Source organism: Hippoglossus stenolepis, chromosome 16 (genome assembly GCF_022539355.2).
Source record: "Hippoglossus stenolepis isolate QCI-W04-F060 chromosome 16, HSTE1.2, whole genome shotgun sequence".
Lineage (NCBI taxonomy): Eukaryota > Metazoa > Chordata > Actinopteri > Pleuronectiformes > Pleuronectidae > Hippoglossus > Hippoglossus stenolepis.
Window position 1 is genome coordinate 9,050,013 of NC_061498.1, and position 142,182 is coordinate 9,192,194.

Sequence of the window (142,182 nt, forward strand, 5' to 3'; positions counted from 1 at the left end):
TTCCCCCCATCCATACCACTTCCTTCCATTATGATTTTGGTGATTCGTCCAGGAATGATTGGATAATCCTGTTTAAAAACAAACTGACAGGGGTGAAAACAAATCCCCCATGGCGGAGGTAATAATATGCTACGCTATCGGAAACCAATTCATAATTTCTATCAGTCTTCAAGTAAAATCTAAAGAATTGATGGTCCCAGCTTCTCAAACAGGTAGATTGCGTTTTTCCTCTATTTTACTTGATAGTAAACTAAGTTACGCTAAACTAAAGCTCTGTTTTATAGTGATTAATAATTAAAGCAATCAGAAGTTGACTGATAATCAATAATGCTAATGATGACCTCTGACATAGTTTTCTCCAAAAGAATAGACTTAGAATTAGTCTGTGGCACACAGGTTTATTTAACAATATGGTATATAAGTACGAAATGAGCCATTTGAACCAGTTTGTACAGTGATTTCATTCTTATTTTCTGCATATTTACAGTACTGTCTAGCTGCATGATTTACATTAGAGAACAGTTCATCAATTCAAGTTTAATGCAAGAGAGACCATGATGCACAAAACTCTCTCTGAATACAAATCAGCAGTCAAACAAATTAATTTCCCACCACAGGCAAAAGAGGTTCAGTACTTAATGAGAATTTCTTTATACTGAAGGAGAGACAAAGCAATTTTTTTTAAACATCTGCAAGACAAATACTGGGCCCGGGCCAGTAAACTGAACATTCTGGCACCTGTGAACATTACAAGCTTCAATGCAAGTTTTTCTTACACCTGCATGTTGTGTTTGGGTGTGTGCAATAGTTCCTAGATCTATACAAATACGTTAATCTCCCATAGACTCTGCAAACAGGAAAGAAATTAAGGCTTTCCCAAAGGCAGTCCTTTTGAAAAATGGCATATTAGAATAAATTAGCCAGGAACAAGAGAAACTGAGCAAGAGGTGAAACCTGGCAAAAAATTCCCCAGGCAAATAATTTTACAGTCTTCTCAACACAAATACGATATTAATTTGCAAAGGTACAAAATAAAAAAAGAATAATAAATTGAAATATTTTTTGTTTTGAGAAGTTTTGTTAAAAAAGTCAATACCAGAGCATAACAAATGAAAAACAAATTAAAACAACACAAAGACCAGGGCAAATTCTTGCATGGCTGGTCTGGAACCAAAAATATATTCTTTGTGTCTTTGTTGTCTTCTTTTCAACAGCAACTATTAAATCACTCTGTGTTGGAAGAAAAAGCAGTCCCTTGGTTTCAGGAAAGTTCACAGTCCGTAGGCCTCATATGACTCATTAGTTTGTTTTTCTTTTCGCTTTTTACATCAGCAAGTACAAAATTTTCTCAGCTGAAAACAGAACAAGGCCTTCTGTCATGAAATGCTACAATCCTTCAACAAATTTCTCCAACGTGTCTCCCGTCGTGTCACCCACCATACCCATGTCATTACTTAACCCCCCTCGATTTGGTGTGTTAAGCTGCGGCAGCATGGCACTCTGCTCCGGCGTTCCCATGTGTCCCTGGTCCATGGAGCCTGACATGGGGCCTCCGAGGCTGGGGTGAGGAGAGCTGGAGTGGAGGGCGCCGTGCTGGGGCGAAGGCTGCGGCTGTATTCGTGGGGAGGGACTGGAATGCGGGGGCTGCTGCGAAGGTGGACGGGGCGACTGCACGGGGGCTGGGGAGCGGACTTGGTTTCCTAATGAGTTTGCCATTGCCTGGCCAGGTAGATGAGCTCCTCCCTGGGCTTGGCCTTGGAGCATGTGTGATTGAGGACTCATCGAGTTGGCCTGCGCCGGAGAGCCCATCTGCTGCTTCAACATCTGCTGTTGAAGCATGCGCTGCTGGAGGAGATTCTGAGTCCCATCCATGCCCATGCCAGGTTGGCCCATTTGGGATGTGGGAGGGAGCTGGCCCATGGGGCCCCCACCTCCTTGCATAGCCATTTGCTGCTGCATACGAAGCTGGGAGTAGCTGGCTGGCCCTGGCTGCTGCTGAGGGAACTGACTATGGCTCTGAGGCATTCCTCCCTGCTGCTGCTGCTGCTGTGCCTGCTGCTGCGCCTGCTGCTGCTGCTGCATCTGCTGCATCCGGAGCAGCTGTTGTCTACGGTACAGCTGGGGATTGCCATTTTGAGCAGCATTCATCATCTGGCCTTGGGGGCCCATAGGTGCCATGCTCTGGGGCCCTACTTGCTGAGGAGGCTGCTGCTGGGGTGCCATACCTGGCCTCTGCACCTGGTTTGCCATGGCTGCCATGGCCTGCATTCCTGCCTGAGACCCCAGCATGGCCTGAGGGTTCTGCTGCATCTGCTGCTGTGGCTGGTTGGCCTGGTACTTCGCTGTCCTCTGTTTAATGAAGGCGGCCATGAGTTGGGGGTTAGACTTGAGGATGTTGAGAACCTGCTGTTGCTGCTGGGGGGAGCTGGGAGATTTGAGGGTTCGCAGCAAGTCCTGTAGGGCACTCGGAGCAATGTTTCCAGGCATCCCCCGGGGCATGTTTTGCTGCTGTGGTGTCATGCCTTGCTGTGAGGGCCCCTGGGGAGGCATGACCCCAGGCATCTGGAGACCCTGTTGCTGAGGCATTATGGGTCTCTGCATGAGCTGGCCCTGTTGGGGCATGGGAGTTCCCTGAGCCTGCTGAGGGGCCATGGGGCCTTGTTGAGGAGGGACCTGTGGCGGATGACCCTGGGGATTCTGCATGGGATTCTGCATTCCTGGACCCCACTGGCCCTGCTGCATAGCCTGCATCACCTGAGGGCCCCGTGGACCCTGCATCATCTGCATCTGGCCCTGCATCTGGCCCTGCATCGGCACCATCATTCGTGGGTGGTTCATGGGCATCCCATTCATGGCGTAATTCTGCTGCTGCTGCTGCTGCTGATGTTGCTTTGCCTTGGCTGCCATCTCGATCTGTTTGGCCACCTTCAGGGCTGCCAGCAGCGGTTGCTGCTGCTGCTGCTGCTGCTGCTGCTGCTGTGGTGGCGGAGGCTGAGGCTGCTGTTGGTGTGGCATGTTAGGCAGAGGTGACTGCTGCTGATGCAGAGGCGATGACTGAGGTCCTGGTTTGCCCTGTGGGACTGGTGTTGGGGGCTGGCTGATGCGGCCGTTGTTGGGAAATACTTGGGCAATATTGGCAGGGTTTGGTGGCTGATGCTGTTGGGGCTGGTTGGGCATGGGCTGAGGCGTCTGGGGCGTATTAGGCTGCTGAACAGAGTTTGGTGTGTCGGGGGCTGCTGAGGTAGGTGGAGATGGCAGGGGCATACCCCTTCCAGCCATGGTGGCCATTCTGCGGCGCATCATTTGAGCCTGATGGAGCCTATGCTGCAGCTGCTGCTGACGGAGTTTGTGCTTGATGTTGAGACAGAAGGGAACAGGACACTTGTTCTCCTGACAGTGCTTGGCGTGATAACAACATAAAGCAATGAGCTGCTTGCAGACAGGGCAGCCACCATTCGTCTTGCGCTTGCAGCCCTTGGTGTGTTGAACCACCCTCTTCATCTTCTGGCATGAAGGCAGAGAGCAGTTTGCATTGCGGCATTGACAGGCATGGACCAGGGACTGGATGCAGCGCTGGATGCTGAGACGCCGGCTCTCCTGCGGGCTCTTGGAGGCCTCTCCACCCTGACTGTTGCTGTCGTCGTCTAAACCCAAGCCCCACTTCACCATCTGGTGCTCATGGCCCTTAACGTTGTAGCAGTTAATGCATAGGTCGTAGTCCTGATGAGAAATAAGGAAGACAACATTAAGGTTAAGTTAAGATTTTAAATGAATTCAAAATTGATAGGTGTAGATTTTAAAACATTTTCCTACCTCGCAGACGGTGCAGTGCCAGCGAGTCTCCACATGGTGCTTGCATTCATTGCAAGTGTACACAAAGCGGTCCTGGCCCTGGTTATGCAGCTCCACCAACATGCACATTGTACTCCATTTGCATCTCCTCAGAGAACTGAACTCCCAGTGCTTGTCCCTGGCTAAAGTCAGAAAGGCATCACGGCCATCCATTAGGTCACAGGTCAACAGAGGGTCCGGGTCCATTATGGGCGGCAGGGTGTTAATGACTGGCCCAGCATGGAGGTGGATGACAAAAAATACCTGGTAGAAGAAAGGAGAGAAAACGAAAGCAGTGAGGACACACAAAGTATCATCAGTATCAGTCCGTCCTTCGTTCGTTGGAAATATCAAAAGTGTTAATAAAATCTGTTATAGCTGCTTGATTGGTTTCCTACCTCCTTGTGTTTCTCCATCGTGGCGTAGAGCTTCTGGGACAGGTCATTAGCTACATTCGGCATCCCAGGCTTCTTCTTATTGGCTCGGCTGACGCTGCTCTTGTTTTTGTTGGTTTTCTTGTTATTCTTCTTTTTGGCATTCTTGCTGTCAGTCGGGGTTCCCTTGAAAAAGATGGACAAGAACGTTCAAACACACAGACGTTGCACAACAGGCAAGATGAGGTTATGCCATTAAGTTGAGTGGTTATACAATGCCTGAGTGGCTACTGAAAGCTTTTATATAATATGAACTTGAGGATAATAAAATCGAGGGTGAGACAGACGGCCTAAGTGCCAGGCTGCTGATTTTGGCATAACAAGAGAATTCCTTTTTGTAAAACCCATTTCTAAACACTCAGAGACAACAATCCAACAAACTCACCTCGGGTACCTCACAGGAGGCCGTGTTCTCCTCCTTCTTCCTCTCCTCCTCCTCTTGCTCCAGCTCCTTGATGCTCTCCTCAAGAACATTAGGCCAGAAGTCACCCTCAAAATACGGCAACTCGTAGGCACTGGTCAGTCTGTCGTCTGTTGCCTGTTTGAAAATGTCCTGAACACAGACACACAAGACTCACAATCAGGTGACGTAGTAACAAGCTTCCCAATGAAGAAGAAAACCAAAAAAACTACACAAAAAATGAAACAAAATATAAATGTGGATATAACTATGAATATTAGCCCCAAATATTTATCTATCTATTCTCCAGAATGGTCAGAATAGTAGTTTTTTGGAACCAAAATTGTCACTGACTGATACTGAACACAAGGGGGAGCCCCTTTAATTCTGCACACTTAGAAATAACAGTGGTTCATGATAAATTCACATTTTTCTTGTCAGAAGGGAGACAAAGAGGAAATCTGAGTTTAAAACACAACAAAGAGTAAAAATCCCTGTCAATCTAATTTTTTCTTAGAACTTATTTAAAAAAAAAGAAGCTTCATATCTGTTCTCAAGTAAGATCATGTTAAATTTGACTGATTAGGAGCCTTGTCCAATATAATTACATGAATACACAGTGAACTAGAATAATAAAGTGAATACAAAGTTAACACCAGTAAATAGCATTGATCAGGATAACACCACATACTTCAATTTATGGGTTAGGGTTAGGGTGAAAAGATCACAAGAACCTACTTTACTGCAATATAACAACTTTATATTTTGAATAGTGTCTTGTACTCACTGCGCAGTAAGACCTAGCCGATGACATTTTAAAAGACTGACTATTCCTGCTATAGTAAAAAGGTGTTTTTTTGTTGTGAATTTTCTAACCTTGTAATCGTGTAGGATCCTCTCAGCGAACGCCTTGTCCAGCATCTTTCTGTACCACTCTTGAAGCCTCTTGGGTTTAGGGATCTTCTGGTCCAGAGGGTGACAGTGGAAAATGTAGTCATCTCCCTCGCTGGGTGGGCAGGCCCAGATGTGACCCATCACATACCTGACCGGGACATAGATTATCAGCACTTGCAGGAGTGATACATTATTGAATACATTTATAAGAAATGAAGAAAATACTGATGTTACTCTTCACCCACCCCAGTTTCTTCACATACTCCAGGTAGCCTATTAAGATCTCATGGTACACTGCAGTCCTTAGCAACCGTGGTTTGAAGAAGTGAATACTGTCAAGGTATGATATGTAAACCCGTCTGCAAGGCAAACAAGAAAAATTGGATTCACGATTAATGCACTCAAAAAACAAAGTTAACTTGGGAGAAATGCACATGACGGCATTATCTTTCGCTGTAGTTTTACCTGGTATTTGGAAAGGGGCACTCTGAGCCGTACTCCTGGACGTGCATGCCGAAGAAACAAACGTCCACGCCGTCTATTTCCTCAAATGCAAAAAGTGCTTTGGTTCTGTAAGGGAAGGTCTCCACCATCTCGCCTGAGTCTACAAACCTGTGGAAACAGAGAAGCAGAAGTTAAGTTACAGAGAGTTAGACTTTAACTTGCAACATTTGTAAAGGTTATATATACACAAGTTTTCAACCTTAACATAGCACCTTACAGGTATATTCTCGTTGAAGAAAAAGAGAAATGGCGTCCTGAGCAGGGAATTAAGTCACATCCCTTCTGTGTGTGTTGAAATGTGAGCTCTTCTGTCCAGTCCGAGCGCACGTTCATCTTCGTACAAGTGTGTGTGTGTGTGTGTGTGTGTATTTTACTGCATTTGATTCCCTCTCCATGAAACCATTGGCCTTCTGCACGTTAATAAAGCAAATGACTCAGGCTCCTTGGTTCGAACACTGCAAGGCTCGGCTATGCTAATGATGCTAGCCATGCTAACTGGCTGCTAGCCGCTGTGCATGCCCGCAGACAATGCTACGTTTTTAAAAATGTCCGTCAAAAGCATCTCACGAGGAGGCTCTGACAGGAGCACAATCCACAGCTTTTCGTTGTAAACTTTACATTTTCACTTTATTTATACAACCGATCGCTCTTTGAGGTCATTATTCACCATATTCATATTCCCCGTTTCAAATCTAGCTGGAGACCTGTGTTCCATGTCATCCCTTCTCTTAAACATTCATTTATTCCGAACCATCTTCATTGTGTACATATTCAATTAATGGCACATCACATACACAGTAAATAATGAGCACATTCTCCACAAAAGCATTTGAATAATCACAAACTTCTCTCCCGATTAGTTTTTTTCAGTGAAAAAAGATGTAGTGCGGTATGTGGTGGGAGATTCCAGTTATATGTGGGGAAAAGCAACATCAACATTTAAAGACAACACCAATCCAAAGAAACACACTTTATCAGCGGGTGTGAACCTTACCTAGACTTCATGCCAGGCTTAATCTCCACATTTTTGTCAGAGCTGGCCACCACTCGCACAAACACCTCCCCGGCCTCTGGGTGGTTCTGCCTTTTCAAGTACTTATTAACTCTGTCCTCAATGTAGGTTCCCAGCCTTGTGGACTGCAATCCTTTACCAACAAAAACAAAAAAGAAGAAGTTTAAATATCAAAACTTAGGTGATTAAAGAAAATTAAGTTTAATGTCAGAGTTGTTTCATTACGTGTAACTTACTTCTGGCTGCAAACTTGTTTTCCTTTCTTGTTTTATTGGACTTCTTTAGACAGTTGTCACAGATAAAACTAGTGGATGAAAGATGAAAATCGGGTTTAGTGTCACCCCACATTATCTCCAGAAAATAAAGATATATAGTAAGAAACATGGACTGTGTGTGCTCAAATGACTGAGCAGTTATTCAACAGCCATACAGAGACTCACCCTGATGGCCAAATGATTTCATGGTGCAGCACGCAGATCTGATGCATCTTTCGTCCACAGTCTTTACATTCAATGAACCTGCAGCGACAAACATTTGCTTTATCAGTGTGTTCTTTAAAAAAAAAGTGAAGAAGAAGCATCACTGCCATCAGATTAATAGACGAGGCCACACGGTACTCACGGCTCAGAGTCCAACATGTCGTTTTTCTTCTTTTCAAACTGATCTTTCAATATCTTGCTGCATGAAAGAGACATAAAGAGACAACTGAGTTCATGATGGCTCCTTAAAATGAAAGTCCAGAGAGAAAACAGACTGATCATCTCACACGATGATCACCATGAAGAGCTCGGCCACCCGGGCTTGGTAACTTACGTCTGTTGCTGTGCCGGGTCGTCTCCCAGAGTCACACTGTTGCCCTGGATCTCATTGAAGCACTTTTCACAGAAGTGATACCTGTCGGCAATAAGGCCATATTTGGGTGAACTGCAGCCAGCACACACAGTAGCAGCACAGGCAAACAGGTGTACAAGGTGGAAGGATGCAGAGTGAACGGAGCACATGGAAACAAACAAGGATGGAGCATGGGCAGCGGACAGACAGAGGGACACACTCTCACACTCACACACACACTCACACACACACACACACACACACTCACTCACTCACTCACTCACTCACTCACTCACAGGCAGAGGTATGTTAGTCGCAGTTTAAATGGTCGTGATCCAATCGCTCTCATTCAAACTGGAAGAGAATGTGGGGAAACATCCTAAAATGTGAAAGACGGTATATGAATGTCAACAACACACACATTGGACAAACTGTTTCACTGCATTCATGGGTAACATCAGCAACATTGGGGCTGTGACGATTCTCGAACCACTCGATTCGCGATACACAAAGATGGAACCGCGACGCGTCTCCCTGCCCAACGCCACACACTGCCACAGCAGCAGGTGCAGTCTAATGACACTCTTATCCAATCACAACCCCAGGACCACAACCCCGCAGAATCTGAACCAACACAGAAGTGACCAGTATCTTCAGATCAATGAGTGTGGAGGTCGGAGAGGATCGTCTCTTACAAAAGTGTGTTGTAAAGTCTGCGTCTATGAAGTCAGAGTCAGGGGGAAATCATCTGGTGGATTGTTTATTCCCTATGGAGTTTCCCCTGGACTGACGGACTTGACCATCGACGGTACAGTGAGTGCCCTGAACACATTGTATATAGGAACGCTGTAGTTACTGAAGCGACACGGACGCTTCTCTTTCTGTTTAATCCCCCGAGTTGTTTGTTTATGATGATCTACAGTAAAACGGATTATTTCTGTTGTATCTGTTTTTCGTTGTTTGAAGTGGATTCAACTGAACTGTGTTGGGCTTGTGGGGGAGACTGAAACAGACTTTGTATATATACGGATTGCACTCTGGACGTTAAGACTGTGTGAGATACGCACACACACCCTCTTTCCTATTCTTTGGTTATTTTTGTTTACGTAGTTTTATGTGAAGTCAAGTCCAAGTTTAGTGTTCTTGTCTTTACTGATCCAAATGCTGGTGTTTTTATAAAGTCCAGAAATCCCCCAGATATGGTCATGCCATGGGAGAAGAGGCTGGACACACAAATACAAATGAGTGAGTCCTTCCGGGAAAGGGACTTGATCCTTTTTATTGAAGAAAGTTATTTTTTAGCTCATATATTTTAGACTGTAAGATAAAGATTTGAGCAAATGATAAATCCTTGCTTAGAGCTTCTTAGACAATATGAGGAGCCAATTAAATTATCATTATCACTGATTTCTTTGTTGCTGCTGGTGAACCAAACCACATTTAGTAGCAAGTGTGTGTGATAATTTAACGTCGTTTCATTGGAATGATATTGAGGTGCAATGGCAGTTCCTAAACAGCAGGGGGAGCTTTGGTGCTGGTTGTATGAGGACGACACCAAACCCAATCATGCACATTCTGCTCAGCCACAACATACAACTCTCAGTGGCGTCTGTGACATCCCTGTAAAGGAATGATGCAGCTTTGGGAGAGGTGTATGTGAAGTCAGGTTTTATCTTGACACAACAGGACCCCCTCTCATGATAACCCCTAACCCACATTTGACCTATTTCTACCATTTAGCAGACTCAGCATGTACTTTTACCTGTTCTGGTAGCTGAAGTAGGTGCCATCCCTGGAGATGGTACACAACTGTTTGCCATAGCAACACAGCGTCTGGGGTGAGAACTCGTACTGTGGAGACACATTAGTGAAACGTGTTATTCTGATTTTAAGTGGCTTGGAGAAAAAAATAAAAACAGTTCTGTTCATTTTTTCCTGCATTTTTTGTGCTCAGTTCCCGTGTTGGCTCACCTTCCTGCCACAGCAGTAGCCCAGGCCCTGCATGACGGGGTCAATCTCGGCTTCAAACACTTCTGCCAGTTTAGTGCAGTACTTGTAAACACGGGATGTCTTACGGTTGTACAACCAGGCATTGTTGAACATGAGCCACACGTCGTCCACATACTGCCAAGGCTCCTGGTACTGACCGGTGTCCAGCTTACGCTTGATAGTGGATAAGTCGATGGGATTCTTCACAATGTCATAGTAGTCCTGTAGAGCACGAGGCAGGAATGAGCAAATTGTAATTATCAGTGTTTGCTGTCCTTGAAATACAGGTATGTGTGTATTTGATTACGGACACTCACAGGGATGCCCAGTAGCGTGGGGTCTACAGGTTGTCTGAAGGGCAGCGACTCTGGATCCTGCCTGTAGAGGGCCTCAAGTGTCGGCATTAGGGCTTGTCTCAGCTCCTCTGGCTTGAAAACTGGACAGACAATAATGTTTTTAAGAAACCAAACACAAACATAATTCTACTGTCTGCAAAAACAAGATTTTAATTTGCATTTAAGGATGCAAATGCAAGGCAACAAGCTCCATCACCATGTACTTACAGTCAATCCTCATTGGCACAGGTATTCAATTTTACTCCTTTTTTTAACTTGTAATTTAACGAATATGTATATAAATACAAGTTATTCACTTGATACAATGATCCATTTTTCTATCATTTAATGTATCGTCAATCCCTCAATATATACAGACGAGATCTGTGGCCTTACTTTTTTTGCGGTTCTGAGCGGTGGAGGCGGCTGACGTGCTGTTGGCCCCGCTTTCCTCCTCTTCTTTGGGTTCTGTCTTAATCACCGGCTTCTTCTCCTCAGTCTCCATTGGTTCCTGCTTTGGCTCTGCTGCCTCTGGCTCCTCCTTCTTCACCACTAGGGGTTTGGTTTCATCATCCGGCTACGTGAACACAGCCGTGGTTAAACAGCTATACGACAATGCCGCGCCATAAAACTTTGCAGGTATTTAATGTGTTTACTTTGTAGCACAACAATTGAGAAGTCACATGTGCTTTTTGGGAGATGATATGATGCAGAACTGGTTGTTTTATGGTGAAGAAAATTTGCCGGGGGTTCAAATAGCAAATGGTTTCTAGTCTCATCTACAGAAGACAAATGTTTGCTTCTTTCCATTTCTTGTATTAACAATCGCTTTCTTACCTAACAATTATTAGATAACCTTGTACAATCTTGTGCATACCTCCATTTTTATATTAGTCTGCTTCTTCCCAGAGGTGTTGTCATCTTCTTCATCTTTTACTTCAGGTTTGGCTTCGGTGCCGCTCATGTCAGACAGGCCCTTCTGCGAGCTCAGCTCAGCCACAGAACCTGGGGTGGCTACTCGGTTATCTATACTGGCTGCTGCCTGTAGAGGGAGAGGACATTCTGATCACAGCGCTGATCGTTTATATATAAGGTTCTATTGACTTTACTGAGGATCACTGAAGATCCATTAATAATGAATTGTCAGAGATCCTTTCTGAATGAGATACAGACACAGATGTCATGAAAAAGTTAATCCAACAGGAGGTGGCCAAGACATAAGTGAAACAAGAGATACAGAGCTTTACTGTTAAAACTATTATCTCACCGGTGTACTGGGGTGCTGTGCCTTCACTGAGGTGGGCTGCTGCATTTGGCTGGGGGCTTCAGGTTGGGGCTGCAGGGGCGTGAGCGGCTGGGATGGGTCAGGGGGTGTGCCCATAGCTGAGAGGGGACCAGGGATGCTGGGTATGTGGGTTGGGGTACGGGAGGGCCCACCCGTGGAGGCAGGGGTAGAGGGCTGGGATAGCACCTGGGACTGCGCAGGAGCATGGTGTTGGTGCAACTGCTGCTGCTGTTGCTGCTGCTGTTGCTGCTGCTGTTGAGGCTGCTGCTGCTGCTGAGGCTGCAGGCCAGCAGAAGGATTATGTGGAGGAGTTGCACCCCTGGTGGGCTGGGCTGCAGGGCCACAGGGCAGCTGCGGGCCAAGGGAGCCCAGTGCATTCAGAGGGAGGTTCGAGTTCTGAGGCTTCTGGAACAAAGAGGGACGCACAGTTAGCACTACAGAACGTACCATTCATACAGCAGCCCACATGCTGAAACTAGTAAGAATATGTTCAGCAGTGCAAAGTCCACTAAACTCGCTAGGAACATACAAAATGTTTTTTCTCAGGACCACAAAGTTTCCTCACCTGAGTGACAGCAGCCTGTGTTATAGGCTGGCCCAAGCCTACATTCACATTCATTCCTCCACCTGCAGCTGCAGGAAACTGGCCCTGTGGCAGGAACTGGCTCTGGTTGGCTGGCTGGGCAACCATGTTATTCGCATGACCACCCATCATTCCTTGTGTCTGAGGCATCCTTGATGGGGACATGCCCATCTGGAAAACAGAGAAGAGTTTTAACAGAGGATCATGGCAACAGGAGGCATCTCGTATTCAATGCCTGCCAAGTAAAATAAACTAAATGAAGGGAATGCAGAATACATGCATGCTACCACCACAACAGTCTAGTATTTGCCTGTGGTTTCTACAAACAGGGGTACCTGGCAACAGATCTAAAAACCAGGGAGGAACATTAAATGGCTTTAAGCCAGGCCTTGGTCTCATTTAAGGTTTCCTGGGGCAGCCAGCAGGCTGGTTTGTAAACAGATCAGGACCTGTGTCACATTTGATAGATGCTTTTGTGTCAAATTGGTACAAACTGAGTAAGTAATAAATGATGAGGCATATGATAGCCCAAAGAAATGAAAAAATGAAGCAAAGAGCCAAAGAAGAAGAAAATGGAGTAAGGAACAAAACGACAGAGGAAAAGACAAACATGGTTCCAAGAAGAACAAGTTTAAGAAAGAAACCGGAGCGTTGAGCAGAGCTACACATTGACAGAGAGAAAAAAGAAATCGAACCGGGGGGACGGAGCTCATGTTCATCTGCTGTGGATGGTTCATGGGGGAGGGAGCACGTGCTCCCATGGGTGCCTGAGACATCTGCGCATTCTGCATTGCCATTGGGTTAAATTGATTGATTCCTGTGGGAACACACAGACACACACACACAATTATATACCTGTTAACTATTCCTAAGAGTTCTTGTAATTTAATAGTCCATGCCCTACTAGGCTGGCAGCGGAACTAAAGCAGCTTACTTAAATCAGAGTTCTAATAAATTGATTTGTTAACTGGTTTAACAATCAGGTGTGCTCACGAAACAGCATTTAAAAGTCAAACCATGAGTTTACTTAAAAATGGGGAATCTTAGCTGAAAAAGGACATATGAATGGTTTCTCACTGAAAACACTGGCGAGTGAGTGAGAGAGAGCACATACCTTGGGGCACCTGCATTCGATTCATTATCTGATTTGGCATGTTGGGCATAGGCACAGGTCCATCTGCAACAAGACAGGATAGTGCAATGCTCATTTAAAAGTTGCTCTTAGTAGTAGAAAATCCTTTGGAAAGCATCCTGTATAAAATATGATTAATTGTAACAACTGAGAACTTTCAAACTTTGTGAAAGAAGTTAAGCTACTGACTGGGAGGCCGGACAGCCTGTCCTGGTCCCATGGTGTTGGGCTGACCCATACCAGGCTGCGGAGGTCCACCTGTGCCCGACATGCTGGGCTGTTTCTGGAGCCGTGAGCGCCTCTTCTCCTCCAGTTCCTTCTGGATCTTGTAAATTTTTTCTGCCAGGAAGTGGTAATACTCGTCCTAATGAGAAACAGAAAGAAGCAAGATATTTAAAATAGAATGCATCTCTTAGTCTCTGCTTCGACAAAAAAAAAAGGCTTTACTCAAAATGTTGTGAAGTGTATATTTATATTAGTTACCCTGCTGTTAGCCGACTCATACATGTCACCCTCAACCTTGCGTGCATAAGCCACCAGGTTCTCCATCCGTCGGTCTTTCAGTGCTGCAGGGTCTGGGGTCGGGAATATGGCTTGTACTCTGAAGAAAGAGAGCAGACAAAACACATAACTCAACAACAACCTATAGCATCGAGTTCTACTCTATTTGCATGTGAGAGAACTTGAGTATTTATAATACACAGGCTTAACGGTTGAACTCACAGTTTGTGCACCAGGTGGGTGCGCAGGTCCTGAGTGACGTGTTCATGCCAGGCCTTCCTTATCCCCGAAGCAGAGAGAGGGGTGGCAGCGGGCAGGTTTCCCATGCCTCCTGCTACTGACCCATCTGGCATCAGCTGACTGCACGACAGAGAGAAACTATTACTGAAGAACAAAGTAAGCCTTAGGACTCATTATCCTGGCTAATTCCAAGTCTTTAAATTAAAATACAGCTACATTCTATAAGGTCATATCAATATTTACAAGATGATTGTACATCTATTAGGAAAGGCATTCAAGATAGAGGCTGCATGGGTCTAGCTTTGTGTTTGTATATAAGGATGAGACTGCTCACTTGTTGAGTGAAGAGGGCAGAGAGGAGTCGGAGTGCATGCCAGTCTGGTCTGAAGAGGGGACACCCATGCCTCCTGCCATCTGGTTCATCTGATTAGTGCCTGATAAACACACATCGTCAGTTACACGGGTTTACACGAAAATGGCTTAGCAACAGATTTGTTGCTACTTACACACAATCTCCTAAAAAAAAAAAAAAAATCCCATCTATCCCTTACCTAGTGTGTTCATATTTCGCAGCTGCTGGTGCTGGGAACCCTGCGGGTTTTGTTGAGATGGACCCTGTCCTGGGACCTGAGCAGGGGACTGGTTCCCATACGGCAGGCCCAGGGCAGCATAGGCCCTCTGCATGGAGCTGGGGTCGATGTGCGTGGCAGCACTGTTGATGGCTGTGGCGCTAGGCTGGCCAGGTCCAACTGTGCTGATGGCATTCTGCAGGCTAGCTCCAGGTGAATTTAGCATGGCTGGATAAGAGGACAAGATACATAAGGGGGCTTGGAAAATGAAATCAAACATTTAATGAATAGTCTATAATAGCAGAGGAGTAACTGCTGCTCCTGGTGTTACAATTTCTTAATATCAAAACATATGTAAATAATTAACCCCAAATATTTATCATTAGTAACTGGTCATCTAAAATAATTCTCTTTAAATAAGTTTTTAAATAGTTGTATAAGTAGCTACAATAATAAACATGACTTTATTAAGAAAAAATGTGTCTTCGAGAGCCACCATCTGAAAACCCTGCCGCTGCTCCCTGCTGTGTGCTGTGCACGCTGCCTCTGTGGGGGATTTAAACCCGTCACTGAGCCGTTTAACCAATCAGAGGGCAAGTAGTCCCTAGACCCTGCCCCCACTGATAGCAGAGCCAGAGAGCCCCTCCCCCTGGGTGTCACATTACAAGTCTGGCCTTTTTAGAGGAATCCTCTTGCTGTTCCAGCTCTCGCAGTCAGCGGGCCAGCACAGAGCAGGGCCGAGGAAACACAACCTGCAGGTGGCACCACTTCATACATACATACACATGCACTGACTGGAGGGCGAGCTGCTAAGTGACAGCTGCCTTGTGTACAGGTTTACAAGGTTTTAATGACTTTTAATTAACATGACAATGAAGATGTTTCAAACAGGATTTATAGATAATGGTTTTGTGTCGTCTTTAAAAGGTGACCCGTGTGCATTTTTACATGAATTTACAAATGAATAAGACAAGGGAAGGGAGGCTGCTGGAGTTACTCACGCTGCTGGTTCCTCTTGTCACTTGCGTTTTTCAAAGGAAGGCAGACCGGGCAGTCGTGCTTCGTACAGTTCTTCCAGTGGGAGATGATCTGTCTGGATGATGCACAGTGAGCCACTGGGGGAAAAATAACAGAGAAACAAGACGTTCAGGATGAGACTGTTAAAAAACAATAAAAACACCACATGACCATTAATACATCCCCAGTGAACACATATAAAAAGGATGTTGACTCAGAAGAGAAAGATTTGGGCAATAAAATGGTTGGATAGAGTGATCAATCTTTGTTAAAATAACGGCAATTACTGCCTCATGACTGAAATAATATAGATGTCTAGAAAATATTATATGAATCCTAATGCCCAAAGCAGCTTTTGATAAGTCACAGTGACAATGACGTTTGACTTCCTCTAATCACTTCACCCGTGAGCTCCTGAGACATCATGTTTACGAGAATGGGACAGACAGACAACACGAAAACACAACATACGAACGCGACTGTTGCTGGCATGAAGCGGAGGCATAAAGAGCCACAGCTGCTTGAGTACAATGTGCCAACAGCAATGTAAAAAAGTAATTAATCTACACTTTGTAAAACCATAAAGACGTCCGAGTGTTTACTTTTACGAGGAGGTGAAGTTGCAGTCTAGGTGACTTCAAACCTATCAACTCCTTTAACTGTGCTATGTAAAGCAATCGCCTCTTTGCCAAAGGCTCTGATTACAGTTACTCACAACCGGCATGGTGCAGTAATCTAATGAATAAAATTCTTAATGAAGGACAAAATATTTATGTGTGACAACACGGTCACACAGAAGCTCAGATGAGTGTCAATCAAGTTAGCACATTAGTAGACACATTTAACACCTTGTGGACACATATGCACACTGTAAAACTGGAGTAAGTCCACCCAGATATGTGGATCCCTGCTTGAGTTGACCCAGGACTCTCATTTTCACTCACCCTGGCAGGACTTGCCAGCCTGGCAGTGGGTCATGTGGTTGAGGACGTTCTTCATGGTGCGGCAGTGGGGCAAAGTGCAGGCCCTCACCTCCCCGTTAGCCTGCTCCCGCCGCTGGCACTTATGTGCGTGGAGCAGCAGGACCAGCTGCTGCTGAATGAGTTTGCGCTTCTCGGGGTCGGCCGTTGGGCCTGCTGACACTCCAGCCCCGGGGACCATGCCCACCGACGCTACCTGCTGCATCTGAGACTGGGACTGCAAAAGAATGCCAATACACATGTAGGTAAGGCACAGATCAGACTATCTTCATTGTAAACTTTTAGGTGCAGTGTAAAAACTAAAACTGAATAATACAAAGAACATGTTTGTTTGTTTTGAATTAAAAGAAGATGTGAAACCATCAAGAACTACCACAAATTGATGAACTTTTTTTTTAAATGAAGGGACTGACTACTCCTGCCTCAGATAAATCATTTCCTGTTCCTCAAACAGTTTTGCATAGCACTCAGATCTGTTTACTTTGTGCCTTGAAAGAATCTCAATCTGTCTTCAACCCTTTGTACAAGATCAGAGTGGACAGTCAACGAAAACAAATATGTCACCCTTAATGCAATATTCAGTTTTGGTTTTGGCTTTTCAAAGCAAGGAAGCAATGCATATAAATGGCTGCAAGAATATCTTAGACAAGCTGTGAGCTGTTAGTGTGTGCTCACTGTATAAGAGGTCAGGTTAAGAGTATATATATATATATACTCTGAATCACAGTACCAATGCAGTGGGGTTCTTGATTATAATCAAATTTAGCCAATTAATCTAAATATTGCTCTTATATATTTATCATTGCGCTGAACTGTTCTATTAATGCACAATTACTATAATAATAATAATTTCTTAATCTATATAGTACTTCTAAAAATGTATTTACAAAGTGCATAGCAAATAAAAACCTGAAAGTAAAAAAAGACATTAAAATGACACAAAAACAAATAAAATGATTTTTATGACTTTTACAGTCATAAAAGAATAAGAACATTAAATGATTTGACCCCATCAACACCACATGCTTCCACCACAGCTTTCAGTCACCAGTCTCATATCCATCTCTAACAGTTTTTTTTTTCCAAAACAGCTGTGTACACTGACAACACTCATGCTTTACACGCACCTTTCTTTCAAGAATAATGTACATTCACTGTATTTATACTTCTGAGCACATAGATATGCATATATAGATATGCTTTTTTTTTTTTTAAGATGCTTCATTACGTTTTAGCACCCAGAGTAAACTTACTGACATAATAATGACTGGAAGCCAAATTAAAATCTAAACTACAACTTTAAAATGTATTTAGCATACCTTATTTAAAACACGTAAAACCACATCAAAACAAACAAAGGGTCCTATATGGCAGCATGTCAATGTTTCTGTAAGACCTCTCTGGCGAAGCTAGTACACATACTTAAATGGCTGCAGACTGTGTCCTCATGTCTGCAGAGTACACCATGTGTGAAGCATAAACTAGCATATCCATTTAAAAAAAAAAAAAAAATTCTTGAAAAACAAAACATGCGCAAAAGGAATGCGTATTGTATCGCTGCAGTGTATTCACAGTACCAATGCCCTTGTGCACATTTCTGTTGAACATTTCATCTTGGCTTTACTGCCAGTTGCAACACGCTGATATTGTGGATACAGATTCACTTAGAGAATGTGTTTTACCCTGACTGACCTGAAGCAAAAAAGGACTGGGACAAACAGCCACTGTTTTAAGGATGTTTTAAGATGAGTGACACTCACCATGTTTGGCACACTCCCAGCTCCCTTCAGCTCAGCAGGGAATTGAGGCAGGTTGTTTGAAAGGGCCGTCTTGTTCTGGAGTTGTTGGGCGTTGACCCCCGTTGCCCCCATCTGCTGCACTCCAGCCTGACCATACTGCTGGCCAAATGGAGCACCCGACATCCCCATCTATAGTGAGCACACAGGACAGAGGGTGGTCAGAAGAATATCAGGCAGCCAAGTGTCACAACGGACAAATTATGTTGTTTACAGATGTGTCTGATGACAATGTTTATGCATGCGTCGGTGCGAGTGAGAGACAGAGACAGAAAGAGAGCGAGCAGAGTCAGGAGGGGCTGAGATAATCAATGAGCTGCAGATCTACTATGAAGAGAGATTTTACCTTTTTAAGAAAAGTATCAACCCTTATCTGATAGCGTAAGTGTAACAATAACTTTGATTCTATGTAAAACTGTAGCAGGTCAGAGGACGTCAGTTGAGTAGGTCTTTCGTATGTGGCCCAGGATGAATTTGCGTTTAGACTGCTAAAAGAATGTGGCCTGAACTTGGCGCTTGGCAAACACAAAGTGCAGTGTCCCTGGTTTGAGTCCAGCAAGGGGCCGTTGTTGCATCTCGATCCCCATGTTTCTCTCTCTTCAGTTCCTGACAGATCTCTACTGTCACGATTCAATACCACTCATGGTTTACTCCAACATCCCTTAAAACTGAACTAAAACAAACACACTGTGTGTGGAAGGGTGGAGTAGATGCAATTTCTTAATGAGGGCTCAGGTGCTATGTGTGTGTGGTTGGGGTGGGGTTGGAGAATGGAGAATGCATTTCCACAATTTCATATAATTTTGTACCGATATCATTACAGTATTTAACAAAATACAGCACAGGTTGTTGTTTTTCACAGTACACATTTGGCTGCTGATAAAATGTTTGTCTGTAGACAGCTCACTTTCCGAGTGGCCACAAACAAGTCGGTTCCTCTCTCACTTTCATTCCTCTTGCATAATTGTTTTGTCTGACATTTTCTGACTTCAGTCTTTTCGAGCTAATCATCTGTGACAGCTGTAATTCTTGGATGTTTGACAGATTTTCTCCCTGGTTTATTCCTGTAGTGAAGACATAAGTAGATGCAATGAACTTGTGTTCACTCACCACGAATTTATTTTCTTTATGGCAGCAGAACATGTTACACCACCCTTCTGAAACCCCTGCAGGTTAAACTGGACTAAGCAAACACTTTAAAGGCTGATCAAGTTTGGAAAAAGTCACTATAAATGGACTTGAAGACATTAAGGCTACAAACAACCTATAATGTAGCGACACGGTAGAACCGTTACATTGGAACACAGGAGGTGATAAAAATAAAAAAACGCGATAAAAAAGCTTTTTCCCGTTCATTCAGCTTAGCACACCACAGAATTCTTAGAATTGTAAGGATAACTCTAAAAAAAGTTGAAATTTGTTTTGTCTCCAAAATGAGATTATGCATATTCCCCTACTTTACTTTTAGATCCTCCAAAAATCAGTTATTCTCATGTCTCCACTGCCCTCAGCGTGCATCTGTCTACTGCCTTTCTCCACAGCGGCCGAAGCAGCAGCCTGCTTCGCTTCGCGGAGGTTCCTCACTGCCAGCAGTGCTCAGACAGAGAGAGCAAGCCCAACCCAGCGGAGAGAGAGAGAGAGCGAGAGCGAGAGCGAGAGCGAAACGGTAGGAGACGCACATAGAGAAAGACCAGCTTGCTCAACAGCTGAGCAGAGCACTGCGCTGTCTGCTGCCTGCCCCTCCCCCTCCGCTGCACAGAGACACACAGATGCTTGCCTGCAGCCTCACTCCCATTCACACAGCCTCATCCTACTCTCCCACTTGATGATCTGCACTTATTACAGAGGCGCGACACCAGGCTCGAGGACAGCGCTGGCTCACAGGAAGCCTTCAATGGATCCCCTCCTCTTACATGTCCTCTTTCCTCCTCTTCGGTTTGGACTCTCTATCGTGCCTCTCCCCCCCGCTCAAAAACAACACACCAACAGGCTCCGCTAAACATGATTTACAGCTCCATTATCAAAGGCCAGAGGCCCAGAGAGAGACGGCATACGCCAGAGAGGGTGAGAGAGAATGAAGCAAGAAGGGAAGAGTGAAAACAAGAAAATGAAGACTTGAATATGGAAAAGAAAACTATGAGTAAACGACAAGCATCTAATAAAAAAATCCCCCAAATATCATGGGTCTAGTTAATAATATCAAGATATCGCATATATCGCCTTTTAGCCTGAAAATAGAGGGATAGGATTTTTGGTCCATATCACCCAGCACAACACTTCAGTGATTCATCCCCCATGTGCTTTATCAAAAAAGAAAATAGGGTTCAGTTCAATTGATAATATGGTTAAGTAACAGATAATGGATAGGACCTCACATCGCTCTCCCACATTTTGACAATGCCTTTCTCAGATGGCAGGTAGCCAAGGTCAATATGAAGTATCTGTCACTTTATCATCAGCCACAGGTTAACATGTACATAGGACTCGTATCCAAGTTCAAATCTGACTCTCTCTCCCCCAACCTCCTCCTCTCAAACGCTGAACTGGCTTTTCATCGTCACGTGAGTGCAACTGTTGCACAACTCCATGAGATTTGAAATAATTCTCCTATACACACAATTCAATTACATTGTCCAACATACTGCAAGAAAAAAAATTGGTATTCAGGTGTGTGTATTTATGGGAAAGGTGGAGCTTGTTTCATGTGGTTTAACTTTGGTTTCCTGTCAAACCACAAAGACTCTCAGACACCGGCGGAAACATTTTCTCACTTTGAGCACTTCAAAGACTGTGGAAATTAAGATATTCACACTAAAATTGAACCAGCAGCACATCATAGAAGTCATTCTTCAATCACAAACAAAATCAACTGTGATAGCACCATGACACGGCTGCAGCTCGTGTTGCATCTAGATTGTCTGTATTGTTTGATTAGCGTGGTATAAGAATGCAGTTATAAACACATCAGCATTGATCTGCTATAAAACTCTCTGTTGGGCCAAGTTAGACCCACAGAGATTGATGCACTTGACTGAAGATTCAAGCCCCTCAAATGATTGTCTGCTTCCTCCAGCAGACCCAGGAAGACCAGTCGATCGATACACGGTGAGGAAGAGATAACTGTCGACGAGACAAGCGCCAACACCAGATGATGAAAATAATCATCATCAGGATAATTACAAATAAAAAAAACTATTTGCAATAACTCATATGGCAGTGATCATTTCCTAAAAAATTTACAATGGAGTTAGAGAAGTTGTTTTGCAAAACTCAACATATAGGCCATTATTTTGGTGTCAAAAGTAAAAAAAACAAGTTGAAAACAAGTTCTTCTACTTAACAAGTTTTGGCAGATAATGTAAGACTGTTAACAACATAAAGTGTATGGAAATTACTGTGGATAAAGTCATGAAAAAGTTGTTGCTGCTCTATTGATCAGGGTTTTTAATATCTTTTGTCAAGTCTACACATTACAAATGCAAGTGAATATTGGAACATGTTAACATTTGATATGTGTAACTGCCTGAAATGACTGATGTCGACTGATGTTCAGTAGTTCGAATTTGATGTGTTTAAAAATATGATCTTTCATGCGCTTTTTGTATTTTGCTGCGCAAGCAAGTTTTCACTTGTGGCACTTAGTAAGTTGAGAACCTCACCTTCATGTTTGCTGCTTGCTGAGCATTCAACACGTTGTGTGCACCCAACTGTGGCCCTCCTTGAGTGAGGGTCTCTGCCAGCACACTGCCTCCAACACCGGGTCCAGCACCCACTTGTGCCCCCTGCAGACCCTGGCCCTGGTACTGCATTCTCCCCCGGCCTGCTGGTCCCAGACCCCCGTTCATCACCTGTCCAGTCTGGCTCATGACCCCGTGACCCTGCCCACTGTTCAACATGGCCTGATTGAAGCCCATGGCTGTGGTTCCATTGCCTTGTCCAGCTGCAGCAACTCCTTTCTGGCCCTGGGGAGACTGGTGATTGGGGGAGCCCTGCCCCAGTGGACTTTTACCAAGTACAGCGCCAAGCTGACTTCCCACCATGCCTCCCTGTTGGGGGCTGGCTCCCAAGATAGAAGAACTTCCCGGTCGCAGGAGCTCAGACAGCTGCTTGTGTTTTGCGGCTGCATCTGGAACGATGGAGTTGAGACTAGGACCCCCTCCACCTGGGCCCCCGTTGGAGGACATCCCCATCCCCAAGTCTCCATTAGGAATGAGTTCGTCTGGAAGGTTGTTTTCCAGGTCAAACAGAGACACAAGATCTGAAAAAGGAGAGAAAGGGAAAGAAGAATTAGCCATGAACACTGACGCATATCCTTCAACCAGCAGCAACTAAAACTGAACTGCAAACCACCAGTATTAGAAAGATTGAAGAATATTCTAATCACGAAATTCTGTGGTTAGTCTTTCTTGCTCACACAACACAAACAAACCACACTTTACAGGAAAATGCACCATGGTCTCTTTGAAATTAAACAAAATGATAAGGGTGTGAAAGCATCCTAAATGTCCAAATGGATGTATTGTTTTCAAAGGTTCAGTGTTGTCATCTGTCGACCACAAAAATGAACAGATTTTCTGACCAGCTATCAATACCAATGTAAACCACGCCTAGTCAGCATTTAAATGTGATAAGTAAGCATACATTTGTATTCAACAATAAGGTTCATGCTAGATCCTGACTGACCGGGCATATAAATCGGACGATATTTACTCATTCAATGTCATTGAATCGCTGTGACAAGCGCTTCAGGAAAATCGCTATTCACAAACCGTCAAAACAAGCATGTAAACAGTCTGAGTGAGAGTAACGTCTGTTATTTCTGTGTCCCGTACATGTTGTTAAAAAAACTTCCCAACTCATATTGTAACGTATTCAGTGCAAGGCAGACGTTTCTATGGACAGGACTAACATTACATTGAAATAACCGATGTAAACGTGCTGACTGACTGTGTTTTGATCAATGGATCAATCTCTCCTGTCTGTCGTGCAGTTGTCAGATGTGACATTATTATAATGTTGGTTGATAACGGTGGTTAGTATAATCATGTTATTTGATATTGTTTGATATTGTTTCTTGCCCTCTCCCTGTTTTGTCAGGTTACAGAAGATCCAATAGCTGGTTTCTTTCTACTAATTTCACAAAGGTCCCCAGCGATTTGTTATCTTTAATGTGCATAAGCACAGATGGCAACAATGCATGTGGACAAAATTACAGTTCAGTGCCTGCTGTAACTCCAAAGCAGTGTGGACTACAAAAAAGTTCAGAGGAACAGCTTTTGCTCTGTAGCTTAGAGCACTCTTGTAGCTGTGCAAAGGAAAAGTAAACATGAAGACTCAACACACACAGAGCATTAATGAAGGTTACAGTCCAAATCACACGTCTGTGCCAAGGTCCTTCACGTGCAGGTGTGAATGTGCCTCAGTGTGTCAGCCAATGAAGATTTTACCAGCACCTCAGCCACACCCCCACACACGCCTAGCCCAGTGTTTAGGGCCAGTGGGGTTTTAAGTCTGGAAAAAAATACATTGTGTTCCTCAATGCAATAAGGTGGCAATTCATATTTTGAACATTACAGGCATTTAATGAAATGCCTGTTAGTGCCTAAAGTTAAAGTAACAAGTGTCAGGGTACAGCAACAGACATGGATGGTGCATAGTTGAGAGCAAGCACCTGTGCCTCATCTGAGGGCTATTCAGCAACAAGATCGAGAGCACACATATATGAAAGTAAGAGATTTTGAAGAAAGACTGTTCATATCTGATCTCAACAGCAACAAATAGACATCCCTCCGCCAGTGCTCAAGAACAAGCAATGCCAAGACTAGAGCCGTTTTCAGACATGACCTGCGGGTAAAATTCGGAGAATTGGCTACAGAGTTTAACCCAGAGTTTGCCTTTCATACATGTACAACACAGCCAGAGTCCTCTGCACAGACGCGTTCACAACAGCAACAAATACTCCGCAACATTCAGGCGAGAGGTGGAGCCGGGTGCAGCCAACAGAGGCAGGAAGTGACATATTAACTCTGCTGCATGGATCACGTGATTTTCTTGACAACAAACACATCAGTGTCGGCTCTTATCACCACAAACACTCTTGACATCTTTGTTGGTGTCTTCTATGTGTGTGTCACTGCTTTTTCACCGGGAGATATTTATTTTTGTCCGTTTTTTTCTTCTTCATTTTTGCAACTGTCGAGCATTAGAAGCGTCATCATGCCTGACTTAGCATTTTAGAATATGTATCCAAACAATTAACCAAACCCTTTGCATGTTCTACAAACACAATAATATCTAGAGTAATCAAGTGATTCCCATTAATCGTTTTATAGCTAGTTTCATGATTATCTGACAAATGTTTTACCATTGCTTAATTGTAGTACTCAGTGCAGCTCAATTTGCCTCTCTCACACCATGTCTCTCTCCCACACAAATACAATTACAACTGAGGCATCGGCCATAGTCAGACTCGCCATCAATGAAGTTTTTAGCATCCCCAGTAGGAGGGCAAAGCTCACTTCCACTGTAGTTGTGTACATTCCCACAACATGCATGCAGTACTCATCAGGCAGACCGACCTCAACATAACACCTGCGCTTTCTATGTACCACTTTGTTTGATTCCCATTTACAGAGCCAGGGCTGTGCACAAACACCAAGTCTTTATTTAGCAAACACACACAGAATAAACACCTAGCAGACAGTGAGGGGATTTTTAATGACACAAAGTGCACTGGATTAAAATCCCTTACTCCACCTTGAAAAGGGAAAGGATAGACTGGAGCCAAAAACCTAGCTGAAGGAGTCATTGCCTTCAGCGTGGTGAGTCTCGTCCAAAGACAGAGTATGATTTGACTTCACTCATTACACAACAAGGATATGATGAACATATCCATATGTCAAAAAGAAGCAGCCACCAACTAGATAATCCCAACACTTGAGTAACACTATTCTCACCTGAAGAGGACACTGCTGCTGCCGGTTGTAATTCGCCCAAAGCCCTTCAACAGGCATGTGAAAATGTTCAATTACACTCTCCAGTGTAGGAGATAATAACAGGCTATGTAGAGTCCCAGAGTCAGAGAGATGGGATAGAGATGAAAAGCATAAGATTTTGCCCCACTCTCTTTCAATAAAATGGGTCGCTAACCAACGATAGCAGTGTCAAAGGGGCATAAAGATCCAGACGTACAATTCTAAAGAACCAAACTAAAAATATGGATAAGGTAGTGAAGTGTGCTGCTTCTTGTGAGCAATTCAAGCACAAACACATTAAAAGGTATTCGTACCAAGAGACGACATGTGTGTCAAAGTCTTAAACCACAAAAAACGTGCGAGACAAAAAATCAGGGTGAGAAAACCAATATTTAGTGCATCTATGAAAGACTGAGAATGAAATGAACTTATGTTCGGTTGTCTGAGTATTAACTTCATGCATGGTGCCTGATTGTATAACTGAGGGAAGGCTACCTAATGTTTTGCCATTTGCAACAATTAAAAAAGCTAAATTAACGTTGAATGGATGACACAATTTGAATCATACCTTTTACGACATGTCTTTAGGCAAAACGACATGTATCCAAACTCGTTTTTAATGGGACATTTGTTAAAACAAAACAAAAATTCTGATTTGTATTTTGCATGCACTCGTCTGGAAGTATTGAATACTGACATTTCTTCACCATTTTGGTGCATTTGTTGGCGTTAGTGTGAGAAATCTTTGTGAGTAGAAGCCAGTGATTGCATTCATGTCTCAATACGGCCACGTTTGAATTATTCTTTGCCTTGGATACAATTTATGAGACGATTAAATTTCAAAAACTTCAACATGGCCTCATTGTTCAGCACTGTGTCCGAATGCAGCAAGCATACATTTTGTATTTAGATCTTTTTCATGAGATCAAAATATGTTAGAAGTGCACGTTAGAATTAGTAAAACGTCAAAGAATACCTGCAATTGATAAAATTATCAGAACTAACTTAAGAAAACCCAATTTTTGTTTTTACCACACATTTGATTTGCAGTACATTAGTTAAACCTTTACTATGGTGCTTTATAAGAAAAGTTATAACTACTTCAAGATGTGCTAAATTAGCAGCACACTGCACTCGTAAAGCTGGGGCAGCAGTCATTTGCTGCACCGTGTTTATGTAAACCACAGCCATTCATAGACAATGGCAAGAAAAGAAATTGGGCAAGGCTAGACAATCTTAAAAGCTGAGAAAGTTTTTTTTATTCAGTTTGCAGACAGATGTAAAATAATTAGCTCAGTGTCGTTCAAGAGGATATAAGCATGCTGCGGATGTGTTAGATATGAAGGGGTAAGGACAGAGGGAGGAATAGACGTACAGAAGGCCACCGGGCAGGGTTGGCTTGTTGGCATCCCGTGCCACCCACTCTTCTCAGCATCTCAATCAGTTCCACCTCAGCTGAGACAATAGCCAGCAGATCTAGCGCATCTTCTGCCAATGGTTTGCCATGCTGGTGAGAGGCATAACATTTTTAACGGTTGACCGTGTTTGAACATGTGCTGATGCTGATGTAGCTGAATAATGCTCACCCAGGGGTTGGCAATCATACACAGGCCAGACAGAGGACGAGGAACCCCCGCTAGGTAAGCAGTAGCATTAGAGAGCGGCTGCCCATTTCTCACCTCTTGCGCTGACACGCCACTCAGGCATACAAATGACAACAAGCCTGACACTTGCCTGTGGCCACAGGGGCAAACACAGACTGACACCAGACCAGAGGACCATAAAAAACGGAGACATATTAACATAAGCATCAAAGACTAGCTGCTAATCTGTGGCTGTAAGCGACAGCGACTGTGCACTGGATTGGATGTAGCAACGGGAGGTGTCTCTGCTATCTGTCCGACAACCAATAACTTTGTCAATAACAAACATGACTCAGTCAGCCAAACCCAGAAGGGAATATTGTTATAATACTACTTTGCAACACATCTGTGAAAGCCAATACTTGTCATATTGATTTCAATCCAAGTAGAAAATTAATTTTGAAGTTTTATCATCACTGAATCATTAAAGTTGAGATTTTAGATCGAATTTATTACAGTGAAATGTTTTGATTTGAAAACCATCTAAATGAGGTGATTCTTTCTCTTGACACAACTTTTGTTTTTCGAATAAATCTGTTCTTTTAGGATTCAGAATGTGAAATTCAGATTTAAAAATCAGGGGTACCCAGGATAAGTAACCACATTTGGATTAAGTGTCCTGTAGGAGTGTAGGGCAATAACTATGTCAACCATGAAAAAAACATATATTAAATTTGTTTTGAAAATGTAAGTTTTAAACACAGATTTCCAATTCAAAGAAACCAAGTGAATTTTTGGATGAAGAAAGATGCACAGTAGAAGAAAGAGCGGTGCTGCAAACCAAGAACAGTAGGGGTGTAACGGTACATTTATCCGAATTTAAAAATTTCGGTACGGGCCTTTTGGTTTGGTACTTGCAGCACCGAACTGAGTGCAACGAGTCAGCGTGCGGAACTTATTTGTGTGCATGTGGGTCTCAAATTCCGATGGACAACTTTAGCGAAGGACCGGATGTGCTGTAGGCTCGCAGTCATGGTAACCACAGACAAACAGGAGTTTAAAGACCATCCCTCATCACATAAGTCTGCTGTTTGGGAACATTTCAGTTTCGCAGTCAACTATAATGGTGATGGAAGAGGATCGTACAAAAGCCATGTGCCGACATTGCGCAACTGCAAAGTATGTAGCTGGTAGCATGTCGAACATGCCGACTCGTTTGAAACAACATCACCAGAGTGATGTCCCACTAACATTAATGGGATAAGGAAAAAACGTGTTCGGTGTAAACCCAGCTCCCCGCAGCATTTAAACTGCCGCTTGCAAACAATTCAGACTGTGTCAAAGCAATAACAAGCGTCATAGGTGTTTCTAATAGCAGCGGATATGGGTCCGTTCTCTGTTGTTAAGAACGCAGGGTTCAAACACATGCTGGAAGTCATCGAGCCACGTTACGAAGTTCCCTCTTGTCCGCATTTCAGCCAGCAAGTCACACCAGCCCTTTATAAACCTCTGTCGCTAGCGTGAGAGTGTTCTCCACAGTGGGAGATATTGTAGGTGCCAGCAGGGCATCAAACCCTTTCTGCAAACAACGTGGACAGGTTTATTAAAAAAAATAAGGAAAATACATATATTTAATAATAATCATAATTATACAATACCAAAATGGTCACAGTTAATTTTCTACATGTCGCACATTAATGGATATTTATTTTACCATTTAAAATTTGTTTATTTTGTTATTTTACTTTTGTAAAATTGACTTAGGTAAGAAAGACACAGCCATAGTCTGTTCAGTTAAACAGGGTTGAATAAAAATTAATTAAATCTGTTTAATGTTTTCTGTTCCTTGTTTTTACTGTACCGAAAACGTACCGAATCGTGACCTTTAAACCGAGGTACGTACGGAACTGGGATTTTTGTGTCCCGTTGCACCCCTACAGAACACACTCCAAATAAACTCAGAATTAGGGCTTTTTCCAACTCAAGAAAAAAACAGTGCTTATCCTCCCATCTGCACCCTGGCACTTAAAATCTTCTCAGTGTACTTAAGACCCTGAGCCGCATCCAGGACTTCAAAGAGAGCAGGAGACACTGGGAAATGTCATACTGAGTGTGTGTGTGTATGTGCGTGCGTGCGTGTACATTGAGATAGAAGGGGCTTGTGGCAGCAGTGGGGGAGGAGGAGGCCCAGTGTCGGGCTGCTTTATTGCCCAGTGAAAGGTCCTGTCAACCTCTGAAAGGATGCACTACCTTGGCTGAAGACCGAGTTCTGTCAAGACGTCTCGATAATGCCGCCATCCGCAGAAAACAAGTCAGACAAAACAAAGAAACTTCTCAGTTGTTTCCGGATAGCAGACACAGATGCTTTGAATCGCCACTTCATTTTGAATTAAGTATCTGTACCAGTCATTATGAACTGTCAGATGACAGTAATGAGGTGCCTGCAGTGGTGAAATCCAACATACAGCTTCACTGAAATGAGACGATGATAGCTTGGTGCTAATGAATGCACAATGAATATCAGCAAAGCTATGTATGTAAGTACATAGCAAGTATACAATATGCAAACTACGCACATGCATAACTAGAATGGACCCAAAACTGGATGGTTGAAAAGTTCCAAGAATTATTTCATTATTAGGAAGAGTGGAACAGGTTTCAATCAAATATACTCCTGCAGTACATCTAAAGGGAGTTCAATGAGAAGTGAGGTCTTAAGACGAGCTGAAATAAATAGTTACTAAATAATAGTGCCAGTTGACATAAAATTTAAAAAGAAAATCTATAAATCATGTTCCTACATTTTTTAAGCAAAAATGCTCACTTTGTCCGTTTCTCCAATGTCTCGTATTTCTTTAGATTTTCTGTTATGTCATTGTAAACTGTAAATTGTCTTTAGGTTTTGGACTGCTGGTAGCACAAAACAAAACCACTGAAAATTCTACCTGGGGCTTGGAAAACCTCTAATAGACATCCTTAATGGTTTCTTACATTTTACAGATGAAATTTTACACAAATAATATTCAGCTATCTAACTAAGAATGAAAATAATGGTTGGTGGCAGCTCTACTCTTAATTAGGGCCCGAGCATTGACGGTTTCCAAGTTGACATCTTTGTTGGCGTCGTCTACATGTATGGCCCGCCCCATCATTCGCTGTGAATTTTTGGCAAAAATTTCCTGCTTCATTCTCACATGGGCTCACTCTGACATTTTCTGGACATTTTACAAGGGGGGTGGTCGGAAAACCTACAGAAAATGTCCAGAGCATCTGAACCTGACATTTCAGTTCTCACATACTTCCTCTCTGAAAGATATCAGGAAATTGTCTGGACTTCAGTGCATGGCTGAAGAGCAATGACATGTAGCCACAGTGCCATGTTTATGTCAAGTTATTATAACTTACATGCAATTCACTTTTACCTCCAACCAGATGGGTGGCAATTCTAAATTCTTGGTGTCTGTCAAACTGGAGACATCTTTGAAAGCATAACATCGTTGTGCTCGACTTTAATCTAGTGATAAGTAATGTGAATGATATGTTGACTCGACTCTCGTTCAACAGAAAAAGACAAAACAGCTCCAAAATACTTCTGGTAAATTCATGTAACTAATAAGGGCTTATATTAGAGCCCCAGTCTTCCCCAAGTGCACCAGTTACATGCCCTGTCAAATTCCTCCTGGTCTGAAGATCTAAAAGACTCTATCCTGGGGAATAAATCAGCTATAAACTAGACTAGTGTCGCACATGCCTCCATCAAGCTCGAACATCCTACACACGATTGTCACGTGGTTACAGTAGAAATATAAAAGAGAAAAGTAGTCTCAAAACTTGAAGGATTTATTTGCCATTAAGCGTAGTGCTAAACAGCAGAGAATCAAATATGAGCAAAATGTGCAATTTTTGGGGATTAACCGTCAATGTTAAAGAAAATTTCGAAAGAAATCCTGCATCAGCCACTTGATATACAGCAAAATTTCACAGGTTCTTCCCAGGCCACAAAGCAGGACTGGTAGATATCAGTTTGCTTAAGTTTTTGCATAGTCCACGAGGGAAAACATGTCCTCCTTGGCGGACGTGATGAACCTCATCTCATCGAACAATCCCGCAAATGCCCACACTTCTGTGTCAACTACCAACCACATGCACGAATCAGCGCTTGAACAACACTGGGAAACTTGTGTCTGTGGAGCACGTACAAGTCTTACAGGTGCATTGATGGTGTGATGTGCCATCAACTTTTTATATTAAAGGTTCAGTGTGTAGAATTTAGTGGTGAAGTTGCATGCTGCAGCTGAATACCCCTTACCTCACCCTCCCCTCCCAAACATGGATGAGAACCTGTGGGAGCCTTCAGTTGTCATAAAAACTCAAAAGGTGCTTAGTTTGTCCAGTTTGGGCTACTGTAAAAAAAACATGGCGGCCTCCGTAGAGAGGACCCATTCACGATGTAAATATTAAGTATTTAAACATAAAAGGACTCATTCTTGGGTAAAGAAAACAACAATTTGTACAATTCAGATGAAACACGCTAGTGAAAACATTACTGGGATTATTTCATATTCAATTTCTGCCAATAGACCTTTAAATAATCACATTATTTGTTATCCATGTAATATGTACACTTGGAAAAAAGGTCATTTTCGTGTTTTACAGTCCAACTCATCCATAATGGAGCAAAGTTGCTCTGCAGGTTGGGCTGGTGAAGAGGAAGACCCTTGGGCTAGTTCCTACTCCTCAGCCTCATCAAGGCAGCAGCTTATCCCAGCTCTGCACCCATGATATGTACATTTACTAACCAATCATCGGCAGCAGAAAAGCTGGATGTTGGCACAAAACCAATCTTCAACGATAATTCCTCTCATACCTCAACACTGATCATTCAAGCGTTGAACGAAGGATGGTCTGAATCTAACCGGGTGGTGAGGAACATTATCATTCTATCAGACAACAGTGGTCCGTGTGTTTGTGCTGTCAAGTTTCTGCAGTGTCAGTGAGCAAGGCACTAAAACCCAAGCCAACTCCGGGGATGCAGAATGCAGCATTTCCCTATTGCAAACTACGAGTTTCTCTGAGGGATGTCACGATGCTCACTGAATACCAGCTTCGTAAATGTGCAGGTGTCTTGGCGAGAAAGAAAATGAACATAATACTGCCAAACTTTCTAATCACGTTTGAATTGTTTTAACTCTACTTTGAAACCCTGCAAAGACAGAAAAGTTGGGAGCGAACTCCCTGTTGAGCAACTGCAATCTGGACATGAGGAAGAGGCAGCAAAGTTTGCAGGATTTTAGTTGTTTTTTTTGTGCACTAGATGCAGTTGGTGGTATTTCTTTAGTCACGTGTGGAATTACTCAAACAATCTCACAGGAACTTTATGTACAGTTGCCCAGTGATATTTGCACAGCCCCCAGCGAAGTGGCTGATGAGCAGCTTTTCCTCAAGGTGGATGCGTGCGTCCCCTATCAAGGCAGCCAGAGGATTAAGAACATAGAACCATACGTTGAGCCGAGGATGTCAAACCCGTGTCCCGTCCTTACCTGGGCCGTCCGATCCCGAGAGAGGTGAGTTGAGCTTGGGTCGCTTTGCAGTGGGGGGTCCGACATCCAGCAGATTGTCAGCCATCCTCGTGTTATCGGAGGCGGATGATGATGCAGGGAAATAACAGTCCAACTTTGTGGCTCCTGGAAAACTGGGAACTTTTTCCCCCAACGTTGCTCGAAACAGAGCAATTTTACTGTTGTTCTTTTTTTTTTTCTTCTTTCTTTCCCTCTTTCTTGACTGACAAGACTGGAGAAACGCTGCCCGGAGAGAAGAGGCTTCAAAAGGAAGGCAACAGCGCCACGCTCCGCTGCCGAAGATCACCCCATGATAATCCAACACCCAACACCCACATAATTATCCTCAACAATCGCGTCCGAAAAATTATTTCGCTTCGAGGACAATAAATAAACGGCGATCATAAAATATCACACGGGGCGTAAGAAAATCCCTTCGCCCGCAGATCGCCGGTTTCGCGTCGGTGCGAAATCATCTTTTTCGCAGTCGAAGCGAGCGGCCATAAAATCGGACCCGGGCTTAAATAAAAAGAGCAAAATTCAAGAAATATTTTCTATGAGCCGGATTATTTTTCTCGTCGCTGTCTCCCGGTAAATACAGCGACTCGCGGCGGAGGGTACGGCGAGAAGCGGCGCTCTCTAAAAGGGAAATCAAATATACAGCGGGCTGTGGAGACGATAAAAAGCCGAGTAATCCTCACATGTTTGCGTCAAATCTCGTCGGCAGAACCAACACGTCGGTTCCCAGCGCGGAAAAAAGCCGTTTCGGGTCCGTCTGAGTGGCTCGGATCGGTTTTTAAAATTAATGCTCCCCCCGAAATCCCGATTCCGAGCCGCGTCAAGATGGCGGCTGTTGATTCCTCCGATACAAAAAAAAAAAGTTTTTTTCTTCCCAGCTAGACTGGGGGGGGAGGGAGGGCGCCGTCGTGTAATGACGTACCGACGTAAACCCGTGTGTCCCACCGTGCGTCACGTGCACGTACGTCAAGTGGCAAATAATAATAAAAAGAAATATAATAGATATATGACAAACAAAAAGTGTAAATAAATTCCCCGTATCACATTCTACTAATAAAAAAAAAACTAAATACAAAATATTCATTTGGATATTATATTGCAATAAGGCCAGCTAATGTAGAATATGTTGGTGAAAGAAGCATTTATTATCACTTTGACGTAGCAATACTGTTACAATGAAGTACTTGAATTTTATTTCTTAAATTTATTTATATTTTTACAAGAAAATACTGTATTTTAACCCCAGCATCTGACAGTTATAGTTTTTTTTTACCTTCAAAATATACAAACATCTGGTCAAATGTGATTCACAGGTATATCAGACTATTAGAGCAGTTGAATTGTCTCCACATTACTCAAAATATAGTTAGAATGATTCAGTAATAAAAATTTATCGAAATAATGATCTAAAAATATAATATGGAATAATATGAGATTCTGTGTGCATAAAAACTACTTTTCATACGTAGAGCAACTTTTTCCTCAATATGATCATACATTTAGAAATATTGTATATACAGGAGTTGAAAGAGAATATGTTAAGTAAAGGTTTTAAATTATCCTCCGAACCTGCACATTACAGCCCCCATCACATTTTATAATACATTTTATTTCAAACAGGTGACATTTAATGTAGCTGCTTATGGGTGGAGCTAATTTAGACTGTTTTACGTTATGTTGGGTAAATGATTCTTGTATAAATTTACACATTGTTATTTTAATCTGCAAAAATAACAGCATAAGCAAACGGAGTAAAATAGCATAAAATACATACAGTATACAAAAGGTAAAATCAAGTACAAGTACCTCGATGTTCTTTGAGAACAGGTTCAAGTTCAGCACTGGAAAACATAACTGAATGTAGTGTACAAGCTATAAATTCAACCAGACAACATTTCCCAGCAACTGACTTTATTCAATTTTAACCTTCACTTGCATAACTATTAGCGTGCTATATACAAAATAACATTTCCAGAGAAAGCAACGATTCATTAAAACTTGCCTGTGGGCTGCTGAGACGCTGCCTACCTGCAGACATCTTGCCTAATCTTCTTCATTTGGCCAGTTTGATTTAAAAAGGGAAATCTGTATTGAAGCCTTACTGTCCTAGCGTGTCATACTTTTGAAGATGACAAGGTTCACTAAAATTCCTGCTAAGATTGGAGCATCCCTTCCAAAACACACACAACCACAGTTTTACACACACTCGTACATTTTTACATACATGCAGGCTAACAGCATACACGAATATTATTCCAACATTGTTCAAATTACCCAGTTCTTGAGACTATTTAATACTCTAGTACATGCGCCGATATAAATAATAGAAAATGCTTAGATACTATACAATATAAAGGCATACTGTACATAAAAAATGAGTGCCTTGTGCAAATGTGTTTTAACACTGAATATATAAACGACCTTTCTTGAACGTGCACAACACAACCTGCAAATTAGGAAGGAGATGAGACGTAACATACAGAGAAAGTTCATGAGATGGTCATGACACTCTTTGGCATCAAAGTCCCCCTAGTGTCATTCTCCTGGTTCAGAATGTCACTTACATCTCAATAAGCTCGTTTTTGCAATGAATTAAGATAATAAGCGATCAAACATGTGAGTTGACATCATTGTCGCAAACAACACTAATCCAGAAAAACATTTTCACATTTTACAAAAACACATTATTCGAATACAGCAAACGATATTACCAAGAATAAAAGAAGAAATTTAGCTTATGCGTCTTACCTGACACTCAAGTATGATGACCTCTATTAAGAACTTACCCTTTATTAAACAAAAACAATTATTATTAGTGTCCCTTTATTGTAGTAAAACAAACAGATTTCGGGCCGGTTCAAGAGTTGTGTGCTCATAAGTGAAAAGAAGCTTATTTTCCCTCATATATCAATGATGTTTAGCTCTTATTATTGCATTTACGTCAACCACTAACCAACACCGGACAAAATAAAACAGTATAAAATGAAACACACAAAGAAATACAACAACTGCAAAAAGGCCAGCTAATGTAAAATATGTTTGGTACATTTACACTGAATTGTATATATGAAGAAAAGGCACAGCTCAAATTTTAAGCACAAAAGTAAACATTCCTGTATAACGTAAGCTTTTTAAGAAATGAAACCAATTCAGAGGTGATAGTTAAAAAAAGAAATGAGTTAAAAAGGCACAAGCTTCCCTAATTTCACACATCGACAACTAATCTAACTATTAGGGTATTAAATGTGAAAAGCGGCATGATGGAAGCGGACAATTTGTTCTATGTTGTTCTGCAGTATTAACCATATTTGCTTTATTATTTAAAAGTGATGATTATGAAAAAGTCATTAAAAAAAACGAGGTTGTTAATGTGCTGTTCAGGATATTCTAATTGTCAAAAATAAGTCACTGAAGTGGATTTCATGGTAGAAACTTTTTTGCCTCTGAGCACACAATCCTTTCTGCTAAAAAACAAATAGAGAGGAGAAGTAACAGCGAGAGATGTGTAGTTTAGTCCGTTTGATTTCCTTAATAATCTAACGCAACAACATGAATTCAGTTAAGTCAAAGAAAAAAAAGAGTAAAAACACCATAGGAAATACATTTGGTGCCTTTGCCTTTACAGTGCTATTACATTAAGTTTCATGCCATTGCGAGACTGAAGCGGCTAATGCACCCAGCTGACTGTGGCCGATACCACCTTTCAAATCATAGAAATTACAGAGAGAGAGAGAGAGAGGGTAGCTTCACAATAAGAGTTCAAGTTTTGTGTCACAACAAATACAACGGAACACATTTAGTTTTGATTTGCAACATTCCACTTTGATTATCCGCGTCTTAAAAGCGCTATCAGCTAACACGCAGTGTAAACCAAAGCAAACCTGGAGCAGGTGTCTTGAATCCATCCAAAGTCACAGCTGAGGGTCCATTAAATACTCATCACCACTACACAACACAACCTGGCTCCCCACCACAGCCTGGATCATGGGGGGGGGGGCACAAATACTGGTAGTAGTGAGTCTCATCTATGGTGCTGTTGTTGCAAGCATGCTGATCAAGAGGAGCTGAGACCTCTGAGGCAATACAAAGATCTTTACCTCAGCAAACACCTGCGTTCCTGAAGTGTTTGTCATCCAGCACCTCTCCTCATTAGACCCTGCATGATCCTGCTACACAAACACCCACTCACACACACTGTCGCCCGTATTGATTGGTCTCTGTTGTGCATCGCATGGTGAGTTTTCTGGCTTCCATGAAGGAACATGGAATCAGGTTCCGCTGCATTTTAGTGCAGATTTTACCAATACATCTCCTGGAGTGATGTTCACACTGTAGCATTTTCCATATGCAAGTCCAGCTTTCTGAGCTCTTTGTTGATAAAAGGCAAAATATCATAGCAAAAACACAGTTGACAAAGTAAAATCGTAACAAAAGCAGAGCATTTTTTTTTTCAGAAAAGTTTTCTAATTTACAGTTTTCCCTTTATGCTATTCTTCTCTTACTCAAAAAATGCTTAGTCTACACATTCTTCTATTCTAGAGGCACTTAAAAAGACATATGAAAGAAATAATCCAGATTAAAGGTGTAAAGATAATCAAGTAAGTTATTGGGAGACGATGGCAGATGTAGCAGGCAGGAGAAGATTCAGAGTCAGCCATCACATCCTCCCATTCTCTCTCCGTTCCTGCCCGACACTCTCTTTGTGGTCTACCCAGCACCCTCCAGTGATGACATCAGCCAATCAGATATTACACCAAAAGCAACCTGCCATCGGGCTGAACCAGAGAAGAAGCCTGTGGATGATTTAACAGTACCAAACATACAGCAGTTCTACAAATGCCAACTGGCAGGAACAAGAGCTTAAAGGGTAGATGATTTACTGTAGCAAATTCTTAAAGTCTGGTCAACTCTCCGGCCTTACGCTCATCCTCGTATTGGTGCTGCTTGACGTCTTTCAGGGACTTGGTTGAAGTTTGTGGTTTATTCTGCTGGACACAGGATGAGACGTTGAGCTGTGAGTTGTTTGCAGATGGAGGAGGAGGTCCATCTAGATTGGTAACGGGTATAGATGTCAGGCCACTGTGAGACAGAGATCTTCTGGCGTGAGAGATCTCAGTAGAGGGGCGTCGCTCGCGGCTGTCCGCCTCTTTTTCATGAATAAACCCTGTGGTAGTAGAGGAACCGCTGCTGCCACTGGGTACAATAGTGTTGGTACTGCATGCCGTTGTGGGGACCATGCTGGCAATTTCATCGGTGGGCGAGCGCCCGATGCTACCATCTACTTGTACCCGGATCTCTGGTGAAACTGAGAGTTGGTACTGGGGCACAGGGCCACTGTCACTGCTCTTAGGGTAAAGGAAGGTCTTCATCTGACCTTTGCCTTTGACATTTACTGTGCCTCGGTAATCAAACTCATAATCCATGCCACTGAGCACACAGTAGCTCTCCTCGCTGACCTGGACGCGACACTCCACACCTGTTGTATCCATGCGACTGGCGATGTTGACCGTGTCGCCCCAGATGTCGTAGAGAAGCTTAGTGGTGCCAATCACCCCCGCTGTTAGAGGGCCATGGTTGAATCCAATGCGGAGCTTGAAGCCAAATCCCAGCATGTTCTTGTTGAAGTCATCCACTACGTGCATCATTTCCAGGGCAAATTCAAAAAGAGCACGGAGGTGGGCGTGAGGATGCGGCGCATCTGCACACTGCTGCGCATTGAGACCGGCCGCTGCCATGTACGTAGCCCCGATGGTCTTGATCTTTTCGATGTTACTGAAGACAGGCTTCCGTAACAGCTCGTCAAAGTCACCGATTAGTTCGTTGAGGACACGGTAGCACTCCTTGCCTCCCTCGTAGCTTTCCTCATAAAACTCACTGAAGTTAACAATGCTGGCAAATATAACGCCCACATTGTCGTGGTTCTTTGAGTAGCTCTGGGTGACCTTTAGCTGCTCGGCCACATGGATGGGGATGATATTGCGAAGCAGCCAGTCGGCCTGGTCCCTCATGTTCTGGATCTTGATGCGGTGCTGATCAGCTTCCACGTTGCCATGGTAATGCAGCCTGTGACTGACCTCAAATTCACGGTTGAGGAACCAGACCAGGAGAAGAAGAAGAAAAAAGGCCACGCAGGCCTCAGGGCCCAGCAGGTCCTGTGGGTTGAGCTGTGGGTCAGGGTCTACTGGGCTGTCAGACATGACAGTTGAGCTGTTACTGTTGTTGTTCTGTCTATCAGACCTAGTGGAGAGAGCCAGACAGACATAATAAAGGGGGATAGAAATACAGGAATTATGGCTGAATCTAAACATTCACAAGATCAGAACATTTTAGCATAAGTTACCTGCACCTCACCAAAACCAATCAGGCAAGAATTTATCTCAAAAGTAAACTGGGAGAACCCCAGAGGCTTGGAGCTTGGGACACCAACCATAAACGGCAACATTCCTATTTTGGTTAAGGTCCTTCTTCTCTTTTCACATTTTACTATCTTTTGTTTATCTTTTTCTTATCTCTTTCAGTATTTTAATTAAAAGATTGATTGATATCAAAGACACAATGTATTTAATCAAAGCATAATGCAAAAATGGCCTTTGCTTTATTACAGTGAAAACAGTAATAATAATCGTGCTTACCAGTAAAACAGACTCTTGGCAACACTGGAAGAGATGAAGCACAAAAGACACTAATCAATGCAAGAAGTGCATCCAGACATCCCACACAATCTGGTGTATATTGTGCTCTTGGCTTTAGATTTCAATGAGGGAGCCAGTATCATCCCTTTGTCACAATTCTTCAACACATTATTTAATTATTATTCATAATTCTTTGGACAATAAATTGTGTTGTTAAATTTCATTCATGTCTTTACAATGAACAGGCATGTTGTACCTGCAGGGGGAGCTGAACAGCAAGACAAGCAGACCCAGTCCCACCAATGTAGCTAGAGTTGATCGCATCCAGTAGCTGAGCTGGCAGAAGTTACAGTACTGAACGATGGCTATGATGACAGAACAGCAGACGAACATGGTGAACTGGGGAAAGCAGAGAGCAATATTCATTAGTCAGAAAACCCCAGCAGAGTAAAGATGATCACATACTAGATTATACTGTATAACTAAAAGACATACATTGAATATAATATATATATATATATAATATGATAACTCAGTGATGGAAATTTTACTGGTAGCCCTGCAGGTAAGATGCTTTACTGGTCAGAAGCAGCCAAACAGAAATACCAGTAATTTACACCATTTCAGAACAGAAAAGACAGAGGCTCAACCTGGATGGAGTGATGCATGTCACAGGTGATGTGGGAGAAGACGGCCACAGCCGGCGCGGACACCAGGACAGCTCCTATAAAGTGACGAGCTATCCAGCCTGAGAACGCACTCATCAGCACCTGAGTGCAGTGCAGCGTACTGTCAAGGTAGAAAGCCATACTGGGGAGGAAAAACAGATAACTAAAGGTTATTGATGGATTAGAAATGTAAACAAAAAGTTTGTTTGATACCCGAGTGTCCTGGTTGACCCTAGGCTCACGCTACTTCGGAAAATAAGGTGATTCCTGGCGGGATTGTCTCTACAGCTTAGTTTGTACAAAGCTTCCAAGTATGTGACTCAAAGAAAGGGTCAGAACACTAGACTTATTAATCATAGAGATAAAAGTGGATCATGGCACCAAATCAGCAGAATACACTTTTTAGTTTTTAAATGTGTCCTGACCTTTTTGCTCCAGATGTAATCGTGATATTACTATTGCCAGCCTGAGGTTTCCCTTCTAAACAAATAAGTATCCGTGCCAACATTTTCCTCAACTGTTTCTCCCCACATCCATCTTTCTCATTTAGAGGTAAACACACGATCCGCCCCTCAACAATATGCAATGATCATCGCAAACATAAAAACAACTTCCCAATTTCTGATGATTTCAAGCAGGTAAAGATAATCCAGTTAGTTTGCCAACAGATAACAACTTTGAAGATCATCTATCCTGTGTTTCAGGGCTGAATCTGTTCTCATCTGGCAGAAGAAATACGCTTAAAACGTTGTTTCGTTTAAAATAAAATATCAAATAAAATTGAATCATATACTTATATATTATCATACATCATATATTTTGGATATCTGGCATTCCTCCATACAGTTCCTAAGCATTCATTCTTGTATATAAAGTCATAGACATGTTGGTATCAGGTGTGACACAGACTGCAGTTTGTTCAGTTTACTAAAAGTCAAATTGAGGTATGTTGTGAGTTTGCCTTTAAATTCAATAATTACTGCAAAACAAAATACTCAAAGCATAGAACTGGAAAAAGAAAGATTCGCTGTTACATGCAACAACATTTTATAATTCTTACGAGCTGGATCTGGCCCATGGGTCACTACTCTAACGCCTCTGTATTCAGTCTCACCGTATAGAAAACAGCAGAGCCAGAGTCTCCAGCAGGGTGGCAACAGCGGTCAGAGAGACTGCTGGCGTGGACAGACTCTGCTGGGTGACAAGCGTCCGGAGGAAACAAGCCAGCGAGAGAGCCAGAAACACTGAGCAGCACAGCAGCATGTCCAGGAAAGAACTGAATGTCGGGCTGGCAAAAGTCTGCACGGCTGCTTGAGTCTCGACCTGGGGGAGAGAGAGAGAGGGGGAGGGATAAAACAGAGAGGAAGATGGATATTGATGAACATACGTGTAAGTCGCAATTATGAATAGATAGAAAGTACTGAAGCTGCAAAAATGTGTTGCTGGAAAAAGTCTCTCAAACTTTGTATCAATTGAACTAAAGTAAAATCTATACCTACTCCTACATCAGTGACTGGGATAAGAGACTCAACGACGTAGCAACAGTTGCAGCCATGAGACTGATTAATGCACTTGACCAGCAGAGGGCATCACAACCTAACATTAAACTGGTATGAAAGTCCTGCAGTGATTTCTCTTTGCCGCAGTCTTGACCGGTCTGGTCATGATAAGGCAGTCCTTACAGCTTTCCCAGACAAGAGCCAGACACCCAGTAAAGCACAAACAGGCAGAAAGACAAACTCACACAAATACAAGCAGATAAGTTCACAGGTGGGATCGGAAGAGGACGTTGGTTTGAAAAATTAGAATTCCCTCATTATCCACTCACCACTATGCCGATGGAAGGGGTGGGTGAAGTGTTTGAGTCCACAAAACACTTCTGGAGTTTCAGGGGTAAACAGCGTTGCAGCCAAATCCAATACAATTAAGGTAACTGGTGAACAATCCTTCGAACTTGGTGTCATCCAAGTGTCCGTAAACCCCGGCATTCAAATTCAACTCTAACGATGTCAATTACAGATGTCAAGTTTTTAGCCTAAATGTCCGGTACCGCAACTAGCGATGCTACAGCGCTCCCTTGGGCGAGAGCTTATGTGCAATGTGAACGTGAACGTGGCTCCAAACGAGGACTGTAAAAGACATTTAGACTATAAACACATGGTGTGAATGACATCATTTCGAGTTGAATCTGAATGTTGGGGCTTATGGACACTTGGATGACACCACAGGAGCAGTATGGAGGCATTTTATGTATTTTTCTGTTGTTTTTATACATTTGAAGAATCGGTCACCAGTTACTTCAATTGTATTGGATTTGGCTGCAATGCTGTTTACCCCTGAAACTCCATAAGTGCTTTGTGGACTCAAACACTTCACCCACCCCTCCATCAGCGTAGTGACGAGTAGATAATGAGTGAATTATCATTTCGGTGAACTATCCCTTTAAGCTCACATTAGAGATAAAATAAACAGACAAAAGTATATATCCACACAGAAACATAGCTCACACATATAAACACACACACACACACACCTCCTCCTGGTAGCTCATCCGGTAAGCAGACTCCAGGCTCCTCTCCAGGAAGGTGAGGCTCAGCTTGTTTATCGGAGGTCTGTAGAAATAGTCCTTCATGAGGCTGTCACAGGAAATAAGGAAAGTCAATAGAAATGATGTAGAGTTAGTTAATCAAATCACATTAACCACTGAGATTAAATATTCTGAGTGATTTGGTTAACACATTTATTCTTATGTCACTCTCACCTGTCCTCTTTGATGACGTCCACAAAGTGGGCGTCGCTCCTCTCCCTGAAGTTCTTGGAGCGCAGAGGGATGAGGGCCGAGTGGTCCATGCCCATGGTCCCTCCACTCCACGTCTTCTTCTCCTTCTCCTGCAGCATCTCACACAGCGATGTTTGGCTGTTGTTCAGGGCCTCCAGTCGAGGGCTGAGGAGGCCGTTCAGAGCCTTGGGGTTGCGTCTTGCAGAGACCACCGGGGAACACTTCAGCTGTGAGGCTTCCTGAGGGGAAAAGAGGGGAGAGAGAAGTGATCAATTTGCAAAAACTAGATATGCCGCCCTGTGGTTGTGAGCCTCCGCCAACCAGTGTAGTTTCAGATGCATATGAGGTCCCCGTGACCTTTCACCTCTGAACTCTAATAAATTAATGTGACGAGTGACAACCGGTCAAATTTTGAAGAAATTCCCTACAGGCAGACTTGACATATGTTTTGTGAGGCCACTGTGACGTTGACCTTTGAACTTCAAGTAGTTCACACTCGAGTCCAACTGAATATTTGTACCACATTTGAAGAAATTCCCTCAAGGCGGAAAGATATCGTGTTATACAGAACAAACCAATTGAAATGCACGTATCTGTTAATATTTGAGGGAAAAGATGAAATATACTTCACCAGACAGATAGCAACAGACTCCTTTCAAACTAAAAAGAAAAATTACATTTTACATAGACAGCGTAAAGTCTCATCTGTTTGGTTCAGGTAACTACATCAGGCTAACCTTGCTACTGTTGGTCTTGTTGTCGTCATTGCAGCCATTGAGCACCGGCCCTTCCTCCAAATCCTGCTCCTCCGCTGGTATCGGGACCACAATGCAGGACAGACAGGGAGACTGGAGGGTGGGTGGGTGGGGAGGGGGGGCAGTATGGGAGGGAGACACAGCATATGGGAAGAAGAAGAATAAAGAGAATTAATAAACTGAGAGATACAGATCAAGGAGAGCGTACGAGCAGAGGAGAAACATGAAAAGATGCCAGTGATCAAGATCAAGAGTCTTAGGGGGGATGACAAGAGTAAGATAGAGAGTAAACAAGAGGTGTAGAGGTGGTCCACAAAGGCTCAAGGTCTCCATTTTCATCCCACTCGTCCTCTTCGAACAGAATGGAAAGTGTGTGTGTGTGTGACTGAAACGTGGAGCACAATATAATACGCAGAGATAGCACCCACCGTGTACCTATATGCTATATTTAACTTGCAAACACTCATTGCCACACCTGCCCTATAAATCCTTTCACACAGTCAAATGTCATCGAGATCTTTCTTTTGAAGATGTCTGAATGCGATCGTGCAGTGGGCGGCGTATATCTGCATTCGTGTAAGAGCCGGGGCATGAGATGAAAAGCTGGAGACGCAGAAGTCATCAGTCGTAGGCAGGAAGGCTTCCCAGTCTCTCTGCTTGAGTTGGCTCATTACCGTACCCAGGACCCCCACTGATCCTCCTGCCTCCCACCCTCTTCCTACTCCTTCTTAGACCAGCTACCAACCCCCCCCCCCCGTCCACCTGCCCTGGCGGAGACATGAAAAATCTTTGCAGGGATCAATGGGTGGGTGGGGGGGCACATGTATACAGAGAAACGAGGTTTAATTGGGGTGATTATAAGGTACAGAGGTTCATGGTTTTGAGGATAATTATAAGCGAATAATTTGTTGCACAGTTTTGAGTTTGTGACCTAGTGGTACAATTTAAAAGCCAATGTGGAAATTTCCCTTGAAGGCAGAGCTAAGGAGGATGTAATGGATGGACATGTTCTGAGCTGATGAGCACTCAGGGTCAGTTATGATGTAGACGGCCTGCAGAACAGCACTTTTCGCTGCCTAATTGATAAGATCTCTATTTTTATGCATGTAAAAGGTCTTCTCTCCCACAGAGAGCAGCGAGGTACAGTTAGAGACAAATAATGCAAATTGTGAACATTACAGCATGTAAAACTATTCCGGTAGATCCTCAGATTTACATTTCTAGAGCAATGCCCATTGGAATGGGCTGTTTCCTGGGCCTGTGGTGATGCTGGTCACAGCTTCTCTTTCTGAAACATAAAAGTGACCGCAGTAGTTGAGCTGCTGCAAGTAAAGACCTGCTGCAGAACCCCGAAGCCACTGCTGCAGCACAAAGAGCTGTTCATCCGTTCATTCAAAAATCAGCGAAGCTCAACTCAGTACGCAGAAGTACCGAACTGGAGAATCAGTTGGCATTGGCGTTGTCATTAACACACCGATGTTGTGATCAACAAAGTCACTTATGTTGATGAGTCCCTTATGTTAATTCAAACTTGATTCATATTGAACATATCACATTTCCGGATTGCACTAAATTCAACACTTCACTTGCTTGGGCCCTTTACAATACAAATGCCTAACGTGAAGGCGATAAGATGAACAGTTCCAGAGATATGAGATGATACAGACAACATTCAGTGGAATTAGTATTTACATAATCCTGTAAATGGGCACTTCACTAAGGATTCAATGAGGACTGAGGCACTACATAAATGACATATGTATGAGCGTGTACGAGTGCATGCATACAGGTGCACTGAAAATGAAGAGGCAAATCAACAAAGATAATTATGCATGGTTCCCAGGGTTAAATCATGCAAGTGTGTGGAATGGACATAAAAATTCAGATGCATGGTAATAACATGAATGACATATCATATCCTCGACATGACACAAAAAGAAGCTCAAAACAGGACATATTTCAGCTCCTGATACACCCACATACACAAAGTGCAAAATGATGAACATCAATAACGCTGCAGCAGAACATGCCGCCCAGTGTTCGTCCTTAGGAAATATAGATGTGCAATGAAAAATGATTCAAGAAATGTACTCCTCAACACACAAGGCTGATGTTTCAAATGATTTTCTCAGAGATGGCGTGCACTCACCTTGGCTCTGTCAGGGTCCACGGCGCAGGGCGAAGGGGCTCCATCAGGAGTGTGCACTCTGGGCATGGGACACCATGGATCTGCAATCTCCGGTCCAGCCAACCCCGACTGGGAGCAGTTACAGTGAGAGTTCGCCTCTATCTTCCTGGCAGAGACCAGATAGGTCTTCAGGCCTGGAGAGAGAGCCAGGGACAGATGGAGAGAGAGGGAAGGATGTCAGCGACAGATCAGCTCTTGGTTCTTGATTAGTTGGAACAGGTTGGAACAGGTTAGTCATCCCTGTGTGGATGAGGGTTTGATGGTTGTGGAGTTGTTTTAGGATTCAGCAGAGGCAGAGTACCCAGCAGGATGAAATCCCTCAGTGAATTATATAAGCAGGTACAGGCATAAAACCAGAATCAAGAGAGAAAGAGAGAAAAGCATTGAATATCAATTTCTCCCACTTGAAAAACCCAAGGTCATACACCACTCATCCTTGTTTCCATATACATATACAGCACATAAACATGATATGTGGTGCATTTGCTCTTATTTAAAAATCACGCACATGAGCCAGAGAAATATGGGGGAGGCTTAAAAAGAGGCGTCCACCAAGACATGAAAATAAACTTCTCTTTTGTTTGTACTTCTGCACCCTTCTCATCACAGCGACTATTTCTGAACTGAAGTACAACCCCCCCCCCCACACACACACACACCTTCTTCATGTATTAAGATGACTATTTCATGTGTCATACAGGTTGATGTGCAGCTTTGTGCTGGGTTCATGCAATCCAGTGACCATGAGACAGTTGCAGCTTCCAGACAAAACAAGCCAAGGCCAAATATTTGAACACCTGCTACCTCCCTCGTCTATCAACGTGTTATCATTCTGTTGCTTACAAGTGTGTGCGCATCCGTGTTTTTTGCAACAAAATAACGTTTTTGAATTTACCAATCCGTGGTGACTATTTTTAAATTGTCTGATGGCTTAACTGATCGTATTCTCCATGCCTCGCTGAGTGTGCATGACTGTGCATTTAATCTCTAAAAACACTGTAAGATTTCTTTTTACTCAACAGCCGAGAGGAGGACGAGGGCACAGGATGTTCCCACTGAGCAATTTTCTTCACGACTGCACACATGTGGCTTACTTCCTTCCAGACACAGAAAAGGAGAGATTGGCCGATAGAGAGAAGGCTGATACACCTCGAGTGTTCAACATCATAAAACCTGGCTAGTCGGCTCAGTTCAAAGCGTGGAAGTGAATCCCCACCTTTCCTCGTCTGCAGCGATGCACCGTGACAAGCCACAGCCGCAGGTATCTGTGTGTGTTTGTCAGTGGCACAGGTAAGCACCTGTGACTGTGTGCTTAGCCATATAATTCAACTGTCGGTGAAGCCACAGCCTCGGGCTCTGAGCATTGTCCGCCCTAAGTATTTCAGACAGGCCTGCCACTGCCTCCCCTCTGCTGAGCCACTCCTGGGGGTGCACTCTGCACACACACACACACACACACACACACACACACACACACACACACACACACACACACACACACACACACACACACACACACACACACACACACACACACACACACACACACACACACACACACACACACACACACACACACACACACACACGCTCTCTTTTGCAATCATACATTTTCACAAACAAATCTTATTGGACAAATACTGAGAAAATCCGCTGGAGAAGAAGATGAAAAGAAGTAAGATGGTAAGATGCATGCAAAGAGACAGATGTAAACACAGGGCTTGCAAAAAGAACAGTTGCGCCAACCACCCACGCACCCAGTTAAACACATCAACACACAGCAAGCGGTGGTGCAGCCTTAGCTGGATCGATAGCCAGGAGGACTATGGGAAACGACGGCGGTAAAACAAAGGAACAACAAACTAATTCCCTGCACCAGTGATGCAGAATGGCACAGCGGACGAGGCAGCAGGAGACTGCAGAGTAGCTCCTGACTGCCTTTAAGAAAAGGAATTTTGAGAGTGTGACTGAAACTGACTGTCAAAGATGGATCCAGAGAGACAAACATGCATGCACGCACGCACACACACACACACACAGCGTTGATGTGATTTCATTAGTGTGCTAATCAAATCCTTCCCTGCCTCCCACCATGACACACACCGATTTCTGCTCCTGCTCACGGCTGAACAAGGTTATTTTTTTCTCCCCCTTCCTGCTCTGTTTCTCTTCTCTTCCTCCATCTTTACCTTAAATTCTCTAATGTGAAATTGACAACCCCATGACACACAATGTTCTCGCAACTTGCAAAAGTGCCACAGGTAGAGATATATTTAAATAATGTAAGTCAAGCAGCAGAAAGCTGTCAAATGATGCCTCGTTTTCACCATGACTGTGGGTGGAGATTTGCATAGGTCTGTATTCTTATCCGTTTCACAAGCCCGACTGAGAACATTTGAGTCAGGGAAACATTCACGTCCATTTCAGAAAACTACCAAAGTGTTGTGAGTCACATTGTATTATTTATATATTTAAGACTCGAAAATGATAAATGCAAATCTGTGCTGAGTATTATTAAGACTGTAGAAGAGAGGGACCAGGCCAATGAACAGAAACCACTGGACCATTCAGCCTCTATTCCCCAACACTGTAACAGCTTATTAAAGATAATTAAGTGTTTCAAGCTAGATAATATGCGCAACAACAAATTACTAGAGAGAAAGGATGAAAGGTAGCGAGAGAGAGCGCAGTGTATTTGATAATGGATTAAAGAATAAAACACACATTTAAAAAACACAACTGTAACACACAATTAAAAACAAGATGACAGACATGAAAACAAACCTCGAGAAAAAGTGGGTCAAAACTCATAATTATAGCAAACAACAAACAAGCTGAGAGCGAGGGGAGGGGACGGGAGGCCGTGCCACTTCGGGGCCATGAAGTCGCAACTACACGACTCGGATGAATTGAATTTGAATTGATGAATATAAAAAGCGGAGTATCTTTATATACAAAAGTAGAACAAGAGGATTAGGTGAGATAGATTTTATTATATTCACTCTAACCATGTGCGTGCACCACACACGACCGGACAGCGTTTTCGAATCAAAACAATCTCTGTCCATATGAGAGTTTTAATCAGTTTTAATCCCCGCCCATATAAAAATTAATATCACATTGCCACTCACGCGCACCGGGCATGTGTGTGCCGGTATAAACAGGAAGTAAGCGTGTCCCGCTCAGGTCTCGCTGGACACAGGAATTGTCGCAGATTGCTAAAAAAATAGCTCATCTCATTGTAAAATGCAGAATTTACCTGCACAACAGCAGATAGCAAAGAAAAACAGGGTCAGTTAATTATCCATGTTGTGTTCTACACTGGTAGCCGAGGCTAACGGCGGGTGTTTTCTTCCGGAAGGGGGTCATGTGATAGGAGTAATGTCATGACCAAAAAGACCCATTACATAATCGTTTCCGTTTTTGTTTCTACCTGTCACACGCCAGAGTTTTCAAACTAAAATGGGGCCGGCAGCGTTTCCAAACTTCTCTGTTTTAGCGGCTCTAAAACTCCGGAGTGGTTTGGACGCCAGGCGAATCCGTAGCAGAGTTGATGCGTTTTCAAATGAAAGTGTAGTAGTATTGATGTAGCCTTAGACAACACATCCTGTTGTCGGACAGCTTGCTTTCGAGGAATCCCATCGCATGCCAGAGCCAGAGAGGAACAGGATAAGTCGACTGCACGGGGCCCTAAAAAGAGCACAGTGTGTCATCTGTGTGTGTTTTATGTGAGGGGGTTATATGGGTTCAAGTGTCTGCAGATGTTCGTGTGCCGGTTCCTGGACATTCTAGGGCAATCTCTCGTCTTTATGATCAAGCCTCGTGGCAGCTGAAATAGCAATGTTGTCGGCCGGTAAATTACAGCTCCGACAAACTGGCCTGGCCAGCAGCTGGCTCCACTGTCCACCTCAATAGGGCCCAACATCATCAGTATACAGCTGTGCTCCGAAGGCCTCACGGCGGGGAAAAAAGGTCAGGAAGCTTCGTGCTGTGTGTTCCAATTGATGTCTCTCGTTTCTTTCCAGCCGCGTGTGTTAGTGTGAGAGTGATTTCCTGTCTGTCTCTCCATCTGTCTGTCTGTGCACATCTGTTTGATGAGCTGTCATGCAGGTACAAGCGTGTGTTAGCCACCCTCCATCTCTGATGACCCTTGGGTTTTTGAAGAGCATCATTAGTGGCAGCATCTGGGTGTTATGGGACTTGAAGTGTCCTGTCCTATCAGCTGACAGGGAACAGTAGATAACCTTTCCCCATGAGAGCCCAGTCACATTATCTCCCTCTCCAAGCCACTTTGTTTAGGACAGAGGAGAATGACATGAGGAAAGCACTTTGCAAACAAATAGTAGCGTCACCTCCACTGCCTCCTCATAGCACGCCCGTACTCTTCTGTTATAATGGCCGTCCTTGAAACCGCTCTTTCTGCGACTCTATGAGAGGCTCAGCACAGAGGCCGGCAGTGCCAAACAAACACGCTCTGAAACAGGGGATGCAACTCACACGTCGTGACTGCATTGATCAAAAGTAATCTGCCCTGAGCAAAGAGAAGGACCCCAAGGGAATCACTAAATCGTTATTCAAAGAAAAAGATACATTGTGAAAAAAGGTACAGTAGTTAAGGCTTTGTAACATTGTGGATGTTTATCACAAAGCAACACCTTTCCTTTCAACTTCATTTACAACCCAAGTGGGACTGAGCAGCAAATTCGTCTGTACTATCTTTACAAGGACTCTCATTGGCATGATTCCTGCAGCAGCCCATAACCTTAAGCATCACAACTAAAGGCTGAGTAATGACACTACAATCATCGACAGCCCAGTGAAGGTGTGTGAGAAAGTGAGGAGCAGCCAAAATGTCGATAGGTCTAATAGTGTAAAATTCAAACTGGTCCTCACAAGGTAGAAATGAACTGCATGTAGTAAATAATCCGCGTTTATAGAGCGGTTTTCAGACATGACATCTTCTACGTGTATGGGTCTTCTATGTATGATATTTGGATTCTTTTTATTTTCTGTTTTGAAAATGAAATGTCATCAATCACTCACTCACTGTGAATTCGTCAGACAATATCCATCTGTATTCCTCACATTCTCCTGACATTCTCTGGAGTCTTTCCTTGTGGGGGCTGGCAGGAAATAATCCAAGGAACTGTCCACATCAACTGACTCAGACATTTGCGATCCTATGTACAGCCCCTCCGGATAATTTCAGGAGAATAACTGGAGAAGCCAGGATTCAAACCATCAACCTCCCAGTTAGCGGACAACCCGCTCTACCTCATGAGCCAGTACACAAACACATACAAACAAACACACAGACATCATGCACCTGGTCCACGCATAATGACAGGTTTGCCTTCCAGGGCCAAGTATCGGAGCAGGAGGGCAGTGGAGCAGGTGTTGCGGAGGAACTAGCACCGCTAGGCTGGGCAGCTCTCTCCGTGCCAGTTGGCACTCCTTCCACTGCACCCCCATCCCGGGATAAACTGTACATCCTGTCCCTGTCGTGGGGGAACCTTCAGTACGACAGGTTGTTTAGGAGGACTTTATCACTGCAGCACGGTTTGCAGAGGAGGGTAGGGAGAGATAAGAGGAAAAGATTGCAGATTTTTAGGAACATTAGAGTTGAGAAAAAAAAAATACTTTGAAAAGAAGTGAAAGCTTGAAGTGGTCTGTCTGTCTGTCAGTGCTGCTGGTGGTAGAATGAAAAATGTGTGTGTGCGCAGTCTGTGAGTGAACCCATTCAGTCACAGAACATGAAATACTTATTTCAGAAAGAATCACAGAGGGACTGTCATTTCTGACAGGAAGGGAGAAGCAGAGTGTGTGTGGGTGGGTGGGTGTGTGGGTGTGGGTGTGAGAAGAGGAGGGATGAGCTTTGACCTTCCTCTTCACAGATGAACACTTCTGCTGAGCCCAGGTTTGACAACATCTGAAGCATTACAGGGCATGTTAGAGGTCGAGCAGGATTATTCACCCGAGTCAATTTGTCAGAGGATGAAAGGTGGAGTAACAAACTTGTGTCCAATGTTTCAACATTAGTCCATCCATCCATTATCTATACCCCTTCTACTGGGGGTCATGGTGGGCTGGAGCTAATCCCAGTTGACAGTGGGCGAGAGGCGGGACAAAATACTCTAAATCACCTGTCCCCTTTGGGCAGAGAAAACCCTCACAGACATGTGTAGAACCTGCAAACTCCACACAAAAATAACCTTATTGCTCTACTAACCACTGCACCACCGTGCCGCCCCAGGGTGTTTTACACTGCATTATTTACGACATAAATAAATAAGCTCAATTAGCAAAATGATGTTTCTCCTATATATAGATTGTGTGTGCACGTGCACTGGGCTGGTATCCAACAACACACTTCATCAATGGCTTTATAAGAGGAGGCCTCTGATGGATTTATATACAGAGATTTGTCAACCTGATGATTAAATCACAGCTGGTAATTCTTGTTGAGCATTAATGTGATGAAGCACCCTATTTTTGTATTTCTTTAATTTTCACTGGGACAAAAAATACATTTCAGGGATGCAAGAACATTGTAATGCAACACAAAGATATGCTTGTTTCCAAAAGTCACTTTCATCTTGGCTTTTTTCTCGTAATTGCTACATCTATCTAATAATCCCTGAAATCTCTGTCTGTCTGTGGCTTGCATATTTGAAGAACTGTTAATCGATCGTCTTCACACTTGTCTAGTGTGAAGTTAAGGGTTGAAGAATGTGCAGTGTTGAATTTAGTTGTCAACAGCGCATTCACGACAACGGGGGTGTGTACCTCTTTATACACAGTCTATTGTGGGTTCACAACAATGGCAAGGACAACTGATTCTCCGGTTTGTGGTTCTGCAGACTGAGTCCCGCTTCACTGAACTGTGAATGAACAGTTTCAATGAGTCCAGCAGCTGGTCTATTCTTGCCCTGGCTCAATTCCTGCAGGTCACTTTTACAGTTTCAGGCACTATACTTGTTATTTTACAATTTAATTTATTTTTTCCTAAAACAAATGGGTTGAGAACCGCTGCAGAAGAACACGCCTCCCTGCACATTATGAATTGAAGGCGCAAACTTCTTGTTGAACCATATTATGCTGTTAAAATGGGTAAGACATTAAAACTAAGCTGCTTTATTTTGTGAGAAGTCCAGTATAAAGCTTTTTTAGGTGGCACTAAACACTTGCATTTAATAAACAGGGTATTATTACAGGCTGGATCCAGCTTAAGCCATACTCCGGTGAACCTGCGCAGCTTTCAGTTCCACTCAAACTTCTCAGAATCCCCAGATAGCCCACAGTGACCTCTTTGTACAAGTTACGTAAGCTCGGGTTCATAAAAAAGAAACGCACGCCACCTGGGGCTTTCTCAGGACATTAGTGCTCCAGGTTTGGGACAAAAACACGTCCCTGAAATGTGACTTACGTCAGAGTACTTCTCTGCCTTCAAACAAACACGCTGTCCCAGTTCAACAAGCCATACCGAGGTCTCGGGCTTCCTGTTGCAATCAACGAAATCTGTCGGTATCCTCCCCCCCCCTTTTTGTCTGTCCCTCACTGTTGTAAACAGGGGTGGCACGAAAACAAGCCATCCGTATTTGGCCAGTGGGTTTTCCTGGCTTCAAGCCGGCCCGACAACGCACAGCTCACTCAAAACGACAATAGAAACACTTGACATCCCTCCAAAGTCTTTAACTCTCGCCTGGCTGTTTCAGCCTCCCGCTCTCTGAGCTCGTTTTGTATTCCGCGCCTCCAATCCCTCCATCCTTGACAGTCGCAGGCTGCCACGGTCTGCTAACAGAACAATAGATACAGTTGACATCCCTCCAAAATCTTGAAAACCCCCTGTCATCCTTTGCTTAGTGGCCTCTATTCTCTCCCTTTTTTGACAATCTCGATGAAACTCACAGCCCCCCCCCCCCACAATTTCAAATCCAACTATCCTCCCTGTTCTTTCGTGTCCAAGCCGATCTCCGATTCGCCTCATCGTACATAGGCTTAAAGGGCTCTTTTCTGCGAAGTATTGCCCCTGCTGGCATCATCCCTAAAGCTCAGACTCAATGTCCATCTCATCATTTTATAAACCCTGCTCTTCTCCTCAGTCAAACCCGTCTTCCTCCACATACACTCCTCTGAATACTAATATCCCCACCACCTTTTCAACAGTGACATATTGCTCTTTAAGCCATTCAGCACATCTGTCGAGACGACAGCAATACACAAGTCTGTCAAACTCTTAAAAGCTTTATTACAAAAACAAGCAAAGACATTTGTCACTAGGATGTCTCATTTTACTGCTACTCATCTGTTTCAAAGGTTTTCCTGATGTAAATGACTATATACAACCTTTTTTCTTGACAGAAGTGGAATTATCCTCATTCCGTGTGTAAGAAATATTTAAGTAAAGAGTCAAGGTAAAGCTTGAAATTCTAAGGCAGAACCCACCAAACTTCAAGATGCCAACGTCTCCAAAATTAATAATCAACCGTTAGATTTTAATGAGCTTTATGCTAAACATACAACAAACACACATTTTGGTTCCCCTCACCAAGAAGGCTGTTTTCACCCCGGGGGCGTTTGTTTGTTTGTGAGCAAGATTACACAAAAACAACTCAATCGATTTCACTGAAACTTGGTGGAACAATGCGGTATGGGTCAGGGAAGAACCCATTCAAGTTTGATGCAGATTCAGGAAGAGGAAATATCCCTCTTCTCCATGATAACAAAAAATGTTTTTGGTAAAGCTTTTTACCTCTTTCGGCTTCATCTAACAAAACTACAAAATAACAATGCAAAGCAGCCAATAATGAATAAAAAAAATTACAAACATCTCCCTCCCTCCTTCGACTCCACCTCCCTCTCCTCTCGTCTTCTGCTCTAATACCCCAGACTTTGCTTACACAACATTTTGATTAATCGCATCTCGTGCTGGATCTTCTGCTGAGCACTGCCCAACTCCCCGAGGAGTCCTGATCTAAAAACAGGCCAATGATACAGCAGGGGCAAATGAGGCTGCTAACTACAAGCTCGGCTCCAGCCAGGGAATAAGCCTGAATCATATTCTGCCTGAGACAAAACGCTTTTTGTGCATTTTTGACCGGCACCCTGTTAGAAAAGTGGAAATGACGGATCAAGTAAAATCTCATGGTCAAGCACAGAAACAAGGGCCAGAAGACAATTTGAAAAAGCATTGCTGAAATGTTTGTCCACGAAAGTGTTGTTTATAAAACACAGCGGAGGAGGCAGCCCTCGGCCTCGACAGTTACAGAATGAGACAGCAGCGAGATGGAGGAGAGAAAAACACACAGGGAGGCAGAGAGAAGGCGAGAAACAGAGAGGGAAAGATTGAAAGTGATAAAAGGATGTGGAATGACCTCCGCTGGGAATATATCAGGTACTTAGCCAGCACACACACACACTGACACATACATGCAAGTCAGAAATAGCATTTAGGAGTGACAGCATTGGGGGACTCCTGGGGCTATAAAGCATAAGGATGGAGAAGCATGTGACAGGGGGACACAGGGGGGCTGTCACACTGAAGCCCAAAAAGGGATCAGAGCTTGACTATATATCTGAGACAGGAACCAGCTACAAGGCTAAAACCAGCATTTGAGCCGAATTTATTCTGCACATGAAGCAAAGGCCTGATTCTTTTATTCATTTATTCCTTCATTCCTCTGTGCTACAGACGGCCACAGTTGCCCAAAAACTATTAATAATACATTAGTGAGCCACACCAATGCACTCGGTGACACGCTCCCTCCTTACGATGAACGTTGGTACTGTGGCTCCTTTTGAGTCAGACACTGAAGACTCCCTGTCATGTATTCCGGTGTCCGACTACCACAGGGAATTAATAGTAAAACCATATATCTGTGTGCTCTCTTTAAAGATTTATGGTCTTCAGTCGTAACCTATGAGCGACAGTCAGGTGGAGCAATTGAGAAAGCATAGAAATTACAGTCTTTTTTATAGGATTTACAAACAATAAGAAAATTATTATCTTTCTGATTTATACATCCAGTCTTGGCAAAGGGTATGCACTCATACCGCCACCAATTTCACACACTCTTAAATAGTGGTCCCCCTAAACAGGATCCATTAATTATTCTCTTTCTCACAATGTTGAAAAACGCTCGCAAACATCTCGCAATGTTAAAGAAAGGGAAAAAATATTCCTGAATCCGCCCCCAGATCCCATCTCTGTCTCATACTACATTGTTGTAATCTGTTGACGTGGTTGTGTAATGATGCTAATCATTGAAGCATGGACAAACACAAACGTCCTTGGCAGAGAGAATTATCCATCATGCTTTAATGCCTCAGCCAACCAGTCAACTCACAGTTTACCTCAATCTCCGTCCAGACTCATAAAATAAAGCTTTGAAGGAATTTAATAAAAGATATTAAGTGTGTTGACTCATGGCCAAAGAAAATATTTTGTGAGGTCACAATCCTCGAGTTAAAATGAAGAAATTCCCTCAAGGCGTTCCTGAGACATCTTGGGATAGACGGCCAGACGAACCACTCAAAAGCATAATGGGAGCTGGGGAGGAGGCATAAAAAGTGGAGGTCAGCAGGGAGATGAAGAATTTTACTGAATATCGAACTGTATGAAAAGTCGAGCGACACAGGAAGCGTGTGAGAAGAGGATTTTGACATAGACGCTTCCTCTCCTCAGAGCGGAGCGAGTCAATACTGGCCGTTCATAGTGTGCATATAAAATGAATTCCACTACCTGCAGTGCTTATAATAGAATAACTCATGTTCATCTATTTATAACAGGCCCAAATATGCACAAAGGTTTTAATGGAGGAAAACCCACTTTTGGTTACATACACACACGGTTGACTCTTGCAGGCCGAGTGCGGTAAAAAGGCTTCGTGGTGGACTGCCCCCCCCCCAGTCATCTTCCCTCATTCATAATTCACACAGCCATTTATCACACACAAGCTCCTGCTGTGCACACTAACAAGCCGCTATACAGCGCACAAACAGGGACAGGGCGCGGCTGCAGGTGTGGGTGTTTATATTTAGTCCGCTTGAATGCAAAGTGCAGGAAGTGAGTGTGCGTCAGCGGGAGCGCGCGTGTGGGAGGCTGTACGGGGAGGGTTATTGTGAGTGTCCCCTTAAGAACGAGCTCAATCCGTCAATGTCGGTAAAGGCGAGCGCGTGGCTGCTAGGAGGGAGTGCAGGCATTTTTCCGTGGCCTTGATCACAAAGGAGAAAAGCTTAGGATGCATCAGTGACTTACGAAAGCCATTTATCAACCGAGCATCTGCACGGCGGCGAGGAGGAGCTCGCTTAGCCCCGTGCACGAGTCAAGAGATGTTAACGAAGCACCAAATGTACAGCGAGAGGGCAACAGCAGAGGGGAGACACACAGAGAGGTTTTCTTAAAAAGCATGAGTGCAATCTGTGTCCGTGTAAAGCCCCTTTTCCTCTGCTCAAAGAAACCCACCCACATCAGGCTTTTGTCCGCAATGGGATCGGATACAAGCTGCATTCAATTCAAAGTCAAATCTGCAGGCTCAGATCGGATCCATGTTTTTTAGATCTCGGGAACAACAAGTTGCAATACTGGCAAGACAGCAAGGTTTCCGCTGCGTTGGTTCGTCGAACATGACTCACCAGAGCGAAAAAAACAAAAAAGCCAAATTCCTCTACTGGCAATAGGAAAATCCTGCGTATACCTTCTAATATCAGTGCAAAAGAGGTGCAAGTTTCCTGTAGAGCTGTGCCAGTGAAAAATGACTGCACGTGTTCGGCTCATTCTTGCTTGGCTCACACAGAAATAGGCCTTCGCTTCGCTGGGCCTTCACTCCAACATGAAAGCCCGGGCTTCAGCTGGATAAAGTCAATTTGGCTCTTTTCTCTCAGTCAGAGCACCAGACTTTGTCAAAAACAAAACCAAAAAGAGCCTCCAGTTTAAAGCTGACCCTCGCCACTTTCATCAGGCTGGAAATTAGCCTTGGCGGGCCCAGAGTGGGGAGTGTGTGAGTGAGTGTGTGTGCTGCAAACAGATGGGAAACCTTTCCCAATGCGTTGTGCTGACGCTGATGTTATGACTGTGAGCCATGGCGGAGCCGCACAAAAAAAAACCTGAGCAAGATGAACCCTCAGAGGCAACTCTATCCATCTTTCTGGCTCACTCTGTATGAACCTGTTTATTTTCTCTCTTTGTAAGCTTTCTTCTCGCAGCATTTTCCTCTACTCTGCTGTTCGCTTTTCACAGCATTATTCTCCGTCTGCAGCAGGGGAAGTTATGTTGGCAGGAACAGATCCAAACAGATGATCTCAACACATTTACAGTTGAGAAAACTAAACTGACCCTAACCCTATCAAAGTTGATATGAGACCGGCTTGTTGAATGCAATCGAGGAGAGAGGCAGAAAGAAAATTTGTACATTTCTACTCTATCACTGACACTGTAAATGAAATGTTTGGTCCCCTGCGGTAAAGAGCCCGGTTCTACTGTGTTATCTTGTCTCCTCTATTCAGGATGCTGACAAGTATTGTGAATTCAAACATGAGAAAACACCCTCACTGATCATACACTGTCATTTTGAGATGAGAAAATAACAGGTTGTACTGTAGGTTAGAACTGTTACAATTTGTTTTTTTTAAGTGCTTATCTTCTTTTTATTGTTTGATGGATTAATCATTTAAGGCAAACTCATTAAAATCATACAAATCCATCCAAGTACCCTTGATGTACATGATAGTTGAGGATATAGATTGAAGAAAAGCTCTGAATCCAATTTAATCACATCATGTCAAACCAGGAAAAGCTCAACTGGAATTAATAATAATAATGGCTGCATTCTGCTTAGACGACCCTGTTCAAGGATTTTCCTATTGTGCAGATAGATAGAATAGAGCTAATAGATTAGTTAAGTCATAATCGCGATCCTAATTATTATTTACCCCCTGAAACCTCAAACTCTCTGCTGATAATACAGCAAGCGGCTGCTTTTATAACACTTCGACACAAAATGTTTGAAATGTTTAATTTCACTCAACTAAACTGGTCTGAAAATGTCAGGAATCATTTGCACTTTATAGAGCAATTTATTATATTTGGTTTTAAATCGGAGAAAGTCAAGAGGACGTTCACTAGAATATTAAACCTCATGACTACTGTATTATAATAGAATAATGACATCTGGGCTCAATGCAGTGATGTTGGTTTTGTGAAACTAAGTCTGGAAAAAGCATTAAAACCCCCAGAAACTGTGACCTCACATATACAAAGAGTGCACCGCATGGGTGCACCTGCCTTGAGCAGCAGGTCGTCGGTTCGACACCAGGCCGCCCGCGTCTTTTATTACGTCTCTCCCTCACTTCCCTTCACATCCTCCTTCCATCCAACTCATATTCATGACACCTGAACATTACTCTTTGTTGGAATTGGTGATTCATGTTTTTACCTTAAACTGGACTCAATTAAAAGTGGCAAGAGGCTGACTGAAGTGTACAGTGTGTTCCAGACAGCGCGTTGAATAGCGTGTTCTGTCCCATGTTCAACACGTCCTATGTTTGTCCGACAGGCTCAGCCGTGTCTGCTGCTTATGTGTGCCTCCTTGTCAGACAGACAGCGGGGGCACTGATATCAGGCTCTCTCATCCACCTCGCCCTGGGTCATCTCAGTCGGACTAGATAGAGGCACAACACTTCACCACTGAGCCAATAGGACAGCTGTCCCCTTTAGGAGGGTGGAGGGGTCTGCAGTGTCCCCTGACACTTGTCAGGATTAAGTGGAGCACAACAGTGTACATGGATATTCAGAGCAAAATCTCAGAGATTATCAGTTTGATATAAAGTACACCATGGAGATAAAATCACTTGCAGCTCTTGGGATAATATTCTTTCTGCCTTTCATCCAGAAACTCATTACACCCCCCCAGTATAAACCTTTCACTGCTTGCTGGGTTGAAGCAGCCACTAACACCGTTGCTACACAGTTCTCCTGAACAAGTGCAGGTAGCTCAGTCCTGCCGAGTATCAGTGTACACAGCAGCAGCCCAAATGACTGCAGCTATAAAATCCCCACATCGTACGGTGGACCTTTAATAACCTTGCCACATGGCCTGGTGTTTACAGAGCATGACAAGGGATGGTGAAGCTCTGCAGACTTGCTCGGTATCATGAGGCCAAAGATGGCAAATGGTGAGACTGTGTGGCTGCAGGCTGCGATGCCATGCTGTGCTGAACTATAATTCATAATACAGGCTGATACTGTACAATGCGATGTGATGTATTATGCCATTACTCTCTCTGCAGAGCTGTAATCTACCATGCAGAGCCAAGGAGCTCCAGGCTCCTGGTCACTGCGATACAATATAGTAGCTTAGAGTCACCGCCCCCCCCCGGCAGCCTGTGAGGAGCCCACTCCCAGACTTAAGCAGAAAGGGCCTCTAAAGAAAGTTGTATACCGTGTTATAGTAATCCTGGGTTCTATTTAGCACCATTTTTATTAACCCTCCCAAAATCGTCCACCACGTAGCCTTGCCACGTCTTCTTACCCCCGACACTCACAATAAGCCACTCCACTCAGAGCACTTCACCATCGACCCCTCCTGTCTTTCAGTAGTGTTGAATGGCGTGCGCGCATACTGATTTGGTCTCGAGGGTCTAGACGAAAATTATGCCAGGTATTTGACTGCTGGCAGGGTGAGAAGACAGCTGTCTATATATTAGTGTGAAAAAGCCAAACCGTTTAACTTTCTGTCAAGTGCAGCAGTGTGCAGAAAGAACGTGCACACACACACACACGCACACAGCATTTAGGTGTTAAATCCAGAGGCTTGTGTATGTACAGCTTCCTTTTCTTTGCTTGTGGTTCTCACTCAAGCTCGACACAGCAGCTCCAGTTACGTGGTAGTTTAATGTAGTGGTGTTTAAGCAACGCGGCTGTGGTTCCACTGTCCATTGGACCAAAAGTCTAAATGGTAGAAGTAGACCAGAGCTAAATGCACTTCATGAGCTTTCAGACATGCACTGAACTCCAGAGATCCTCGTGATATTCTCCGTAAGGGCTGTGAGAACTCAAACGTCTGAGCCTCCGGACTTTCTCCGGCCTTCCCCCTAGTAAAAGCAGAAAGTCCAGAGGAGCAGATGTGGGAACACAGCAGGAGATCCTGGAGCGTGTGGGTGTGTCTGTGATGTTTCAAACATGCAAAAGATGGGAAAATGATAAAAACAAAAACAAAACAAATATCTCAGGATGACGAAGCGGTGCCATACACATAGAAGACACAGACGAAGAGCTTTTGGTGATTGGAGCCGACGCTGGTGTCCATGTGCTGTAAACAAAAAACACATTATCTCCCCAGCAGAATTCATACGTTACTTGCTGCCTCCGTCTGCTGCGCCTCCCCTCACCTGAACACTACGCTGGTTTCTGAGTTGTTGTGAACGCGTCTGAGTGGAAGATCTGCTGCGTGGTTCATGTGTGAAAAGCAACCTTCGCAGAAAGTCCCGGGCCTAATTCTCCGGACATCCTCTGGAGGTCATGTCTGAAAACGGCTTTAGTGGCACTGTCCACTGGACCAAAAGTTTTAATGGTAGAATTAGACCAGAGCTAAACGCACGTCATGGACTGTCCTCCTCTAGTTCTCCCTCACCTGCATATCTCTACCCCTGCTTCTTTGAAGCATAACATCAAAACCAGCCGAATTTATCGTGGTCAAGGTCACAGGGAGCAGCCATTATAAGTAATTCTCCGCTGAGCCTCAGGCGACTACACTTTGCTGATTGAGGTGCAGCCCTGAGGAAAGGTATTCACAGTGCCACGGCAGGGCTGCGTGAAAGGGAAAATGTGTGTGTCTGTGTGCACATGTCAGTCACCCAAAAAGACAAATGGCTCTCCCAATAACCAATACCTTCTGCGGAGCATGAAGTAATAGAACCAGAGTGAAGGGACACAGACCGTTCATCACCGGGACTATTTGAAGCGAAGTTCTGCTCTGTGCTCAAATCAATCCTAATGTAGCTAATCAATTATTGTTCTGAAGGCTTAAAAGTGGACAAGGAATTGGGACAAATTATGGACCAGAATACAAATTATCTTCCATTTTGTAGCGAGCACACCCCGTGGCCTTGGCTGACTCACTTTGATATCAACATGACATGAAAATCTCTCTTGTTGCCTCATCATAAATAAACACAGCCGTGAAAGCCTCATTATCGGCAACCAATATCATTTGCCGAGATAAAAACGTCTGGCTGGCCAGCGGCTGATGTATTTTGGGGGTCAGGATAATACCGGGCCAGTGTGGGAAGATATGATGATGGAGAATTACCAACATTAATCACTTTAGCCAAGGAGATTATCCAGTCTTGCTTAATTAGAAATCTCCCACAGGGCAAAGAGAGGAGAGAGCAGGGCAGGAGGGGATACACAGAGCGGAGCTGCACAGCACAGCACAGCTCAGCAGTTAAGTTAGAAAAGGTCAGACTGAATCAGAGCACACGCCCTACAGCAAGGCAGCAGGAAACGGTCAACCCTGTACATGACGACTATTAGTAGACAAGGGCTGTACAGTTTTATACGATAGCCGTCGGATGCTCAAATCAGTGAGTTTTCTTTAGATCATCATTAACAGTGTTAACTTGGGTTACTTCTTTCATTTGTTATTCATTCAGATTTAGTTACACCACCAGCCTGGAAAATTCCCAACGAAGAAGATGAGGGTTGTTCCATACAAAACAGCAAAACTCAAAAGCAAGACGAGGCCCTGTGGTTGGAGAAGCAGTAACAGGGCGGCATCAGCACTAATTTAGAGTCGTGTTTCTTGCCACCTGGAAAACATGTGGTCAATATTCACTCCCTTTTAGCCGATGGAGGGGTGGGTGAAGTGTTTTGAGTCTACGAAACACTTTAGGAGTCTCAGGGGTAAACAACAGGAAAAAAACAACATTCCTCCATACTGCTTGTTTTTTTGCTGAGCAGGCAGTGGGTTTGCAGTGGTCAGCTGTGATCAGTCAGTAACAGAATCGTAGTGTTACAGGTTAACGCAACAACTGCTTATGACCTTAACATCTACATTTGTTCCCGTTTACATTAACACACAACCCTCAGTCAACATCAACCAACCAAACAGTTAATTTTGAAGCAATGGGGTCGAGAGGAACCGGCTCCGGCTCTCAGCAGTGATTCTGTCACCAGTCAAAAGATAATACGGGCCATACTGACACTCACCCCCGGAGGGTTCCACCTTCTGCAGGTGCCATCATTCTGTATTAAGCACAAAAGGGAGGACATGGACAGGTACTTTCCAGGGAAACTGGGCCAATTATAGCCTCCATTTCCAGTTTGGAAAAAGCACAACACACCGAACGTGTTGTCTTGGCCCCTTATAGAGACAAACACACATGCGAGAGTCTTGCAGGGTATGTGTACTGTTTTGGAAATATCCTCACACTACATCCTACCAGTAAGATGTGTTGTGGTTTACAATGAGGCTGTAACTAACCTCTTTTTTTTTCCAGTATTGATTTTTCTGCTGATTGTTTTCTATCATCTAATTATTTGATTCATCATTTAATTATGTGTGAAATGTGAGAAAATAGAGTTGAGAAGTCAATAAAGCTTGATTCGTCAAATAACACAAAATTAATCGTTCTATATCATTAAGACATAAAATGTTATTATTGGGCAAATTGTAACAGCATTTTCACTGGTGAGACCAATTATAAAAAATAAGTGTTCATTGATAGATTGAGAAACTGATTAAGGCTAATTAAAAGATAACATTTTCTTTAGGCTATTGTGCTAAAATCATTATTTTCTCTGTCCTTATATCGTAGTTAATAGTCCCATTGTTTTTTCAGTTTCCCGTCATTCTATAAAACAAAAAAAATCTAGTGGTTAGAAAATGATTGTGAGATTAAGAAGAGATCAGAGATTAGTCAGAGCCTCAAAGCTAACGCCACTGTTGGCAAAGTGTTTTTTCTCACTTAACCGCAAACACCGGCTACACTGACTGGAATGAAAACTGAGCTGCAACGTCTCCATTTGTTGCTCAAACCACAGACCAGCAGTGGTTGCACTCTGCTACAATGAGCCATGAATAGCTTAGATTAACAGTGAGATAGAAACCATAAACCGACATGCACCTACACGATGAGACAAAAACTTGAATCTGTAGCCTCAGTCTGGAAGTGTAAAAAAAAAAAAAAGAAGCAACCTCACAAGTCAAAAACTATTTGAGTGAAAACTTTAACATTATCCTAACTCAAAAGATAACATCCAAAAACACTCAGAAGACAGCTGCACAGCGATCTGCGTGTAGGTCAGAGCAATTTCACTCTGAGCAAAGCAACAGGGACACGACCCAGCCAGGATCCATGCCTGGCTGCAGTGCTACCCAAGTGATTTACACAGACTGAGCTAGACAGTGGAGGAAATTTTACAGCACTGGAGAACAACTCTCTCCTGACAGCCAGCTCTGTCACTGGCACAGCAAATCTACAGGGAGAGGATAAATCTCGGGAGGGGAACTGAATACATGATGGAGACAAGAAAGGAGATGAGAAGGAGGAGGGGTGATAACCCTGCGAGAAACGCATTTATCCTGACGATAAAAAAAAAAAAACTGGCACACGAGCAAGAGTGGTAGTCACTCATTAATCTAAGAGATGAGGGGAAACTGCAGGCCCATAAATCACTCCGGCTGGCTGGTAAACAAAAAGCACTTTTGCTGGATCTTGGCCCTCGACTGGTCACAGAACTGATTTCAAGGCGCAAATCATGGAAATCTGCGTGAAGTCTGAACATTTTTGATCATTCGTTAGCACTGGATACACTTCTTCATCTGCTAATTTGTGTAAATTACCAGTTCATGCCAACAAAAACCTAGAATGCAGTGTACAAAATCCGTCACACAGCCTCCAAGGAGACACGTTGAGCATCTACTGGAATCAAAATAAACCATCTGCTATTCATTAGTCAGACACTGTCACTTCGCAGCAGGTGTCAATAGATCAGCAAGCTTCAAATTAGGAAAAGAGACATTAAGCCAACATTTAGTAAAACCAAAGTGATTCGTATAAACACATCAAATAAAAGCTGCAGTCAAGCGGTTGAGAGGCGAGGAAAATAGAGGACAAGATAGAGAGGAGATAATAAAACTGCAGACATATCTCTATCGAGAGAAGGTGACACTTATATTAAGTTGTAAAGCAATCCCGGAAGTTCAAGGCAAGGTTATGAGAACAGGACACAGTGAGGACGTCTGGAAGGCAACGTAATTGAACAAGAGAACAAAGAGGGGGGCAGAGAGCGGGTGGGGGAGAGGATGAGAAAGAAGATGGCGTCTGTCTGGGGCACAGTCACATAATACCAACACCCAAGCCCATCTGTGCTCGGTGCAAAACATGACGCTACAACCCTGTGTCGTCCTTCACCGAGGCAAATAGTCTCCTGACACTTTTGGGGTCGACTGATGATATGATTGCATAAGCAGTCGATTCCTCTGGGGATGGCAGAGAAGCATTACAAGACATAAACTTGAGCACATAAAAATGCCATAAAGTTTGTGGGTTCATTGAGGCATAATTGCAGCGATAAGTCTCACTGTTGCAGCCAATTTGTGGCTACTGCTGCTGACCTTGGAGTTATATTATTCTTGTTAGGAACTAAGCCAAGAAAGTCTAGCCAGCACATAACATTGAGACATGAAAGAACACTGGAGAGATACAAATGTAAACACCTACCTTTGAGCTGGTCAGCCACCACACTCTGTCCTATCCTCTCGGTGACCTGTGCATCTTCATGCTGGAAGCGGTCATCCAGGAAGTTCGCAGTGGCCTGTGATAAGTGGACCTTCCCAGCCACTCCCAGCTGCTCCATTAGGTTGGCCAGGTTGACGTCATTTGACCAAACATCAAACTTGAAGCGCTTCATGCCCAGGATGCCGCACAGCACCGTGCCGGTGTGGACGCCCACCCTCATGTTCACCATCTCCCTCTTCTCCTGGCAAAACTGTTCAATAGCTTGGATCATGCCCAGGCCCATCTCCACACAGCAGTAGGCGTGGTCCGGTCTGGGCTCAGGACAACCGGCCACACAGTAGTAACAGTCTCCTAGTGTACTTATCTTTTCACAGCCAGTGAGCTCACACAGTCTATCAAAACGTCCAAACAAGTCGTTCAGAAGCCCCACGAGGGCATGAGCAGATTTGTTGGCAGACATTTTTGTGAAGCCCACAATGTCTGCAAACAGGATGCTGACAGGCTCCATCCGCTTCATGTTGAAGGGTCGGAAGATTATCTGGCCTCGAGGGATGGAGGTTTTCTTGCGTTTGTTGTTTTTGGGACTGGAGATGGCAGCTGCTGCACCACTGGTGGAGTATCTTTTGACTGAATGATCACCCATCTCTTCATCACCCTGCTTCATCAGTTCATCAGCCACAATTCTGGGCATGACAGAGTGGATCATTCGCTCCTTCAAGGCTTTCTCCACCTCCAGATCTTTACCATGCATTATAGCTTGTCCCACCTTTAGGAAGGTGCTGCGCGACCGCACCTCAGACATGATGAACAGGTGGATGCCGATGACGTGGGCGCAGAGGTGGAGCAGGGCTTTGGCTGGGCCTAGCCAACATAGCGTGTCCCAGTCTGATTGGGAGGCAATACTCCAGTTGGCCCCGGCCTGAGTCAGGTGCAGCCAGCCCAAACTCTCAAAAAACACTGAGTAGAATAAGCCGAGCAAGACAGAAGCATAGAGGCGAATGTGCAGAACACTGTACAGCAACAGAAGAACTTCGATACAGAGGGAGAAGGTGCCTACAGGAGATATACAGGGGGACCAGGTGCCGCCTCCTACAAGCTTGCCATGGGACAGGTTGTAGTTGGGCCCCATGCCACTGAACTCTTCCAAATCAAGTGTAGGTGTGGGAGTCTCTGGGTCCCTGAAGCCTGATGTCTGGATCTGGGGGGCCAGGGTGAGGATGACGGTGACAACGATGAGCAGCAGGGATGCTTGATTGTAGAAGCGCGAGTAGAGCTTAGTGAAAGTTAAGAGGAAGAGGAGGATACAGAAAAGGAGGAAGGAAGCAGTGGGGAGGAGAAAGACAGCCCTGTCACAGCGGGAAGGGTTGGCAGCAAAGTACAATCCCCAGAGGCAGCCAACAGCCATCAGGTAAAGGATCACGTAGCGGAAGCGCCGCTGGGTCTGAGGGAAACACCGTTCTCTGCAGGCCTCCTCCAGGATCGAGGAGTCAAACTTTGGGTCCCAGAAATGGCCTGCAGATCTCTCAAACAGCTGAGGCATCTTCTTGTGCGTGCGAAAGCTCCTGACTGTCGTCTTCCTGACTCCGGATTCCCCAGAGCTGCAGCTCGAGGAGATGCTGTACTTGCAGTGCTTGGATCCCCCGATGAAGCCTCCCCCAATTGAACCAAGCGGCCCGCCTCCGTGCTTGTGTCGGACACTGCTGCCAACCCTCACTGAGACGCCTCCATCTCCACTTGAGTCACAGCTCACTTCTGTGTTTTGAGGCAGCAGTTGTTGATGTTGGGGGGATGCCATGTTGCTTTTCAACCTATAGAAAAATCAAAAACTCTGCAGAAGGTGTTGCTCTTTCAAAGACAACATAGAATAGAAAAAAGTAAGGCAAAGTATGGGGCCCACAGTAAAGGGGCAATGACTGATACGTGTAAAAAGTGAAAAACTAGAGCACAGACAGAGGCCTTTTGAGAGAAAAATTCCACTCAGTTAGCAGTGAAGTGGCAACAGAAACTGCATCAGACCTTCCACACAGTTTGAGCAGTTCATTATTGCCTCTCTTGACGTCAGTCCCTGCATTCCACTACGTCCCCGTCTGTTTTGACGCACTTGAGTCTGCAAGGTTCACTCGCTGCCTGCTTTGTTCCAGTCCAGGTCCACTCATTGGAAAAGAATGTTTGTGAAAACTCAGGATTACAAAATACTGTGCGGTAAGAGAAGAGGAAAAGCCAATGTCTATTAAAGGGGTTCTTGAGAAGTGCGAGTTAAATAAACTGCGTCTTGTTTGCAGGACTCGAATAAAACTTCCAGACGTTCAAAACAAATCCTCTGCAGCGTTTTGTTTTCACGTCTCTGAAAACAGACGAGACTCCAATCTGCTGTTTGCTCGTAAAAAGTCAACTTTTCATGTTCAAGGCGCAGGTCAACTCCAGATAACGGGAACATGAGAGCATGTGTTCATACCCCACACTCCTTAACTGCGGGGCCTAATCACAACAGTTCCCGTGCACGCAGCCCCGTGCTTTCCTGGCTTTCCACTCCGGGGTCTCCACCGTCTCCCAACGCACATGGGGATCTCGTGGAGGAGGTCTGCAGGAGAGAAGTGCACGAGGCGCCGTGCGTAAAAACACACCAAACTGTTTGGGTTTGTTGAGCTTCCGTGTCAGCGGCGAAACGCGCTCCTCCGGGGGCTCACGCACCAAGCGGCTGCCTCGTCTCCGGGGTGCGTCGGTATTGCTTTGGGATCCACGCACGCACCAAACGCATCGTCACAGATATCCCGACCCCGCCGGTGACTCTGTATGTTCCGTGTCGACCGGACAGCAGAGGAGGGGGGGGTGTTGAACCCAGCCTGGAGCAGACAACTGTCGTCCAGTCCTTCCCCTTCCCTCTGGAGTAAAGTTTGCCCAGGGCAGCTCGGTCCACCTCTAAATGGCAGACGAAGGCTAATTGAATGGTCTCCACCTCCGCTGCACGCCCCCCCCACACCACAGTCCCACAGAGTGCTACCTTGATCCAGCCACTTTCATTGAATCACACAAGAGGGGGGGGGGGTCTTCATACCTCCAAATAAACTGCCCCTCTGATCCGAGACAAATATGATGGCTTATGGCTGCTGCATTGTCCAACCTGGGTTTTTTTTGTTCTCATTCCCTGCAACGTCCACGGTGACTTGGATTTTGTCTAAACACCGTAATGTGACTGTTCTCCGTGCGCAGCGGCAGCGGCAGCGTCGACACCGGCACGAAATGCTTTGCGCGCAGCTCTCCAGGCGCGGTGGGTAACACTGTTGCCGCAGCCGCCACCATCTTCTGTGCGCTGACAGGCGTCCAGCCTCGAGTAGCGTGTGTGTGTTTGAGTGTGTGTGTGTGTGTGTGTGTGAAGCACGACAGAATACTGTTAAAATGATTTCCGCTATTTTCTTTCAAAATAAAACCTTACACAGGCATACAATTTGCCTTGTGGCATACAAGTACCTTCCTGGAGCAATTTAACAACACATACATGATCTTAAATGTTGTCCCTCGGGTTTAAATTACATCAGAGTAGAAACCTTAAACAGGCCTATAATTTGCCAAAAAAACATACAAGTATAGGCCTTCACAATGTCTCCACGTGGTACCACTGATGAAAAATAAATAGAGAGATGATATTCCATACATGTATTGCTGGCCTATGTATCCTCCAACAGCTTTTCATAGAATAGGATTTATATTACTAACATGAGAAAGCTCCAGAAAATGGAGCCTCAACCATAAGCCAAACACTTTCTAAGCATAGTTTATTTTGAAAACACATTTCCGTGCTTCCGTTTTCGTGGTCACCGTTGACTTGACGCTGCTGTGAGTGTTTGGCAGGCGGAGAGAGGAGAAGCAGGGAGGACTGGGGAGGGGAGGAGGGGGGGTGAGCCGTGGAGGTACGTGCACACACTTGAGAGGAGACTCGAGGTAGCGAGCACGTATTTCTTGGAAGGGTGGGGACGTTTTTGAAGAAACCTCTTTGGAAATGCACTTTTTACATTTAGGATGAGGTTTGTTTTATCTCATAAGGATGTAAAAGATCTGCCCAGGGATGAGCAGGAGATAAATAAATAGTCCTCAACATTGCAAAGGCCTCAAAATTTCTCTAGATAATAGCAATAAATGTAATAGAAATGTAGGATACCGTTATAAAATTTAATTATTTGGTTAAATCAACCCATATGAGCTGCCTAAATGCATTCTATAGACACAATATTTCAACACCTCTAAGGTTGTGCAGTGATTTTTCAGAAATGGTATGTGCTGCATATTTGAATAAAGAACCTCCCGCTTTAATGCTTGACTGTCTTTATTCTCAGCCGCCTTAGAGGGAATATTAAACAGCCGCTCTCTGTAGTCAGCACTGTGGCTTCACAGTTTAACAGTACACCGAGAGGATCCCCTGTGCACCCCCTGCTGCAATAGACCTGCAAAAAGCATGTCCTTTATGAGAGGAGGGAAAATACTTTCTCCACTTTTAGATTGATATGTGATTTATGTGTTTAAAATGTGGAGTTTTGGGTACTGCCATTGTAACAGAAATTGATGGCATGGCGTATAAAACTATACGTTTCAAACAAGACTGACTCTGCAGGTATAGAAGTAGATATTGTATAATATATGTAAATATTCGATGTGCTTATCATGTTATTATCTGTGTATTTGTTGATGCAAACATGTGTCTGATTTGTGTGTGTCCAAGATCTCAGAGAAATGTTTTCTTGCAAAGGTCCTGCAGCTCCTGAGATTGATGTAGGAAGGAGGCTGCTGTTCCCAGAGGTGGTGCGAACAACCCTCCAACCAATCATTGTGTTGTGGTCCACCATCGAAGACCATAAAATAATAATGGTCGAGCTCACAGTGCCATTGAGGGAGGTTTGCGAAGAAGCCCATTTGAGAAAGGCCACAAAGCATATCCCATTCTCTGGTTGAGGAGTCCTGGGCCATGCGAGGTATGGTTGAGCGTTGTTCCCTGTTGAGACCTGCTGCTGAGGTTTCCCAGCAAAATCGACATAATAATGATAATAATAATAATACATTGTATGTGTATAGCGCTTTTAAAAGGTACTCAAAGGCACTTAACATGGTAAAAACAGGGACAGTAAAAACACTAACAACAAGGTAACATTATTGCAGTTAAAAGACAGTTGCTTTACATTAAAAACAATTAGATTACGTAAATAAATCACAGATTAAAAGCAGATTTAAAAGGTGAGTTTTGAGTCAAATTTTGAAGGAGGTGAGTGATGGAGAATGGTCAGCGATTTGGCCGACACTGCAGGCCCACCAAGCGGACAAGGATTTTGCATTCAGTTATCCCATTCCACAATCTTATCTTATCTTATCTTATCGTATCTTATCTTATCTTATCTTATCTTATCTTATCTTATCGAACATACATACCCACACACACCCCTCTCATCACGACAAACTGTTGGTGCAATGCAGCTAAAGAAAAAAAAAAACTTCCCTCTTTCCTTTCCAACCCAAAGGTGAGAGATCGGATCATTAGTGAGAGAGACGTTAAGAGTCTTGGGGGGAAAGAGAGAGAAAAGAAAGTGGGGCATGTGGAGATGTGACAGAGAGATAGAAAGGGTACAAGACAAAAATAATTATCTTGGTACAAGTTGGAACCCTCTGTTTTACCCATACATGATGAACCATCGAACCCAGGGTTTTATGAGAATAACCACAAAGTTTCACTCCAACAAATGATCAACAAATCTTTATTCTTCATGATCAAGCTTCCAAAAGAATTGGGCAAAGATTAATTAAAGTTTTATAGCAAAACAAAAAGAAAAGTGAACCAACAACTTCTTTAATGAGACACACATCCAGTCAAGATCTAATTCACAGGAAAATAAGATAACTGATACTGAACTATACCAAAAAGCACAACCACACAATTTCATAAGGCCAAGCTGTCAGTCCACTGAGGACTGTTGCTACCAGAAGTGTTAGTCAATGGTCTGCGTGTATAACTTTTTACACTTTTACACAGCACTCTCTAGTGGGCATGTTCTGGATCTGCAGTGTAAACTTAACAAACACATCCTGTGGAACGCACACACACTCAGCGAAACACAGGGAATTAAGCAAATGTGAGTTTCAGTGGGGTTTGTCTTTTAGGTCGTTTTCTTTTCTGTTCCATGATGTTTCAGATTTGAGAAAGAAAAACCCTCTGCACTAGGGGGGGTAGTGAGGGAAGACGAAGAGAGAAGGTGTTGTTACCACCGACCTGTCCCTTGACTGACTTGAGAGTTCAAGCAGCGCTTTGTCATTTTGGTAGACTTCAAATTCTTTGAATCTGCGAGGGTTCGCTATCATCCAGGTAACGGTATAGGAAGTTTCTCTAAATATGTTGCCCGGAGCAGCTGGTTAGCTTAGCTTAGCATAAAGAATTGAAACAGGGGGAAACAGTAAGCCTGGGTCTGTCAAAAGGTAACTGAAGTCCACCTAACTGCACGTCTAAAGCTCCCAAATTAATACATCATATCTTGTTTGCTGACATCGAACAGAAAGTGTAGTTTCAACGCAGCACATTGGTAATTTGGGTAATTGATTATTTCTTGCCAGGCAAAGAAATTTCCTGGAGTCTCTGCAGGTTGCCAACAAACATCAGATGCCAAAAAGTGACTTTGCCAGCTTCAAAACGTGTTAAATAAGTGTTTCACAAACTGTCAAACTATTTTGAGCGATTTGGCCGTGCCATACTCCTGGGAAGTTCACTGAGGTAGGCTCACGTAAGAAATTGTAGCTATGACGTGTGTCACTCCAAAGACGTAGGGATCAGTATTTAGAGCATGGTTCTTTCCACAGAGGTCAGGGGTCAACTCGTGGCCTTTTGTTTCTTTTTGTTTTGTCTACAAAATACATTATCAGAGGTCCGCTATCACAATGTTTCAGTGAAGGTTTGTTCAGCACCCATTTGGGAAGTTTACACAGAAAACAAATCAATAAATATCTTTCTAACCTGCAAAAGAAATGGCAAACACAAATAGATACAGAGAGCTGTAATTCAAACACATTCTCATGTGTCGCTATTATGGTCGTTCAGCTGAAAAAACGCTGGGAAGCTTATCATTGAAGGACAAAAGTTACTCCTTATTGAGTTTCTGCCAAAGACTGGCAAATTTATAGACGCACTCAGAAACAGTAAGAGGAGTTAAGAAGTGAAGCAGAAGGAAACGATCCATCCCGCTCTGAAGACTCTCTGACCCTTGAACCCTGACCTCTGCTTCCATCACGGTGCTCATTTCACAGGTTGTCAACAACCAAGACTGGTGAGCGAATGAAACTAAGAAATAAAAAGGCCTTATTCGCCGCGTGGCCTTGCTGGTTCAGGGTTGAGTTTGTTAGAGGGAAAATACATGCATCTGATAAGTGAGGAACATGCAACGTTAAAGTTAATCTATGTCAAGAGTTTGGAAGAGCACCCAAAGACAAAGGCTTTGTATAGCACCCACAAAAAAGGCTACTTTAAAATCACCTTCTGAAGCAAATGGAATTGACCTCCTGCAATGCAATTCTCAGGATTTTACAACACAAATTTGCAACTCCACTGTTTCCACTCTTCCCATTTTATTCACATACAAGGGAGCTGGTATTTGACTTTATAAGTCTCAGGATTTTCAATTTTTTATTTGATCGTACTTATATATATATTTTTTTCATCACTGTTTTTCTTCACATCATTTACTTCCTCAACCCCCGAAATCCCAGGCAGTCCATTGTGATTGTGCAAGGGAGAGAGGAGGGATGTGTGTTTCAACAAAAACTCAGTGATCAGTGACCTGTTCTCATTTCTTCAGCACTTGTGTCCTTAAGTTGTCTTATCAACCAATTACTCTTCCCTCCCACTCCTCATTCCCACAGGGCCTAAATGCACATTCCCATATTCTCCTGAGGAAAAAAAAACAAACACTAATCCTCTCTCCTCTGTCTCCTCAACAATACAGGCATTCTGATAAAAGCAGGGTTGGCTTCCACCGGATCCCTTCTCTTCACCTCCTCTCCCTTTACTTCCCCCGCTTAAGTTATTTTGTGTTCCTCAGTTCTTCCGGTAGCGGTTCTTTGGCTTCTCACCACAGCCGGTTGTCTCGCAGGAGGACAGGCCGGGCTGTTTGACAGAGTTAATGCTGCTCAGAAGAGCGGGCAGCTCATTGGTGATGGCCTTCTCAATCTTGTCCAGCAGACAGCCTCCTATGTAGGAGCACTGAGACGACAAGGGTTTGAAGTTGGTGATTGGGTTGACGCCAAAGAAGTCACGGTAAGCGTCGCGGTTGGGCAGGTCGAACTTGCTGACGTTGGTCTTGGCTAGGATGGATTTGAAGATGTAGAACTTGTCCGGGTCGTCCACAATCTCCTTGAACACGAGTTCAGGGTCGCTGAAGTAGCTCATCTTCTCTTTAAAGGTCTGGACATAGCGGTCCACCAGGAGGGCATGGATGCGCACACGGATGCCATGCTGGCGGATGAAGGCAATCTTGTTCTCCATGCGGTTTTCAATCACCTGGTTCAAATCTTCCAGAAGGGAGATTTCCTCTCGCTTGAAGAGCTCGCGACTGGTGTCAGCTGCGTAGTCATATGGCCAAAAGGAGCTGACGTAGACACGGGGGGGTTCGGTCACATTGATGAGGGGAGCCAAGCTCCAAAAGAGTGCTCCGTAGACTCTCATCAAGTCCTGGGTGGCCAGGTTGTCAGCCTTGTTTAGGATGATGCGGATCTGGGACTCGCGACCCTTCAACTGACGGAAGAGCATCTCCAGCTCCAGGCCCACGTCCAGCTTGGTGGGGTCAAACACGACGAAGATCAGGTCAGCACGGTCAATGAACCACTGGCAAACATCATTGAAGGGATAGCCTGGGCAGAAGAAGAGAAATAAATATCATGCATCTTGCACCCATCTGCTTTGTGTTTGAGCTGTGTTACGTCGCTGCTTCACCTCTCTCCTGCTGCTTGCGGTTCTCAATGATTCCCGGCGTGTCCACAAAAGTCACACGCTCCAGCAGCTTGTGGGGCATCTCAATACCGATCAGCTTTTCCAGGAAGTTCTGGCCAAATTTCTCCAGGGGCGAGAAAGAGCGAGAGCTGTCGGCTGCCATCACAATACCCTCAACGGAGCGGATCTTCTCCCCGTGCATAATAACAGTGAACTCAGAGGTAGTAGGCTCGGCTCCTGAAAACAAACCAAGGGAGAAACAGAGGGATATGTTAAGAACAGGGACAGCAAGAGATAGAGGCTGGACAGAAGTACAGAAATCACTGTTTAGCCTCCATCTGACGTCAAGAATCTAATTCACCAAAACCTCTGATAGTGTCCGATCACTCGATAAATGACCTCCTCAGTGTAACATTCAGTTAGGGCACCTTCCTCTCTTATAGTTCTGTAGGTTTATGGGGGTTCGTTTTGTCTGTCTGTTATTTAGCAGGACTACGGAAAAACTACAAGGTGGATGATCACAAAACTTGGTTGAAGGATCAGGGTCTGGGTCAGGGAGGAACAGATTAAATTTTGGTGGGGATCCAGATCAGGGGAATTGATCCAGGAATTGTTTTTCACATACTTTAACATCGTGAGATAGGGCATTTTTTTCACATTTTCGTCAATGTCTCAGAGAATAATTCGTGGATCTTGATGAAAAAAAGACTTATATTTATAAGAGTGTGTATTTCGATGATCCAAATATAAATTTGGATATGGTGAATATAAATGTAGTTTCATGAGGGGACTGTTGAGTTCTGGTGGAGCTATGCGCTCAACTGAGTGATATCTGTTCTTATTGGATTAAAGCACACAGGTTTAAAACATTTGACACTCTTTCATGCTAAAATAAAAAATACACTGTGTGCAACATACCTGTGTAGAGCTGATAGGGGCTGTCGTTCAAGCCCAGGAGGTAATTAATCATGGAGGACTTTCCTACGCTCCAGGGTCCCAGGAAGAGCACCAAGGGTTTGGAGGTAATCTCTCCATCTGTTGAAAGGGGAGAAAAAACTGTGATTAAAACCTCAACAGGATGGTAAATTCATGAGAAAGAGCCTCTCAAATGTATAACATATTTTATGTGAAAGATTATGAAGAATTATGCTGAGATTTTATTTGATCAAAAAAATCTATCCATCCATTATGTATCCTTGGGTAAACAATAATATACAAAATTGAGAGACTCTAAGGAAAACGTCAGCCCTTTCACTCTTAATCCAGAGCACAGACGAAGTTTTCTTTTTATAGCAAAGAAAGAAATAGGCAAAGAAACACATTGTTAGGCTTGTTTAATAGCAGGAAAAAGTGTATCAATGAGATGCTGCAGCCATGTTTCAGTGACACACAGCAAAGCAAACTAACTGTGTGTGTGTGTCTCATAGCAAGCTGCCGTGTGTGTTGTGATGGGAACATGGTGTCCGGCTGGGAGGAAACAAGAACGTTCGCTTATCACCATATGAATGGCTTCAAATGATGATGAGGATAAAAAAAAAGCAAAAGAAAGAATTTAAAACCATTAGCTGTTCCTGAGCTTCGTGGCTTTTCAAATGTTTTTTTAAAATAAAGAACAAAGTGGCAGAAAGTCGATTCCCTCTCAGCTGAACACTGACCACCCTTTCCCACCAGGGTCCCCTCATCAGACCTGTGTCCTTTGCTCAAGCCAGAACTGCACATGCAACCCCCTCCATGTTTTACATTTTAACACCCTAAACTTAATGCTCAGTCGCTGTTTAAATACTGTACATATGCTGCCTGGACACTACCAAGCTTAAAGTCTTTTATTTTGGCACCACATTTTTTGAATTGACATTTCTCCCCTTTTCATTCTTTAAAACACTTTTGGGAATTTTAAATGAGTAAATCAAAAAAGAGTCAAATCCCTTTTGGTTCACATGAAACTGCTGCTCTCTCTGTATCAGTCGTGTCACCCACAGAGAGCTGTGCAGTAACACAAATGGACAAATGAAGGGAAAGGACGGGGGGGAGGGAGGAAGGGGCTGAGCACTTTCAGCCAGTGCCATGCACAGGTAAGCCCCACCACCTGCAACCCACCTGCGGCTGATTCACCCAGGGTTCGTCCGGGGTAGGCTGTTAGACAAGGGGATGGGGTTGAGGGGGTGGGGGGACAGGAGACGGAGGGTGGAGCACAGAGGAGTGAAGGGAACAGGAGGTGGATGAGAGTGAGGAGAGCTCAGTGAGGGAGTGAGGTTTCTACAAGCAACAGGGAAGGGGTGGTGTAACAATGGGTGAGGGGGTCTTCTCTGAAGGTTTTGTCCCATATCAGACCTAATGTGTCAAACACGTCCATCTGCAAATGGACGGTGTGCATGTGTTGAAGCGATGAGGTGAATATAATAATACATTTGTGTTCATTTATAGGCTTCGGTGGTTGTATGTGTGCATGACTGCTGAGCCTGAGAAGCCACAAGAGGGCGAGCTTCATTTCATTGTGGGAAAGAAGAGTCCAGTGTGCAGTTTAGAGAGATGAGCTGTGCTGAGTCTTTTAAAAATCAACCAGGGACTTTACAAAAATATCAGAAAAAGAAGAAAAGGGGAAGAAATATTTTCAATGGAGTGGCCAAGACATAAAGATAATATACCTTTTTTTTCCTGGGCCAACAACACCACGATTTAATAACTACGTTCACTGTAATTTGTGCTGTACATTTTCTTTATTCCCAATATAGTGAGGTGAAGTCACTACTGTGCTATAATGGTGTGAGGATGATGTGTGTGATGTGTAGAAAACAAGTCGACACATCAGTCACCAAAGCAACCCAAACAGAACCGAGCAGACACAGCCCATTCCCCCCCCCGTGGTACCTGAGATCTCGTGCTGCCTCAGCTCGTTGTACTTGTAGGCCTGCTCCATCGGCTTGATGGCAGTGTGGTAGATCTTCCGCAACCTCTCCAGAGCCGCTGGAGGTGAAGATGAAAAAGACGTTTTAAAGAAGATGCACAGATTGGTAGGTATCTTACTTTTTAATAGTCAAGCTGATGTGTTCCCGGCCTTTTTGCCCTATTAGTCTTTAAGATGAAAGAACGTCTACATGGATCCCTCATTACATCTTTCACACATTCATCTCTTATCATTGTAAAGGGAATTAAAGGGAATCACAGCATTCTGCAGCTTCAACATGCTTTATCGATTATATATAATTTAATCATTCTTAGCACTAAGCTTCACAAAAGAAAATCACATCTATTGAATCACCCTTGATCCTCACCTGCATAGTCTCCTGACCTTTCCTCAGTTGCAAGCCGCAAAGTCTCGTCGATGTGAGATTTGTCTCTGAGAACAGAGGCGGCATCTTCTTCTTCTGTGAAAACATAAAAAAGAAAATGAACTTCAATTGTGTGTCTTTAATTTCACTGTTTAAGGAATAATAGAAGTGGCCAGAACTGGTGCAAACTACAGCTTTGCTACTGAGGCCAGTGATACTGCTATTTCTTGATTCACATCCATCTCGGTATCGGTATTTGAGCCGATATTTCACGATCAAATGTTTACAAACTGAGCCTTGAATTCATTGCACTCCGAGTTCTGCGTCTATCTCTTTGTCTTGTTGCTGACATTGTAAATACCAAACCTTCAGAATGAATGCCTGAAGTATGACAGCACAATCTTGAAGTGTGTGTGTGTGTGTGTGTGTGTGTGTGTGTGTGTGTGTGTGTGTGTGTGTGTGTGTGTGTGTGTGTGTGTGTGTGTGTGTGTGTGTGTGTGTGAGTCCAAGAGAACATATCCGCTCACCACTGTGTCATGTCCACATATCAGATTGCTTAGATCACAGCTGTTTAGTACGATCAGCTCTTAATATAGAACGCGAGGGCCAGAAATAAACACACAAAGACATTTGTTGGACATCACCATGGCCTTATAACAACAGCAAAGAGAAGAGACACAGAGAGAGAGGGACTTCCCCAGTGTCATAACGGACTGGGTGGAGATCTCAACGTTCCCATCGGTATTATACATGAGACCCTAATGTGCAGTCATCTGTCTTTTCTCCTCCATATTTATCCACCTATCACAGACTTATGGGCTGTGAGGTGTGTCCTTGTGTGCCCTGGCCTCAGAGCAGGCCTCGCTGTAACACCTCCCACACAGACAATGCCTGCTATGGCTTTGAGCTGCATCTATGAGCACTTTATTCTTCTTTGGAGTGCTAGTGATGGTGTTGGTGGTGGAGGGAAGGACCTTAGTACTCAAGGTACCAGTCGCTCCCCCATATAGAGTTGTAATGAAGTTTGAAGGTTGTTAACAGCATGTTTGGGAAATATTGAATCTGTGAGGTGATTTATTGCAGTCATTCAGTTGTAAGACACATGCCATAATCTGAATACTGGTGTTGTTATATTAAGACTTTCTGTCAACACAGCCCAGTTAGATTCAATTTACTGGCACAGGAAACATATTAGTTAATATTTCTAAATAAATCCTTGTGTTGGTCGTAAAAAATAAAAAGACGTCATAAAATAAGGATCTCCTGACCTTCTTCACACATCTGACCAAACAAACAACAACATTGTAAATGTAGTCTAACTAAATAATAGGCCGTGTTCAGATGAAGAGACACGCACAGAGGATCAGAGAGTGAGGGAAAAGGTGGAGCTGATGCCAAAGGCGCAGCCCTCTGATCTCAGCTGGTGACTGGCAAGGGTCCTGCTGAGCCCAGGTTATGTCTGGGCAATACTCCTCATATATCAAAAGCAGACTGGTGTAAAGCATAAGCACCTGGTGGGGGATGTAAAAAAACATTTCCGTTGGGTTTTGAATGCAGATTTCACAAGGTAAAGGAAGAAGAAAGTGCTCGCTGTACACCAGATGTGACAATTTACAAACACACGACCTGGCATCTCTTGGAGGCTGCATTTCAAGACTGATTTTGTTTCAACGGGGCGACACTGACAAATGCGTTCTTCCATCCCCAAGAAACGAAGGCTCCAACCAGTGGATCCCTCCCGAGCTATCCCAGGATTCATTGCGCTCCAGTGAAGAACCGGTTTTCAAAGAGGTAATGGCACCTGCAAGCGACGGGACGTTCAACAGGCATTACAACTTTCTCAGCATGTCCAACTTCAGCAAGAAGGACGGGACTCGTAAAGCTGATAAGGGAAATCCTCTGTAGACCGGGCCGTCTCATTTCAGTTCGGCCTTTGCGGTCTATGTGGCCCACAAGGAGGCGGCCCCTGAATTGAAACCCAGCTTGTATATCAATATGAGAATCCTGCACCGTAACCTGGAGTACAGCCACTAGCCATGTGGTCAGTGACTTCTAGGGTTTCTGTCCAAGAGTCCGAATGTAAGGTCGCATTGGCCGAAGCCAACGGTGCATCAAATGACAAGCCTGAAGAAAATGTGTTTATATGAATAACCCACGTGTGTTTTAAACAATGTGTAGGTCCCACTCTTTCACACACACATTAATATATTGTATCGCCAAGGCTTCAACTGAGACACACAACAGTTGGTCCTTTGCCGGAGGAACAACGCGTCACCGATGATTCTCTCCAAGTCAACCTGCTAAAAATAAACCTGTGTAATGTTGCTCAAGCACGGTGCAAGAACAAGAGAAACCAAAAGGTTAGCAGCCAAAATAAAAGAAGGGTATGAGCAATGCTGCAATGCCTAAAAGGATCTAAATTTATACAGTATCGATGTGTGACACCATGTTTTGGATATATAATAGGCTACGTGTTGTGTTTTGTTTTATACACACACTTTCCAAATCAGCAAGGACTATTACAATAATGCCAGAGTAAATGGAATTATTACTTTTTGCATGTGACATGTGCATGTTTCTGTCGTATCTGTCTACTTAGAGAAATGTGCAATGAAGCAGTTCAAATTGGAAAATAAACGTAAAAGCAACGAAGACGTTATAAGTCGGAGTCCGGTCAGCTGATTGCAGAGCAGCTGTTGACCTGCAGAGGAAACAGAAAGCCACAACCCCTTGTAACACAATCTGTGCCTTTTAGCAAATCTGACACTCAGCAAAGGTTCGCTGCACATCTCAGTGGCTAAAGATTTGACACAGGATGCAATCAATTACAAGAGGAAGAAGAGGAAAAGAAAGAGAGAGAAGTCTCCGGTCAGATTTCTCGACTTGGAGACTAAAGTTTTAAGAATATAATCTATATCTTCTCAACGGACTGGTCTTTTCCATGCAGCACACAAAGCTTCATCAAGCTCCTGTAACTTGACTCATCAGTCAGAAGAGTCGTGTCTTTTAACACTGGCCTCTTGAGTGGGCCTTAACTGCTGTGAACTTGTTAACACCTTCCAATCCAGTCAATCCCTGATGGAGGCCCCGGGACAGAACTCCGCAAAGATCAGAGAGGTAGTGTTGCCCGCGGACGGCGAGCCTTGCATCAGTGCTCAAAATTAACCCTGCAGGCGCCACGGGAGTTGAACCCCAGACATCTGCGCTCAGGACCATGTGTCCTAACTGAGCCCGTTGCCACACAACCCTCCCTCAGTTTGGAGAAACATTCTGTCGGCCTCGGCACATCCAGCAGGAATGTTGCCGATTTAAGCCTATCACGGCCTCAGCGGTGGGGTAAGTCATGCCTCAACTTTAGATTCTAACATGGAGGCTATTCCAACATGAGAAACAATCAACAGCTGCAAGTGCAAAACTCATATGGTGCTCTTTAAAGACTCTCCTCTGGTTTACTCACACAGATATTTGAATTTCAATACATGGATTAATACATGCACAAAGATTGTAACTTAAGGGGCGTTTTACCAAAAATCTGAGTTGATGTGCACAAACTTGCATGATTTTACAATGAGCAAATAATTGGCACAAACCTCAACCAGTATCGAACTAGTGATAATTCTGAATAAAAAATATGTAATATTAGACATATAATTTTTTCCCTCAAAGCATACAGACAAGGAATACCCCAGATATTATGTTCTCATGCAGGTATATGTGTGTGCTGGAATGTATCTGCAGTATATTAGGTATCTGTGTAAAGCCCCAGGATCATGTTCTTCTTGCAGCACAGTGAAGGTAAATTGAATTAAACTGAACATGATGAGGGCAGCGGGCCTGGAACCCCCCCAGTCAGAGGATTTATCCTGAGCACGGGGGGATTGAGGCAACCTTAACTGAAGGCCAAGGGGTTCCACTGGAAAGCTCTGTGGAGAGGCATCAAATGCACTCAAATTGAAATGGGCTTGACAAGATTCTTAAATAACTACATTAACATAAGCCAACTTCATCAGGACATCACGTCCTTTTCTACAAAAACTAAACCTAATCAAATCTAAATAAATGATGAGTGCATAACCCCCCCAAAAAAGCACATTATTATCCTCCAGAAAGGGTGAGAGGTATGAGAGGAGTCAGCAGAGCATGTGCAGGGCGTGGTGAGAAGAGGCCACAGATGGCAACAGGTGCAACAGTTTGTGGAACTACTACTCCCCCATAGTCAGGAATAGCCCCACAATGGGTCAGAAAATGGACCGAGGTGGGGGCAGCATGCTGCCTCCTATTTTTAGGCTTTGACTGTCAGTCTGGAGACTCATAGACATCCACATCACACAGAGCTGACTGTGTAATATACAGATGAACTAAGAGAGAGCTACTGTACCTGGAGCACTAATGTAAGTTTCACATATAAGACTGACACTCGCCAGTGTGTTCGGGTTTACTCGAGAATTCTACGCAAGAAATGCAGCTCAATCAAAAGTATAATTCAGTTTTCTTTTTGTCAGCATCACTTTCAAACTATGCCCCGTTTTGGTGCATTTAGTTTGACAGTAAAGAAATCAACACTGATTCCATCACTAGCCCTTTCAGAGCATCTTATGTGAGCCACGTCCAGATTCCACATCCTCCACTGACAGCTAGAGATGAAGTGGAGCGACGTCAGGCTCAAAGAAAGGCCCAAGGGCAAAGGTACTTTACGCTGAGGTGTTGATCTGTTGCCTCTATCCCTGCTCTCCTGTTTGAAAGCTAGGAAAAGGACGTCAGGTGCCCTTGGAACTAGGGGGCTTGTCTTAAGCAGCGGTGCGTAGTATGGCAGTTGAGGATGACTGGCGTGTCCCCTCTACTACGACCATCAGAGGGGTGTCCCAGACATGCCACATGCCATCACAGGGGTTCATGTGGTGACAGTGCGCCTTTAACTTTCCATGTCTCCCCTCCTGCAAAGTCAGGAGGCCAAAGATGTTTTTACTGTATTAACGATGGTTAGTATTACCACTCAGTATAAACACACTGGTGTGAAGAACTAATTAAGGCCCTGTAGGGCTGTGAGATATTTCTATATCCAAAACTAAATATAATGCATATAGCTATGCAAGTTCACACTTTTCACACTTTTCTGTGTGCATTGTAGCAAAATGCCGTAATTACATTTGCACTGAAGATATTTTTATATTGGATTAGCAGTTGTCTGAAGCCCCTTTCAATCTCAAACCCCATGTATGACATTAGACACTGAGCACAGCTTGGTCAGTCAGAGCCATTTACACAACCCCATTTTAGTGTAGGGTTTCTAGCAACCTTATAATAACCATATAGTTACTATAGTAACCCATGTTTACCATTGCACCCATGTAACACACTGGAAGTGATCAGGATCGTGGAGCCCGGCTGCTTGTCAAACACTCGTTCACACCAGGTTTCCTCTGGTCCTTGCATTTGGCATGAAAGTGGAAGCTATTCAATGCATGAAGGTAGTGAAATGCAGGAAATGGCAGAACCAGGTGAACTATCCAAAACAAGAACTTCTGGCACGTTCTAGGTGTGTTCACTCAGATACACTCAAAGCATTAACAGTGTTGCGGAGTAATGGAATACAGAGTATATATATAGTAATATCTTACTATAAGTAACTGTTACACTTTTCAGAATACGGTTACAGATTACATATAGTGATTGATTTTTAAGTCTGCATTTTCTGGTCAAAGTACCAATTAGTGAGCTAATTACTTAGCTGAATTGCTAGCTGACTTTAGCCCGTTAGCATTGTCAGCATAGCTAGCTTGCTAAGCAGGTTTAGCCAACAGGCACGCTTCCGTGTTGCAGATTTACGTTGAATCGGCCTCTTCTGATGCCACTTTTATTGTTAAAGGATTAATTGCAAGGCAACAAAATGGTCTACAGAACTGTAACACCAAGTTTAATTTTTTTTAAATATCAAGGAATTTGACTATCACCATTGCAATGTTCAGACTACTTAAGAGAGCAGTATTGTGTGTGACATTCATTTGGTGTTGCAATAATAACGTAAGACAATGCTGAAGTATTTGAAGTACTTACTTTGGGTAATGTATCGTAATTGGTTATGAATTGCATTCAAGGGCCGGTATTCTGTAATGTATATTTTAAAAGTATTTACTGTAACATAAGGAACTGGCTTTAGTCCATATTTTGAAGGAGAGGCATGAGACAGTTGTGAGGGTAAGATTTCACAACATCACGACACTGCTCTGCTGCTGCTTTCATCTTTTTCAAGTATTGAGAGAAAACAACAGTGTGATGTCCAGTGTTAACATCTCTGCCTTAGGACTAGAGATTTGCCCTGCCCTGGGCAGTTGGACAACCTTTGATGAAACGATAGCAAAATCGATTTCACATTCCTTTAGAAGGAGATTACCCTTTCTGCTCCCTCTGCAGTGCAGAGTTAGATCGAAGGAATCAATAACCCAAATAATTACACACTGAGTGGCAAAGAGTTCATGTTTCTCATTACTTACAGGTGTTAAAACCGACATGCTCTGCAGGGAAATAATCAGAACACATAATGCACGAAAGATTTAAAGACAGAGGCCACCAAAAGTCACCTGCATGGGCCTGCAGAAGGGGTCTGTCAACCCATAAGTTGCAGCCACAGCCCGGCCCCTCCTGCCTGGAGAATGCATGTCCCTATAAGGGCAACTGCTGGGAATAAATTGCGATTGTGACAGTGCAGAGTGGCAGCAGCTGTGCAGCGTATCCAAAGGGACGCATGGGGCTGAGAGGGGTGAGGAGTCAGGAGGGAAGGGGAGTCAAATGGAGGGAGGTACTGTAGTGGACAGTGTTGGGTTTCAGGAGGCCTTCCAATCTTAGACTCCTGACAGCAGCCTGGAATATGGAGGCTTGGCCTCGGGTTGTGGAGCTGAACACCACCCCCAAGGACAGACAAGGGTGACAGACAAGGGTAATGCTAAACGTTTCCCGTCCAGAACCACAGACCAGGCCACAATTTCAGAATGACCGGTCAGAGAGAAGCTGTGGTCAGTATGCCAGTCAACATGGGTTCCCTGTATATCATATTTATTGCGGGATCCCTGTACTTGATGATACAATGGATTATCATCACAGGGAATATAGGAATTTCGGACCTGAAGGAACTCTTCCGTAAAAAAGGATGAAATTCAAAAGGAGACTAAACCAATGAATGGGGAAAAGCTACAATGAAGCTGCAGAGTGGCTTTCCTTGATTGACTAGGACTTTCCATCAGCTGGTGTCATGCATTAGGACAGCTGACACGCTGTCGCAGAAGAGGCTGAACTCTAGCTTGAATAATCCTCAACTGATCTCCCATCGGAAACTCACCAAAATGAGAATAAGTCACTTGTTCAGACATTAAAAATGTTATCCACTTAAGCGTTGTGTGTGTTTTTTGTGGATTTAAGAGAGAGCAAGTTAAATCCATCATTTTGTATTGGGTGACAACGGTTTAATTATAAACTGGGAAAGATTTTAAATAGTCTCCCTGCCGCTGTCTGTGTCTATCCTCGGCTGGTGTCCCCATAACTGTCACTGTCCCTCTGTACTCTGCCTCCAGCAGTCAGCACCATTTCTGACTAAGCCGCCTCCACAACCGATTTAAGAATCTGCCTGTGCTACTTTGGGTCAGATCATTCTTTATTATTTCAACAGCCTGAATCACAACTGAACTGTTTGTATGATCAAGCCAACAAAGCAATCAAGTACCCCATCAGCACGTTCATTGAACCAATAGACTTACATTGTGTCAGAGTTTCATTCATTAGCAGCACAAACGTATCTTGTGCCCTCAGTGCACCATTTTACAAAAAAACTGCTGGATACTTCACCCAAGTGCCTCTTACCTGCTGTGGCCTGCAAAAGCAGCAGGGAGAGGAGACAGCAGATCGAGACTGTACCCTTCATGATGGCTGCCAGGAGAACTCCGATAGTCAGACAGACTATATATACCAAGGCAGGAAGGTTAAAGGGCACGCAGAGAGGAGAGGCGGGGCAAAGAGAGGGCCGGCCGGTACGGCAGGCTCAGAGCCGTGTGTCTGAGGTGTTGGAGGAGTCATCGCATGCAACAGGGACCCTGTACGTGTGCAAGCAGCTGGCTCTCCTGTTTTAGAGAGGTCGCAGTGTGGGCCTCAGCATCACAGTACACAGAGATCTTTCGGTGTTGAATCACTCACCTTCTCAGTGTCACAAAATTTGTTTTTAAGATTGAAAACGGGGTTTAGTTGCTGGACTACTATATTTTTAAATTTAAGCTTCTATCTGAGCTTTATAGTCGCTTAAATGTGGTATAAATACTCAACTAATTACCTTGTCAAGGAGGTTAGGGTTCATTGGTTTGGAAGTTGGTTTCAGGATCATCAAATTTTGTAGAGGGGTAAGAAGGGGTAATCCATTTTTAGGGGACTGATATTTATGAGTGTGTGCAATTTGGTGCAGATCCAACTAAAAATCAGAATCTAGTGAATTTAAATATGATTTCTTAAGGGAACTGTTGGGCCTTGGTTTGTTTTTCAGCATGATTTGAACAGATTTTCATGGAATGATGGGTCACGGGCGCAGAAAGAACCCATTAAAGTTTGGGGCGGATCCAGGAATATTTGTCTTTCTTTTTCTAACGTTTGCAAGATAGTGGGGTGTTTTTTTTTCCCACCAATTTCTCTGGGGATAATTCATGGATCTATATACTGTATAGTTGGCTGATATCTTTGAGTTTGTGAAATTTGGTGCAGCTTGATTGAATTTAAGGGGATTGCTGGGACTTGGCTATGCGCTAGACTGAGAGCCATTCAAGTTATCATTAAGAAAGTAAATAAATGCATCCATAACCCAAACATTCAGTTAGTTCAATCAAAATGAACAGACTGAAAATAAACAATGCTATCCTACAAATTGATGGTGAAAAAGTAAATCATGAAATACATTATTTATTAGACAGAGGCCTTACAAAGAATGATGATGTTTCAAATGAGTGAAACATGCTTCACAGCCTCCTCTCCACAAACTAAATGTGATTCAAGCGAACGAGGGCGTGGGATTTGCTCGAGCTGTCAAACCCTTGCTCCAGAGGGAAGGCACAATGCTGCCATGTTGGCAAAGTCCTCACCGGAAGACTGTGTATGCAAGCGAGTGAGGGATGAGAGCCGAGGAAAGGGTACGTCTGGAACATAAAGACCCCTGAGTCAACCTAGAATCCCTAACACGGCTGAACACGGGCGGATTACTGCTTTATCACACCCGAGCAGACACACTGTGGTGAACGAAATCTCACAATTCCTCGGGAATCAACATCTCAACTGGAAATTAATCCCCAAATATGGCAGGAGTTTCTTATTCAAGCATGTCCATCCCGAATGACTCAGGAGGTGTGTCCAAACAATACAGCATGTTCCAGCTAAGAAATTTGTCCTTTTCAGTTTTTGCAGCTGTCGTGAGGAAGTATGGAATCACATTTTGATCAATTAGAGCCTGAAACCTCAAACACACACACATAAATAAGGTTTTCTCGTGTTAACTGTTATAGAGCAACTAACAATATTTGAAAAAATGTCGCTGTTTCTTCATAAACGTAGCCTCGACTTATCTAGTTAATGCCATATGACTAAGTTAAGTAAAATATTTTTAAAAAGGAGTTTATGATAGTTTAGCGATCAACCTCTCGTGCTTTCCTCAAAAAGTGGAGATGGAGTGTGGAAATCATCCATAATGAAGGTCGGAGCATTCTAGTGAAGTTAAACCTACAAAAAATGTAGAAAGAGATGAGAGGGAGTGTCAGTAACTGCACAGTCTTCACTATTTTCTCTGATTTTATTCATTTCAACAGTGACAGAGAAAGTTGTAGCACACTTTCCACACCTGATGCACAAACCCAGACCATAAAGCTTCCCCTGAATCTTGAGCTTCCTCAAAAGATACACTGTGAACGGATCATAATAAAATAATCTCTTGACATTATAACTGGTTTACCAGCCATTCAAGAAGGTGGTCTCTTTTATTTTGTGTTTCCCATGTTAATTTCACTGCGCCAGTTTTACCCCCACATTAATCTTTTGCTTCTACTCACCAAATCCTAGTAGGATCATCGTCACATTAATATGTAATCATCATAAGTAGTGCTGTTGTTTGTATAAAGGGAAGAAACAGTAATATAGTTATCTTATGAGCGCAGTGTAAACTGTATGAATATGGTGCAGCGTCCTTTGGTCTTTATCAATGTATTCTAGTGTGGAGCTTTGAATGTCTGTCTACATTCGCTTGTCACAACTATTCTTTCTATGCATGATGTCACTTCTATCCCTAATTGTTACATATCCCACATGTATGTTCCTAAATTAACTCCACAGTTATCATATCGGCGACTGTTGTGGTCTTTTTACTTATGAAACAGCCGGCTCACATCGCTGTGATATATTAAAACTGAGGAATGATCGAGCCTCACTGGAAACCAAACCATTCAATGTATTTCTGAAGAAGTGTGAGGACACACTGTCCACGGCGAACGTTTTTACTGTCACAGAGGAGCTGGACAATCTTAATTTAGCAATGAGCTGCAGAACTGGGGAGGGGGCTTTAAAATCGTGTCCGCCAATCAGGAATAGACACTTGTGCATCAACTGTGCAGCTTCAGTGACAGCCAACCACAACTTCAGCTGGTTATGTCATTATTAGTGATATAATGACATACAAGAAAGAACCAACACTTGATCGGGTCAGAAAAAATTCAAACATAGAAACCAATGTGTATAAAACAAAGTACAAACTTTATTATTCTGTCTTTACAAAGGCACAAGCCTCTTTATCCCCAAAACATTTTCTCTTAAAAAAACAACAACAACAAAAGCTTCTTGATGACCATATGCATTTACAGGTCTAACAAAAAAAATTAAAAGGTACAGAGAACAGAGAAGGAGAGGAGGGAGCTGCAAAATGTGAAGGATACAAGAGATATTGACAACAGGAAAACAGAGACGGCATAACAGATCGCAAAAGAACAAAAATAAAGAGTTGAGGGGCAAATGGGACGAGATGTCGCAGGACCGGACATGGAGGGGAAGGGGGGGGGGGATACACAGCTGTGCGTTTTTTTATTCTTTACCTCAAGAGCTTCAGCTGAGGAGATGCCTCTTTTTACAACATAAAGAGGCGGACTCCAGTATAGTACAGTAAGTGCTTTGTAATCATGACGCCATTTAATGATCCCACGGCCCACAACGCTCATCTGACAATCTGATATGTCCACGTAACATTTCCTAAGACACAGAGAAAAGAGTGCAAAACACAGATGGAGATAAAAACTATTCTGTGATTCAGCAGAAGACGATCAAATGTAGATAACTGTTAAAAAAAAAGAGAAAAGAAAAGGGCTCTACAAAAAGCAGAGCATGCAAACCATTTTTTCAACATCCAGGAATCCCCTGGATACAATAAGTACTGGGAAAATGTCCCATGATTCAATCTGACAGACGCCTCGCTCATTTCAGAGGAGCTGACATCAACATTTCCTTAAAGGGCAGTTCCATGACATAAGTCACAAAAGAGAAGGGGTGATCACTTGAACGCATCATCTGTCAAGCGATTCCACGCTTCCTCTATGCACTGATGCAGGAGATGCAAATAGTGAGTTTGTCACTAAATAGCAGTGATGTGTCAAAAGCCCTCAATGTGACTAATATCTACATATACCAGGTTTAACATTTGAAATTTAACCTGTTGGGGAAAAACCGAGTTTAGTTTTATGGAATGTCAACATTTCTTTGTGGAAATTCTTTTTTCCACACATCTGACAATAATAGTGCACACATAGGGGCCAAAACAGCTTCAAATCTACACACGAATACTACCAGCAGTCAGTATTCACATCAAGTTTGAATACTTAACCGAAAGAATTATCAGGAGCACTTGACTGTAATTAGTATACCAGCAACCTGTCTATTTTTGAGGCAGAAATAATAAAAAAAAACATACATAAGCGAAATAGACAAAAATAACTTGGAATATATATATATAAGCTAACGCACCCTGGGAGTCAAACTTGCCTGTTTGAAAAAGGCAAAGTGACAACCAGAGGGATTCCAGTGGCCACCGAGCGACGCAGATCAAGTGTTCCGACCCCAGGGTTGTGTTAAGGCTGGATTCACACAGTGCCTCGCTGCACTGTGCACCTGCTGTTAGTAAGGCAAGCTGTTGCCTCTCAGCTACGTCTCAATGTCGACCTTTCGGTTCCAGGCAAAACACCACGTTTAAAAAAATAAAGAACTAAGCTGAAACATGTGAATAGTGCAGTACACTAGATCAAGCAAAAGAACTAATGATCTATTAAAGGAAATGCATAGAGCATGTGTGGTCTACCCAGTCGACTCCACAGCACATTCAAACTGTTTCACTGGGCTTTTTCCTCGTGTTTGTAGCATACTCTGCTTTGATAGAACATCTGGACAAGAAGCTACACTGTTAGGGGCTGAATAAAAGCAGCCCTTAAGATTTAGCAAACACGTGATTGTATGTCAGTCATTTGTGTCAGTGTTGTGCACACATACACGTGTGGCTTAATTTCAAGGCAGAAGTGAGTGGCGCTGTTGCAGACTGCCAGAGTCTGGGGAACCACCGACGCCTCTGCTGATTCAAAGACGCTTAAAAAGGGACACACACACACACTCACACCAGTGGAAATCACTACAGAGTGTCCACAGATTAGCTTATTTAACAAGCCAGGTGCTCTTCTATTCAACAAGGGAAGGTGTCAAGAAATGTCAAAGCACTTTCTTTTTTTTTTTTTTATATATCAGGCCATGAGTAAAAAGAAAAACAAGCCAAATACACATGTGGGATTACTAGGAACCCAGCCCAGTAAAAAAAAAGGTAACAGACAAACAAAAAGAACGAATAGAGTTGTGAACCATAAGTGCACTCTCTCCTCCCGAGCTTATTTCATTTCCTGTGAGCACCAAATCACCCTTGACGACAGCTTTGTAATTCCTGCCAACGTGGTGCCTTTTGTTTTTGTGTGTGTTTTTCCAGTACAATCGCTTTAACGTGCTGGTTGTTGGAGCCTCAGAGAAACAAAACATGAGAAAAGTAGACTTCACAAGAGTAACGTGACCTAATGTTTCATCTAGAAGCCCCGGGAACATGTGAAGTTGAGACTGTCTTGTGAGTTCAGTGCCTCTTCGAACAGCTCAGATGGGTTGGGATGAGACAGATAATTAAAAGGGTGTCAGTCTTTACAACATGCTCTGGTGTCGGGTGGCGAAGACGCCAAACGGCTGTTTTGCGGGTCAGTCATGGGGCTTCAGCACCAAATAAAGGACGACAGCCCCGGTGGTTAATGGAGCCATTTCGCAGACATTCGAAAAATCTCATATCCCGTGTGACAGAGCATTTATGGATCAGTCAGTGAAATGGTTGCTATCGTAACCTTTCTACAGATTAATGAACAGATATGAGTGAGATAGCAGGGGCCTAGAGATAAGCAGAGAACAGATGCAGAAGAGGCTGCATGTATGAGTGTCTAAGTGTAAACCTATTTGGGCTGCCTATCACGGTACAACATGTTAACAGTGCGTAGTAATAGGAGGAAAGAAAAAATAAAAGACGAGTGCTTCAATCTGTCTACCAGCCCTATTAATGTCCACTGAACAAGAGAGCTGTGGGTTTGAAGCCTCCCGTAGCCCTGGTCTGCTTGGGCCTTTTCTGTGTTTGCTTGTACGGCTTGAGAGAAATCGGGTGATGAACTCAGGGCAGCGAGCAGTCGTCCGGCCCGTCACTGTTCGAGGCCGTGTCTGATCCCGCCGCGTCGGAGAGTACGCGACCTGAAGTGACGATGACTGCCCTTCGCTGCTCTTCCTCGCCGACAGAACCCTTCCCCTGGGTGCCCTCGATGTGCTGGATTGCCTGGAGAGAGGCGGAGGGAGATGAGAGATTTGAGTGACAACAGCACCCTCTAGTGTTCAGAGCTACAAAAACCATTCCACCAAGAAATCCTTCTGACCTCCTTCCATTTTGGTCTTACTTGAACAATGGTGTCCAGGTTCTGTCGAGATGTGGACACTGTGTTGATGACCGATGCAGGGCCCATGGTTACCACGGTGACATGATGGGGTTGGGGAGTTTGGACCGGTGCGGGGACGATGACCGTGGCATGGTGTGTGGGTGCAGGAGGGGTCGCCGGCGCCAACATCTGGAGGAAAGAATCTATTATTATAATACCTTAGTCTTCGGAAGATAGGCCTTTTAAATTATCTGCATACATGAGCAGATAGCTGTTACTAGTGATTCACCAAAATGTTGTCTGGACCTAAAACACCAGATAAAAGAAACTGGTCGTACTTTGATGTACAGCGAACAGAAGATGGCAGTCTCTTATTTTTGAAGGCAACATGATGCTTTTGTTTCACTGTATCCCTTCGTAAAATTTAGAGAAGATTGCTTAATTTTCATGAACTTGTCATGATAATAGTGCATGAGATATATTTGAATGAAATTGTATTATATTCCCAGGAATTGTGTGAGGCAACTTCCATCAAATATTACCGATATTGATTTGAGGACATATATCTCAGCTCTGCTTGGGGAGTTACAAAGTGTCACATGACTAATCCAGTGCGTATCAACCATCAAATCGTCTTTCACTATCAGCGCCCGGCTGCCACCAGCTGTGGAGGGGCAGCCTGTGCATGCAGATTGATTCGGCATCATGTTCAGTTCAGTTAGCCCGGCAGAAAAAGGATACTGTGGCTGTCGGTGACACGAGACGGGATGAAAGATGTGCGAGCTGCTCCTTTAAAACACACTGTAAATGTGTCTGAGCTGTTGACAGCTTGTGTGAGTGTGTCAGTATGAAATCTATGTTATGATGATATGATATGTCCATAAAATATTATGGCTACACACACAGGAGAGGGAGGTGACTTAGGTTGCAGCCACTTGATGAATTAAGAATAATGAGCCCTCAACAAAATAAAATAAACCAAATATCGAAATATGCTGGGGAAAAGTATCTACGTTTGGGGAAATTAAAAAAGGAAAGTGACATCAGAAGACAAAAACATAATTCTATATATTGGGTGATGAGATAGAAGATCAAATAAAAATCCAATTTATATGAGATAGAGTAATCTAATCTAAACTAAAATTAGTATTAAACTATGTCAAATCGGTTAAAATTTGTTAGAACATTTAAGCAGACACGGATCCTTATTATATTATAAATAATCTAAAAGAATCTCTTTAAGCATGGATCAGGTGCACTGGACTCTGGGAAGTTTCCCAATTACAAAAAATAGAAATGTATCAGCAGAGGGATAATTCTCAAAAGGTTTCCGCTGTTTAAGTTTGAGTCAGAATCATATGAAAAGGTTTCCAACCTGTGGGCTGTGGGCTGGAGTGAGGTCCCTCTCCAGCTGCTTGTGCTGATGAACGAGGCTCTGTGTTTGGGCCTGCTGCTCCTGGACCTGCTGGGCGATCGCCTTAAGTGTCTCTGGGTACATCTGTTCATCCAGGGAACGCATCTGACAAACAGAGCGGGAGATAAAAGGTTCACTTGCATGTCCCAAAACAATATCCAGCTTTGTCTGGATTCACAGTAGTTTCAGTTTTTATTATTATTTTTTTTATTACGTTACAAGTCATCCCTTACTTGATCTTCCAGCAACATCCGGACTGACCGCTCTTTCTCCAGCTGCTGCCGCAGCTCGATCATCTCCCTCCTCAAGTCCTCCGTCTTCTCCTCCTCCAGGATGTCTGGCGAGCCGATCCCTTCATCCTTCTCCTCTGCACGCCTCCTCTTTGGGGAAGAACCACTTAACTCCTGGGGAGAGCGATGAGAGTAATCGTTGTGAGATGAATACAAAAAACCTGCTGTGCAAGGAGACTGAAAAGCCTGGAAACAGCTTTGTAAACAATTCAAGGTTTGGCACGGCGATGCTTTACTTGTATGATTCGCTTGAGCTGACTGTTCTGCTGCAATAGCCGCGTCTTCTCCTGCTCCAAAGTGAAAATGTAGTCTGCTGTCTGCTGCAGGATGGCAGCCTGGCAGGAAAGAGAAGAGGACTTATGTCACAGGCCTGTGATGGAGGTGAGGTGAGACCCGAACGGCAACATCTAACTCATCATCCAATTCAGGTCTGCCTTTGTGACTCACCTTGCTGAGCTTCTCTCCATCACTGTGTGGGATGAGTGTTTTAAGTGACTGGAAGCCAGCGTTGATGCTCTGCATACGCCGACGCTCGTTGCTGTTGGCGATCTCTCTGCGGATTCGCCTCTCTTGGTCCCGGGCTGTTTCTGGGGTCAGAGGAATGTTGGCGAGACTGGGGAAGGAGGGAGAATGACGAGGCACAGTTAGACATAAAGCCACCAAGACCCAACAGTCCCCTTAAATTCAATGAAGCTGCACTAAATTTCACACGCTCATAGATATCAGTTCCCAAAAGGACCCGGAATCCTTGAATTACTACCTGGAAAAAGGAAAATATTGAAAATAATGTGGGGGGTGGGGGGGAGAAGATAAACATTCCTGCATCTGCACCAGAATGTAATGGGTTCCTCCCTGATCCAAACCGCACCATTCCACCAAGGTTTGTGGAAATCTGTTCCGTTGTTTTTATGTTATATTGCTCACAAACAAACCAACAAACAGACAGACAGGGGTGAAAACATAACCTCCTTCTCTAATCCAAAGATAAAAACAATTAACCACTTAATAAAAAGGTTCAGTTCGTTATTGTTGTGGTCGATTGTGTATCTTACTTTTAATTTTTTTTTAAATCAACCAAAATGTCCTCACTTTGTCTCTTTCCCTGCGAATACATTTAGTAGTTCCCTTCACTTCTCAGAATCATCACAGTCAACCCCCAGTGGATGCGTTTGAAAGTTGTTGCTTTCCAAAGCCGAGTAGACGGAGATAAATATTAGTAGCGAAGTTGGCAAACAAATTCTAAGCACTGGCCTGCATGTCAACCTAATCCTCCCCGACTGGAAAATGCACCGTCTGCAAGGCTGCTGTCATCGGACATCTTAGCGTTTTTTTGCCTTCCAGTTTGAAGTACTTTACAGTATACCCAAGAAATAATCCCCCCCCACAAAAAAACCCAATTGATGTCACAGTGAGGTAAACATGACAGCCTCTTGTTGGGGGGAAAAGTGCACATCTCAAAAGGCTACATTTGCTGCACATTTAGTCAGTAAGGGATATGTATCGTTTATGCTTTGAATGATACAGAAAAAGATCGGCAACATCTGGTATTTACAGCACGTTTGTCGACCAATAAATCCTCCATCATGTGCATCATCATGCTTGCATCCTGCAAAGGTAACTGCAGAAAGGCCCATGTTGGTCTCCTTCCACACTTCTAATGGGTCCTTGAACATGAAGACTTGGAACTGCACTGATTATGTGGCATGATGTTTTGAAAGAAGGTGTTAAAATGTAAAATGATTGCATATATACTTGGGAGGGTGACCAAATTTGCTCCTGCTAAAATCAGTACCTTTCACAATATACCTGTTATGTGCCACATGTGCTAAAAAGGCATCAGGTGGCTCTGCTGTTAACTCCATGTGACCGTTAATTAGAACAGCAAGTCGATAGTTAATATTACCACCCTCAAACTGTGAGGAAAAGCCACTATTTACTATACACCGAGCGGAAATTCAAGACGAGCTTCCTTTGACATCCTTTGTATCGAGCTCAGTATCTCTGGGACCCTCTCCGGCCAAAGCTCTTATCTGTACTGACTCAGCTGCCACAGTACAAACACTGGGAACAATTGTGCAGACACAGATGAGAGGGAAGTGTGTGCATGTGTGTGTGTGTGTGTGTGTCTGGACACACACGGTCAGACAAATACACACCGACGCTGCAGCGGCACATTCAGCAAACCCATCCACTGCCAAAACATCCAAACATGACCAACCCGGACTCACCATATCACACAAACACAAACCAGTACAGAGGAACAGGCCGGGTCCCAGTGAGGGGTGGGCTAAAGCTTTAAACAAGAGTTGAACAACGAGCCATCAGAACAGAGCTGAACTTATTGGTGAATTGATTTATTCAGAAACTTAGAAACTACATTTTCAATCCAAAATGGCAAATATTTAATGGGCACCCATCATCTCCACTGTGGGAAGCAGCTTCCTCTTGCCTTAAATTGTTGTATATTTGATATTTAATAATAATCTTGGGTAAGTTTCACCATTTTGTGACATTTTATGGCTTAAATTATAAATCAGCATATTAAGCAATAGTAAAGATCATCATTTAGTTATGGGAATGGGAGTATAATGCAGGCTACCTGGTCGTTTTCTTAATAATTGATTAGTAAATACAATATTAACACAAATGAAAAGTAACATTTATGGTGTAATTATAAGAGAAGTCCAGATGAATCATAGAGGAAGTGGCACATTCAGAGCATCAGGAAAAAGAAGAAGCTATATTTTTAATGCAATTTCTGTTCCAATTACTTTTCTTTCAAGTTTAATAAAGATTTAAAGTAAATGATCATGTTATCATTTATTTATGGGAATGGAAGTATAATGCAAGCAATCTGGTTACATTCTTACTAATTGATAAAATATTAAGAGAAATACAAATGTACGTTTTTGTTATTTAGACACATTCAGATTCACTATATGGGATGTGGTGCATTCAGGACATAAGGGGAAAAAAACGATTTGAAGTCCAGGCTTATTTTATCATTTCGTTCTGGGAAAGGAAACGAAAACTGCGAAATTTAAATGCAATTTCTGTCCCATAGTATTTAAAAGATATGAAGTCAATTCTTATGTCGTAAAGCAAGGATTTCAAAAAATAAACAAATAAAATAAAAAGAGGGGAGGGACTACATTTCCCAGACTGCCAGCGTCACTACCACCAGCAGCAGATCCCTCCGCCTCCCTCTCCAAACAGGGCTGCGGACGTATATACGAGGCCTTCAGCGGACACACACATACACACCCCCTTATTAATAACACCGCCATTAATTATCCTTCCTCTACACCAAAGCTAAAATGTCCCTTCACCGGACACACGGGGGGGGATGTGTTTTTAAAAGCCCCCCAAAACGAGCTCCCCCCGTCGGCCACCACAGCGCCCGACCCCGCCGCCGTGCTCCGGAGCAGCCAGACTCTCCTCCGTGTCCTCCGCCATTACAACAATGCGGCAGGCAGCATGGCAGCGGTGCGGGGCGAAAAGACGCAGTGGAGGCGCGATCCAGACGCACAGAAACACCAGTAAAACCAGCGCCGCGTCGAGTGGGGGGGCCGATGTTTAGATACAATGTGGTTTCCACGTTAGCAGCGATCGAAAAGAAAGTGCGGTGCACGGCAAACCCCCCCCATCGCATTTAGCTCGAGCCCCAAAGCATGGCCGCACTACCCACAATAACTTCGGATCGCTCGGAGCCATATCGCGCAGCCCCCCCGCGACGTTGCGCGTCCGAAATAGACCCTTTCGCACCGTGTGACACGCGCTCGTGTTACATGTGCCTTGCGTACGCGGCCCACGGCGCCCGTGGGTGACACAAGGGGGAGAATCTGAGGACAAACGGGGCAGGGGATGCGCCGTGGAGCGGAGGAGCAGCGTGGTGCGCACGGAACCACGTGGTTTGTGTTTGCTAGCCACAAAATGCATCGATTTCGCGGCCGATCGTGCGAAATAACCCCGCGGAGGAAATGCGGGGGTCCGAGCCGGAGCCCGCACATGGTCCGCCGCAGTCTAACCCCGGTGGCTGGGTGATAATAAGCGCCCGCAGCTCCCCCGTGAGTGGGTCGTGTACACAATAACAGATCGCATCAAGCGTGTTGCCTCGGCAGCGTCTCTTAAGTGCGTGTACTCCGAGCAGATGACTTGATAATAACACAAATACACACGGCACGCGGCGTGGGCACGTACGCACCTGCAGAGACCCCCGATCACTTCTTTCTCCGTTTTCCTGAAATGTTGCAGGGAGGGCACCTTCTGAGCTGGTACCATGAAATACTCCATGCTCGCCTCTCGCCAGTTTGGTCCCCCCCTCTCCTCACGCAAAAAAAAAAAAAAAAAATAGCAAACAGTCTCTGTACAATAAAAGACAAATGATGGGGAGACGGGGCGGAAAAAATCCCGGGATCCAACGCGGGTTAAATCCTCGGAGCAGATGTGGACCCCTCGTCTGCGTAATGTAGTAGTTTGAGGCTGCTGAGAGTTGTAATGTTACTCGACTTCCAGCTGATGGGGTTCCCTCGTTGTGTGTGGTGCGCTACCTCTCTCTCTCCCTCTCTCTCTCTCTCCCTCCCTCCCCTCTGCTTTCTCCCTCTGCATGGCCGTGTGTGTGTGTGTGTGTGTGCAGCTGATCGGATGGCTTTCAAGGCGGGAAACAGCTGGTAGGAGTCACACACACACGCACACGCACGCACACACACTGCACTACCAAAAGCCTCCTTCCGCAGAGACGGGGGACTGCATGTAAACAAAGGACTATTTTGCGTCGACGACAAAGCGCACATGTTCGACTTTAACGTGAGCAACAGCAAAACATGAACAGTGAATTCATCATTACAATACACTAAACTGTTACATTAAATAAACACACCTATTATCACGCTGTAAAATAAAATAAAAAATATATTTTTATTATAAAGCAATTCTGCGCATAATCAGGATAATTACAATAGTGATTACATCATGTAAGATGTGAGAATCATTCATAAAAACCACTTCTTTCCGCTGTAATTAAAATGTGCATTGCATCTTTCGATGTTGTGTCGAATAAAGGGGCGGATACTCCAACAGCTGCGATAAGCGAACAAGAGGGATCAGCTGACGGGTTGGCAGAGCTGCACAGCAACAGCGCACCAGGGAGGGCTTTTAGGGACACACACACACACACACACACACACACACACACACACACACACACACACACACACACACACACACTCTCTCTCTCTCTCTCTCTCTCTCTCACACACACGCACGCACTCAGCTCACCATTTTGGGTGTAACAGAGCCAGCCTACTACAGGAGGATGAGATGCTGTGGACAGAATTGCAATTGGTTTCATCTCGAAGTGCTCATCAGTTGTTCGGCCTCATTGGAGCAGCTACAAGTTGCCAAGCATTTTACCCGATCACATCTCTGCCTGGTCCTCAGCTGTTCACAGCAATCAGCTGCATAACGTTGAAACCACGTCAGACATGTATTTGAAATGTAATGAACGATATTATTCAAGTCGCAAATATTATTTTCAGTACAATATCAATGGTTCAATCGGTTCACTGTACATATTCTCACACTGTACATATTTTTCCTGTCTCTATATTGCACATATTAGTTTAATTCCATTCATAATTTTCTATATTTTGATATTCCTTACACTAAACTATTGCATGTTACTCATTACTTACTGACGTCTTTTTGACTCTTGCTGCTGTAATACTGCAAATCTCCCCATTGTGGGTCTAATAAAGGACTTATTATCTGATCTTATCTTATGTATAAGAATGAACACACACACCGACCTAGTCTGTGGAATTACAAAGGAAGATAAAATATGCAATGTGACATAGAATATAAGAATCTGCTGCATATTTGATGATATTGCCAGTTTAAATTGTCACTAATATTTTCATTCAATTCAGATTTTATTTGTGTGGTGCCAAATCATAACATGTACGATACATATATGATAAAATACATTGTGTTATGATACACAAGATATTTTAAATAGTGAGGTTGAGATCTTAAAAAAATATCGAGGAACCCAACAGTTCCCACAACGAGCAAGCATTTAGCAACTTTGAACAGAGAAAACTCTCTCTTAAGAAACATCTGGTTGAACCAGACTCATTGTTTGTTGACATCTGCCTCGACAGGTTGGTTGTTTTACTCTACGTTGAAATATTTTTCAGCCAATTAAAACTGAGGATTATACTTTAATTTCATGGACATAAATCTTAAAGTCTTAATATTGCAGCCGAGACAATGATACGAGTTTTCTGTCCAACCAAAACAGCTGAGATTAATATGAATACTGTAGTCCTACATGTAAAACTGGACCCTGTCACTGCTCATCATAATAAAAGGTATAAAGTATATTCAATTCATCCATGAACCTGCAGAAGAGAAATTCAATAAATAAAATGCAATCCTGAGCTGTTGATATATGTTTTAATAAACATGGGCCTACAATACCACATGTTGCTCTTACTTACATAAAACAGAACAGAAAAAACTCACGGCAATGACAATGATGCAAAACTGAACCCAAAACCCAAATATGTTAAATTACTTAATAAAAATTACTTAGAGATTATTTGATCATCAGAATTATGCAATACATTTTTATTTTGATGGATTATTCGACTGATCGGCTGATCTGTCAAATCCACTTGAGTTTATTGTATTTCACTTCATAGCCTGTCCTTTACCTTTAGAGTTCATTATTGAACTTTTGGCTCGGTTGACAACTTTAGATGTTCTGCATTGTTGTAGATGAATTTATCTCACAGACTGTAAAGTTGTTAAAACAATAGTACTACAACATGAAGGCATCTGTGTTAATAAACCCAATAACAGGCTTATAATTAAGTATTTCTACATGTGTTGCTTGTATTAAACTAAAAGGTCTCAAAACTTCTCTGACCTTTTACGTCCTTTAGGAGGGCTACAGGTGCAGTTTAGCTGCTTGTGAATATATGCACATGTTTTAGGAAATAGTGCAAATCAGAATCAGAAATACTATATTGATCCAAGGGGGAAATTGTGTGAGTGAATGGATTTTATTCAAATTATCTCATTATAATGCTGACATTTTTTATTTATTGTTTTGTTTGATTTGTCTTTACCACATATAGCTGCAAGTGTCCTTCTAAATTAATTAATTTATGGACGTGTATATAAACATTGGTATTACAATAAAATCAGTGGTTGGCTGAACATTTAATGATCTAAAACTTGATGATAATAACTTCATTTGAATAGAACAAACAGCTATTACAAAGTTCACAAAGAGGAAAAATAAAAACAAGAATACAAAACATCAAAGACAACATGCAAAACATACAATTGAAAAAAAAAACAGCGATGACAACATCTAAAATCAAGGACAGCAAATAAAATACTACAAAATATTTTAAAATCAACTACAAAAGGAGAAAAGAAACACAGTAATAGCTAAAAACAATGAAGTAAAAAAGTACGTTTTTGAGAGATGATTTAAAATCAGACAGTGAAGTTTCAAGTCTAAGTTCCTCAGGTAAACCACTCCATAAAGGTTTGAGGCCCTGACATCGAAGGCAGGTGTTGTTTCTCAATGACAACCCGTTGAGGCAGAGGTGTGTGGCCACGCAGCAGAGAAGTCTACAAACCCCTGGAGGGTAAAACAATCTGCAGGGACAGAAAGTGTAGAGCAGAACGGGCGGTAAAACCTTCAAGAAGGCCTGTTGGTGGAGGGGAGCTGAGGCACCGAGATGGCCAGAGGACAGAGGGAGAGAGAGAGAGGGAGAGAGAGAGAGAGAGAGAGAGAGAGAGAGAGAGAGAGAGAGAGAGAGAGAGAGAGAGAGAGAGAGAGAGAGTGGGAGAGTGGGAGAGTTTGGAGAGGAGCCGGGGACGGCCCATGGTGGATGATGGGCGGAGCAGTAAGCATGCGCTGAGCTGGCAGACTCTGGGCTGGTCCTGACGGGCTGGCTGGCTGGGCTCCGGACGGCTGTCTGTGCGCCTCAGACGGTCGTGGGGGAGACTACCATCAACGCTCAGCGCCTCCCGGAGCGCTCAGAGGAGGGGGGGAGAAAGACGCTGGAGAGACACGGGGGATAACTGCGAGGAGAAAAAATTAACAAAGCAAACAGCTCCACCTCGGCATCTGGAGAAAAACGCACCGAGGAAGAAGAAGGAGAAGAAGAAGGAGACGATCCTCCTCCCTTTACCCCCACACCCCGTCGCCAACCCGCCCTATCCACCCTGCTCCGTGTGCCACCCCTGGGGTCTGCGCTGCGGGAGAACCACGGGCACCCTTAGGAACCCCCACTCTGACCAGCGTTGCCATTAAGCGATGCGCATAGAATTTAGGAGGAGATCACCTCTGCGCGTTTGATGCAACCAGCGGCTCTTGGTTTTTCCACAGTGGGAACAGTTCAGACTCCGGATCTGGGTGTTTACACTTTTTTTGACGGCTTTCCCAGTGGAACGATAACATGCAGCATAGATCGCCCCACGGTTACGCACAAGGCTGTCACTCCATAGATTAGTGTTTATTCACCCAACCAGCTGTCACATAAGCTGCGTTCGAGACCCTTTTTTCCCATGCTTAGAAATAATCCTGACAATGGTCTGGGAACGGACCGCCTCTCCAGACACCTGGTAATATCTTCCCAAGACGTGACACACACCGACATCTCGTCTAAAACAGCGAAACACTGACGAGGAGTCACTTGACGCCGACGCCTGTTTGAGCCACGGGACTTTGCGTGCGAAGTTTGCACCCGGGAAGAGGGAGACCGAGTCGGGGATATCTCGGCTGTATCCGCGGCGTTTCCCCCTCCCTGCAAGGTAAGAGCCCTCGCCTTGCATGTCAGTCCTGCGTAATGTGCGTGTTGTCATGTGTGTCCACGTCGGTGTGAGTGCGCTACACCGATGTGAAAAAAATCGCTCGAGTTCAAACTGGGCAGTGACCTATTTTCAGAGACTCTCCAGCGGTGCGCGGATATCCTGCAGCCGGGAGACCGCGCACTGGTGCCACTCGAGGCCGGTTCGTGGCGGACGTGCCTCTACCGGCGTTTGTGCCATTTACGCAGACACCTTGTCAGTAACCCCTGGATCCACTGTTAACGAGCATCTCCCTCCTCAGCGTTGAAAGGCCTTCTTTTTTTTTTTTAGAGGTGCAGCACAAACCATGTCCTTTATATACGTACATCAGAGCTCAGCCAGCTGTTGTGCAAGATGCAGGCTTGCATTGAGCTCTCTGACGCTCTGTCACAACATCTGATAAAGAGTTCAACGTCTAGTGAGTGCTGACAGCCACTTCAACCAGTGGTGCATCTGTAAATAAAACGGTGGGTGAGCTGTGACCTCCACTGAAACCTGTGGTCATTCTCAGATTCATGATACATTTTCCCCATGAAAGAATACATATGCAATCACTTCATGTCACCAAGAGGGTGCACTGAGTTCTTCTGAGTTCATGCTCACAGCAGCTGGTACTTGAACGCAACATGAGTTAATTGTGCTTAAAGCCCTTTGTCCGCTCCACACATGGGTGATGGATGAAACCCGTGACATCTTTGCCGTGTTATCATCTCGGTTTGCACCAATTCCAACTTGGTGGAGGCCACTGCATGAAGTGCAGGGGGCAAGGATGAACACAGGCAGAGAGGCCTAGATAAAGAGCTATTTTCCTCCAATTAAGCAATTCCACTGTCCCCAAGCCTAATTGTGTGCACACTGGGACTGGGTTTGGGATGGACCTTCTCCCGATTGGCTGCCTCCCATGGGTTCATTGTTCCAGAGGATGCCACGGGAAAGAGCTGAGCCCTGCCAAGGCAGACCTAACAAGCCCCGTGCTGGAGTGGAATAAGGCCTGATCATTAAAAAGCATTAGTCCACAATGCAGATCGAGGCACACTCAGGGGGCTGCAGTTGTATTTTGGAGTAGAATGGCCGTATTTTTCCAAGGCGGCTGTAAGTGTTGGTATAATACTGTGCTATTGCATGAAGGAAACTTATACAAGATGGCACATGAGACCTAAGGAGGTCTGGCTATGGGCCCACTGGACCTCAGTGAAAGGGGCCGCAGAGGCGCTCTGCAGAGGGAGGACTTCCTCTTCCCCCTTTTCTCCCTCCCTATTCCAGGCCTCTACTATTTAATCCATAACCCCTCACTGAACTGTGAGCACAGGTGCTCCTCACATCCACAGTCTGCTCAGTGCATTGTTTATCCAATCAGCTGATGATCAGTTTAGCCACAGCTATAACATCCTTGTGGGAAAAAAAGGACAGGGGACGTTGGCAAGCTGGTAATTTAGGCAACGCCTCTCTCACAGGACACCTGGTCACCGCTTCACCATCAAGCCAGATGTGGTCCGGCCGTGCATCCCTGTGGTGGCGTTCCACACTCACAGGATGTGTGTGTTTGTGTGGGCAGCCTTTTTTCGCTGTACATTTTCTCATCCTGACTGCAAGCTTGGCCAAACGTAGATACTAAGGCAGCTGCATGGGAGCAACAACTTGCACAGTTTCGGTCATAGAAACTGGTTTGACACAAATTGGCTTCACAGTCTCAGCCAGTCTCTGAAATCAAATCATGGGTGTGGTTGTCACCCCACACACACACACACACACAACTTTTCCCCTGTGTTGAGATTTTGCCCCTTACCACAACTGTGTGACATCATACCCCTGAGGTCCCAAACTGCGAGGGAAAGGCAGCTGCTTTATGGTGGAAAAGGTGGACCCTAATAGCATATTCCTGCGTCAGAGTGCAACCACGAGGCCTGTGGTAGAGGGATGGTGGGAACCCACACTGCACTTGCACTTAATGCCTTAAACCGGAGCAATAAAAGCGCACCTCATTTGATATAAAGAGTCGCCAAGAAAGTCATCGGAAATCAAAAGGTGACGAGAGGAAGATTTGGTTTTCGCACGGTGTTGTCGACCTGGTGTGACGCACTAAAATATGCTTGCCACTGGGAAACTTAAAAGTCTTTGGCCGCTACAAGTGGGTGGAATATAAGTGGCACAAACTACACTGAGGGAGAGTGTTTGAATTAATATCACAGTGGGGTTTCATAGCTGCTGGGGATTACCATCAAACTGAAATGCAACTCAGCAGCAGGGGAGGGAGGATTACAGTGGTCAGTGAATGAGGCGGCATGCAGTGAAAACGGGGCACCTGATGCACACTTGCATTCATTCCCACAGAGCCACTTTATTTCACCGTGACAGATATGTCCTATTCTCGTTGCTACATTTGTAGATAATGAATGCTAATCAGATGAACAGCTTTTTCATCCATGCATTATGGGGCTCAACGGATGAAGTACAGCCACTATTCGGGCATTTCTCTGACGTGCTTAATGGAGTCGCACATCAGAGCTCTTGGCCTTTGGGAAATGTCACAGGAGATGCACGACAAACCCAGATGAATCCATGTGGCTCTTCAGTGAAACGAGGCAGAGAGAGGATGCCATTTAAAATGTGGCGTTCATCATTAGTAGATAAAGAAGAAGCTATGATGAGTCACAATATATATTATCTACAATATCATGTATTCTTGTGCCACAACAGCAACACATTTCTATCATTCAGGCTTCCAATCCACCTGTTATTGCTATGATTCACAGCTTAAATCAAGTTATTGACAAACCCTTAATTATTTTTGCAGCAGATGATGGCTGCTCATGATACCAACACAATCATATGAGGATGTCAAATGGTTTGCTCAGATACCGTGATTCAAATATTATAATCTGGCGCTGTACATTTCTTTCACGAACTCTCTTATTACTAATCATTGCCATGTCATTCAGTGGAGGTGTTGAGCCATGCTTCGGTGCATTACAGTGTGATACGTCCATGCCGGGTGATGGCCAGGTTCCTGGACCTGTACATTAAGAATAGACAAAGCGGATGCAGAGCTTGACTCACACTAACTTGCAAACTGAAAGAGACCAGCGCATACCGCTTCGCTCCCTGGCTGGCTGGGCTCACGGACCGTGCATTTTTCTCCAGTTAAACTGTAACCACTAATCACCTCACGGCCTCACTGTTTCCTCCTGGAGCAGACCATTCCTGGATCCCCAGGGTGTTTTAAAATGGCCCCCCTCGGGGGCACATGGTCTACCATTTGTCAAAATCACCTGCGTGGGACATCCCAAATGGACGCATTGCGCTCTTTCTGAGAGAATCCGCCACGGTGGAGTTGAGGGGTCAGTTCCTCTGCTGCAAGTCTGCAGGCCTGCATTTCCAAAATAAACACAGACAACTCAGTGCCTCACTCCAGCTACCCCACCCTGCCTCTTCTCATTCTCTCTAATGCTACTTCTGCGCTCCCTGCTCAGTGCTCGTATCGTGAGAGAAATTCAGCTCGCAGAGGCCCTCAGACGAAACGCAGACCATGTCTAGGGCAGGGCACACTTGATGAGGAAAAGTTAAAGAAGAAATATGGGGAATAAAGCCAAGACATGAAACACTAACAGTAATGTAACGGAGCTGGCAGAGTGCGAGTGGGGGGAAGGAGGGGTGTGGTGTGTAGGGGGGGTTGGAGGAAAACCATTATGGGTTAGTTTCCATCAACATACTTAATATTTAACTAATGGGTGATAGTAAACGTGCATCTAGCCGGAGCTTCTTTAGTTAAGTGGGAGTTCAGTTCAGGAAGCTGAGAGTCGTACGTAATATGACGAGAGACACAGCTGGTTTGTATTATTATTTACTCGCTGGGCCAACACCCTGGATTCTCTAGTATAACCTCAGCAGCACGCCGGCCGCTCAGTGTGACTGAGGTATGTATGTGTGTGTTTGCTGTTTTGAAGAGAATAAGAAACGAGGGAGTGGGACTAGAGGGGCTCTGCCTGGAAGTACGGGTGAGGAATGACACACTGGGAAGGGAGAGACATGCAGGGGAGAGGAATTGATGCCGTGTTTTTTTGTATCTGTAGAGAATGGGGATGGGGGAGAGATGGGCGAGGCATTTCTGAGACTCAAAAAAGGCTCTCATGTCTGGGCCTGGGCCTGGCTCTCTGTCTGGGCACATCCAGTCCTGTCAGCGAGCTTCCAGACTTTGCCCCCTTTACCCCCTCCTCCCTCCATCCCTAAACTCCCTGGGACTCCATCTCCTCCACTCTCCTGCCCCCCCCTTCTGCTTTTGTCCTCTCTCTCTCTCTCTCTCTCTCTTCGTCGCCCACTTTCCACGAGCCCCCCCAGCTGCATAGGCGACGCACACATTATATAAGAGATTCTCCATCTCACACATGCGGTAAAAGAGAAAAAAGTTTGGCCTCTAAGTGTTTACCTGCTCTGTGGTGTTGTGGAGATGTTGCCAACACTAATTTATTTCACATGTAGCCTGGCGGTTTCTCGTATGAGGGAGCCTTATGTAATTTGGAAATGTTTTAAGTTTGAGGTTTTGTGAAATAAAGACGGACCTCAGATGCCCAAACACCCTCTTTGTTTTTATCGTCTGCTAAAAGTTGTAATAATTGACTTTCAGCGGCCATCTTGAATAATCGCCCGTCACTATTTTAACACGGCCTGTCTCTTTCTTTTACTACGTCCAATAGCTTTTTAGCGCCGTTGCTCCTTGTTAGCTCGGGCTTCCATAAATGGCGTTGTCGGTCACAGTGAGCTCGGCCATTCCTTAATTGAATCTAAATGTCAGCATTGATTCAGGACAGCAGAGTGTAAGAGCATGAATATTGGCCTGACCTTAAACACTAATTGAGATCCTCTCCCTGGCTCATTCATTCCACGGCAGCTGATACACTGTGTGATTGTCCGCAGCACATTTATTAGCTCTCGCCGTTCAGCGTCACTCGGCCAAATGAAAAGGAGGAATCAGCGCCAGATTCCCCGGACGCTCGCTTCCAACAGATCGCACAAATGGGACGTGCCAACAAATTTAATTCGGGAGTTCAGCGCTACTCCATTTTACAGCATTATGCTCAACTCTGATGCCATCCCAGTCGCCCTCCATCTGTCCCGATGCATCTGTCGCTCTCTGCAAAAAGATGGAAGCTGTAGGGTGGAGCCTGTCACTTAGTTGAGCTAGAACACAGAAATACAGAGGGGAAACGAGGGAGGGAGATAAAGGAGGAAAGAAAAAGAGCAGAGGGAAAAGACTGTCATATTGACCTTGTCTTATTGCCAGCCGTGGTGGGAGGGGAGGGGAAGCGGGGCAGAGGGAAAACCGGTGTTCCCAGTGAGGAGAAGAGAAGACGGGCGCTGCCGGTAGGTTGGCACAGCCTCAGTGAGAATAAGACAACACAAGCTGCGTGTGTACGTGATCACCGTCGAGGGAGGCAGAAGGGTTAAAATGGAGGTATAGCAGACAGTAAGGGATGAGGGGGGGGGGGCACGCCCAAATTTAAAGAAGCAAGACCTCCTCCTGCTTCTGTGTTTGCCCCCAACACAAACACACACACACACCCACACACACACACACATCACGTCACGTCACTTCATCTGCTAATTGCTCTCTGCTGTTTTGTACTTCTCCCTCTTCCTGTTTTCGTCTCCTTCCAATATGCTTTGGTTTTGGAAGCTGAGCCACTGCCCTGTTCCGCCTCTCGCTGCATAAACACACACACACACACATACAGACTCACATGCTCTCAGGCACACACTAACGGAGACACTCGTTGTCTCCGCACATCTGGCACTGTGTCCCCCCCCACCCACCCCTGCAGCATTGCTGGTGCATAGGTGTCACCCAGCCCTCTCCAGGGACAGGGAGCGGCCATCCAGGAATTTCGACATGTCCGAAAACGCCACACAGCGATAAAGAGAACACCCACCACCCCATTCCACCCCACCCCACGCCTTACCCCCCGGCCTGCAGAAGCCGTGTTGCATAAAGCTGTTGTTGGAATCATATTACCGGCTATTGAATAAGAAGACTTGGTTCCCAGGGAGTTCACTATGCTCTGTTGGCTTATTGAGTTGCAAGCAAATGAAAGTGGCTGGGGTCAGCGTGTAAGGGCGCAAGGGGTTTGTTTCTCATGCGTGTGGTGCCATAACATCCCCATCCAGGAAATGACTGTGAGACAGGTACACCCCTCCCATAGCTGGAGTGGTACCACAGCGCTCTCTGAACTGGTCTGAACTCCACAACACACAGCTGTGCACCAGTGTGTGTGTTCTCGTACACGTATCCATGTCTGAACGGTCGAACAAATACAGTCTGTGTGTTTCAGTGTGCTTGTACTGTGTGGCCCCATACTTCATACCCTGATCCTTGAAGCTGTTATTGGACGGACAAACCGCATTGGCTCAGCCACTGGTGCTGAAATATAGCCCCGGTCTGCAGCTTATCGTGCAGCAGTTTCCATATGCATGTCACCTCCATTAAAATGAACTCAGTCTGCTGTTAACTTTGTGGGAGAGAAATAAAAGACAAGAAAGAAGAGAGAAAGAGACATTTCTCATCCTAGATACCTCCAAATACCTTAGAACCTTTGTCCTGCTCATCAGCTGCCTTGTGTACGCAAAATGAGCTTGAAGATGTTTAATGGTTATAGTTACACACCTTTTTCTTTCTTTTTAAAAGTAATTTCTCTTAAGTTGTAAACTGTGTGTGTGTGTGTGTGTGTGTGTGTGTGTGTGTGTGTGTGTGTGTGTGTGTGTGTGCGTGCGCGCACTGAGAGAATCTGGTGTTTTAAAGATTTAGGCAGGTGCCAGTGCTTTGCATTCCTAACCTGACCTTTCTTTCTGCTGGCTTTAGGGGAGGTCTGCCTCAACAAAGCTTGTAAAACCTGATCTGGTGTGTGTGTGTGTGTGTGTGTGTGTGTGTGTGTGTGTGGGTGTGAGTGTGTTACATGCACACACACCTGTACATACCCGTCACAAGGTATAAATCTCTGGAGTCAACCTCCCAGCTCAGACAAAGTTCAAACATCAGAAATTTCATACGTAAAGTTGAGCTGTTCGACTGATGCAGATGTTGGTGTGAGTTCGATGGAATGACAGCATCAACACTCTGTCCACATTAACATGGATATTTTGCAAAACAGTAGTTTTGGGCCCCTCATCCAAAACAACATTTGAAGTCACTGAAACAAATGCCTTCCAAACTGATTTTCAAAAGCTGCGTGTCTGTGTAAAATGGAGCGTTTGGGGTCTGAGGTCGTGTGGACAGACGGCAAAATATCCCTTCAAAATATATCTGCAGTAGTACAGACAGTGGAAGTTACGAAGCTCTGTCACTGTGACGGACCAATATATCCACCAACCCCAGTACAAGAGGACTAGGAGCTGTAATGTTGTGCTGTTTGATCATCCACAATCAAATTCATGTAAACGATCCCACAGAACCTCGAAGAAAGCAAACACCTCACCACACAAACACAAAAGAAAAACATGTTCACCCCAAGTTTAATACAATCTATAAAACAGAGCTGTTAACTTTTATCCGCACTTTTTCCTCTTTTCGCCCACCACCAGCTCTGACAGCCTCAGACTGTTTTTCCTCCAACTCACATTGGCTCAGTTTCTTCTTTTCTTTCTCCCACCCTCCCTTCTTTCCTCTCCTGTTGCTCTTCTACTGAGTGTGGTGTGGTGACGCCCCTGCCTGGCTGGCAAGCCAACTCCAGACCCTGTGATTGCGCGCAGGAGTCGTAGGATTGCATCACTGCCTGTCGGGAGAGGCCACAGGAATGGACTGAAAAGAGGTGGTGGGTTGGAGGGTGGGTGGAGGGGGAAAGCAAAGAGAGAGAAAGAGAGAGAGATACATGAGACGGGTTGATGAAGGAGAGGAATGACAGACGATGGGGATGTAGCCCCGGGAGGTGAAGAGGAAGAGCATGCTCTTGTTTATATGGAAGTATGGGAGAGAGTGAGGGTCGGAGGGAATGTATTCAGCCGACTGCAGGAGGTAAAGAGGCCCAGCAGAGCTAGTGGGAGGTCAAAGTGAGTCGGGGTGGGGATGTCAATCAAATCTCCTGAGTCCAGAGACAAACACACTCTCCTCTCCTCTCCTCTCCTCTCCCTCCCTCTCCTCTCCTCTCCTCTCCTCTCCTCTCTCTCCTCTCCTCTCCTCTCCTCTCCTCTCAGAGGGTGGCGGCCTCCTGCTGTGTTCATTGGTTCCTTCGCTATGAAACTGCTATGTTGTGAAATGCCCCACGTTATTGTAAGATTACTCACCGCTCTTCAAAGCCTACAGTACTGGTGTGTGAAGTGCCTTGAGCATTAGTATTGGGAAGGTTGGCTGCCTAAACACTGTGAGTCATCGACCCACCGGGGGGAATTATGTGTTTATCATATTGCTGTCCTGATACTACAGTATAGATTAGAACTATTTAGTTGATTAAAAACTTGTGTTGCCTAGTTTTGAATGGGAGAAAAACTAAGTAGTGACTCGAAACATATGTTGCTACATGTGGGCCCTCAATCGCGTATTGTTCATGTCATGTAGCAGCTACTAGGGAGTCTAATAAATCGACTGCGGCTTGGGGTAAGTTTCCAACCCTCGTGCCAATGTGCAGCTCCTCTCTCACTTTATACCTGCCTCTCCTCTTTTATTTGTTCTGTCAACAAAATTCAGACGACAGCTTTCATTACATAATTGATTTTTCAGTGACGTTAGCACCTTCAGACACACTCGGTGATCTCCTATTGAATTTCAGGATGGATACAACCATCATTAAAAAGAGCTTTGCATGAAGACTTTCTCTGTGTTAGGAGTTAAAACAAGTTTATATGGATGAAGTCAAACTTGAGGCGTTTTTGCCTGGGTTGGCTGAAAAAACTCGGGACAATGTGCGGAGCAACTGACTCGGACACCTTTTCAGGAGATGATTTCAGGAGAATGGCCAGAGTTCAGTCCACGTCTGAAAGCATCATTGGAAAAATAAGGATTGTTACACTGGTTAATATTGCATTTTTATCTTGAAACCCACCATTTCATCCTTCCATCCGCTCGTTCATCCACAACCATCCCAACCCCACCAAGAGGAGTCCGGTCAATGTGTCGTACGATAATCCCGGGTTTAGCCGGCCATGAGGCTTACTGACACACTATGAAATCTCAGTCAAATGGCTTTTTATAGATCATTCAAGCCTTAATCTCACTGTATGGCAGATTAAGTGGAATTGCTAGCTTGGCATTCCCGGACAAATTTTTCGCCTCTGAGAAAGTGTCTGGAACCTTCGTTTTTTTATTTTGATTTGCCTCTGGATGCAATAGGATCAACCTGCAACCAACCGTCCACGAAACCTGTGACGATGCGAATCGATGAATGCTGTAAGCACACTCCTGAGAAAATAAACAGTCTAGTGTGTTAGTGGATTCAACAGAACCTCTCCTCATCTAGGCGACAGTCATCTCCTCTGTCAGTCATCTCATCAATTCTGCCCCATTTTAGATTAATGGTTGTAAATGGGCCGACCCGTCTCAGGGCGGATTGGAAATCTGGGACAAACACATCTGCAAGAATGAATAAACATTAGCTCACTGATTGGTCGGGTTCGCAGGCTGTGCAACGGAGGTTTGTCTGATTGCCCATCGAGATGTGGAGTGTGTTTGTCTCAAATTAAATACGCACAACAGTGAGAATCAGCCTCTAATGATTAATTCAGCTTGTGACACCACAATAAATTCCACCTGAAGATTATCATCAGTGACTAAACTGACAATTATCGCCTCACTTTATCCTTTGGTCTATAGAAAAACATTTATAATGATTTAAAACGAAGAAAAATGACAAATCCTCCATTGCAAAACGAGGGGATATGTGTGTACGTACAAATAATGTCCCATAAGGATTTTGTAAGTCTAATGTGAGCCTGTGCCAGTATTCAAAAAAAGAATTAACGTTCAACCACAGGGAGATACAGCTTTAAGTGTGTGCCCGTCCTTTCTCATGTAGCCGTCCCCTTTGACAACAAACCACAAGTGCGACCCGCCCTCCTGGTTCTGTGCCTCCCTCCCTCCCTCCTGGCACTTTTCCTCCTCCCTCCCTGCCCTCTGCATGGAATTCCTGTGTCTGAAGACTTTGGCTTGAGGCCATTGGTAGCTCACGGAGAAGCTTCCTGTTGCACTCCTTTCCTCCTTCGCTGCGTCCATCCCTCCCTCCTTTTTTTCTTTGCGTCTTTCCCTCACTCGCCCCATTCTCTCCTGCTCCATGTGATATTTCAGATTTCTCCCTCCCTGTCCTCTTTTGGGTCTTTGGCTCTTAATTGCACGCTCACAATGTCTTGAATTTATTACTGATATATTCCTGTTCTCTTTTCCAAACTCTAAAAGAACATGCAGCGATCTTTTGCATGATTCTCCCTCTGTTGGAGCATGTGAACGCATGTGTCACTCTGTATTGCAGCTGCTGTGAAAACAGCTCCAACAACTCTTTTTTCTCCCTCAACAGCCCTCCCCCTGTGGCACCATGCTAAATGCTATTACATAATCCTGTGTATGATCCTATGTGCCTTTTTGCAGCATGGGGAAGAGGAAGGGGGGAGTTTAGATTGAACATAAGAAACAACAGTGTTACTGAAACTTCTCTTTGTCTAAATATTCATTTCTATTTTGTTAATTAATCCCAAAGATATGTGAAAAGGTGAAAAGAGGAAATAATTTGGGGATCTATTTTTAAAACCAGGAATGTCTCTTGTAGTATAGGTGAGAGAAGAATGAGATGAGAGAGGAAGGGAAACAAAAGAGAGAAAGAGGAAGCAGAGCAGTGAATGAAAAACAAAAGCACAGAACAGAAGGATGATGAGAAAGAGGGAACGAGAGGCCTCGAGGAGGAGGAGGAGGAGGAGTGGAAACTGAGGTTTCCTGTCTGAGGAGGCGACGGACTGAGGAGGACAGAGGCAGTAAAAAAAAAAAGGTCTCTCAGCTGTGTGTGTTGTTTGTGTGTTAAGTGATCCATCAGGGGGTGGAGGGGTGGGGGGGTGTCAGCGGAGGTGGCACATCGCTATCACCTCAAGCCGCTGTAGTGGAGACGTAAGGAGAAATCGTTTTGGGGCCTTTTCTTTTGTTACCAACATGTTAATAACTGGATATTAAAACCTCTCACCTTCGTCTAATTGTCTTCATCAGAGGTCAGTGCTAATGTGTGAAACTTTATGCATCACATCCTCCTGACTAATCCACGTAAATCTGTCTATTAGGGACAAACGGAAAAACGGGAATGACTTCACTTTGAAGCGTGGAATAGCTTTTATCACCGAAATCCGATTAATCGCCGAGCGTTGTGAGGCAGCTTCGAAACGTGCCAGCTTTTTGTTTGTTCCTCCTCAGCTTCGGTTGCAGATGTAGAGCCCAAATGTCAGGGGGTCAGGGGTCACACCACACCCTCACCTCATCCAGTCACCTTTGACCCCCCCCGTCCTTCCCACCTGGAGGATGGAAAAACCAGCAGGTCTAGACATGACATGAGCCGCATCTGTCTTAGCACATCGCTGCTCAAACCACAGACTTACCAAAGGGAAGAGAAACATATTTACTAAATAGATGTTTTCCCATGCCCAACAGTCTTCTTAAATACAATAAGCTGCACCACATTTTACACACTCATGGATATCAGTTCTGCCTTTTTTTTTACACCGAAATTTCTTCGGACTCATAATCATCCCTCCACCAAGTTTCGTGGAAATCCGTCCAGTTGTTGTTGTGTAATCTTGCTTACGAGCAACAAACAAATGGACAGGGGTGGAAACGTAACCTCCTTGGTGGAGCTAACAATCTCCTTTGGCCACTTAAGGCCGCCCACGGTACGTCACTTTTCAAATGAAGCACTTAAACGTTTGACATTTAATAGTATCCATGAAGTCGAAGACCTCGCTCAGACCTGGAATTAACATCTGTTCGCAGAGATCCGGTCACAAGTGGACACAGACGGAGATACGACGCGGTCTTTCCCTTTCAGAATCACACCGATCGATACGGTTACATTTTAGAAGCTGTTGTTCCTTTTTGTTTCTCTCTCTCTTCCTCCGAGTTGTGTGTGTGTGAGAATGAAAAAAAGGAGAGAGAGCAAAGAGCCCCGGGGAGAGATGGCTTGCCTCCTACAGACTACCTCCCAGGGTCACAGCAGGAGGGGGATTAAGTTACAGCCAATCTCAGAGGGGTCATGCAAAATGTGCACACACACACACACACCACACACACACACACACACACACACTCGCACAGACCCTCTCGCTTTCCTCACAGAAACCAAAATATTACAAAATGTGATTTTAAAACCCTGAAACATAATCTTAAAGCTGACAGTTCCTCTGCTCTCTGATGCATTTGATTGGCTCTCGTGTCTGCGCCATCGAACCGCCGAACAGGCCGAGCTGAAACATGACCCACCTCAGCACAGATTTCCTCCGATCGGGCTGGAGATTGCTCGGTCGGAGCGCGGTTAAGGGTCAGCGATGTTTTCCGTGTGGGCCTATAGCCTCGCATATACGTCCTTCCACCTCATTCCTCCCCCCTCCCCTGCGTCACTAACCCTCTCCCACACCCTCAACTTCATCCCATGTTCACCCCTGAACACCCACACCTCATCAAAGGGCGGCCAGTTAGGCCTCCGGTGGGAAAGGGCCATGCAGGGGAATAGGTGACGGGAGTTGCTAGAGAGGACACACACACACACACACAGGCCTCTCTTTCAGGACTCCTCTTCCTCCTGCACTTCCTCTTCACCCTTTATATCCTTGCTGTGGCCCCCTTGGTCATCCCTCTTCTCCTCTATCTCTCTCTCTCTCTCTACTGCTCAGCTGCTGTAGCCTGTGTTAACTCTGCTAGAGAGAGAGAGAGAGAGAGAGGGCCCAGTGAAGGGACAATGCTGCCTTTCAGAGAGGCTGTCGACCCCACAGCCGAGCAAGGAAGTCCTCATGGGGGCCAACACCCCTTCCCCAAACTTCACAGCCACCCGCCACCGAGCTTGACACACACACACACATGCATATCTCCGTGCTATTCCCCCGCCCCCTCCCTGTGTATTATCCTCTCTCTGTCAACTTTTCTTTTTGTCTCACATTTCCCACAAACCCTCTCTCAGTGACCATGGCTGTTTGGAGGGATGTAGTAAAGAGCCCATAACTGCCGTCCAACAATCACACGCCGTGAGTCACTCCGGCCTCTGCTATTTCTCCACCAAGAAATAACCGTCAGGGTGCGCTGAGGTGAAATCCAGCAGCGGGGAATGATTCACTGGGATCACATCAGTGTGGTGAAAACTGCAGTGGCTGTATTTTAGATATTTTATGAGCTGCCGAGTTTCCCTGAAGTCTAAGACAGTTTCGAGTGAGTTTTGTGCGTCATGTCTGTTCCTCTGCTCTAAGTGTTTTGAGTACACACACACACACACACACACACACACACACACACACACACACACACACACACACACACACACACACACACACACACACACACACACACAGAGTTTGCAGACGACACGCCACCGTTCTGCAGTACAGCTCGATCTGTATTTCACCTTAAAGCATCTTATGAGCTAAAGTCTAAACTGATCTCGAGATTTGTTATTTGAGAACAAATATAATCCAGTAAACTGCACAAAAATGGCTTTAACTATAATTCTTTAGTAAACACTCTTAAAGGACTTTGGGTTATTATTTAGTGAAAGGAGAAATCTTGACTTTAAATAAATGTTCTTTCTTTTAATTCTTGCAGCTTTTATGGGTTGAAAGAATTTTGGTCTTTTCCAATTTAGTTTTTTTTGTCAAATGTTATTAAGTGAAACTAAATTTTGTTTTAATCTGGACAATATTATCTTGATTAATCAGTTTATTGAGTGGCCTATAAAAACTTTTCCAAGTCCTTTCGCGGTATAGATACTGGATGAATGGATCATTTTCTATCATATGAGACAAAAAAGATTGATGTGAACTTTTCACATTTTGCAGAATCTGTTGCAGACTTTCTGCAGACTTTCTGTCAGCCGACTAATGCATTCAGGCAACTTGAAATTGAAATGAAAGTGCGTCTCAGGGTGAGGGCTTTAACAGCCTTACAGCAAGTTAATCATCCAGTTCAGAGGAGAGGACGGAGACAGAGCTACGATATTAACTACAATGAGGATCTGACACCACTTAACTCTTCCTTTATTATTTCTTAGTTTGACTGATGATCTTCAGCACTGTTGTAAACTTCTCTCTTTAGATGTTGAGGATGCTTGACAGTGATAAGGAGACAGTGTAAACACAAGTAGGTCTTCCTGTTGCTGCTAAAGGTCAAACTTCATTCAACACTGTCCCGACTCACATGCCTGCGTGCTGCATCTTGAAAGGCTTGAATGACTTTTGAGTTGAGGGTTTGTTTACGCTTGAAGAAGTGATGTGTTTGATTTAGTTACTGACTCGCTGCAGCTTGCTGGAAATACCTTTTCTAATTCCCTCTCGTGTGACCTGCCCTTCTCCGAACACGACACACGCTGCGGTGAGGTTTTCCTGCCTGTTGTGCTCCGGGTCACCGCTGATATTTCAGTGTCACAGTGGCCGTCGAGGGACACCTGTGGGTCATGTGCTTCTTAGGGAGCTGTAATGAGATAAATGCAGAAGGTTACTTGTGCTCATGTGTTAGGCAGCGCTGTCCGATATCTATCCATCTATCCATCTATCCATCTATCCAAATATCTATTAGTTGTAGCAGCAACTGTTTTCTCTTTCCATCAATTTTACCATTGTTTTTGCCATATGCTGTGTCACATGGCGACAATCTGGGGATTGTTTTCAGCTCACTGCCGTACTGATGTGACTCTCATGCGTTTGCTGTGTTTGCTGTGTTTTGAGCCTGTTGTAGGGATCAAAAGTAAATACAGCAAAGTGCAATTTTTCATACCCAGAAAACATCCATGGGACAGAAGTAGCCTGACTTTTAGAGTGAGATATTAATGCCATAATGATGCTTTATGAGGATGTTCAAACAGTAGACTCCACTGATCTTACTAATGCATGTGTGTATCATCATTCTCTGTATACCCCTGAACCCCCAACTCCCACCCCACCCCCCGGCTGTGTGTATGAATGTAAGCGGGTGACCATCTCTCATTGGGCCGGTGAACCTGGTGACCTCTCTGCTCCGTGCCTCCCAGACATAAGGGCTTCTCATGTGGCCCCTGGCCAGTCACTCTCAAAGCCCACCATTCACTACCAACCGCGGTTTGTGTCGGCATGTATGAGGGAGAGGGAGGACGGGTGAATTTGTTGAAATTACAGTTTGATTAATTGCTTGTGTGTGTGTGTGTGTGTGTGTGTGTGTGTGTTTTTGTAAGTATGCCTGTGTGTGCGCCTGTGTTTGGTGTACCCATTACATGCACTGGGAGCTGTTCTGCAACTTTGTGTGTGTGCACGCATGTGTGTGTGCGTGTGTGTGTTATGATGGAAAATGCTCTGAGGAGATTTGTGCGTTTGTGCATGAGCCTGGTGAGAAGAAGCAGTGAACCCTAACACATCGTGTTGAATGGGGAGCTTGGCTACAAACCCGCAGTACTGTACTAGCACCACCTGTATGTGTGAAACAGTACAATCTGGCTACAGAAGAATGGACTCAGCATTTATTTATTTAAGATTTGACTTTCGTGACAGTCTATACCTCAAAAATGATTATTTCTTCAGGAGGTTTCTGCCTCGACTAACAGGGTTCATGTTAGGTGTTTGCTTGTGCATGCATGTGATGCTGGGTCAGTCCTGTGACTGAAGAACTCAACATGACAGCTAGGTGACCGTCCTGCCCACAGCCCTCGGGGTGGGTCCAGAGGTCAGTGTGTTTAGAGGAGGGAGGAGCTGGGCGGACTGGGTGCAGCTGGACTTGGAAGGCCCTGGGGTGGGGGGGCTAGGGTCGGTATGGTGGAGCTCAAAGGTTCATGGTGTCTGAAGGTACACACTGTAGGGGTGGGGGGTGGCCTGGGGAGGTGGGTGATAGGGTGTAAGGGCCAGTTACTGGCCAAGGGGTAGGGTGAAGCTGGGCCGGTGGCGAGGGCGACCATCTGGATTGGATTGTAGACATTCCTCAGGAAGAGTGTGTGAGTAAAGGTCAGCGGGGGGAAAGAGGAGGGGGTCCCTCACATCTCTGCGTGTGTGTGTTTATTTTTCTTTGGCTTACTCAGTGTTTCAGTTTACAATGTGGTCAGTTTACCATTGTTTCAGAGTATTTCTTACCCTGTGGGAATCGTGGAATGTGAGAAACCTTCAGCAGCGTTTCATGTGGGAAATATCGCAGGTGTGAGAATGTGTCTCCTGTTGTTTGCAGAATTTCTTCATCTGTGTGTTTATATGAAAAGAAAGCAATCCTGCAATGGCCCCGCTTGGCCTGGCTCTGACCCTCTGTGATTGGTTGTTTGCGCAGGTGGGAGGTCGGCGACTTGCCGTTATGCTGTCCCTGGATGAGCCCCTGGACCTCAAGCTCCCTCGGCGGGCCAGTGGGCGGGACAGAGGGGTGCGCTCGCCCCCCCTCTCCCCACTGCACCCCAAGCGAGCTCGCCAGCTCCGCATGGCGGATGATGGGACTGCACTCATAGAGCCGGCCTCGCCAGCTTCTCCACGCACAGGTAGGTGACCTTGACATGAAAACAGAAGACGCAAATGTTTGTTCGAGAAAAACCATAAAAGGTAATCTCACCAGGTGTGTGTGTGTGTGTGTGTGTGTGTGTGTGTGTCAGGTGTGCAGGTGGTCCCTCATGACCGAACAGACACCCCCACCCCCCCTGCGGTGGACCTGAGCATGTCTCCCTGCTCCCGCCACACCCCCAGCTCTCCAGAAATGACCAACGGCAACTACGTCCCCTCAGGGGTGAGTACGACGGAGCTCGAACACACACACACCTACCACAGCCTTTATTGGGCACACCTACACCTCTCTCCTTTCCCTTTGTTTTCCCTCCCACTCTCTCTTCGTTCACCTCTGAGTGGTTGAAAAAGTGAACACAGTCTTTCACTGTCTTTAGCGGCGAGTGACTCAGCCTGTTGGGGGTCAGCAAATCAGGAACAACATCGGGTTGTGTCACACTCCCCATCAGGCTGTGCAAGGAGCTGGAGGCCTGTGTGAGTCTGAGAGAGAGAGAGAGAGAGAGAGAGAGAGAGAGAGAGAGAGAGAGAGAGGAGAGAGGGAGAGTTAGCTCTTATCAAACACCTCCTGTGTCCCCAACAAGTGCCTCTCTCTGTGCTACTTGTACTCACTGGCCCCACTGGCGTGATGTGTGTGTGTGTGTGTGTGTGTGTGTGTGTGTGTGTGTGTGTGTGTGTGTGTGTGTGTGTGACATGTATAATCGGATTTAAGACAAGGTACAGCCATGCAGACCTCACGCCGCCTAATTCAATTCCCCTCCAATAAATTGAGACAGGCTGGGACCATTCAGCCATCCGGCGTCCCATTGAGTCCTAGATAGCCCCCCCCGACGTCACTGCAACACACACTCTACACTTTATTTTATCCCCCATTGACGCAAATAGGACACTCTTCTCTCTCACACACAAAACAAATAAGAGCTACTCATAGAGGAACAGCTGCACACACTCACATGCTCCTCGCCCCTATAGCAGCTCACAAAGCAGCTCACATAGTTTTGCACGCAGAGGCAGAACTCCGGCAGTGCAGGGAATTGGCCTTATTTCATGAAATTTGTCACATACACATTTCTGACATAGCTGCAGACGACGAGACAGCCGCCGTATTGTGATCCATTTGCACCCATTCTCTCTCTCTCTCTCTCTGCGCTTCCTTGCTCTCACATGACAGCTTGGACTTAAATGTCCCTTATTTTTTTAATTCAACATTTCATCCAGGCTCCTCTGTGTTTTCTGCTCGAGCTTGTGTGCACGTGTGTGCTCGAGCCCCAGCTGCGGCTCAGGGAATCTTAGAGCTCTCACGCTGAGCACCGGGAGGTTTTGTAGTACGGAGTGGGTGACGTCAAGAGAGAAACCGGAGTTGATTTCTGAAGATGAAGATCAGCAGTTGTGTATTCCAATGACAAAAACAGAGAGATTTTTGTCTCCGCGCTATCAAGCATTTGTCGAGTGAAGTTATCAGGACCGATCTGTCGTCCTCCCTCCTGCTTTGTGCACAATCTGCTCAAAATATGTGAACTCCTAAGTATTCTCAAGTATGTCAGAGTGGATACTGCCAGCTACAAAAGCACTATGAGGGCTGGGTGATATGGCCCCAACTATATCAATAATAATTTTATAATATCAATAATATTATAAATTAAATTGTATCAAAAAAAATTCCATGTGCGGCTGATATCGATATTCATCAGGATAAATGTCACATATTTATTTCTATAAGTTTAAAGACTGATTTATGAACATATGAACAAACATCCGTTTGATATTATGAATGATCTAAAATTACAGTTAGTCTGTTCCGTGTCCCTTCCACTAACATGGAGAAGGCAGGCTTTGTGAGGCAGGCAGGGAGGGATCGAGACACTTTGACTGAAACAGTCCTGTCGTCCATCTTTATATGCAGTGTATCATTATACCTACTCACTGAACTTACACAAGTTACAAGCATTATATCGATATATTGGATTTTCTTTATATTGCCATTGATGAAACTTACATTGCGATAAAGAAAACTTGAGAGCTGGATCGTAATCATGAACTAAAGAACAGTTCAAGTGTCTGCTTCTTTCTTAATGGTGCAGACCGTTTGATCCCCATTTTTTCCCTTTTTCTTTTCGTTTATCAGAATTCTCACATCTCACAGGCCTTTCAGTTTTTCGTGCCAATCGGAGCCGGGGCGGGACTTCACCTGCCGTCCTCCATGTTCATTGGCCAGACGAGTGACAAGCGGGCCTCTCCGGACCTGTCAGCGGATGAACAACTGGCCTGCCACTGGAGGAAGGTAAATAGAAGCAAAGCAAACACATGGAAGCCAAACTAGGATTTGATTCAAATATCTCAGTCATTACTAATAATTTGAAATGCTGAATGTTTTCCCGCCCTCTAGTGCCACCTGCTCTTTGACTCCCTACAAGACCTGGTGGACCATGTCAACGACTTCCATGTCAAGCCTGAGAAGGATTCTGGGTACTGCTGCCACTGGGAGGGCTGTGCTCGCAAAGGCAGGGGGTTCAATGCCAGGTGAGAAAGATCCTACAACTGGGGGAATGCACCGTTAATGGGAGGATTCCAGAGGAAGTTGATATGATGAACTTATTTTTGTGTGGTTGCAGGTACAAGATGCTCATCCACATCCGGACTCACACCAACGAGAAGCCCCACCGCTGCCCCACCTGCAACAAGAGCTTCTCACGTCTGGAGAACCTCAAGATACACAATCGCTCACACACAGGTCAGTGTAGGCAGGGAGCACAACTTTAATAGTAAGGATCTGAATCATTTTGAAGTTGGGTATCATGATCCTTTGATATGAAATTAGATACCGAGTACATTCTTTGGTCATTCTGAACAAACATTTGAATCCCTTTCCCCCCCTGCAGGTGAAAAGCCCTACATTTGTCCTTATGAGGGTTGCAACAAGCGTTACTCCAACTCCAGCGATCGCTTCAAACACACGCGCACACACTACGTGGACAAGCCTTACTACTGCAAGATGGTGGGCTGCCTGAAGCGCTACACAGACCCCAGCTCTCTCCGCAAGCACATCAAAGCCCACGGCCACTTTGTGGCTCAGGAGCAGGGCTCCCCCGGTGGGGTGGGCTCCCTGCTGAAGGGGAGTCACAGTGGAGGGCTTGGGAGCGGAGGAGGTAAGGATTCAGAGCTGTCCTACATGAGCGGAGCCCACATCATCATCCCAGGGGCAGCGGCTGCTCTTCTGGGAGGCCACACTCTGCAGGGCCTGAGTGGCGCCGTGCCCCTGTCTCCCCTCAGTCCTCGTCCCCTGGACCTCAGCTCGCTGGGTTGCCCCAACTCGCCTCCAGGCAGCCTGGGAGGCACGTCCATCCTGTCCTTCAACGGCTCGCCGCTGCGATTGGCCAAGTCCCCCCTGCTCTCCGCGGCATTCTCCTCCTCGGCCCTGGGCCTGCCAATGATGCCCATGCTAGGGGCGGCGTCTGAGCGGAGGGCCCAGAGTCAGCAGGTCAAGAGGAGCCAGAGGGAGGAGGCCGAGAACGTGGTGACTGGAGGCATCCTGAACCTCTCCACTGGAGGGTCTCATGATCCGCTGTCCTGGGTGGTCATCCCTCCAGGCACCGTGGTGCTCAAGCCAGCTGTGGTCAACTGACACACACACACACACACACACACACACACACACACACACACACACACACACACACACACACACACACACACACACACACACACACACACACACACATTCCAGAAGAGCTCAGGGGGTTGGGATGGGAGGGTGAAAGCCATTATTAGGGTACGGGCGGTCAAAGGTGATAGGGATTGACTCGCACAATCAAATCCAGGCAGTGCATTTCAGAGCGCGTGTGTGGAAAAGGACAAAAATGTGGAGAAACCTCCATCAAAACTTCAATCAAGAAAACAATAGATAACACTACACCTCACAAGAATCATTGATACAACGCAAGCCTCTTTTATTGTTGGGAAACCAAGGGGCCCAAGAACTCTTTTCAGGAATATGTATGGTTTGGCTCCTTGTTGCTTGTTTTATACTCTATTCATTCCTGTTTGCTGGTTCTGACGACAGGGACCATGAACTTAGTGCTTAGTGTCTTAGTGCTCTGTGTTCTTACAAAAGCCCTGATTCATTCTTAAGTATTTATATGACTGCACTTCATTGACAGTGTGCCTCCAGCTTAGCAGTGGGATAGATACACCATGAAACTGAATGACGCACTCACAGTTGGGCAAAGTTTCACACAATAGGAAGATGATTTTTAAAGTTATGACCTATTTTTCACAGGCCGCTGTGATTAATATGATTCAGACAAGCTTGCCACGCCAAAGCAAGTGAACTCAAAACTGTTTTGGAATTTCGTGCGGAAGACGGCTACCGCTTCATCTCCGAGACAGTTCGTTTCAACACAGCACTTAATAGCGTCGGCTGGTTATAGTATTGAAACCTCAAAACTGCTGCTAACTTCTCAGCCTCCCCCGGTGTAACACAAACTGGGGGGCGAGCACTTTTTGACAATCTGTCCCCGGCTCGGGGAGGGTGACCGACATGGACCAGCCTAGTCCACCGGAGTATGTGCCGGGCAGGTCGACTAGGGGCTTTTACTTTTAGGGCACAGAGCGATCTGAGGACTTAACGCAGACAAATGGTGTTACATCACCTGGCAATCTCCAATTCCTCTTTTTACACAAACCCAAGCGCCGGTGCGTCTGGCTCCCCCCTCTGGCCGAACACGATGCACAACATCCTGCTCGCCGTTTACAGAACCTCTATGCTCCTGGATTGTCCAGCTGCTTTCCCGTAATTTAGTCGACACAGCCAGTCTGCGCATGAAAGGGCCACTGTGGTGATAAACACTAGTGTCTTGTATTTTTCAAAAAGTGACCCGACCCAAAACCAGCTGTGAAAAGCAGGCAGTCGTCCAAATCCAAGTCTAGCTTAGCCTCGACGGCAGAGGTTTTGTCCCAAGTTCAACAACTCTCACACGGTGCCAAAAATACCAGGAGAGGGTGAAGTGGGATGTGCATATTGTGCCACAGAGGGGGGTGTGATGCACTCAATGCCACAAACAGCTGGACTGACTGGGAAGCCACACTATTGCAAACTGCCTCATTTTACTCTGTCCAAAGGGGCAACAAAAAAATAAACAGACTCATTTGACTTCTGAGAAAGCTTTTCTTACGGTTCGATTAAGCAGGCAACATGCACTTACCACAAACTATATTCCTGACATGTTTTAAGAAGTGTTACTGCGAAGTCATGGTCCTTTCAAAGCTAGTTTGCTCTTGTTTTTATTTTTCTGCATGGGTCAGTTTTGCTGTGGGGTCCCTCCGGGCTTGTGGTCGCTCGGTGCTAATGCATGTACGATGTTGACTGATGTCTCCACAGAGGAGAGGCAGGGGAGCAGGAGAGGTTCAACACAAGGAACATTCCCTCAAGAGACTCAATCACTCGCTCCTCCTCCTCTCCTCTCCCCACATGTCGGCGGTCTTACTTTTCCATCATTAGACACTAGCTAATGCTGTTTTATATTTCTGTCATTGTTTTTTTTTGTTCTGCTGTTGTTCAGACGAGACATTTTCCTGATGTTGAAGTTGCTTATTGTGTTCTGCGACGGCTGCTGTGCAATTGGCTGTCTGCTGCCGAGGGCGAGTCATTTGAGGGGACGAAGAGCAGGAGAGAGGGAGAGGTTCGGGTGGTCTTCCAGGGCGGTGCTTCCCAACCTGGGGGCTCATAGAAACATTCAGTTTTCTCTGTTAAATTTACAATTTTTAGTCCTTTTAGTCCTAGTCCTGTTTCTAGAGAAATACTGAATATAGTTGTCGATAGCCATTTGCAAAATCTTTCAAATGAAATGTGGGATAAAAAAAAAAAAATCACAATATGTCAACAATATGTGTAAATTTAGGCCGTGAACTGTGATTGTGGGTCACACGTTCAGATTATACTATTTGGGATTGAAGGGTCACAAGCCAGAAAAGGATGGAAACCACCGTTCTAGGGACATGGTGAACCTAATGACCTCACACTCCTCCGTGACAATCACAATGACCCAAACCCAGATGGGACATGGGCATCAAATATTTCTGTATCAAGGGTCCAAACACCAAACTCCTGCTCCCTTTTAATTTCCACAGTCAGACGCAGAGAGAATGCCATGCGTCTGTGAAATGGCGGGCGTCGCTGTGTGAGAGCGCGAGCGAGGAGAGAGAGGATTGGCTGAATGAATAAATGAATGGACAGGGGATGGGGAGAGATGAGGGGAGGGAGAGGCTGTGTGCCAGCGGAGGAAAAGAGGCAGAGGAGAGTTGGGCTGAGCAGCCGCCCTCCATCTGGCCACCTACTCAGCAAACGGCCCTCTCGGCCCTGAAGTCACTGGCTGTGCCGTGTCCAATGTGGCAGCCACTCACAGGCATACCAGCCTGCAGGAAACTAGGCCACTGAACTCTGTCTGCCCTCTGGGTGTTTTCTTTTTTTATAGATTAAACCCAAAAGGCTCAGCTCCCCCACCTCCCGGCCACAAAGGTTTTTTTTTTTCAGAGATGCATTCCAGGCAAACTAACAAGCTGCATTCACAGTAAACAAAAGCAAATATAATCCTCCTCCCCGCCTGAGGATGAGCTCTGTATCAGGCGGCCCACAGGTTGACGAGTATTCACAACAGAGATAAACTGCATACCTGAGCTTCTTCCTCCGAATTTCAGTCATCATTATCTCAGACGCACACTTCCCCCAACCCCACACACACACACACACACACACACACACCTCAGCGGCCTGTCGCTGGGTTCAGCCCGGGTATTGAAGTGAATCTCTCGTTGTGAGTGGACAATCCTGGCATGTGATGTCATCAAAAACAGGTGTTAAGTAGGCTAGACATGGTTTCCGTGGCAACAGTGAAACCCACAGATGAGGCGGCTCTCCTCTTCCTCCTCCTCCTACTCCTCCTCCTCCTCCGTTTGTCTGGTTCTCCTCTGCTGGTGGAAGCCAGGGACAGAGACTCAGCACGGCGGCAGAACGCTGAATTATAACGACACGGATCCTTCCGGGGTCCACATCTTTTCCATATTAAATAAGCTGTACGATCCATTAACCCTTTGAGCTCAGTCTGTAACAAACTGCACTTTTGCACCCCTCGTAACGCGCGTAGACACGGGGATGCTGCCACATCCCTTCTCGTTGCAGAGCGTTATTCATCAGTCGATTTGAGAACCAAGAATAATTGTAAAAAAAAAATCCTCAGTCCTTAAAATGTCTGAATTTTAAGTCTTTGTTTCTATAAAGCGGTACGTGCTCCTGGAGATTTTTAAAGAAACCCTTGTTTAATGCTATGAAAATGGAACTGAAATCGAGGGCACAGAAATTGTTAGTTAGCTCAGTCAGTGTCATTGTAAAGGGGTGCCACTGACTGAAGTGCCACAGTGTTGCACAAAGGGTTAATGATAAAACTAGGGCCACGCAAGGCCTGTTTGTTCCAAGTTATGTTTTTTGCACATTTGTTTGAGATATTATGTCAGTATTTGAATTTTTCCAAGTGCCTTTTTATTATAGGTAAAAAATATAGAAGTTATACTCTATTTGGAGAAAGAAAAAAAAAGATTAAATGAAAATATATTTTTTCCTGGCATCGTGTTCTGTGGTTGAACATGCAGAATTTTAGAGTTGTAAAAGTCTCCAATTGGTACAACATAGCAGCGTTCTCCTGTTTTAGAGGAATTTTATTACGATATTGATAATAATGTCAATGAAAAAAGAAAATGTTTAATAAAGTTGCATTTGATACGACTTGTCTTTTCATTTCTGTTCCACATATACGACTAAAATTTAAGAAATGTACAAATTATAGCATTTGGGTGAATGTGATCCAGTCCGTCTGTATCAGATTATTCTGTTTAATAGTCAATACGCTGCATTTTCACTTGGTGATCAGTGTTTCAGCAAAACAACAGTAGCTAAAACATTTGGCTTTGGATCAAAACCATAACGCTTGAGGACAAATATAACTATAAAAAGAACAATAAACCCATATTTTTATGACTATTGTTTGAGCCTCCTGCGTCTTAAAATGACATTATCTGCCAATAAGCTGCCACAAAACCCAGACTAGAGAAAAGGAGGTTTTTATTGGGTCATAATTTACAGAGGACAGGGGGAGGAAGGAGAGGGCGGACATCATTTCATACTTCATGTTTCCGTATTCTGCTGTGACGGCTGCTTTTGTTTTTGTGACTCAATACTCAGCTCTTCTTCTAGACGCTCTTTAGCCCGCACCACCTAGACAAAAACACACACACACACATCCGATTATAATAATCACTGAGAGAAAGGAAAGGCGCTATTTTTCTAAATAAGCAAATTACACCATGGCTCCCCCAGAGCGCAGAGGAGTTGGTGGGAGATAAAAATAGTCACAACTTCATTTCTAACACGACTCACTTCAAAGAGGGGATTTCTCCTTCACGCTCAGAGTCACATGAGTCATAATTTGATATTTAACACAGACACAAAGGCAGAAAGAGAGCTGGTCATTATTTAGATGTCTTGAGCAAAACAAGTAAACAGATGCCTCAAAAAAGCTTCCAGAGGGTGAAAACACACCGAGGATAAAGGAGATAGTGTTTTAAAAAATAAATTATGCTTTCTTGGAATCTGATCATTGTGATCGTCGACTAGATAAAACTGCAAAGATTTGAATTATCTTGGTACAGCTCTACACGGTCACTTGATCTTCTGTGAAAATACTAAAACGTATTTTTCAAGAAATGCACGCAGTGGTTTCATCTCAGCAGCAGTCGGTCAAATTTAGAAAACTGTCACTGAGATTGTGCCAACATTTAACTTCAGATCATGGTTTGGTCCCATGGGCTGAAGGATTAGAAATAAACTTGTGAGCAGATGGTGCAGGCAGCAAACGAACTGGGGAACCACTGATGAAGAGGAGTTTGAAGATTTATGCTCTGCTCTTTATGGTTTGATGAACTTCAGACATTTTTCTACTTTAGTGGTTATTAAACATTATAACATTGCAGTCATATTACAATCTCTTCTAAAGAACAAATAACATTCTGCATTAACAATCCTTCATTCTGTCACTTTTGAAAATCATTGTGCGAACAACGTGAAGCTGTTTCCAGACATGAACTGTGGAGAATTAGGTCCGGACTTTCTCCAGAGTTTGGCAAATTCACACATGAAGGAGATTCTCTGCTCAGACACGTTCACAACACAGCAGCAGGCAGACGTAACGTATGAAGTCCACTGTAGAGATGATGTGTTTTTGTTTACAGCACATCGACATTGGTGTTGGACATTATCACCAGAAAGCTCATCTGTGTCTTCAACGTGTGTGTCGCTGCTTTTTCATCCTCAGATAATTGTTTACTTTTTGGAGTCTGTCGTGTGTAACAAATGTCATCTCCTGCTGTGTTCTCACATCGGCTCATTCGGACATTTTCCAGAGTTTTTACTTGGAGGCTGGAAGGAGAAACTCTGGAGAAAGTCCGGAGGCATCCTCACATACAGCCCCCCCGGAGAATGTCAGGAGATTATCCGTTCAGTACATTTCTGAAAGCAGCTAAAGCGAAAACTACTTAAGTTAAGTCAACTGTGTTGAATCATAATAGACAGTATACTTACTTTTGATTGTACGTAAAATGAACCGCCCACTGCCTTGTCATTGACTTTAAAAAGATGCTCATAGTTCTGGAAGAACAAAAACATTAGTGTTCGGGTTAACAAAGCAGTTTTTACCCATCACCACTGTAAAAACAAAGTTTCTGATTATTGTTACATCAAAAGGTAAATAAGGTCAAATTAATTCACAAAATAAACCAAGAAACAGATGTGAAATCATATGTTCCTGATCTTATTCACAGATCTGTCTTTGTAATTCACAGCAGTGTCTGACAGAGACATGTATTTAGCCATCATGACGATCCCTAACATTTGAAGTCCAAATAAGTTTCATATTTCTAATTGGTAACCAGACTGATTTTCAGACAAGGAGAGGCATCAAATTTTAAAACGGGGTTAACGGCTCCGAAGCCAAGAACCAACACTGTGCTTGAATCCCTCAAAGAGACAGATAGTGTGACTGCACCTTTTGAATCTCCTCAGGGGTGAGCGTGGTGAGGTTGAGGATTTGCTGCGCCTCTTGCAGACTCATCCCGGTGATGCTGGTGGCAGCGGCTGACTGCTGCCCTGAGCGGCCCCTGGCCCGCGCTGCTGCTTGGCTCGCTGAGAGGGAAAACACACAACGCACAGAAATACGGTCACACACCCGGGATCAGCCTCAAAGCAAAAATGACTTAACGCAGAGCTGTAGCAAAACTTCAGCTAAATTATTTTTGAAAGATATTATCTTATAATATTTAGACAGGTAATTACTTGAAGATCTATTTGATTACTTGAACACGCAATCATGATTTCAGTCACATTATCTTGCCCTTGCTATGATGAACAACAGCATCAAATAAATCCGTCAATAATGTTTGGATGATTGTCTATCCATCGATATTTTTCCACACCTACTTAGTTTTACACGCCAGCTTTAAAACCTTTAAGTGTCCAGATCATACCTGCATATTCTTGTTGTAAAGCACGAGCAAACGCACGTCCCACCACCTGCGCCCCCATCACAATGATCTGTGCAAGATACCTGGCCTAGAAAGAAGAAACAGTCATGAAGAGCAGACGATCATCACTGACGACCACAGACAGACTGAGGCAGCAGGTGTCTGTGTGTGAGGATGTAAAGTGAAATTTAAAGGGTCCCGTGTGTTTTTCTCTAGTGTGTAAACATCTGAATTGTACAAATTGTTGTTCCTTTTATATTCAAATACTTCACGGAGGCCGCCATGTTTTTTACGGTCGTCTAACCTGGACAAACTAGACACTAAAGCTTCCACAGGTTCTCCTTCCTGTTTGGAAGGGGTGAGGTGTGGGGTATTCAGCTGCAACATGCCACTTCACCACTAGATGTCACTAAACTCTACACACTGAACCTTTAAGACTGGCCAATAGAAACTATATCAACAATGATCACAATGTAATTTTCAATCAATAGCAACATAATAAAAGTCCAGTTCTTATTGATATATGTTTCTGCATTGTGTAACACAGTGAGGAGGTTAAACACATCATGGATCTGCCTCAGATTTGTGACATATGTTGTATATCAAGTGTTATAAGGAAGAGAATAAAACCACAACCTCCACTCAGGAGCAGGAATCTGTCTTTACACTGAACAGACATGATAATGTGACAGTTCTATATAATTATAGATACGGACACTTGTTATCTGGATATAATTTGGGGTCCTGATGAAATGACACCTTCATTACTGATGTCAACACAGCGACAGCGATTCCACGAGCTCCTCCGCCATGTTCGGACAAGATGTAACTAACACATCAACTCCTAACTCCTCACTCGAGGAGGAAGAGGAGGCAGCTTCCTGGTGTAACGAGGATGAACATTTAAACCCGGGACCATGACACACAGCAGCTCCGCCTCATGCTAATGCTAACGCTGCTTAGCACCTCTCCGCTGCCTCTGTAAAGTATCTGCGATGACAACAACATGTGTTCTTACCATTGCTGTGCAGCGAAGTCTCGTCCGGGGACAGTGTTCGGACCCGACGCTCCTCACATGTACACCACTGAAGGTTAGTGAAGGGTCAAAGTTCAAGGAAGCGTCACTAGCGCAAAGATTCAAGTTGACTCTGGTGGTCGGTGGTGTTTGTGACACTGCCACCCACCGGCAGGGAAGTCAAACTGCAGTTATCAAAGTGGTGGAGCAAGTATTCACATATTTTACTGGGTCCACAATTAAAAAAACATCACAAGTAAAATGTGTATTAAGTAAAAATCTGGAATATCTACATAATGTGAAAGTTGCTTTATCATATATTAGATAATAATATTATTGTGGATGCACTAATGTTTAAACAGTACTTTATTGATATAGTTTTAGAAATATCTTGTATAGTGATTCAACTAATGTTTATTTCCATTATGGATTAACCCCTTAATTATTTTCTGGATCAACTGCTTGATTTATTTAGTTTAAACAAATTCCCATTTCGAGGCCCAAGGTGACGTCACAACTGACATCCGGCCCATATTTTAAAATTATTTCAAATAAATACAAAATATTTAGATAATCAACAGGGAAAGCAGCGAACACCAACGTTAAAGAAGCAGGAGCCATGAAAGGTTGAGCATTTTTATATGAAAAGTGACTCAATCAATTATAAAAGTTGCAATCTGAAACTAGTAAATGTCGTTGTCAGATGAATGCTGTGAAGTAAAGGTACAGATTTTCTCACTTTCAGGTGAAATAAAATTTGGTTTAAGAAAAGACAATACTGAGGTAAAGAAGAAGTACCTTAAGATTTAAGTACTTGAGTAAATATAGTCAGTTACATACAACCACAGAGTACCAGCTTTAAAACGTTTCATTATGAGAAACAAATAACATATTTATGTTCTTTTAAGGTTATGTGATCAGTAAATATTAGAATATATATATATATTTTTTCTCCCATTCATTTACTGTGTCTGTTAAAAAGTGACCCAATGACACGACAAGTGGCAATGATTGCAAAAGGTGTTTATTGAAAGACAAGATTGGAAAAAAACCACAAACCTTTACTCAAGTGATACAAAAAAACAACAACACCCCTTCACTCACTGTATAAAAAGGAAGATCTTTTGAAACACAATGGAAGGCAAGTCAAACCAACCCAAATATCACGAGCACACACAGTTTACGCTGCACAAGCACTGACAACACCTGCAGTTCACGTGTACAACATGATGCGCACGATCATGCATGGCTGAACTGGTCGGGTTACTTCGGTCCATCAGAGGTCGTAAACAAACTCCGCCTGGATTATTGACGATATTGCTGTAACCCGGATTAGAAATAACACGATGGCTGTTATGGCTGTATACGTTATCAATACTGTAATGTCATTGTTTATTAAACACCATGATTACTTGCTACTAAGATAAGAAAAAGAGCTAATTCTGTGAGGATTATCCCCAGAACAGTCTGAAAAACAAACAGAAATCCAAAGAGCAGGATTTGATTAAAAAACTCCACCATCCAGAGAAAAAAAGAAAGAATCATCTGTTAAAAAAGGAGGTGGTTTGGCTTCAATGCATAACAACATTTCATTTCTTATTTACCTTTAACCCTTACTTATACATAACACTATTTCTGGAAGGCAAAACATTCAAATCCAACCGGCACAAATACAGTATCACATATTAATGTTAACATTGGCTAACAAGGAAACGCGAATGTGAACGTAGAAATTCCAGTTCATGGTCAAACATGAGCACTGGGGACCCTGTTGTTTCCCCTGTGGGGTTTTTGCTGTTGAAGGCTTGAACGTGTTACAGTAATAGTGTGTCTGTGTGTGTGACCTGACTGAACAGGAAGACAAGGTGTTTTGAGATGCTCACATATTATTTCCTCATTAAACCTTTTTTTTTTGCAGTATTACATTTTTTTATAGACACATTGTGACTAGAAGAAGCAAGCGAGTGGTCCACCGTGGAGGCAAATGTCCACAAAGATTACGAGGTTGTACACGATACACGAGGAGGTGACCTGACACAAGAGGGCGCCATTGTTATTTATATCACGACGACTGAGAATGTGTTATCATGCTTAAAACATGGCCACTTACCACAGACATTAACAAGAGCAAGAATAACATACTCATCAATTATTCAATTAATCGATCAATTATTTTAAAATCATTGTTTGTAGTCCATAGTCTGTATAAGAAGATGGACGACATGAAGCCAAAATGTCTCGATCGCCACCCGGTGGTCAGCCGCAGTATAGGTCTTGAACCCAACTTCCTCCATGTTGATGAATGGGACATGGATTAAACTAAATAGTCTACGTCGCAATAATTGTTTTTCTCAAATATGGTTTCTGTTACTTTAGGTAGTTCTTATTGCACTGATGTATGTTCAAGTTCTCATTTGTCTGTTGAATTTGGTTCAATTAGTTATATGATGATAAAAAAACGCGCTGAAAAGTCACGACTGACAACTGAGACTCGTGATTGGTCGACCTTGTGTATCGCCTGGATCCTGGAAGGAAGTTGAAACATGTCGTCCATCTTTATTTACAGTCTATGGTTTTCATTTACTGAGAGTTAACTAGTGTAGCGTAAAGCAGAAGTATTATTGCTATGAAGTCACCTTGCACTGACCAGAAATATGTTTGAGCTTTTCTGACACATGATTTATATTATTCCCACATGATAAAACAGTACAACAATTTTTCCCCCCCTCCTAAATATCAGTAACAGTGTGACATCAATTTGCAGTTTACATAATCATTGGAAAGCTATTATAAATCAAATTCATCCCAGAGTGATTTTTGTAATATCTAATAATCCCCCATTGAAAAAAATTGGCATATCACATTTCATTAAGTTTGATATGATCAACATCAGCTACACATTGTGACATTTGATTTTTTTTCAAACCTGAACGGATATTGTGATACATACAGTGATCATGTCAGGAGGTGTTTTATTGGTCGACTTGGCTGAAGATTTGTTCACATTGTGCAGTATTTGTTATTTGTGCGGTAGGCTGAGGCGTTCTGGGTGGCACTGTTGCACAAGACTGGTCCCTCCACGCCGTTTGTTGGCACCACGATTGGACCAAAGGCGAGACAACGCCCCCCCCTTTAGTCATCCTGAAGGACAGAGAGGTCACAGGAGGATGAAGAAATTCCACTGATTTCACATTAACCTCAAGATCCCACTGGTCTCTACGGACTAAATATCCTGACTTGACAAGTTCTCCAAACCACACTTTACATTTTTGAATATAATTTTAAAGAAATGCATTGTGGTGGAGCACAATTTTCCACAAAAGTCATAATTTTGATCTGTTTTTTTTGTGATTTTACATCTTGATGTGAAAATAATCACATTAATGTTGTATTATTAGTTTCAGCCACAACAAAACCTATTCCATAATTTCATAGTCATAAAGGTTTGTGGGCTCCTGAACAAAGGCTGACATCACTACACTTCAAATCAAATGTCATTAGAGTTATTGCACCCTCATTAGTTTAAGATCAATAACTTAAAAATGGACGATAGGAATATTGAAAAATACAAGACAAATTTTCCGTCGTTTCCATCTCGTTCACTTACCCACTCGTCCTCGTCGACCCCCTCGAACGACTCCTGTGGCAGCGGATCGTCCATGTTCCCCAGTTTGGCCACCATGGCACTGAGCAGCTGGGTCACACGGGGAGTATGTTAATATATAAACAGATGACTGACATGGTAGATTTACTGGATAGCACAACACATGCAGCAGAAACACAACAACACTGTATTTTCATTTATCTTCACCTCGTCTTTCTTCTGTTCATCTGTCTTCTCCTCCAGGTAGAAAGACGAGGGCATGTATTTCCTCACCGGAGCCTCTTTGGGGGCTTCGCTCACTGAGAAAAAGAAAGTACCAAATAAAAAGAAATACTTGGACATGACTGAAGAGGTAAGTATCTTCATCTAGACAGACTCTCTGCTCTGTGTCCTCACCTGGTGTCATGTCTTTGGGCTTCAGGCTGATCTTATTTTGTTTGCCGTTGGAGCCGGAGAGCCAGGCGGAGGCGGTCAGGGCTGGTTTCCAACATTCTGCCGTGTCAGGGAACACATCATCCTGGAAAAACTCTTTCTGAAGACCCACGGCAGACACACAGAGGAGGCAGTTATGGTAAAGAAGGAGAGAACTATATTCCCATTGTAGTATTCCCATGTGTCCTCTAGGCGGCGCAGTTGGCTCACCTTGACCCGTGGCACTCTGAAGGCGACAGGCTCTACAGCTGTCTTGGTGAGCATTAGACCTACAGCTATCTCCACCTCACGCACACTGCACTCTGTCTTTGGGAGAAAGGCCAAGCCCTGCGGACAGAAAAGTGTCAGAGACCACGTACATCATCACAAATGTTTTAAGGAGGATTAACTATCGAACTTCGGCTGTCCATGTATGCAGGTGTATGAATGTATGATGAAGTAATGAATCAAAATATTAAAAAAATAGAATAGCACTCAGTAGAGTCCATAACTCTGCCACGGCCGAACAATCCCCTTATGAAACCACATTGAAATTCTCTAGATCTGGATTTTTATTTGGATCGGCACTAAACTTCAATGGAAATAAAAGAAAATGCTAATATATATATATATGCTATAAATATGTTAATCCTGGATCAGCCCCGGCATCCGGATCCACACCAAAATGTAATCGGTTCTTTCATTCCACCAAGTTTTGTGGTGATCTGTCCGTAAACTTACTTACACAAAGAAACCAACAAACATACAGGCAGCGTTGAGAACACAAACTTCCTGGTGGATGTAAATATGATTAAAAGAGTGAGGTCAGCTCGGTACCTTCAGCGGCTCTGGAGCCATAAAACTGCTGCATTCCATAAAGTACGGCTCTTCAGTGACGATCTCATAAACGTGCACTCGAGTATCACCCTGGAAAACAAAGGAAACACATTAGATCATCAGTAATTCTTGTCTGCAATGACACTTTGATTTTGTTTTATTTTGATTTACCTTTCCAGTGAGGATGACCACGCTGTTGTCGGGGTCATAGAAAGGGATGAGCGTGGAGGGGGAGATGTCTACTTGAGTGCTGGCGATGGCTCCGGAGGACAGGGAGTCAGCGGAGTACAGGCAGAGTATTCTATCACTGCGACTGCAGGTGAAGGACAAGAGGGATCAGCGGTAAGTTCTCTCTTTTCACGGACTCGCTGCTGCTCTATAAAAATATACATTTAGTGCCACTTAAAGAATTTTCTTTAGTAATATCAAGTACCTGTCAAATCCTGACACCAGCAGGTACTTGCCCTCGCACACCCACAGTATACGAGCTCCCCTGGGGCCTTCGGGACCAGGGCCTTCCTGCAAATAGATACAAAAAGTGTGATTGTGGGAGATGAGTTGATGGAAGAGAAAGAAGACATGAATCTAAAGAGTTAAGCAACATTTTAGTGCAGTTATTCCAGATGACTAATGCCTTTGGGCTGGAGTTATTCATATCACTTTAAATACTCACACAGGTTTATTGCTTTTGCGGTTGTTTTTCCACCAAGTAATACAACACTTAACGAGTGATAAATGAAATTATAGCTTGTGCATAAGTGGAGACTGCAGGTTACCTCATCAATATTTAACTGACTTTTATTATGTGCAGTTGCTGCTCAGAGCTGAGGACTACAGCTGCGGCTGTTTCACAATCTTGTAAATACACACCAAAAGACAAATCTTATCTATTTTCTGTGGTGGTATGCCACCATGTCTCTGCTGTACGTACCTGCACAGGTGCAGTGGACTTGCGAGGGTCATAGATACGAACTTTCCCATCTTTACACACTGTGGCCAGGAGCTTCCCATCTGGGCTCCACGCCATACTGAAAACCTGAGCATGAAACAGAATGGAGAGTAAGAAAAAAGGAAGAGGAGTCGAAAGCAAACATCATTATGTGCAAACACAGTAGCATCATTTCAAGGTGAAAATAAGTTCTACCAAAGACTTAGCAGGCACTTTATTTTGCATCTAGCATTGTCTTGGGTCACCCACCTGTTCCTGGTGTCCAGTGAGGATTTTGACCTGGTCTCCGCTCTCCAGGTTCCACAGTCTGACTGTGAGATCGTAGGATGACGACACCAGGATTCCACTGGCCAGAGGGTGGCACTTGATTGAGTAAATCTTCTCTGTGTGGCCTATGAGGGGTCACATCTCCTGTCAGTTCACTGTACATCATTTCAATGAAGTCCCATTGGAGATTTATTGCTGCACTAAGTGTTGTATGTCAGGTTTGTCAATCTGAAGGAAGTAAGAGAGGTGGTTTTAGAGGGTGGGCCTGGTCCTACCTCGCAAGATGAGCTCAGGCTTAGTCAGGGTCTCCTTCAGGCCTCCCTCTGGTACCTGCCACACCCGGATCTTAGCATCATCACCAGCTGTCACAGACAGAGACAGACATATACGTTCAATCACATTCAAGATTTACCAAGATACATGGAAACGGTGAATGGTTTTTTATTTGCTTCTAAATATAAAGGAGTTCTCAAAGAGTAAATTCACTCACTAATGGGATATTTGGGGCTTATTGTCTTGCTTGAGAACACTTCAACATGCGGACTTAAGGAGCCGGGAATCAAACCACCGAGCTTCCGATTAGGGGACGGCCTGAGCGACAGTCTAACATTGAAGTTTGTTAGACTGTTAATTTGACTCACCTACGACAAGCCTGTGTGTGTCAAAGGGGTCCCAAGAGAAGTCGGCCACATTCACAGAGTTCTGGATGGTGGGCAGAGCTGTGTCTGGTTGCCTGCCAGGCTGAGAGCGCTGAGGGATGGAACAGAATCACTCACTCACACACATGCAGCACATTTTCATAGAACATTTCCCAAACTCGTCTCCAAAAATGGAGAGCGCAATCACATTACTTGTGATGAATAGTTTTACATTTCATTTCCATCTGCTGCTGTACCTCAAAGATGGCGATCTGGCCCCCAGAGATGGCGAGGGGCACCGCCAAGCGTTGGCGGTTGACACAGAATCCGTCACACTCGCCTGGTGTGGTCAGGTTGAGACCACGTATGTTAGTGATGTGCGTGTCCCGGTGCATCACTGCACCCTGGATGTGGCGAAACTTGGAGGTTGGCCCTGGACGAGAGATTATTTTTCCATTTTGTCATTTGACACAAAACAAACAATTCACTTGAAAACCGAACAACTTCAAACTTGGTTAATATCCTAAGAATCGCAACATCCACTGTGAAGTTGATGTTGCAACAGAAACAGATAATAATCCTGCATTTCTTTTCATTTGTAAACTGCACGTGCTTTTACCACATTAACCATATTTAAGACACAACCTTTTGATGATGCCAGACACCATGATGAGGAAGTGTGTGTGTGTGTGTGTGTGTGTGTGTGTGTGTGTGTGTGTGTGTGTGTGTGTGTGTGTGTGTGTGTGTGTGTGTGTGTGTGTGTGTGTGTGTGTGTGTGTGTGTGTGTGTGTGTGTGTGTGTGTGTGTGTGTGTGTGTGTGTGTGTGTCCATACCCATCAGGGTCTGGATGGCCTTGGCACTCTGGCTGGCACTGGGGCTGGGGAGGAAGCCTGAGGAGAGGCCGGAGGTGGAGGAGGGAGAGCGGGACGGCTCTGCGCTGCTGCTGGGAGTACTCAGAGGACTACTGGAGGTGGAGCAGCCATGAGCCGGATCCTGAAGAACAGTACAATGTCAAGTTTTGACTACTGCAACAGTACTGTGATGTGATGTAGAGATTTAGACCTGTTGCAAAACCATTCAACAAAACACAGATCTCTCACCTCTTTGCTCCCCACACTGACCACCTCCTTCTTTGCAGGCATCTGTTTTACCGTTGCAGCCTTTGGTTTGGGCCCTCGGTCTGGGTTGAGGCTGACTTTCTCCACCTGGGGACAAACAGAGCTCGTTGTTTGAGGCGTCCGCACGGTTTGAAGACTGGATCAACTTGTTGTGGCCAAAGAGAACCGTTACCTGCTTGTTCCCTCCCTGCCACCACTCCTCTGCAGACATGGAGGGAGTAGCTCCCACTGTGTCTGGGAAAAGATCGTCATGAAACTCCTGGCCCGAACGCTGGGGAGCAGCACAGAAACACACGGACGCAAATAAGCCTGCACGGAAACCAACATGCAGACATCTACAGGACAGCTCGGGGGTTTCACGTCTGAGCGCTCACCTTGCGAGGGACTTGATAGCTGACTGGCACAATGCAGCCGTCCGTCAGCTGCAGCACACGCATCACTTCGCAGGACATCACATCCAACGACAGTTTGGGAACCACGGCAACGCCTCGTGTTGGGTTATCCACAATACAGTGGCTCACTACAGGGACGGAGAGGATGAGTAACTCTAATTCTGAGCAGACAGATAACAGATGAGCTGCACTTACCTGGAGAGAGGAGCGGCTCAAAGGAAGAGACTTCGAAGCAATCAATCGCTGTGTCTCCCTGAGGCGAACAGAGCGACACTCAATCAGATACCAACACATAAAGTGTGACCGTTTACATAATAAATCAGAGAACCTGTCCCGTTCATCTCCTCTCACTCCAAGATTATTATCCGCACAGAGGAGGAATAAACTGCAGCAATGACAGCTAACCTTTAAATTAAATAACTGTCAAGACTACCCTAACCCTTCTTTTAAATCCCTTCTGAAAGCTTTTACAAATTATTAATATTTACATTGCTGTGTTGTCATTGTTTCTTCCTTGTAAAGGCCTTTGTAACATTGTTAAGAAAAGTGCTATGTGAATAAAGTTTATTAGATTATTATTATGAAAACCTCCCGGCATAAATATGCAACATTTCCATCTTAACCCAATTCTATCACCTGACAGAATTTTAGAGGAGAGGAGAACAAATCTAAATCTTACCAGTCCGGCCAGTACGAGCAAACCAGTGTCTTCATCAAACAGAGGGATCAGCGTCCTGAGGGCAAAAAGACAAGAGAGGAAGAAGGGCAGAAATGAGAAGGAGACATTAAAACTCGGTTCAGTACATTGATGTTGCACCCTCTCTAATATGTCAGTGTCCATAGGTTGAAGTTTCACAAAGACGCCACGAGAGGGAGCAGTCGGCTCACCTTTAGGGCAACAGTGGCGATGTCCCAATGTGGATATTTTATCAAATGGACTTCAACACAGCAAACGAGGCAAATCCACGAGTGCAACCCACAATTCATTTTTATTAACTATCAATCTGTTGTTGATTTCAGTCAAGAGAAAAATGAGAAAATCATCCATCACGACTAAAGCAGGACCAATGAAAACACGCTGGGCTACATGGACGGTATATGTCATAAAAGATGGATGATGGAAGATGGATCTCAGCTGCCACGATAAGAACAGGTCAGTGGAAATGGTTGTGAACAGAGAGTAGAGCCCCTATTTATGTTTTTATTTATATCGATGCTTTTATTCTTATATCTTCTTTTTCATCATAGTTTCTTAGGTGGCATTTGCTCATGTAACTGTCCAAAAAACTAAGAACTAGACCAGAAAACTTTTGCTTGATATTTGTTGATTAATTTTCTGTCTATTGGCAAATTGATTTGACACAGTCACATGCCTCCTTTTAGGATTTGAGGTAAGAAGATTGACGGATGAGGAAGCTTTAATCCCGATGGGGGTAATTAAACCAAACAAGAAATCGTGGCTTGGAGAAATAGTTGAACAAACACAAGCAATGCTGGCAAATCTCACTTATTCACCATTTCATCCTCTCATTCATACTCGCTCTGTCCCTACCTTCTTTCCTCTCTTCACCTTTGAGAGTCACTGGGCTGTATTGTTTTTTCCGGGGCAGGGACAGAGGGCGACGGCCGATCCATCCACTTCACATCCCAGGCCCAGAGGCTGAGTGAAGTGGATATTACAGTTCCAGTGATGAACTTGTCTGCTGCTTTTCTTTGGGGAACGCCACTCGGCTGCCACCACATCGAGAAGGAATGGCCGAGCAGTGATGTAATGTACAGAGTACGACGGGATAATGACGATATAATGACAGACTAAGTTTGGGTATCTTCAGTGACGGCGCATGATGACAGGCGAGGGTTAGCACTGTGCACATGTGAGAGAGTTTTTCATATTTTAACAAAACCAACACAAATTCAGGATTACCTAAAAAATGTCTGCCACAAGTTTGAGGTTATTATAGCTCACATTCTTTATTCAGCTCACTTATATCTTCCGAAGACGGGGATCTTGTTTATTTGACTCTTTTGTCACATTTTGGGAAGTGATTTTTCTTGGCAGTTTTGCAGTAACAGACGGAGAAGAGATTGAGTGTTGTTCATGACTGCAAAGGTGAAAGATATATTAATAAACTAGTCGGCCATGTGGAAATTAAATATTACTTTGTAAATGTGATTTTAAAGTATTTTAAAAAAAATTGTAAAGTCTTAAAATATACTTTATTTACAAGGGAAACTGAAATACAAGATGCAACAGATGGTTATAATTGTAAATTTTGTGCAACTTCAACCCCTTATCACACCCACCCAAGTATAGTTTATTTATGAAGCCCATTTAAAACAAAGTGCAGCACAAAGAGAAGTACAAGAATAAAATAAGCTAAAAATGAATTGTAAAAAAGTAAATAAAAATAACTAGACAAAAGTCAAAAGTCAGTGTGTGGGTGTGGGTCTTCAGTTTAACCTTAAATAAGAAACGAACTACAGCAGGAAAAAGAGAACGAGTGCACAATTCACTGAACCAAAGTTGCAAAGGCTCAACAAGTTGTGTTTTTTTGCCTTGTTATTTTTTGCATAAAAAGGGGAAAAATGCCTGGAGCAGCATCATTTTAACCAAATATGTCCAAATAGGACAAAACTCTTGAGTTGATTCAATGATGAATCTATTATGCAATGTGTATAGTTCTCTAAAAGACTATTTTGATGTTTTGTTCCACTGAGATGTTTATATCATATTAAAAACTTGAAGTACCTAAAGGCCTCTTTCCCTGCTTCCCTAACTCTATTGTCCCGCTTATCCTCTTTACTTCAGGATCTTTGACTTATCAGAAAACTGGACCTGTTGCAGACCTGCCTCCTCTTCCCTTCAACATCCCTCCCTCTCCCCCAGTGTCCCAGGCCTGTGAAGTCAGCGAGGTGGCGGCCACGCTTCGTTAGGACGGCTGCGTGTTCCCATGTCGGAGTCAGTCCACAGGGAGTCCCTAAACACCTCCATTCCCACACCCCTCTCGCTGCCCGTCTTCCCTTCTCGTTCCGACTTACCAGCACTACCACCTTGCACCCACCGCTCTCTTTGTGCCTCCAGTCCCAATTATTTCTCCGACGCCTTATCTCTGCTTTTCTCACAGTAAACGTGCAACAAGTCAAACAGCCACATAATAGGAGTGGAGTTTTATCACTGATAAAAGCCTCTGTTTACCATCGCTTTCATGCTCCACCTCACCACCAGCCCACTTTCCCACACAGAAACACATACACGTGCATGAGAGCACATATTTTTACTCACATAGATGTAAAAGCAAACATAAATCTGCTAGTAGTACAGCTTAATGAAGTATGTGCACATTTACTCATTCCAGCAAAGAGTTATGCTAAGTTAGGGACCAAGCTTATTGTGAAGATCTGGATCACATGGTCTGATTATGAATGAAAGAGGCTGTAAACAGACGTGTGAGTGTGTGTGACTGAGTGTGTGTGTAATCCAGACATAAGCTTTTTCAGCGGTGTGTGACTAGCGGGTTAAGCACACATGTGTTATGTGTAGTGTTGAAATAATAATGACAAAAAGTGAGTGATGGAGTACGAAAAAGAAAGAGAAAAAGATACAAGGAAAGACATGAACACGTGAATAACAGAACAGATTGAAAGATTTTACTCCTCAAAACGACAGGATAGTTCCCCCAGTGTCATATCATCTATCTGCACCCACCGGCATCTCCACATCTTTCTAA

At 44.2% G+C, this 142,182-nt stretch overlaps 7 protein-coding genes and 1 long non-coding RNA gene across 15 annotated transcripts in view; 2 read left to right on the forward strand and 6 right to left on the reverse strand.

Annotated features, from left to right (window-relative positions):
- Positions 1-382: 382 nt before the first annotated feature.
- crebbpb (CREB binding protein b) lies at positions 383-33,311 on the reverse strand. Of its 5 annotated transcripts, none has more exons than XM_047343779.1 (31): positions 32,431-33,311; positions 21,993-22,591; positions 18,298-18,465; positions 16,502-16,754; positions 15,542-15,655; positions 14,523-14,768; positions 14,306-14,405; positions 13,954-14,091; positions 13,714-13,831; positions 13,420-13,594; positions 13,213-13,275; positions 12,794-12,915; positions 12,081-12,269; positions 11,498-11,917; positions 11,108-11,272; positions 10,627-10,807; positions 10,213-10,331; positions 9,878-10,117; positions 9,669-9,757; positions 7,889-7,969; positions 7,697-7,753; positions 7,516-7,593; positions 7,312-7,379; positions 7,058-7,208; positions 6,025-6,171; positions 5,805-5,918; positions 5,542-5,707; positions 4,651-4,818; positions 4,230-4,391; positions 3,814-4,095; positions 383-3,720 (listed from the first exon to the last, which is right to left on the reverse strand). In XM_047343779.1, the coding sequence occupies exons 1-31, from the start codon at positions 32,513-32,515 to the stop codon at positions 1,387-1,389; spliced, it is 7,392 nt and encodes a 2,463-aa protein (XP_047199735.1). In that variant the 5' UTR covers positions 32,516-33,311; the 3' UTR covers positions 383-1,386. The 5 variants fall into 5 exon arrangements, with proteins under 5 accessions (XP_047199735.1, XP_035035992.2, XP_035035993.2 ...); XM_035180101.2 differs by having other exon boundaries at positions 7,058-7,217; XM_035180102.2 differs by having other exon boundaries at positions 11,498-11,920.
- LOC118123038 lies at positions 16,608-21,925 on the forward strand. 2 transcript variants are annotated; one of them, XR_004698546.2, is made up of 3 exons: positions 16,608-16,778; positions 19,875-19,999; positions 21,407-21,925. It is a non-coding gene; the product is annotated as an uncharacterized LOC118123038 (long non-coding RNA). The 2 variants fall into 2 exon arrangements; XR_004698547.2 differs by having other exon boundaries at positions 21,410-21,925.
- A 331-nt stretch (positions 33,312-33,642) lies between the features above and the next one.
- Positions 33,643-68,573, reverse strand: LOC118123534 (adenylate cyclase type 9). The gene is made up of 10 exons (XM_035180984.2): positions 65,211-68,573; positions 45,450-45,622; positions 43,283-43,393; positions 42,528-42,784; positions 42,300-42,402; positions 40,881-41,089; positions 39,749-39,908; positions 39,355-39,497; positions 39,099-39,122; positions 33,643-38,703 (listed from the first exon to the last, which is right to left on the reverse strand). Exons 1-10 carry the CDS (start codon positions 67,021-67,023, stop codon positions 37,359-37,361), a joined length of 4,338 nt encoding a protein of 1,445 aa, XP_035036875.1. The 5' UTR covers positions 67,024-68,573; the 3' UTR covers positions 33,643-37,358.
- A 2,377-nt stretch (positions 68,574-70,950) lies between these two features.
- Positions 70,951-85,453, reverse strand: srl (sarcalumenin). 2 transcript variants are annotated; one of them, XM_035179967.2, is made up of 7 exons: positions 85,302-85,453; positions 77,454-77,546; positions 77,050-77,145; positions 76,279-76,314; positions 75,100-75,216; positions 74,185-74,418; positions 70,951-74,102 (listed from the first exon to the last, which is right to left on the reverse strand). In XM_035179967.2, the coding sequence occupies exons 1-7, from the start codon at positions 85,360-85,362 to the stop codon at positions 73,291-73,293; spliced, it is 1,449 nt and encodes a 482-aa protein (XP_035035858.1). In that variant the 5' UTR covers positions 85,363-85,453; the 3' UTR covers positions 70,951-73,290. The 2 variants fall into 2 exon arrangements, with proteins under 2 accessions (XP_035035858.1, XP_035035859.1); XM_035179968.2 differs by lacking the exon at positions 76,279-76,314.
- A 2,740-nt stretch (positions 85,454-88,193) lies between these two features.
- Positions 88,194-97,769, reverse strand: tfap4 (transcription factor AP-4 (activating enhancer binding protein 4)). 2 transcript variants are annotated; one of them, XM_035181133.2, is made up of 7 exons: positions 97,350-97,769; positions 93,593-93,758; positions 93,382-93,480; positions 93,089-93,259; positions 92,817-92,960; positions 91,442-91,630; positions 88,194-91,344 (listed from the first exon to the last, which is right to left on the reverse strand). In XM_035181133.2, the coding sequence occupies exons 1-7, from the start codon at positions 97,436-97,438 to the stop codon at positions 91,186-91,188; spliced, it is 1,017 nt and encodes a 338-aa protein (XP_035037024.1). In that variant the 5' UTR covers positions 97,439-97,769; the 3' UTR covers positions 88,194-91,185. The 2 variants fall into 2 exon arrangements, with proteins under 2 accessions (XP_035037024.1, XP_035037025.1); XM_035181134.2 differs by having other exon boundaries at positions 91,463-91,630; positions 97,350-97,766.
- Positions 97,770-101,032: 3,263 nt separating this feature from the next.
- On the forward strand, positions 101,033-126,434 carry glis2b (GLIS family zinc finger 2b). Its single transcript, XM_035181262.2, has 7 exons — positions 101,033-101,980; positions 118,443-118,644; positions 118,756-118,886; positions 120,786-120,941; positions 121,047-121,180; positions 121,273-121,391; positions 121,540-126,434. Exons 2-7 carry the CDS (start codon positions 118,467-118,469, stop codon positions 122,280-122,282), a joined length of 1,461 nt encoding a protein of 486 aa, XP_035037153.1. The 5' UTR covers positions 101,033-101,980; positions 118,443-118,466; the 3' UTR covers positions 122,283-126,434.
- Positions 126,435-126,753: 319 nt separating this feature from the next.
- On the reverse strand, positions 126,754-130,376 carry pam16 (presequence translocase associated motor 16). The gene is made up of 5 exons (XM_035181263.1): positions 130,242-130,376; positions 129,227-129,311; positions 128,749-128,885; positions 128,286-128,351; positions 126,754-126,923 (listed from the first exon to the last, which is right to left on the reverse strand). Exons 1-5 carry the CDS (start codon positions 130,242-130,244, stop codon positions 126,834-126,836), a joined length of 381 nt encoding a protein of 126 aa, XP_035037154.1. The 5' UTR covers positions 130,245-130,376; the 3' UTR covers positions 126,754-126,833.
- Positions 130,377-131,244: 868 nt separating this feature from the next.
- Positions 131,245-142,182, reverse strand: part of coro7 (coronin 7) — a 100,430-nt gene continuing 89,492 nt past the window's right edge. Inside the window, exons 10-28 of the mRNA XM_035181259.2 lie at positions 139,134-139,188; positions 138,650-138,707; positions 138,437-138,582; positions 138,235-138,333; positions 138,045-138,149; positions 137,778-137,937; positions 137,202-137,377; positions 136,948-137,056; positions 136,582-136,668; positions 136,289-136,431; positions 136,022-136,126; positions 135,524-135,609; positions 135,262-135,403; positions 135,091-135,180; positions 134,485-134,601; positions 134,239-134,374; positions 134,050-134,141; positions 133,846-133,932; positions 131,245-133,379 (exon numbers count right to left, since the gene is read on the reverse strand). Coding sequence (XP_035037150.1) covers positions 133,371-133,379; positions 133,846-133,932; positions 134,050-134,141; positions 134,239-134,374; positions 134,485-134,601; positions 135,091-135,180; positions 135,262-135,403; positions 135,524-135,609; positions 136,022-136,126; positions 136,289-136,431; positions 136,582-136,668; positions 136,948-137,056; positions 137,202-137,377; positions 137,778-137,937; positions 138,045-138,149; positions 138,235-138,333; positions 138,437-138,582; positions 138,650-138,707; positions 139,134-139,188 — 2,002 coding nt within the window. The 3' untranslated portion in view covers positions 131,245-133,370. The remainder of the gene's footprint in view (positions 133,380-133,845; positions 133,933-134,049; positions 134,142-134,238; positions 134,375-134,484; positions 134,602-135,090; positions 135,181-135,261; positions 135,404-135,523; positions 135,610-136,021; positions 136,127-136,288; positions 136,432-136,581; positions 136,669-136,947; positions 137,057-137,201; positions 137,378-137,777; positions 137,938-138,044; positions 138,150-138,234; positions 138,334-138,436; positions 138,583-138,649; positions 138,708-139,133; positions 139,189-142,182) is intronic.

Excerpts from the sequence above, each read along its gene's own strand:
- crebbpb (XM_035180099.2), bottom strand. The coding sequence starts at position 32,515 with ATGGCTGACAATCTGCTGGATGTCGGACCCCCCACTGCAAAGCGACCC. Across the intron at positions 16,755-18,297 it reads CTGGGAGTGTGCCAAACATG|TCCCAGTCTCAGATGCAGCA; the intron begins GTGAGTGTCACT and ends ATTCTTTTGCAG. Across the intron at positions 13,276-13,419 it reads ACAGGCTGTCCGGCCTCCCA|ATGGACCTGTGCCTATGCCC; the intron begins GTCAGTAGCTTA and ends GTCTTGTTGCAG.
- LOC118123534 (XM_035180984.2), bottom strand. The coding sequence starts at position 67,023 with ATGGCATCCCCCCAACATCAACAACTGCTGCCTCAAAACACAGAAGTG. Across the intron at positions 39,498-39,748 it reads ACATGCATCACTCCATCCAG|TTCACCATGTTCGTCTGCTG; the intron begins GTTGAGCCTCTG and ends TGCTTTCCCCAG. Across the intron at positions 38,704-39,098 it reads GCCAAGAGTCTGTTTTACTG|GTCTGATAGACAGAACAACA; the intron begins GTAAGCACGATT and ends TCTCTCCACTAG.
- srl (XM_035179967.2), bottom strand. The coding sequence starts at position 85,362 with ATGAAGGGTACAGTCTCGATCTGCTGTCTCCTCTCCCTGCTGCTTTTG. Across the intron at positions 77,547-85,301 it reads GCTTTTGCAGGCCACAGCAG|AAGAAGAAGATGCCGCCTCT; the intron begins GTAAGAGGCACT and ends ATGTTTTCACAG. Across the intron at positions 74,419-75,099 it reads CCCCTATCAGCTCTACACAG|GAGCCGAGCCTACTACCTCT; the intron begins GTATGTTGCACA and ends GTTTGTTTTCAG.
- tfap4 (XM_035181133.2), bottom strand. The coding sequence starts at position 97,438 with ATGGAGTATTTCATGGTACCAGCTCAGAAGGTGCCCTCCCTGCAACAT. Across the intron at positions 93,481-93,592 it reads ATGGAGAGAAGCTCAGCAAG|GCTGCCATCCTGCAGCAGAC; the intron begins GTGAGTCACAAA and ends CTTTCCTGCCAG. Across the intron at positions 91,631-92,816 it reads CTCCAGCCCACAGCCCACAG|ATGTTGGCGCCGGCGACCCC; the intron begins GTTGGAAACCTT and ends TCTTTCCTCCAG.
- glis2b (XM_035181262.2), top strand. The coding sequence starts at position 118,467 with ATGCTGTCCCTGGATGAGCCCCTGGACCTCAAGCTCCCTCGGCGGGCC. Across the intron at positions 118,645-118,755 it reads GCCAGCTTCTCCACGCACAG|GTGTGCAGGTGGTCCCTCAT; the intron begins GTAGGTGACCTT and ends TGTGTGTGTCAG. Across the intron at positions 120,942-121,046 it reads TGGCCTGCCACTGGAGGAAG|TGCCACCTGCTCTTTGACTC; the intron begins GTAAATAGAAGC and ends CCCGCCCTCTAG.
- pam16 (XM_035181263.1), bottom strand. Across the intron at positions 128,352-128,748 it reads CCCCTGAGGAGATTCAAAAG|AACTATGAGCATCTTTTTAA; the intron begins GTGCAGTCACAC and ends TTGTTCTTCCAG. Across the intron at positions 126,924-128,285 it reads CATTTTACGTACAATCAAAA|GTGGTGCGGGCTAAAGAGCG; the intron begins GTAAGTATACTG and ends GTTTTTGTCTAG.